Genomic DNA, 122,889 nt, shown 5'->3' with positions numbered 1-122,889 from the left:
CAGGACTTCAGGATCAGCTGCTTTTTACTCACCGGAGAGCGATCTGAAAAAGACGAGCTTCGGCCACCTCACGAATGTGTCACAATAAGGTGCTTTTCTGATTCTGATAAGACAGGAATTACCCCGGGAGTGAATCCGCACCTCGTTCAAGCCAAATAACATGTTACGGAAATACAAGTAAAAATCGTGACATCATTTAGCAACAATGAAGGAGATAGCAGGAGTATTCTGGTGAAAACTTGGGCCACATATTCATTTGTTCCGGCTCAAATACGCCGGTTCCTCGGCCCATGTCCGGCCCACGTACAGCTTGAGAGTCAGATGCTACTTCCGCATCTGGGCCAACTCTGGCGCTGACACAGAAAACCTCCCTGGCTGTCAGCCGACACTGGAGGGCAGCGGCCGGAGTCGGCCCAGATGCGGAACGACCGTGTGGGCCAGACTCGGGCCGAGGACCCCGGCACATGCTGGGCCAGGAGTTTGATTTGCTGCCTGGGAACTACTTTAGCGAATGATCTTCTATGCGACTCCTCTTCTCTCACGTAGAGTGTCTCGTCCTCTGTAGCGGCTCGGTGTGGACGTTACATTCAGCGTAGAAAACGACGTCTATTCTCCGAAGCAGATGAAGACGTGAGGGAACGAAGACACAGGCGGGGCTGGTGCCGGCGATTTGAATGGGACAGGTTGTGTCTTTAAATAACGTCAGAGATCCAACTAGAACTGCTTGTGTAAGAGATACAAATTTTTTATGAGGAAAAGGAAGATGAAACTTTAATTAGAATAATGTTTTGGTATTTTTCAAACCAGCGTTTGACGACATTTGTCTCTGAGTAACATCTTTATTATTCAAGAGCTTGTCTGTGTTTACAGACCAAACAATTATCTTTTCAGTCTTCCTCCTCTTCCTCTTCTTTCTCCTCTTATTTTCTCCTCCTCCTCCTCCCACTCCTCCATCTCCTTGTCGTATTCCGCTTCCTTGTTCCCCTCCTCTTCATCCTCCTCCAGCTCCCTCCATCCGGTCCTCCTCATCTTCTTCCTGCTCCTACTCTTACTACACATCTTCCCCTTCCTTGTCCCACTCCTCTTCCTCCTCCACCTCGTCCTTTTCCTCCTCCCTGTCCTGGCCTCTTCCTCTTCCTCTTCCTCTGACTTCTCCTCCTCCTGCTCCTCTTCCTCCAGTCTGGATCACACAGCTCTTTCTTCGCACTCGGATGTGGAGCCCGATTCCATTTCCACATTGCCGCGTGTCCCCCTGGACGCTGGTTTCAAGATTCCCTGCTGTGCATTTCTTCGTTGTTGGTTTGTTGTTTTGTTGATGTGGCCGTTCCAGCTCCATCTGCCTCCTCACAGTGTTTCCTCTCTCACACTCGTACTGAGGGATAATTAACTGCCGTCGAGTTGCTTTGGGTCTAACAGAGGGAGTCATCACACTCATTTCTGGTAACAGCGAGCAGCACAACAACAATAGCAACACACACACACACACACACGCGCGCGTGCACATACACCACATTAACAGTCAGCAATACTTGAAACGTTCCATCATCGCTTTATTGTAAGCATTCATACAGGTTCATTTCCAGACAGAGAGAAAGGCAGATAGATAGCACTGAACATGTGATACCAACGTTCTTGGGTGGATGGATGGATGGATGGATGGATGGATGGATGGATGGATGGATGGGAAACTGGAGGGTCACAGCGATGTCACATACAGAGCTTCATGGAATAAATCACGAGGTAGAAAAAAAACAATAGAAATGAGAGTAGAAAGTGAATTTATCTCACATTAAGGCCCAAAAACAACAAATAAATTCACAGCATCTTTAACTTGTCTGTACGTCCCAGTGAATTAATGTAATTGTGAGGAAATCTCGTGTTTAGCCTCAAACCAACAGTGTGTGAGTCCGTCTCTCAGCGACTTCCCTCCTCCGTCTGTGGCTCTCAGCTCATAAGTCTCTAAAAACAGCTGCTGACTTTAGACAAACAGGAGGAAGTATGTAGAGCGGATTAATCCACATCTGGGGCTGTGGTGAGTGTTTGTACCAGCAGGGCGGTGTGTGTGTGTGTGTGTGTGTGTGTGTGTGTGTGTGTGTGTGTGTTTGGGACTGAGTCAAGATAAACTACGGTGTGTGTGTGTGTGTGTGTTGGTGGTGATGAAGGAACCTGTCACCCAGCGCTACAGTGTGAATCACTGATGTGGTTTCATAGTTTCTGGAAACATTGGAGCTCCGAGGCTCAGAGGAACCAGACGCATCAGGGTTCGATACACACACACTTCCTGTTAGAAGACATTTAGTGCTGGTTTGGACCTGTACCTGGGATTTGATGACAAGAAGAAAAACCTAGACCAGACTCATCCTTGAAAAATTCCCTCTCTTTCCTATTTTTAATCCTCTGTAACCTGTTCGTTCCCTCCAGCAGTGTTTACAGTCTTTTGGCTCCTTTCTCTCTCCTGTTATTATTGTCTTCACCTCATATACAGCCTCCTCCTCCTCCTCTGCTGTTCCATCTCCCCACTCTCAGCTGCATTATGACACCCCCCCCCCAACCTCCATTTCTGTGCGCTTCTGTCGTTTCTCTCTGCGTCTGGTTGATTTTGCACCGTATGTTTTCGTCCAGTGTTTTTTCTCCCCCTGAGACACCTCCACTTATCTCAATCAAGCCTTGGCTCTTCCCAGACACACATGCTTCTTTTCCTCTTCTTCCACAGCTCACTGTGCATCCTCTCTGCAGCTCCTTCTTTCCTTTCCTCCCTCCTTCCCTTCAGCTCCTAACCCCCCCCAGTGGTGGAGTCTCTTAATAATTCATAAAAATCTAAAATTCAAATGAAGCAAAGAGAGAGAGATCTTTTATCATCAGTGAGGACTCAGACCTCTCTCCTTTCTTTCCCTCTGCCCCGTTCCAGCATCGCCGGCTGCCTCTCACTCCCTTGCCGACGGTTGCCGTGACAACCCGCTCTCTCGTCCTAGAAACGGGGAGTAAAAAGATATGAAGCACATTCCTCACTATGTCTCTCTCTGCTTCTTTCTCCCTCCATCTCTTCGTGGCACATAAAAAAAACATTTGAACCCTGTAAAATAAAAGTGTGAGCACAGACATGGAGCACGTCAGAGACATTTAGAAAATAAAAGCTGGCCGAGAGAATTAGCTTTTAAAGGTGTTTAAGGTGGTTTTGTAGCACGTCTATAGACTCAATACTCGTAAAACACCATCTCACTTTCTCCAGATTGGTGGTTTTCTATTGAGCCACTAACGTGTAAAGAGACACACAGGTGACCCATGGGGGATACATCTTGACCTTCTTATGGATTATTATTATTATTACTATCATCATCATCATCATCATCATCGTTGTTGTTGTTGTTGTTATTATTGATGTTTCAGTTTTTGGCAGTAGTTGGTGTTACTTTCATCAAAGAATCAGGAACATGGTGCAGTGGTGAGTAGAGGAAGTCACTCAGTAGCATTTGCTATGTAAATTGTAAATGGCTGCTTTTATCCAAACTGTGTCTGACTCCGCCGGCAGCAAGCAAAGCACTAATCTGCTCTAACTTCAGTGCGTTGCCCGAGGATACACCTACGCGTGGACAGGTGGAGCTGGGAATCGAACCGCCAACCCTGTGACCAGTGGACGACCTGCTCTACCCGGTGAGACACAGCCGCCGCCACGCAGCCACGTAGCTACGGCTTCGGAGTCGGCCCATTTATCACTCACCATGGCTAACAAACGCTAAGTTAATGAAGAAAATCTGCGTGTTATGGCATCGCATGAACCAATAACGCGGGGTTATATTCAACGTTACTGTAAAGACAAGCTCATTTATAATTTCACTGCATGGATGATACATTCCTGGTGTGGACAGCTAGAAAAGTAATTAGTTTACAGAGACTTCATTTATTCAAATGCGTTTGTTCGAGATGAAGATTCAGCAGCACGGCAGGTTATTTCCGAGGGAGGCGTTCGGCTGGAGCGAAGGACAGAAGTATCTTCGGTGAGTTGAGACCGTCCTCCCGTGAAAAACAACGAGCCCACAGGTCGTCTGTGCAGCGGCTTGTTACGAGCCACGGTTACGTCTCGTTGTCAGGTGACCTCTAGTGGCCGTAGTGATTATGGGCAAAGGAGGAAGTCAGGTGACGCAGCCTACAGAGCGACAAAGTCCGCGTTAGGAGGAGGTCGGGGTGGATGGAAGGGTTGACAAAACACAGGACCGTCACACGGGAGGCCGCTGTTCGTTTCCCATGTGAAACAGATCAATCAATCAATCAATATGGTTTCTTTCATGCATAGCGACCGTTCCACAATCTGTTGTGCTGGGCTGCGGCTCTGGGTCAAACTCCAGGGCTGCTTTTATGTGCCACTCGGCCCCTGGTCACACTTAACAAAACAGCTGTTATCACCACTTTCACCTTGTATTGACGTTCGCCGCTCTGCTCATCCTTCCTTCTGTCGTCACGCTATGGTGGTAAAACAGCGGTTAGCGTTGTGTGGACTCAGTCGTTTAATTGCTGTGGCCCCGTTTGTCTTCGTGGGAGATCAGGATTGGCTGCTTTTAACATCCTTAGACTTTCATTTGTTTTTTAAAAGTAAAAGCTTCATATTGCTGGATTTCTGCCGCGGACATTCTTTGGCATGACACAGAAAAAAGTTTGAATCCAGCCTATATAATGTACTTTTGCCTTGGCCTCAGAGAAAACTTGTTTCTATCCCATGAGACAACAGAAAGTCTCTTGCTGTTGTTTATGCCGGGCTATCTGATCCCTGAGCAGACGGCTTTGTTCCAATATTAGATTTACAGGATTTTTGCATTTCGAGGTAAAGCCGTGACTTTTTCTGGCACTGAATTTTTTCTGGATTAGCCAAAAACAAACGTTCTCACCTGATTGTCTGTAGTTTTCCCAGGGAGAAAACCAACGTTTACATCCAGCGCCTCCTCGGCCTGGACCGGACGCTGACAGGGAGAGCATGCCAAGCCAACTGGTTTCACCCAAGTAAAACATTTGATCAGTCTGGGCATGAAGCGGACGTCTCTCTGATCGTGAAAATACCTCTGGGGAGGCAACAGATTTAAAAAAAAATACAATTTAGAGTCGTCCCGAGGTGACAAACGCAGCTAAATTCGCAATTACTCAAGATACGGCATTGAGTAAGAGAAAGAGTTACTGGCAATAAAAGCATCTGGTACTGACTTTCTAGGGATCCAGGACCCAACGTCTTAACGAGAGTTTAGAGAGTTAAATTTTCTACAGCAAAAACACGGACAATATGAACTCACTGGCCGTGGTGGAAGAAGTTCTCAGATCGCTCATGCAAGTTTAGAAAAACTCTATTACAACTAAAAGTGCTGCAAAAACACAAGAAAAAAAGATAGAACAAAGATATCAGCATGAAATTATACTGAAAGAGGCAAATTTAAAAGAACCGATTACACAGAATGACCTATTTCAGAATTATGCAAATGATATTATTATTATATATAATAAGTAATTACACTTCTTGATGCATTAATGTTGCGGCTAATTTTAATTACTTTATGTATTCTTTATATCAATCAATACAGTCTTAATCTAGATACAGTGTCTTGTTTTATTAATCTGAATCTGCAAAGTAACTAAAGTAATCAAATGAATGTAATGGAGTAGAATTATAAACTGGCAGAAAATGAAAATCACATAAATTATTGACGTGTTATGTAAATAAATTAGTTCCTAAAGACCGCACTTAAATACAGTAATCGCGTAAATGTACTTAGTTACTTTCCATGGCCGCTCACTGGAAGGTAGAAAATCTTCAGAGCAACTTCTAAGGAGAAAATCAAAGGAATGAAGGAAAATCGAAGAGTTTTTTTCTTTTTCTTAACCAACTGAGAGCACAGTGGTTCGTCGTGGACACTGACCAAGTCTCCGACAAGCCCCCTGTAACCGCCGGTGCTGGAATGTAATCTCCGCCGGAGCGCTTTCAGTCTGACCACGCAGTGAATCTGTCACGTGTCAGCTGGATTCACGAGCCCGCAGACTTGGAGGAGGTAGTATTTAACTGGGATTTATTCCCTTCAAACATGGTCAAATACTCAACATCAGTGGTCAAGATCGACAGTGTCTTTGATAAATGCATTGTGTACACCCATACTCATTCTGTACGCTTCATAAAGCAGTCAATTTAAGGCATGCACAGGCACAAAAAGAGTCCAGTGTCTGGTGACAGCAATCGATAATAAGAGAGGGACATATAATGAAGACGGGTGAGGGTCTGCTCGTGCTTACAGCGTCCCCCCGCCTTGCCATTTTAAAAAAAGCAAGCAGGAAGCAGGTCATACCGAGCGTTACAAACAGTAGATTATCATGTAAATACAAAAGGGATCCAGAGAATGAGAATAGAAATATAAAAATACAAAGATCAGGTAATCAGGTGTCAAAAGGACATTTACAAAAGAAACGGAAATGAGAAACGAGAGCAAAAACCGACAGAACGACAACAAAAACACCCAAAGGAAGCTGATTTCTCCTCGCAGGTGCCACTCAACGTGTTGTAAACATCAAATGAAGCGGGGCCACGAGGTGCGGCATCTAAACAGCGCGTACAGCAGACGCTGCGTTCGAAATGAAAAGCCCCCGGAGGATTTTCTGTGTTTCCGCTGTGCAACCAAAGTCAAAGCTTTTCTATGCTTTATATCTCTGCGTTGTATGTTCCAGTGTGCTAAATCACAACGATTCATCTGACTCTCGCGTACTATCGTATTCTTCTTCTTCTTATAACTACTGCCCATTATTACAGCTCTAGCTTGAACCTTTAGCGTCAGTTAGGGCGAATCTCTCTTTCGACTGTGTCTCCTCGTTTCGTTCCTGATTTTATTCCAACAGGTGTTTTAGAGGAAATTTAAAATCCGCTTGAATTTCGTTCCCATTAATTATTAAACGATGCTCTTTTATTTAATTCAGTAAGCTTGTGTGTGAGCTTGAATTGACAGAACACAGACATTTTAACATGTTTGAGGGAAGCTCAACAGGCAAAATCCACATAGTATCCACGTGTCTCCAAACAAAACTGCTTTGAATCCAAGCTGCTCATTTAGACTATTAAGTGAGAGCACAATTTATTTATTTGTGTGCACAGATTTGTCTTTTTCTGCCTCCATGACATCGGCTGGGCTCCTCTTTGGGGGGTTTTACTCGAGCGTGGGCTGGTAGGGAACTGTTTCTGATACGGGACTGTAAATCCCTTTGAGGCCCTTGTATAATAGGAAAATAAAAGGAAAAACCCGACTGTATATCTACAGCATGCGCACAGCCGAGAAGCTGCGAGTATTTTCCCTTCAGGTTGTTTGAAAACTGGAATACTTACTACCCGCTAAATGAACCTGGTATTTTTCACTTTCTCCTTTGGGGTCGGTGGAAGACGGACGTCTGGCGAGCTAGCTAGCAGCTACCCCGTTCGTCCGGTCTTTGTGCTAAGCTAGCCCGAACGTGTCATCGACTTATCTCTGAACTGGAGCCGTCACAAAAAAAAAAAAAAAGGTCTGAGCAAATTCAAACTAACACGTAGATTGTTCACATTCGTTTGAACGCAATTGACATACTTTAAAGTTAAACTTCGTTTGCGCCGTTCATTCGCGGTGCCGCCGCCGCTTCAGTCAGTGACAAGCTAATGTTGCCCACAATTTTTCCAGGTGTGGCGTCGAAACCCAAAATACTTTCACACATTTCTTCCCAGTTGGTTCGGTGCCATGATTTTTCGCTGCGCATGGCTAGCTAGTTTTATCCGCTTCGCGTTAGCCAAGTGAACAACAATAACCGACTTTACCAAGAGCGTCACGGTGCATTTTAAAAAACTCGTCAAATGCAGTTAAAATTTCTGAAAAGGTCACGGACTCGTACTTTGAGATCATTTCGTTTCAAATACTGTGCATTTTGAATTGGAACAGATAATTACAGGCTGAGTATTTAACTCTTCACACGTTATTTCATATAAAAAAGCAACGGCCCCACTTTGCACTAATAGCCATCTTCTCTCTGATGAACCAGGATTTCACCAAATACTTAAATTTTCTTTTCAGGGTAAGCGTCTCTTCCTCAGAACTTATCATTTCGTACCGTAAGACAACTTACTATTATTATGGGGTAGTTTTCTGTTCCGATATATGTACAGTACATATATATTTGTGTGTGTGTGATTGTGTGTGTGTGTGTGTATATATATATATATATATATATATGTATATATAAGTGCTATAGGAGTTTTTCTATTTACAGAACTTAGAGATGAACGACTGTATAGATTATAAAACCCTGCACATTAATATCATAATTACAATGTGAGCGGTGAAACTCTCCAATAGTAACACAACAGAGCAAAACACAAACAATAGCACAAGAGATTTAACAGTCAGTTAAAATCATCAAAGTGAAACAATGTGAGGCGCAGTCGATAACAACACTGTAGGCAACTCTGAGAGGTAGCGCAGGCAAATTCCATACAAAACCGTGTGCGAGTACATCATCATAGCAAAAATCAGGAAAGCTAGCATTCGTACTGACATTTTTTTTTTTTTTTTTGCATAATGTGATTAGTAAACGGGCATGCTACATACAGTACAGCAGTGGGTGGGGTGGAGGCGGGAGCAGGACGGGGGCGACCTTCTGCTGCGTTCATATCATATCAGAGTCAATGTAATCAAGTGTTTCCGACTTTTAAACGTTCGAGTCCTCATTACGACTGGGAGATTTTTCCGAAAGCTCGGACGTATCCAGCTCGGCGCTAAATGATATGGAAATACCTGGACACCAAACAAATGCGGACGCCTCACGTCAGTGAAAGACCACCGTTCGGTGTAATTAAACCCAAGTTAAACGGAGATAGCGTTATACTGAATTTTAACTGTAAATGGTGTTTGAATCCTCAAATTGCCAAACAGCAAGGTCTGTAATCACACAACCGTCTTGATGCTGTGAACGCCTGCAGGTCGTTTTCGTGGGAGCCTTCCCCATCCCTACCGTGCATCTCACACCACGTGGGCGCGGGATTGTAGGACCCGCCCTTCCTCCCCCACCTCTTAGCCTGACCTCACCTGACCTCACCTCTACGCGGAGACGCCGTCCGATTGGTGCGAAACTCAAACGTGTCACCGCCTCGAACCTCCGAGCCAAACTTCATCTTCACAGCAGCGACATTTTCCACGAAACCCCGCAGTTCATGAGCATTTTTTTGGCGCCAAGTTGATTGTGGGTCAGTTACGTCCCCGTTACAACGCAGAGAGAAGGAGATATCTTTACAGGGCGGACATGTTACAACTTCTCATTCTGGTTATTTACAAAGTGCTACTCGGTTAGCTTTCTTGCTAAAGGAGGCTACAGTCTTATGTAAACGCATTCTCTAATAAATACTATAAACATGCATAGGGTATAAGAGATGAAGGGATTTAGTTCCATAACACCAGCTTAGCTCCTCACAAATCTGTCCACAAAGTGTCCGTTAGCGCGCGCACACAGTTAAGCAGAGACGGGCTAACACAGAGGGCTGTTTCTGTGCAGGCTGAGAAGACGCTGACAAGACAAGGATGAGATGAGACGATCCTGTAAATCCTTCTCATACAGCTCAAGAGATGAGCCGTAAACGGCGTCACATCATGGCCGGAGCTGCACCCGATGCCCAATCGGTCAAAATTAGCTTGTTCCTGCGGGTTTTATAGTGATGCCGATGTTTAATATCACAGACGTGTCGAAAACCTGTCGTGGCCCAGGATACAAAAATCCAGATTTCAGGATTGTTAAATGACCCAATGCCATAATGGAGCCTCAGAGCTCCGCCTGGCTTCCTGCTCCCTTTACTGTAGATGAGATTTTTGTCAGAGCTGCTTCCCAACTGTGCACACTACACACTGATTCTAAGCAGGTTCTGAGCGTGCAGCGTGTAGCACAATTAAGTATACTCCTGAAAGTTTGCATGCGTATTAGAAAAAAATGCTGGATTTCGATTGTGCACTTGATGCCCACTATAGTCTCACAACAGGGGAAATAGAGGAGCTGCTCACAGCGGCAATAAATAAATAACTTTAAAAAATGAAATGATTTGTATTATGGTGATGAAACTACTCTGGAAAATCTTGAACAATCAGTTAGTGTCTTTGGAATCTTTGGAAATTGCTTTGTTGATTGATGGTGGCTTTACAAAGAGTCTCAGTCTTATTGACGTCCACTGACACACAGTATTGTATTATTTTCTCGTTAGCCCACGATGGTAAAGTCTGTTAATTCTGTTTTATACGAACTGTTAAAACAGTATACCATGAGAGTTAGTTTATACTGCAGTACATACTGTAAACAGCTCGTAGGCAACTGTAAGACAGCTTGAGGGACAGGGTCACATTTTTTCAGGTTTGTCTTTTAACAATAATCTGGTACCGTATGAACATTGAAACAGGTTTTTCCCGTTAAACTGACCCTTAAGAGGTCACAGTCCTTGTTCTGTGCAAAAATGCATTCAGGAAGTTTGACATTTAACGCTCCAGAATTCAGTGGGTAGTTACCACCCCTCTGTCACAGCTCTGAAGGGCGGCTGTGGCTCAGGAGGTAGAGCAGGTTGTACAAAAACCGGAAGGTCGGTGGTTCGATCCCCGGCTCCTCCAGTCTGCATGCCAAGATACTGAACCCCCAAAAAGCACCGTATGTATAGAAAAGAGTGCTGTATGAGCACGTGTGCGAATGTGGCAGTAGTGTAAAGCGGTTGATAAGTGCAGTACAGTTACCATTACCACCGTCCAGGGATGCTCAAAGAGACTGAATTCAGAGGATCTCCACTTGATCCACTTTCGCATGGAGTTTCTCCTCCATCACTTACACCGGAAGGGAATTAGGAAGGGATCTGTTAATGGTCAGTTTGAACAGGAGGAACGATTACAGTGACAATGTTAAGACAGACTTGGAAAAATGCAAACCTGCCCTTTAAATCTTGCTCCGAGTCCTGTCGCTAACATCAGTGGAGACTCACCGTTTATGTCACACGGTCATGGGAACTACTCAGGGATAATAAAAATCGTTTTTCTATTTCACTTCATGTAAAAAGTAAACGAAAGCAAAACAGTCTATTGCGATGTCAGACTACTGACTACTGACCGGTTGCCCTGATTTTTTAGTATCGGACGAATATTGTAAATACCGGGGACTTAATGAATGACCCAAATATACGACAGGAATTGGAGAAAAACTGATGTGAAGAGGCCAATAACTTCTGTGTCCCTTAGGATAAAGAAAGTGAGATCGGCAAAACAGAGGGAAGTGGAGACGGAAATGAAAAGGACAGAGGGAGAACAGAGGCAATCGCAAATAACACTGCATCACATTGCGGGAACCTGAACACTCAGAGTTGAGATCTGCAGCGTAAACGTAACCCTGATCACCCAAATGAATAGAGGGCCCTGAGATCACACTGCCCATCACTTTATGCCCATTAAGTGGAAAAGGCTGCACCTTCTGTGGTCGGAGAGAATAATTAAATGTGATTGAATCAGAGGGACTCGGCCGGAGTCAGTTACAAGCAAAGGGCAAAAGCACTTAGACGTCCAGACAACCACCACTCGTTTTATCCCTCTGCTCCACACACTCTCTTCCCTCTGACACAAACTTCTCGCATCGTCTCCAAAAAAATCTCAGATCTGGTGCAATTTCCGATCTTCCTCGACAAAATCTCACTCAAAATGTGCGTAACACAAAACCTTGCTCCACAGCATGTGGCGTGGTCCCATCCATTTGTCTAATTAGGGATGGTGACCTTTTCAAATGATATTTTTGCTTTTTAAATTTTTTGGGGCAGTTTTTGTAAGAGACCCGACAGTGGAGAGGTGACGAGGAATGAGGGCCGAGCATGCAACAGACGTCCCCCGCTGTTTGGTCAGCGTCTTAAACTCAACAATGTAAACTCAACAATGTAAACTCAGCAGTTTATTGTTCTGTTTTTGAGCAGCTCTTGAGAAACACCTTTTCCCACGGGCCCAGGACTGTTGCGGGTTTAAGTATGCCAGCACGACAGACTGAGGCCAGCTGAGTTATTGAGACCACAACTTCCAGGCTCTGTTCAAGAAGTAAGAAAACTTAATTAAAAATCCCATTAACATTTGTAACAACCCTGATAACTACAAATCCGGCCATGGAACCGAGCGTTTCTCAGCTCTCTGCCGTGTGGCTCACCACACATGTCTAGATAAAAAGGAAGCTACGATCTAATATTGTTTAGATTATATTTCCGGTTTTTTACTGGCCTTTAATGAACACCATTTCCCATAAGCCCTAGACCTTTGGGGTCCTGGTTAGTTCAGACATGTCCTTGATGACAGCGGGACAGAGCGAAGGCTGTAAAAGCTTTTAGACGACAGAGATAACAGTATGGAACTGGGAGAACGACTTTAGAAGAGAGCTGTGGTGAATTTTATGGATATGGACAAAACCAGGGTTCAGCGACGTGAGCGCCGCCGCTGCCGCACCGCTAGAGTTTCACGGAAGCTTTTTAACGATAAGTGAGTGTGTGATGGGTGGTAGAATGTGCTCGACCTGCTCGGAAAGACGGATGAAAGAAATGTGAGTTACAGGAGCTGGAGGAACAGACGTGACGTCAGGACTCGGGTCTCTATAACATGACCAACCAGGCGGCGACGGCCGCGTCGGCGCGTCTACCTCTGTGTTTGTATGTGTGCATAATAAACACAACAGGAACAGGTGGATACAGGTGGAAACAGTCCTCCACTTTCTCAAATCACAGTTCCCTCCACTGGTCTTTTTCTTTCCTGCCTTCACAGTAAAAAGATCATCATTATCTCAGTTTCAGTTCAGCTAAGACCAAGTTTCTAATTGTCTGGCATCAAAAAGTGAAAACCACGTCCCCCAGTTCGCTCCACTACTGGACCTGTGGCATGGAGACTCATTTGGAGCCCAAAAATCCCAAAAATCCCATTTCCATGGAGACAGATGTCCGTTTCCATGACAACAGACACACCTGTTCATCGATGAGAGGAAGCAGTCTGAGGAGATAAGCTGCTACCACAGAAGGAAATGAGCTTCAGGTGATGCGTCCTTTCTCCTTTTCCATATCCGGGTCGGGGGTCGGTGTCGGGAGCGGGTCGGTTCGTCGGTCGTGTCGGAGGTGGAGCATCAGGCAGACCATGCTCGTCGTGCAGCAAGAAACAACAGCAAAGAACAGGAAGAGATTGTTATTTGTTTTTCATCCGATGCAAGCGCTTGAGAACGATAGGGCGTCGTGAGCGGGAGGGAGCGGGGTCGTGTCGGTGTGGATGATGCCGTGAAAGTCGTTTTCTTCATTGCAGCAGATTTCATCAGGATTTTAGTATCACTGGGGAGAGAGAAAGAAAGAATTCAGAACTTCCAATGAAATGGTAAATGGAAAATGTGCATTATCACAGTGGGCTGGTTTTCTAGGGACATGTTAAGTCTATTAGGTCGATTATTAACTCAAACTGGCCTCCACAGGCTTTGAAGTGAGTCTCAGGACATTAACGAGTGAATTAACTAATTGACACATACGCAGGCAGGTTTACCTTCGTGCTAACGTTGACTGCCGGTGAATTATTTGGGCTTTTTACCACTGAAGACCAGCACGCAGCATGGCCTTCAGTGGCGCCCCCTGCTCTGCTCGATAAGGTTGGTGAGCTCTCCGCTCTGTGTATTTTAAGCAGCTGATGAATGAAGTATAATTAAAGCACGACTGTTGTGTGAGTGAGACTGTGAAAGTGATTCGATGACTCCTCGAGGAAAACCCTGAACTTCTGTTGTAGTTTATCTTTGTTTCGGTCTGTCCTCCCGACACACAATATACTCACACCAGAAAGTACAGTATATACTAAGATACTGCACTCATCTTCACATGCCATGTTTAACTGTTGACCCCTTGTAAAACACATGCACAGGGTTGTGTTTGTTCTTCTTTTACTTTGACTGACTTGAGACACGGCAGATTAAGAAACATCTTCTGACTAGAGGTTGAAATCACCGCCAAGATGAGTCAGTTCCTTCATAACTCAGTTAAAGTAATAAATAGGAGGTGGTTAACTGCAGCTATAGTTAAAAGGGCTTGTAGATATTAAAGTGACTAATATTCTGTTCTAACCTACTGAACTTTATTTCAAATCCTAGCGGAGATCCCAAATTTTCTAAAAATGTCAGGGCGACGTGTACAAACTGAAAGAAAAGACGTATCTGATTGAACGATACGCCCGTAAAAATGCGACGTCACTTACATCCCCAGTTGAGGGCGATAGCTGCGGTGATGATGGCGATCCCTCCCACGATGGACACGACAGACAGAACCATGGCGTTACGACCCAAACGACGAGCTCCGTCCACGTTGCCTTGCTGCAGACTGTTTCGGGACTGAACGGAAACAGAGGATGAAGACATTTTTACGTTGACGCTTGATCAAAAATAAAACTCAAGCACCGTTAAACCCGGTTTTCGGTTTTGCAGGATATCCCAGGAAAACTTTTATTTAGAAAATTAGATAATTAAGTTGTGACAACAGTTTGTTATTCATAAAATTACAAGATAATTAATCCAACTTCAAGATCATTTAAAAAAATGTATATTATGATAAATAACAATCAGTATCAGGGTCAATATTAATAATTCTGTTATATAAAATAGTGTTAAGAGTCATTGCCCATCCCTAAGCTTGGTGAGTTAGCTTGGTGAGTTAGCTTGGTGAGTTAGCTTGGGTCAGTTAGCTTGGGTCAGTTAGCTTGGTGAGTTAGCTTGTACCATTCACTAACGGAGGGTCGTATAAGAGTTGATGGTGCAACTCAGCTAATAACCTTTGACGGCAGCTTCCTCCACCTGAGTTGGGTTTGAACGCAGCACGAAAGATTAATGCAGAGTTACTCTGCTTCCGTGAGCAGATCCACTCATGGGAACTGATTTTGCTGCGAAATTTCACTGGTTTTGGGAAATAATCGTTTGGGAAAATACTCATTCGCCTTCTGGCAGAGATTTATATGAGAAGATCGGTACCGCGCTCACATCTGTCCGTTAAATACATATATCAACATTCAGCCACAACGTTAACGCCGGTGTTTGGTTGTAATGGTGCTGATAGGCCACAGCTAGGCTGTTGGCTGCTGGCTGTTGCCGTTCCTTCATCAGGTGGACTCAGACACCGGATCCAAATGAGCGATCATGTTGCTCTGTAACAGCTGGATGCGGAAATAAGCAGCTGTTTGCTAACACAGTGGCCGATACCTAATAAAAGCTGGTAATTTGTCGGGGTTGACTTGTTCTGGGGTTTTACTGCCCTCTAGTGCCCAAAAATCCATTAAAGCAGCTTTAACCTAAACTGGGATTGAGACTGATTGCACAAAAGTTTGAGTCAGTATTTCTATTATTAGCAGTGCCGGCAATAGAAGAAGCAGTAATCATTGTCACTGTCTTTTCAACCACCAAGTCTCTTAAAAATAATATACCACAGATGTATTCATTAAAAACATTTCCTCTTCAGGCTGATGAAAAAACGTTACGTTTCTGTCAAAACTTGTTTGCAGTTGCAAATCAGCGATGTGCGAAGATAATTTTATGAAACGGGCTTGCTTTTCAAAGGAGAGTCTTACTGTTTCGTGGACTTATTGGTATTTGTTCGGGTTTCCCTTTCGTTTCTGTGCAAAAGACAAAGTCAAAGTCGTACCATCACGGAGAAGGTGAGGGCTACGATGTTGATGGGCCACAGCGGGCAGAAGCAGGACAGGATGGCCAGGATCAGGTAGTCCCTCGGCTTGGATCCGTCCACAGCGGCCTCTGTGATGGCGCTGGGCTGGCGGGTGAGCGAGGGCCTGGGAGAGCCCGCCGCTAACGAGCCGGACCGGCTGCCCAAACGAGGCCGACCATTAGCATGGCTGCCTGGCTTAGAGTACTGCTTGGGCGACACAGAGGACACTGTGGGAGAGGAGTCGACCATCACTGGAACGATACCGTTACCTGGAGGAGGTAAAAATCCCGTTAGGTACAAGTGGAACACACGAGAGCAGCTGTAATTTGATCAAGATAACAGGTAAAGGACCTCATCATATTGGGAGGACTCATTAGTTTGGTTTCATCAGGAGGCCCTGGGTCGAGGTACTCAATTTGACACAGGGCCACCTTTAGGCTCTTACAATATCAGCTTCTATTGTGATTACTAGTGCAAACAAATGACTGAAAAACTGCACTGTGGCCGCGTGCTTCTGGAAACATGTGACTTTCCAGCTGCCTGCGGCTCCTTGTTGGTGACCGGCTGTGTCTGTCCACCAAACACAATCTTCATTTTGCTTTATATGTTCCTCACTTGGTGACAATTTGGAGATCTGCTCTCGAGCAGCTGTGGTAAAAGAGTCACACTGTTCCATCTCTGGGAAATTTCAAAATAAAGACACTGTAGTGAACACGGTTTTTTTTTTAAACCTATCTACATAAAGGTATCAACGATTGGCACTGCACGAAGGGATCTGTGAGCGCGACCCGTTTTGTTTCCGCCCTTTGTGCGACTTTCCAGTCCGTTTGCTGCAGATCCGTCCACAGTGCAAACTACAGTGCTGGAATACATTTGCGGCCTCCGTGAGCACGAGAGCACGGGCAGACACACAATAGACACACAAAAGCCTGTGGACGCTGCGCACACGGCTGCACAGACTGGGGCAAAAACCGTGCTGAGGCCTTCACTCTTGACAACACTGTTTAATATTTATTATATTGATTAATAGGTGATGATCATGAGATGACAGTCGGCTCTTTTGTTTTTTTTTATCTCTTCAAACAGTCTAAAAAACTAAATATGAGCACAACCAACTTTGTTCTCTGCTACTACGACTAAACTTGTCTACAACTAAAAAGCGATTAAAACACGGAAGCAAGACACCGCTGAACTAAACCGCTGGTGTGTTTTGATGAACGGGAACCATTCTGATGAGAAAAGAGAATTATAACCGCTAGCAGGTCCGAGAACTGGCACACGGGACTAGATTAGACTAGATCATATGATATAATGGAAGTTTGTGTTTATGACCAAAGGTGGACCAGCTCCAGTTCACTCAAACACCTGCCCATCTATTGTCATTTTTGGAGGAGAAGAGGGATGATATTTTCTTTACTGGTCTCCACGTCGTCACTGATCACCGTCAGGTGCTCGATGGCCTCCCCCTCCTCGGTTTGTACGGCCTCGGGAGCGTCCGTTGTTGAGGAGGGGGCTTCTTGTTCAGCGCCGCCTGGTTGAGAGGTCACGGCGGCGTGGCCGGCTTCTCCGGCATCCGGCTGCGTGCTGATCGGCTGGTCGGGCTGCTGCGTCTCCTCCATGCTGCAGGGCGGCTGTGCGGCACTGGGACTGGTGGCCATTGGACGGTGAAGACAAAGCTAGGTGTTGAAGAAAAGCTGACGGCAAGGCTCGCTCTGAAAAGGATTAAAGAGACGGAGTCAGATTTTCAAACAGTGGTTTGATTATTGATCGGCTGTTGAGAACTGGCTCTGAACTGCTTCTTGATTCTTGTTGTTTCTGAGGACCGGTTCCTGAAAACAACCTCTCAGTTTGAAACGATGGACAGATAAACACACAGTATGTCCACTGTTTACAATATGGCAGAAACGTACGGCTCGCAAAAGACAGATACAGCAAAATGCAACTACCGAACACAAACAATGCTACGCTACAAAATCCAGCTTTCATGATTGAGCATTTTGTGCAGCAAGGTTTGTTTTTTTCTTTAATCATCTAATTCCACCTTGTCCAGCTGAAGCCAAAACCCAGTATAAAGATGGAAGCTGCCCCAGGAACACCTTTGCCTCGTAGTCGCAGCAGATAAGTGGATTTATTGCCTGCATTAGTAGATCTGAGGCAGTTTGTTAACAGGTGAAGCCAGAAAACAAACAAACATTGTGTAGATTATTTTTTAATTTGCTGAATCGACTGCATTAGATGTAATAATGGATTATGTTTAGCTGCAGCTGCCAGCGGTGGAGGCTTTGCGGCCATTTTGGCACCAGTTTGACACTTCTGTAGTTCTTGTTCCACTATTGAGATATCGTAGCCAAAGTCATCATTTTAAAATTACAACTGGGAGGCTGTAATGGACGTTGTTTTCTCGCTCGGCCGGTTGGATTTGCGATCTTTAAGATATGGCGTGAACACAGCAGGGGCAGCTTCCAGGTGTTAATGTGTGGAGCTGCCTGAGCATCAACAGCTCAGTGAATCTAAAAATGATCCCTTAAACAGTGTTTCAGTAGCTTAAACCTGAGCTCGGTGCGCCAGGCGGCTATGTTCCCTCCGAAACGTATTTAACGCCCCTCATCTGGAAGCGTATCGGTGTTATTTTTAGGAGACAGGGTTGCAAAAATTGTAACCAGCATCTGGTAAAAAGCAGATGAGCAGAATCACATCGCCTAGCTTTGACGTTAACGTCTGAAAAAGCCGCCAGCACTGCCGATCCCACTGAGAATCAACAGCCCGAACCTTTCTGCTCACCCTTAATATTTAGTCTTCATCACCACCAACTGCTCACGAGCTCACGCAAAGCATGAGATGACACGGAGACGAAGTAAATGAGTGGCTGATGATGAAAGTTAAGATCTAACAAACGCACACAGCTTTTAGCGTTGTGTGATGTGGAACAAACTACAGCTGAAACCATCTGATTTGTCATAAACTAATGTTGGAGGGATCATGAAGTAGGTTTCAGACATTTTTACTTTGGTTTGACAACTTCTTTTGATGCAGATTTGTAGGAGCTTGTGTCTGTGTTTGGGTTCTTTCTGTTGAACATTTTTGACAGTGGTAGCTTATATTTCATTTCCAGATTTCTGTGTATTTTTGGGTGATTTAAGGTTTTTAAAGAGGGAGATTTGATAAACTCTTGTGTAAGTTCATTTGATTGAGAGAGCGACAGACTTCCTGCAACAAACTGAGCAAGGTGGGAATATTTGTTGTATTGTATTTTTTTTCCCATTTTTAATAACTGCACCATTATTAAATGCAGCAAATCCTGAGAGTGAATGAGGAGATTTAATAGAGAATATTAAACTGTTGCAACGTAATGAAAAACATTTTCATTTGCTTTGCTGTAAGAAACAGACGTTTCTTTGAGGTCCCCGGCGTCGAAGCAAATTCAAGCTGCAGAAGACAACAAGGGTTGAAATGACCAGAGTGCGTATCCTCAGATATTAAATGGAACTAAGAGCTGGGTTTGACTTTCTTTGACACTAGGGACTGAAGACACAGACCAACAACACGATAAATAATGTTTCGGAGCACAGATTGGACGCAGGACTTTTACTCACAAGGGCAGAAATTTAGCACCCCTTCTGTAGCTTTCGATTGTATTACATGGTCTTCTTCAGCGTTTGACGTTGAAGACGTGTAAATTCAAATCTTTTCTGAATACTCCGAGGACTTCTCCTACTTGTCAAAACCGCAGACGCTTTCAGTGCAACCTTTAACATTGCCTGGTGCAAATGAAAGCTCCAGAACAGCTACTGGAAGGACCTTTTGTGAGATTAGTTTGTCCACCACTGTTTCCCAGCTCAAGAGTGAACTTTCAATCCCAATTTTTAACAGGGAAGAGAAGACTCCATGTGTTCAGAAATAAATGGAAAAATGAACATCTAGTTCCAGGATGATCTGCTGAGGAGGAACGGGTGAAAAGGCCGAAAGCTCTGGTGAGATTGTTTGTGCCAAGCGTCGTCTCCTCAAACTGCTCGTCGGCTCGGACTTAATTAGTCTTAATCACGAAGAGTTACAAGCCAGAACTATGACACAGATGAGTCACAGAAATGTAGAACACGATTGTCTATCTTGGTTCTGCAAAAGGGCAAGAAGGAGAGAGTTTTTGTTCCCCGGAGCACAAAATATTTATAATCCAGATCTGTGTGGGTCGATAAGGTCGTCGATTTGTTCCAGTGACTCAACAGTTTCTTGCTGCCGGTTGCTGAGGTTTCTGGCTCCTGGTCTTTTCTGTAGGCGGACTTGAGCTCAGTCTCTATTTGTTTTGAGTCCCACTGGCCACTGGCAGAGTTTGGTTGGACTCGTATCACCGAAACGCCTCTTTGGACTAAAAAAGACCATAAAAGACTCATGTACTTCATCAGCTACGGACGTTATAGGACTGAAGGTTGCTCTGTGACGGCTGGAGCGAGAAGGGGAGATTATGTTGTCAGCCATCACACTGTTGTATGAAGGCTGCTCGGGAATAACTCGAGAGGAGTAATTATAGGCTCAGCGGTTAAAGGGCTGTTGCGCTTTCATGAAGCTGGTTGCTAAGATTTTTACCAAGCAGAGTTTCTTGAGACCAACAGAGCAGGGCCAAGCGATGCGGCTGAAATAAAATGAAATCTCAACTATATTCAAGCTTCGGGCCGATTCAGGATTTTAATAATCCGTTTCGGCCCAGCAGACAGGTCTCGTCGCCCCGGTCTGCTGTTTGCGTTTCAACGTCGCAAACAGCGGCAGCGCCAGCGGTCGCCAGCGTCAGTTTTCCCAGCGGGCAGATGTCTACGTCTCTCATCAAATTCACCCAGCTGTCCACCTGGGGCCCAGACAGCCCAGTATCCTGCAGGGGGATGCAATCATTCACTCCACGGGACTGTTGTGACTCATGACAGCTAATATGGCAGCTAAGATCTACATTACCTGTAAACGGGGGAAAGAAGTTTCTGACCCCTTCTCCGGTTTTGTCTGCGATGCCACGTTTGTTCTCTGGCCCAGGACAACTTTAAAACACACTGTGACCTGTGTCGTTTTGGTTAAATTTACATGTGAAGACGCGCAGATTCTCATCCAGGTCGTGGTCTTCAGGAACCTCAAGCAAGTCCACTTGCCTTTGTAGAGCACTTAGAAAATGTTCTGGTTTAATACTGAGAGACTAGCTGAGACTAATACATCTTGTGATGTCCATTACAATGGGAGCTGGAATGTATGAAATTCTATGGGTTTTTTCCCACTTTTAAGGAAATTATTGAGAAAGTATGGATCCCGAAAAAAGTCTTAACATAAATTATTTTGTCTTTTTAAAACAATTTTACAGATTCATTTAAAAATCATTTATGTTTCATCAAATAGCATTTATAGGCGCGTTTAAGTGTATTTTCTTTTTTACATTGAATTGTATTACCACATCATTAAATTCAAACTTGATGAGTAGATCACATTTTTCCTAATGCATCAATGACAGACTCTCAGTTTTCCTGCAGCAGCCTCCGTACCGCTGCTCTCCTGCAGCTCCTCTTTTTTTTTTTTTATCTCTTGTTCCATCGTTCTCGCACCTTTTCGACACGAGCAAATGTTCCAGTGATGGGCCGTTTGATAAAACGCCGTCGCTCTCTCGGCAGTGCGGATGTTACGAGTGCCACACAGATCGCTCACGCGGACACTCGTGGCCGTGAGCGACGGCCCGGAGGACGAGCAGATTCTTTAAGAGCAGATCTGGAGGAAAGCTCCGCTGCAGCACCAACACACCGGCTACAATATACCTGCCACGGCTCAATCGATGACTTGTACCCCCCCTCGCAGGACAAAACGCTGCAGCACGACTTTGCTCTGCAAAAGCTGACAAATGCGGGGTTTTCCCGCAGAATTACAATCCACGTTGCTGTATGTGTCCTGATGAATGGTCTTTCTTTGGCAGCCCGAGGGGCTTCGAGCTGCACTGTGATTTAAACCATCTTACAGAGGACGTCTTTAGAGAGCAGAGAAATTACCTCAGACGCCCTGTTTACATTACAACCCATGCATTCATCATTTTGAGACAAGGATACAGAAAAGATGAATACATCTTATCTCATAAACTTGATTTCTCAACATACTGTGCGTCACTCTTGGTCATTCACAGAGAAATGTACGTTTCTGAGCCATCCAGTTCCATCCACCTGATTTTTACAGATGTGTTGAAAATGTTGGAGACATTTGACTGAGCTGCAGAACTGGATCAAAATCCTTCTTGTACCTGCTGGTTGGCTGTGAAAAAAAAAAAAATTCTGGGGTTACAAAGCAGGAGCAGTTGCGGCTTCTGGATTTTTTTCCCTACTTCAAACCTTTCTATATTATTTTTCTCATTTTTCCTCAACAACGAGACTCATACTGTAAGTTTTTGGTCCGATCAGCCGTTTGTATTATTTCAAGTCTGTTTCTGAGAAATCAGGGTTTTTACTTTAGTTTGGTGGACGGCTCTAAAAACTACAGTACCCGTGAGCCTCAGCTGCTGTTGCTATGGAGAAAAAGCCATTCAGGCGGTTTAAATCACACAACGCCTCGTGGTTACAGTTGTGAACAAAACACTTTGCCAAAGCAGCTTTTTCATCCATGTAATATTTTAGCTTGAAATCAGCAGAGCACCTGTGAGCTCTGTGATTGGATGCGTGCCAGTGAAATGCACCTTGGGAGCAGTAGCTGACTTTTCTCCTTCAGCTGTTACGTCCACAGACGTCTTGCACCTTTGACTTTTTAATCAAAGCAGCGGATGTTTTCTGAGACGGCCGCTCATCCGGAGAGTTTTCATTTTATGTCTCTCTCCCGGAGAGAGAGAGAGCTGCCAGTCACCAACACTGAGACTTTTAACTCAGGAAGCAGGAGAACCCAAAATAACTTAGTGTAATGTCCTTGCAGATGCTATTTTTAAAGCCTGAGTGTACTCAAAATGAAACTTTAAGCCGGCGTACTGTCCCCCTCTCTTTCCAAGAGGCTACCGGATTTCTGTCCCCCGATTTTTTGTCCCCGATTTTTTTTTTGATTTTACTTTTTCTCCCAGTCCGTCATCGCATCCTCGCCAGTCGTTCTCATGCCAGGCTGATGTGATGCCCATTGTTGCACGCCATTGTACATGCACGGCGCCATGCGTGACGTTGAAGTTCGACGCGACCTGCCCACCACACGGGGACTGAGAAGCACCACACGGCTCTGTCTCTCTCTAATAATTTTGTCTGCACCCGTAAACATGCGAATACAAAGTGTCTCAGAAGGAAAAAGGACTTTAAGAAGGGTTAGTGCATTACCAATACTGAGGTTTAAAGAGCACAAAGCATTCGTTTATTGCTATATTACCATTATGAAAAGCCAGTTTGACCTAAATAAACGTATTTTTCTTCCACCATGTCCTCCCCACTTCTGAAACCAAACCTACACCCTTGTGGCTGGGATTTTTTGCAGCCTGAAAGGAGGGAAAAGAGGAAGCGATTCAGCCACTTTCTTGGGGGGCTCTGGTGTGGACGCACGTTGTTTTCGCACGTGAACCGCAAGTTGTAAATCTATGGTTTTTAGTGGAGCTTCAGTCTAGAAACGGGACGGAGAGGAAGAAATTCAGCTTTTTTCTTGTGGTCCCGGCCTTGCAGGGTGAACGTGTACTTATAAAATGTTGGTTTGTCACGTTTTCACGTTATGTAGAGAACAAAAAAAACAAAAAAAACCAAACCACGATCTTCACAAAGTTGTGAGCATCTACATCTGCTGTCTCTGTCAGAGGTTGGGGACGTGTGCTAATCGTCCCCTTTCGTTCTTTTTGTCATTCAGTGCTGAAGAAAGGGTGAAAGATCATAAAGGGGGTAGGGGTCTAAACAGCCGACTCCCACAGCAATTAACCTGCTGTTGCTTCTGTTCTTTTTCAGGAAGTGGCAGGATTAGCGTCGGTTGCACCGAGCGGCGTCGGACGCTTCAGAGTCGGGGGGGATTAGCAGGAAGAGACGACCATCAGCGCCATCAGACTGTGTTGTTTTTAGCTCTGCAGCAGAGTGACTCAATGCTCTGATTGGTTGGAGCAACAGTTTGCTGATGTACTGACTTGGTACAGACCTTTTATTAGATACTAGATAGTGGCTGGTCACTGTCAATCACCCCCATGTAAAACCTGCGGTGAAACCTAAAGGCTTAAGTTTCAGACGAAGAGCAACGACATCGATGGCAGCAGGAACTTGACAGTAGCCGAACACAGCGGTGAGTTGAGCCACACGTTCACAGATCATCAGTGGAGAAGCCGCATCCTCGTGCGGCCTGAGCTCCACCGGAGATCTCGACTTCGCTCTTGAAGCTAATCTCCCAGCACGATTTCGGATCCGGCCAGGACACCACCCGGACCACAGCGGCTCTCCAGGGGCCCAGAAAGCTCCGGCTTTGACGTGTGTCGACTCGTTTGCGGGTCCGGCTTTATTTTCTAATCTGAGTTCCTGTCTCGGTTGGCGAGACGGGCGTCTCGGCCTGACACGCTGAGTTTGTGTCCCTCTCTCCGAGCTGCCACCTCAGCTCCGTCACGCACACTTTGGCCACGGAGCGGATTTTGGATGCAGCCATGTCGCTGTTGTTCCACACACTCTGATCCACAATAAAACACAGGGACCGGGTCAGATTCCAACGGGGTCTCTGGCACTGTGGGATTTCATATTTTATTTAAATGTGAAGTCAAACTATTTATTAGAACCAGTTTAGATCCGCTTCATTTTGATAACTGAGTAACTGTTTGGGGGATTTTTCAAGCAAAAACACAAAAACCTGCTGTTTTCAGCCCCTGAAATATAAAGACGTCCTGCTCCTCTCTGTTTTATATCATTTTACATTTAAACCTTTGGGTTCTGGTCCGACGTCACCTCGGACTCTGACAATCTAGAATAGGTATTTTCTCACTATTTTTTTTTGACATTTTATAGAACTAAATGATTAACTAAAGTAATTAATCAATAATTAAATTCATTGTTAGTTGCAGCCATAAACCAGTTAAACAAAAGTCTGCGGTGGCATTTTCACCATTTAAACACCGGATTCTTTCAATCAGCTAGACCTGTGCTGAACAGCCAATCAACAGAAAATTAATAAACAAAAATTCTGATCATTGAGTAATTATTTGAATCATTTATCAAGGAAAAATAGTGTTTATTCGCTGGTGAAAGCTTCCCAGGTGTAAGCATTTGCAGCTTCTGTCTGTTTATATCTTTGTAAATTGAATATTTTGGTGTTTTGGACTGTAGGACGCACAAAACAAGATATTTGATGATGAAAATAATCTTTAGTTACAGTCTCATATCATGTATTTTGACATAATAACGGAAGGACGACGTGACATAAATGTTAACGGGGGGGGGACAGGGATCCTAAGTAATCAGCTGCTCGCAGGGTTTTCTATACACATACATGAACAGGTGAACACGCCACAAATATGACACAACCTGCGTTTCTATAGGAAAGAAATATTTAATCTCGTGAGGCAGCAGAGCCTGAAAACTGGGACACAGCACAACGCGACTCTGGCCATTTTTTATACATAATTAACACACACTGATGCATGAGCATGTCTGTCATCATTTCTCTCTCTCCCACACACACACACACACACAGTTACATTAGTTGTGAGGACACTCATTGACATAATGCATTCCCCAGCCCATAACCGGAGCCTGAACCGGATTCTAACCTGAACCCTAAAACCAGATCTTCACCTTCAAACAGCCCTTTGAAGTTGCGAGGACCGGACAATTTGTCCCCTCAATGATGGTTTCAAACCAAAATTTGTCCACACAACCATAGGCAGAAATGTACACACACACACACACACACGTGCACACACAATGTAAATGCAGCAAATGCCTCAGCATCAAAGCCAAACAAAGGAAAGGGAAATATCCAGATATCAGCCTGAGCTGAGGGAAGCCGACACACCCACAGTGTTACCGGAGCAGCAGCACGTTTTACACACCCAACCTGTGAAATTAAACGATTTTCCCCCCACAGCCGCCGCTCACCGCGCTCTCACCTGGTCCTAGTCCACGGGAAGCTGCGGGGCGATGGTCATCTTGTCACTGCAGGAGGTGCAATCCAGTGATGTGTGGTGGAGCGATAGCGCCGAGGAATGAAACAAATAAATAAATCGGATGCTCGACTCGACGATGAAACAACCTGTCCAACCTTGAAAAATGCTGGAATGGCTCTGTAGCCTTTCCCTTGATTTTATGTCTCAGTTATTTTGTTATCTTGATGCAGAGTGGTGGAGTGTTGGTGCAGCAGCTCTCTGTCTGTTCCACTGCAAGAGGTAACAGGGAAGGGAGGGCTGCTTCAAGAGTGTGTGTGTGAGAGAGAGTGTGTGTGAGTGTGTGTGCACGTGCAGTACAGTCGATGCTTCCCTCCCATCTTCCCCCAGTGTGAAGCTGGCTGAAGCTGAAAGCAGCTTCTGTCCAAATTTTCAAGATAAAAGCCTGGCGGGGCCCCGCAGGGTTTCTCATGAGAGCAGCTCGTCGACGAGATTTTTCCACAGGGAGGTGGGAAACGCCCGCAAACCGACACAGAACTACCGCAGAGATGCAAAACGACCAGGAAGAGGTGCGAGAGGACGACACAGAGACACATCACTTTCGGTCTGGGTGTCCAGCGGCTATGTCGGAGGCTCGGGGGCCTTTTACATGTCTGCTCCCAGGGGCCGGTTGTCTCGTAATCCTGCATTTGCTGTCGTGTAGACGAGCCCTTGTCAAATGGCTGTTTCGTATGTGTCTCTAGTCTTATTTCACACCCCCACGTCCGAGGTGTATTTGCATTTACCTGTCTAATTACTCGTCTTCCCTGTTCGGCTGAAGTCTGCTGCGTGTATTTCCCTCCGTTCTGTCCTGCTGAGGCCTTCGCTCGGCAAACACATTCCCCATCTTTTAAATAGCAATATGCAACAGTTAGGAGTCATATGAGACTTTTTAAGGCCCATTCTATTAAAACAGCAGTTTTTGTGTTGTTCTTTTGTCTTTGTACAGTTTCATTTGTATTTATCCCACAAGTGCGTTGCAGGGACACTCTTATTCTGGAGGAAAATACGCCAATTTCCCGTGTCGTCTTGGTGAACTGCTGGCGCTTTGCTGCACCTCCCTCTGCCCCCGTCCCGTCGTGGTTCTGCTGACGGAGCGCAATCCCAACGATGCACCAGTTGGAACCTGCAGGTCCAGGTTCTTCGCTGGGAATATTTACCTGGATTGTCATCATTGTCCTTCGGAGCTGCAGGGGGGACGTTTAGAGTCCCGTCGGTACTGACGTTAACGGCGTCTGCATCAGTGAAGTGCGCTTTATCACGCCTGCACCGTCTAATGCAATTAATGCTGACATTGCGCGTGATTTGTTCACTTCCCTTTACGCGCGTGGAGGTGGACAATACATGAAAACACGCCGCTGTTGCTTCTAATTGTTTTATTTTGAAAGATTTGACCAGAAGTCTTAGTGGGATATTATGTCCGTGAACCCCAGCGTTCACTGCCCCCCTGTGGTCACAGGTGCGAACTGCAGCACTACACTGACACGTTCCAGTCTAGACTCCGGTCCGCGCCGATAGGAGGTCTTCAGACCAGCATCAAGGCAAAGCTGGATCCCCAGCCGGGGCAAACAGAAGCAAGAGGTTCACGGTTTATGAATCTGAACCTCTAAAGTGCGAGTGTGATCGACCCATCATTACCTATTGTTGTGGCCCCGGTCCTGTAAAAAGGCAGTTTGTTTATTTACCGTGTAGTTTTAAGACCTTTATTATATTAATTTGTATTGTGGTTGTGTGTGTGTGTGTGTGTGTGTGTATTCCTAAACACATGTGTTTTATCAAATTGATTCACAATAACTGACGCAAAGGGGGCAAAGTTATTATTCAGCAGAGTAGTGCAGGGCTGATAGTGACAATTATTTTCATTAGCCATTTATTAGTCTGACAGTTATTTCCTCATTAACTTGTAATCAATTAATCATTTAAAAGGTATTAAATGTTTGAATATAGTAAATTAAATATTAAATGCCCATCACAATTCTCCAAAGCCCAAAGTGACGTCTTCAAATGTCTTGTTTTGTTCGACCAACAGCGTAAAACCCAAAGATGTTCAGGTTATTGTGAAGAAAAAAAGGAAAATTAGGGAAAAATTCACATTTTAGAAGCTGGAAATTATGAATCGTTTCCACTTTAACTCAAAAAAATAAAAAAGATCTGTGACTTAAAAATGATTAATTAAATGATCAAAATCTACCAACCAATCACTTATCATTTCAGCTCTACAGTCGCCACTGGTTGATTTTTGTTTGTCTGGGGAGGTAGCGACACTGTCACGTATAGTGGAGGTCAATGGGGGCCCAGCAAATTTTTAGCCTGGGGGGCCTTCAGGAGGTTAATGCATCACAGCTAACATGATAGCACACCAGCACTTCCGGTGAGCACTCTCAAAATAAGGGACCAAACTGAAGCAATCAGAAACAAATTACAAAAACAAAAAAACAACACCAACTCCACAGGGCACCATTAAACCAACAAATATCATGTTTATGTTCAGTGTTTCTCACCAAAACCTACTGTGTGTATCCTCGAGCTCTAACAAATGTGATGAATGCATTTCCTTCCTCAGACATTTACAAGGCTGATTGCTTTTTTTTTAATAAAGCAGCTATAATGTAAATTTTACCAGGAGTCTCTGGCAGTGACGAACCCACAGAGAATTATCAGCTGAATTTGCAGCTCCCCTCATCCTTATCGAGCTTTACAGTGAGTCTCCGCTCATCGTTTATCTGTTTATCTGCTCTGGTTCACACTCGCCGTTCGCGTAGCGAGTAGCAACAGGCAGATGTTTTCAGAGAAACACAGCTATAAAAAGCCACTGTCCACTTCCTGCTCAGCAGCACACAGCAGACAGACACAGTCAGAGACCAGCTGGTGAACGTAGCGGAGCGTTTAGCAGCTAAAGAGCCAGATGTTTCCCTCAGGAGCTGGTGGAGAACAAAACCAGAGCTAAAAGCACCACTTCCTGTAAAAACTTTCAAAAATAAAATAATCCACAGCAAGAGTAATATTCTTTCCATGTTCACACATCTAAATAGAAGTTAATAAAACATACACAGTGGTAGTATTTAATTGCTGAGCTATTTATTCATTGCATGGTACAACTGCGAATATTATTTGACAACACAGTACCAGTATTAAAACAGTTTTACAGGTGTTGTACAGATGTCATTCCCGCTGAAAAACTGAGTTGTAATCTGTACACACGCCTGCTGGTTTCAATGGTTTTCCCCACAACCCAGTGACTGACGATTAATGCGCAAATTACGAGACCAGAGGCGAGTAAAGGTGCAGTTTTGTTTGGATTTTTTTTAAAGCGGCTTTTATTCTGAAGGTTCAGAGAGTACCGACGCTAAATACGATAACCGTTTCCTGTTTCGTTTGTTGTTGTCAGGTTCTATTTCCGGTGTGGCCGCAGCTGTTTTCGGTTCCAAAATGACCAAACTCCAGCTGCTGAACGCCTACCTGACGGAACGGCTGACCGTGGTGGTGAAGGAGATCCTGGACGTGGTGGAGGACACGGTGACCGAGTACCGGGAGGAGGCCGCCAGAACCAAGCGGGAGAACGAGAGTCTGCGGAGGCAGCTGCGGGACATCCTGCTGCTGGAGGCCGAGACCGAGTGGCTGAGTAAGGGCCGAGCTGTCCGGCTAGTTCCATGAGAGCGGCGTTCCTGACTGCCCTGAAAAATATGTCCAGTTAAACCTTACAAAGGGATTTAACGCTGAATACCGGCTAAAACACAGATTTCAGAGCTTTTAAGTTTCGTTTAGGACTCGTCAGTATTTTCGGCACCGGTTAGATGAACAAACGTGGTCAACATTTTAAGACAGACCTGACTTCTGATTTCATTTTGCCTGTTACTTCCGGTTTTCCAACGAGCCCCTACCGGGAGTCAGCCGGTGTAGTGAGAATGGATTTGGCTTTTGAAAAACACAGGTGGTGTTCTGCGGATCAGCTATAGCTGTACGCCGTATTTAACTTTAAAGTTTGCTGATACAGAAATGTAGTAATGTGCCTAATAATTATGAGTTATATGCTTTACATAAACAACTCAGCATTAAATTGACAAATTATTGCATTAAGTTTGGCGTGACGTTTATTCTGCGCAGGAAAATGTACCGTTTAGGGCAGTGGTCACTAGCTGGCGGACTCCGGTCTGGGCCCGGAACCAAAGAGGCCTCTATCCGGACCGCAAAGTGTCTCACATTGAAATAATACCAAGCTTTATTTTGACGAGATTTTTTTAGCGGCAGGGAGGGAGCGCTCTGGTAAGCGGTCAGGTGATGCAGCACGTGAGAGAAACAAACAGGTGGCTTGTTCTCAGCTCAGAAAAAGTTGACACTGAAAAGTGCGTGTGTCGCCTTTTGTTCTCCCCACAAGAGACGCAGCGAGGCCGGTCTGCTGATGATCTGCCCCCAGTCTGTAAACAAAGAGATGAACTGCTGGACAAAAAAAAAAGAATCAACTGAATGTAAGTGATCGTGCCCGGCGTTTGGGAGAGGACGTATACCTGGTCATTAAGGGGATGTTTCCACAGAGAGGGATCGGTCTGAAATCTGTGCTCTCCATCTCCGCCGGTGGAGCGGCCTCCTCGACAGGAGGAGAGACGGGAGCTGTGACCCAGGTGGAAGAGGACAAACCGGACCTGCCCCGCCATCCAGCAGCCTGAGGAGTATGCCGAGGTCATGAATACGGCGATGACACCTGTCAGCTTCTCTGAGAGTGTTGGAGCGCGTTCGGGGCATTAGAAAGGAAATAAAAAGCTTCCTTGTACAACAGGAAGAGTCACAAAGCCACCTAGTTGTCTGTGTGTTTGCAAGATGAGAGGAAAGAGGGATATACTGGCCTTCTAGGCTTGAAGCTGCAGGGAGAGAACAGCCCCCCGTGGGATTCAATGGCAGCCGTCCAGGCTTTCCAGAGGAAATTGGACATTTTCAAGGTTGAGCTCCAAGCAGAAAGGACACACTTCCCAACACTGAAACAACAAATTCAGAGAGAGAGAGAGAGGTTTCTTCTCATGCTGAGTTTATTCAGAAACTCATAGGAAACCTCTCTGACCGTATTCTCAGCTTCAGCCTGGGAGGACAGCTCTTCCTCCTCGTGCGGAGGAGGCCAAAAAGGCCTTCCAGTGGGCACGGGCCGGAGCTCTGCAGATGGAACCGATTTAGCTTGCAGATCGGAGAGCAGAGTGGACGCTGCTGCCCTCAGTGAGAGCCTGCATTCCTGTTCGAGAATGGCACCGACTGCGTTCATCCCAAGGTTCAACGCCAAAAGCTGCAAAGTTAAGAGACGAGAGAAACTGTGAAGGGGAGAACGAGGCTAGAGCCGCTGAGCTGGTCAAGTTAGGCGCTTTGTTTTCATCCAGAAGTAATTGTTAACATCAGTTTAACGGATTGAAATTCAGTAGCTTTTGACTGAGAATCCGCTCCACACTGGCCAAAGAAGCACTTCATTTACGACATGAAGGCTCTGTTGTTTTAATTTTATTTGTTGATATTTCTGCCGAAAAAGCGCTTTGATCCGTCACACTTTCTGTTATTCCTCCGTTTCTTCAAAGATACGCACTGATGATTTTTTCCAAGATTTCTCATATTACAACTTTAAAATGTGGCCGCGTGTTGAGAGCGTTGAAATGAAAGTTCGAGTGACTGGACCTCTGGAATCTTAGCTGAACATTCGTGTTTCCGCTAAACTCATCTCGATTGTTATTCCTGTCTGGTCACTAATAATTACTCAGTGGACACACACGAGCTTTTCTGAGATGTGAAGAAAAAGAGAACGCAGAACTCCATCCATGTTGATATCAGACCACCGAGGGGGTTAACTTTTAGTTTGCCGGCTCAGACCATGTTGGTCTAACGTGGGAGCCTCACTGGGTCCAAATGTAAAGCTGGAATCTAAAGCTGGGCTCGTCGATTGGTCGTTTAGTTGATCAACACAAAATCCCCTGTAACACTTTTGATAATTATCCGAGTCTTTTTTTGTGCCAAAGTGGCTCAAATTCTCTCCTTCCAGCTTTTCATATTTCTTATTTCTGGGTTTTGGACGAAATAAAACATCGGAATATGTCAATTTAGGATTGAGTTAATTACCTTTTCCCCATTTTCTGACATTTCATAGATTAAACGGAAAAATAACTGTCAGACTAATAAGTCATGAAAATCCTTGTTAGTAGCATCATTACCACATCAGATGTGGTCCCGGATGATCTTTAAGAATAGTTTTCAACACTGGTTGTGGTGATTTGAGAAGCGCCAAATTTCTTTTGTTGTCTTACCTTTAATTCATATGTTGAAAAATGACCGATTGAACCTTTAGACATTTACACTCGAAAGCCTTTTCGCCAGACTTGTGATGTGGCCTCACAAAATGATTTACAGAGCCAGGACTGCATTCCGTCATTTGTGACTGTCAGTTTGATTCCCTGTTCCAGGGTCCGCCAGGTCCAGTCTTGGTTGTGCAGTTCCTGAGCAGCAGTCCAGTGATCCGGAGCTGAGGTCCTGCTCAGAGGAGCCAGACTCCACCCTGAACCTGCCCCGACAGCCGCCAGCTAACACAGCCAAGCAGACGGATGAGCGGGGGGTGTCTGTGCAGTTACTGTTGGCACAAAATGAGACTCCTCCTGGACCGGGCCTCCTCCCAGGGGATAAGAAGCCTGCCGAGGCCCGGGAGCCGGTACTGAAGCCCGACCCTCAGCAGGAGGCGATGAGCAAGGCTTCACCTCTTCCCTCTCACTCCTCCCTTAATCCTCCATCTGCCCCGGGGCCCAAAATCCACGTTGAGGTTCCAGCGCTCAAAGAGGAGCCCCAGGTTCCCGCTCTGTTCAAAACCGAACCTGAGGAATACAAAGTGACTGAACCCGAAGGTCACACGGACTCTCCGACAGCGGCCGCACACGCTCGCATCACGCAGGAAGAGTCCGGTTTCAGGACCACGGATGCGGACGGGACGGCGGCGGCGCACGGGGACCGACATGACGCTCATCGAAACAAGACGTCCTCTCAGGAGAAGCCAGCAGTTACGGCTGATGACGGTACGGTAGCAGGCTACGCCCCCGAGCTCGTCCATCGCTGCCCCCGCTGCGGGGAGGCCTTCGGCCAGGCCAGCAGCCTCCGCCTCCACCTGGAGCAGAAAAGAAAGACCTACGCCTGCGACTGGTGCTGCAAGTCCTTCGCGCAGTCGGCGGACCTGCGGCGCCACCTGCGCACACACACAGGCGAGAGGCCGCACCGCTGCACCTTCTGCTCCAAGAGCTTCAGCCAGAGAGGGAACCTGAGGCGACACCTGAGGATCCACACGGGGGAGCGGCCGTACAGCTGCCCGTACTGCTGCCGCACCTTCAGCGACGGAGACACCATGAAGAAGCACAAGCGCACGCATTCAGGGGAGAAACCCTACCGCTGCGTCCAGTGCTCCAAGACCTTCACCAGCGCCAGCGGCCTGCAGATACACTTAAAGAAGGACATGTGCTTTGTGGGTAACGCCTGACGGGTCAGGTCGGGAGAGAGCGGGGCCGCGGGGAGGCCTGGGTGCTGCTGAGGTCCGGTCTACGAAGAGACGCGTCGCTCGGCAGAAACAGCTATCGGCGGGTTCCCGTTTGAAAACATCGAGCGGCAGGGGGTAGAAAACGCGGCGCTGCGAGGACGTGATAGGACGCTGTTTTGATTAGTTGTGGTTAGTGCTTTAAGTCAAAACGCCAGCTATCTCTGAGTCTCAGCTTCTCACCCGGGGGAATTTGCTGCTTTTCTTTGTTGTGTACGATGGCAAACGAAGAATTTTAGGGCTTTAGGAAACTGTGATGGGCATTTTTACGATTTACAGACTAATTGATTCATCAAACAATTGAAAATACTTGACAATTTAAAGTATAATAAGCAGTTGTTAGTTGCAGCGCTAATTTCCATTATTTAGAAATAGAGTAACTTGTTGGACACCAGTAATTTTACTGTTTAGAGGAGACGTTTTATCTGCACTCATCCTTTTATGTCCAAAATGTATCTACTACACGCCACAACTTTTGTCGGTTCCGTCTAGCGAACGGGAAACGTGGAATTCCAGTGAGAGGTGGCAGCTCGTAGCAGTAGTAATGCCTAGACTGAACCCACAGGTCCACAGGTGGAGAGAAGCGACCTGCGAGCGTCCCGGAACATCAACCAGCGGCGCGGGTTAAAGCACAGACGCCGCCACCTCACGAACGTAACTCCAACACGGACAAGGTGACGGTAGTTTATATTAAAGTATCGAACGCAAGATATGTCGAGACGGCAGAAATGTGAGATTCCTGCAGAAAGTCAGACTGCAGCGTGAGCAGCTAGGAACTGCAGCCGCATCGGTCTGCGTCAGTCCGGCATTTAATGAGCACTTGTTACCAGTCACACGGGATCAGAAGAAGAGATTAAACCTTAGAAGCACAACGTGATGCATCAGCCTGCTGCTCTTTCAGCTGTTACCTACAGTGACTGTGTGTGTGTGTGTGTGGGGGGGGTTCCTTCATTACATTTTCCACCCTTTACTTGTGATTCCTGCAGTCAAAGGCCAGGAATCAACTTCACACGTCTCCGGTTTGTTTTCTACCCCCTGCGTGCACACGCCTCTCACTTGGAAACGCGTCTAAATGATCGTGAGGATGCGGCTGAGAACAGCGGGGCTGCGCCGGGGCGGCAGCCTTGGAGGAAACGGCACACGTGGGTCTGTGGAGCCTCAGCGGGCAGCCAGTGAGAGGAGAGATGAGGAGTCCGGAAAAAAACGATTTCACGCTGCAGCTGACTTGGTGCTTTATTGGCAGCTACACGGTTGCACTGACTGACATCATCCATGCCTTCATGGTAATTTATCTACAGTATTTATTTCTATTTGATTTTTACTGCCGTGCCGATATGTGGACCCTGGACACGTGTGATCCTCGGGGGCCTGAACCTGTCCCTCCCACCAGATTAAGAACGGTCCCCCGAGTCAGGACACAGCTCTTACCTTCAGTTTGGATTAAGGACAAGTGTCCACATTTCTCCTCTGCAGCTGGAGAAGTCTTTCAAATGACAAAGCCTCGTCCACATTAGGACAAATCTGGTCCAGATATGTGGATGTCGGAGGAGCCGGCACCACCTTTAAACCAGAACCCAGACCAGGAATAAGCGAAATAACATCGAAGTCAAGCCTCAATTTGCAGTTATCATATAATAAGGAAAAAGGTTGCTGTAACTGCACCTGATAATACAGGAGTAATTAATCTTCTCCCTTTCATTACTAATACAGATGAAGACTCTAAACCCACTGGTGTGTGTGTGGGAAACTCTGTCTTCTTCTTCTGTTTCTCTTCAGCTCAGCAGAGTTCAGAAACTAGTCTATGTTCAGTGAGACAGTGGTGACGGTTACATCCTCTGAAAGCAGCAGTGGTCGTCAGTAAGACAAATGATTTATCATTCAGTTACCACACTTCTCTGAGTTCACTGTGCATTAGTTACGCCCCCACCTTCGCACAGATCGTACCTTTCGATTCAGATGTGACTGAGGCAGATCAGTGTTTCTGGGTGTATGGATGCCTTCATAATCCCAGTGGGAAATGATAAAAATAAGCGCCTGTGGTGACATCCAGAGATGCCGAGGCAACAGCTGGAAGTGCAGCTGGAAACCCCAAAAATCAGCTGCAAAACGACGTGTAACGAAACCATCTGAAGTTCCTCTCTGTGCTACGGGAATTTGACCCTGTCAAATCATGTCAGTAAATGATTCTCTCTCAAGAAAAGTCCGAAACCATCATATTGTGTCAATTCAGCAGTTAAAATAAGGGGACGTGTTGTGGTTCTGTAGAGGTTCAGGAGCAGCAGAGCACTTCCTGTCCCGGTGACAGGTGTGTGTGGTCTGCCACAGAGGAACAGCTGGTAGCTCTGCTCTGTTTTTCTGTGAGCTGGCTTCCAGATGTGAGCTCCAACGGCAGGAGAGTGGCAACGTGCAGCCGACCGCTGGGAGCTGAGCTGCGGATTTACTGGAGATTTTAGTTTTAAGTGACTGCGATGAGCTCCAGAGAAGAGACTCTCCTGCTCGAGACCAGTACAAATAATAGAGTAATATATTATTTATTTTCCTTTTGGAGATTTCATCAGTGTTAGACGGCTTGAGCTTTGTCTGATCTCACTCTGGGACACGTTTCGGAGGCAGCGGCTGTAAAGTGTGACGGGAAACGGCTTCACGCCGCAGGAAGTTCAGACAGCAGATCTGTGGTGTTTCAGATTCGGTCACGGTTCACTGGAAGGAAGAAGAAACCTGTTCTCTGCTGTGAACCTGTAAACAGACAGACATGAGGAGGAGTCACAGTGTGAATGTGTAGACCAGCTCTGCAGAGAGCTTCTGTGTCATTACCAGTATTTTGTATTAAATGTTCAGTGAAACCGTTGTGCTTCTAAAATGCTGATTAATTGAACGGTTTGATTTCTGTTTGATTTTCAAATCGCATTCGGTGCAAAATCTTTTGAATCGTTTCGATTTAAAAAGAAATAAACCCCACGCACACTTCACTTGTGATTTTTTATTTTAACCCTAGCTTCCTCCTATTGTTGACACTCTGACTTCCACTTTAATTTTATGTGCAGTGCTGATCGTGTTTTTTCAGTTAATCCATCAGTCATTTGTTCTTTCTAATCCACCTCTCCGACACTTTGTTCCACAGCAGAACGTTCGTTGACGGACTGATTTTTATCTTCAGGAAACAAGAACCAAACTTCGGCGCTGACCAGACGCCGATGCTCAACGGACAGGAGGTGGAATAGAGAGAGAGAGAAAACGACCGAAAGGTCGGTAGTAGAGTGGAGTATTTGGGCCTTTGTACGGGAAAAAGGAAGGATTGAGATTTCAGTTGAAATGTTTTAAGGAAAAACAAACCACTCTTCTTAATTCCTTCTTTATTGTAACAGTTCTCCGACTTTTTTCCTCAGAATATTTTGTCTTTACTCTGAAAACTGCTCCTGCCGTGACTCAGTTATTCAGTCCAGTAAAATATGGGAACTCGTAGAACTTCCACGTATCTCCTGACACTAGGAGTGTTTTCGTTTAGCTGGTAGGAAAATACGTTACTTACAAACATTTTTAAACTGTGTGGCTGTTTCTTTGCAGAGCAGTGCTGAGCCCCCCCCCCCAGTTCACAGTTCAACCTCAAAACGTGTTTTCCCTTGTCTACCTGAAGAGAGCCCTCATGCTGCGTTCACGTCCTGTCAGGTGGATGGGAAAGATTCACTCGACGACAGGCTTTACCCGACATGAGCGTCCATGTTTGTTCGCAAGTCGGAAATGTCAGGGAAGTCCGAGTTTTACAGTCGTAGTTAGGACTTGGAAGTTCGTGTGAAATCTATTTACAAGGTGGTGACCCACCGGAGGGGCCCGACCCCCGGGTTGGCAACCAGTGGACTGAACTCTCTACCTGTCTCTGACGTAGCTAAAAGCAGCTCCACCTGGAGCCTCCACGACTCAGGATCAATGATCTGATCACAGGAGACAGACAGTAAATGGTCATCTTTTGGACTTTCTTAAATCTTTGATTTCTTGTGAATTCTTGTATAAATTAGCACGAAAGGGAAATGCTCATGTAAAGTACAAGTATCTCAAAACCGTACTTAAGTACAGTGCTTGGGTAAATGTACTTAGTTACCCTCCACCAACTCCTGGGCTGAGAGTGAGACCCCCCCCCCCCATAGAAACTACAGATACACTCCAACGGTTCAAGCCGTCTGATAGTGATCGCAAATTCCACTACATCCGTTTTACATTTTTTATCTCTGTGTGTAAATGTAATATATATAGAATTTAAGTGCTGCCAGCTGTTTCTTGCTGTGAAGCTGCTGTTGTACTCGTTTCCTGTCTGTAGGGGGCAGTAGTAGCCCACCCCACTGAGGTGAATCACAGTATGAGAACAAACCCAGACTCACTCCTCTGTTTGCGTTGAATTCCAAATTTACTGTTGCATCGTACATAAAACACCTGATAGAAATGTAAGAACGACTGTAAAGCACGAGATCAGTGTAAACAACAGTTCAACAATATCGTATAGAAAGCCACATTCATACATTCAGTCGTGCATAAAAGATGAACAATAACACTGTAAACGGAAGAATCTTAAACATGAGCCGCACCTCAACGTTTCATCGGGTCTCACTTCAACACTTTGACTTAGAAAACAGGCAGTGGGAGTATAGAGATATAAAGAAGTATACCAACATAGTGCATCATGCAACAACAAGGAAGAGCCACTTGTATTGATCTATAATCGTCATCATCATCATCATCGGTCCTGGCAACAGTAGGGTGCAGTATGTGTTTTTTCACTGTCTCACTGAGGAATGCAATAGAAATGTGAGCTGTGCATTTCGAAGCGCGGCACTTACCACAGGAATCGTGTGAAGGAACCAGGGTTGGACTGACGTGGGCGTTTGAAACATGAGACCTGTACACTTTTCAAATGGAAGCTGCTGAAAGTTCATATTTCCTGTGGATATTTAATATCTTTTCTTGCCCCCAACCCACTGTTGTCACTCAGCGGCTGTCCGATCGTAGCTTGGCAATCTGTGGGATTTCTCCCCGCTGACACGCTGTCCATTTGGATGCTGTACGACACATTCTAAAGAGTGTGAAAGGGGGTGTCTTTCTTTAGCCTTTCCAAAATCCAAAAAAACGCAAGAATCGTTTAAAGGATGCGTTGAACAGTGGGTTTATCCATTAGCAGATTACCCACAGTGGTAACTGACACCAGCCACAACATCAAAACCAGTTGCCGGTTTTAATGTTGCAGCTGAATGGTGGTGATATACATATATATATATATATATATGTATATCACCACCATTAGCTCAACTAGCTCGCTAACTACAGCTAGCTAGTTAAATCTGCTAGCGAGCGTCGTCACTTCGGCTGGAAAACTGGAAAAATCACTGCGAACTTCTGTGGATTCTAGAATGTAACGATTGAACGTGGAACATTCTAGAATGCGAAGACTGACCCTCATAGCGACAGTCACTAAGGGGGTGGGGCTTAGCGGACATTCCATTACAAGGATTTCTGGCTAAATAAGAGTTGATCGTTTTCAATGCGGAGCAGCTCGTGAAACTATTTAAATCATGGACATTAAACCTCTTCACTGAAACACACGCCGGTGAGATTCCCTCACTTTTAGCACCTTTTAAGACCTGCTGACCCTCCTCCTGTGCAAACAGGTCGAACCCTGGAACATGTTGAGATCTTTAAAATACTCATTCTACAAAACAAACCCACAATAAAACACTTGGAGGAATAAATCAAATTATACGCAGCTTTTCCAGACCCCTTTTTGTGTGTGTGTGTGGCTGTAATCATGGAGGAACCTCCACCCTAGCAGAGGTGGACGACGGTGACGAAGTCTGATGTGTAGGAAAAGCCGAGCATATGCAGTATGAAGGGTGGAACTCTGTCGGTGGCGACCTAAAAACAGAGCTGAGACAGACCGAATGGTGGACGCACATTCAGACAGAGGGACACGTTGCTCTGTGTCTGCTGCCGTTGACAGTTTATAGGATGATGATGATATGTCACCGCAGCCATTCTTCCCCAGAATCAGTGTATCCGCCGGCTGGAGGGAAGTAGCCTACATCTACACCAATCTTTGTTTCCCCATTCTTCTTCAACCTTCCTCTTTTTGTTTCTAGCAAGCTGTCTTTTAACTGCAGACCTTCAAGGGAAGCTACCGTGGCTTATAATCTGTATTTGACCGCACAGTTTTATGTTACCCTCACGTTTACGAGAGTAAGCCCTGGCGAATGCTCCCTAGATTCCCCAGGTCCGTGCGGTCCCTCCTGGCAAGATTTGCTGATTTTTCATTTTCCATTGTGACCTGAGCTTTAGCTTCACAGCTTCTAAACGAGCAGACTGGTCTAAGTGCTTGACTTCAGCGGTCGAACTTTTCCCGCGGTGGATGCCCGTTTGCGTTCGCTCAACAAGCCAAGGTGCAACACAAGACGCATCCATGCTTAAAGTATAAGTCCGAAAAAGAAAATGGAGTTTGTCTCACATTCTGAATGATCGCAGTCACATGTAAACTTTGTACAACATGCTTTGGCAATACTACACTTCACTATGGTCATGCCGGTAAAACAGTTCGGGACTTGGTACTGACAGTAGGAAGTCGGCTGACGCGGGTGGAGATTCAGCGTCCTCCCGGGCCGTTGTCCGCCTGACTGCGTCACCGTCAGCACAGGGACACTCGACGTGTTTGCTTCATGCAAAGACATTTAAAATGAAATTATCTGACTGACTATATATATAGCCCCAGTTTGTGCTTCTCATGTATTCGGATTGCTGATGTTTTTTTCGGGAGAGACAGATATCCGGCAGTCTTTGAAAAACCCAGAAGGTTCAACAACACTTACCGCCGCGGTGTGACCACATTTCCAGTCCAGGAAGACAGAAATAACATGTCTCCTCGCTCCTGCTGTACAACAGAAAAATACCAACCTGCTAATTTGTATGAAAATATGAAGTAGAGACAGATGTAACAGATAATAAAATGTTTCAATCGTGGCTCAGGTTGTACAAAAACAGCAAGGAGACAAGTCCTTGCCAGCTACCATCTTCATCGTCATCATCATTCCTCCAGATGTTCAGGAGGCAGTGCGCATTATTCAAACCTCCTGGGTCTTTCAAAGATTGGCCGCTATTTATTTTTTCTGAAACCAGAGGCTCAGCTTCGTGACTCCGGTGCAATGGGTCATACGCGAGGGGCACAAACCGGGAGTCGGCTACATGCAAAGAAGTTCTCTGTCCACGCAGACGGAGACGAAACCGCAACTCCGACCGCAGTATGCACAGACAGGGGGCGCTGTCAGGACACCAGAAATAGGAAATATGAGAGAGAGAGCAGAGGACACATGAGGAACAAAACCAATCTGTCGGCTGTAGTAGAAAACAAACATGCAGTTTTAATTTTAGCCAGTGATTTCCGTTTCATTTCTGTGAGTTCCACCCCTCATAAGTCAGTCGTATCGGCCTAAGCCTCTCGTGTGTGTGTGTGTGTGTGTGTGATGTTGACAGTGTTGATGGAGCCAACAAGTTCCTTCTTCTGGATGACTCGCTGTTGAACAACGAAGGCACACCACCACGCTCCAACCTCCATGGTGGCTCTTGTTATACTACACCTCCCCTTCTCCATTTCTGCTGATTCCTGTGGTGAAGTTGCTCGAGTCTGTCCCCCAGAGAATCCGGGGGAACCGTGTGATCCCTGACAGCGACGGCCTGCATGCGCGGAGGATGCTGCAGCGGGGTTAGTCGTGGCTGAGGGTTCGTGGCAGCTCATTGGTCAGGATGTGCCACCTCTCCACCCTGCGGCCCTTGTTCTTCAGGCAGTCCATCCAGTGACGGAGGGCGTCGCCCTGGGAGTGACAGCTCAGACAAAGGCCCCCTAAACACCAGCGACAAACAACGTGAGTCAGGAGTGACTGCAGTTTTTTTGAGTTTTTGATCATGATAAGTGTCATTCTCCCCTTTGTTCTGGTAGTTTTTACAGTAAAACTAAACAAACTCCAGCTGAGTTCGCTCGGGGCATCTACCTACCTACCTACCAGTTTTCTAGCCGTACACTCGACTTCAGCTGAAGTCCGGCTCGAGAAAACATGAGCCTTCAGCTGTCTGAGTAGGATAAAACAAACTCAAACTAATGAAGCCTCATTAGCTTCAGATAAACCTCAGACTATGTTGGACTGCGGACTTTGTCCACCGCTTACCCCAGAAGCACATTAGGACAGGATCCTCAATGTCCAGTATGAGCAGGAAGGAGGATTACAGCAAGAAAGAACTACTGACCGTTGCTTTAAGACAGACTCGAAAAAGCGTGAACCTTTCCTTTATTCCTGATATCGTGGGTATTTTCCACGGCTGTGCTAAAACTCCAGTTTTAGTACACGGGGTAAATCCTGCGGCTTCGGGACAGTTACACAATAATAAACCAAACACGGTCTAATGAAGCTGTGGTCTTCAGATTCAGGCCCTAAAAACCACCAGCTACCACCTGCACTCTTTATTTCCATATTGAACGAGAACATTAATTTAATAATAGACGAACGGAGAACTGGTCAAAAATAGAGGCGAGAAGGAATCAGATCAGTAATACAGATGGTGAGAAAGATAATTATGCAGTAATACTACAGCTTTGCCAGCACTGACGAGCAGCATGCGTTGGATTCATTAATATTTACAGCTGCTGCAGCTACATTTTCTCAGAGCCGAATCCTGACTCTCTAATCAACCATGAATCCAAAAAATTCAATCAGTATTTTACAAGAAAGGCCACATGGTGGAGGAAAGTGTTCCTGCAGCGCTGGGTTTTCTCCACAACAGAAGATTTGGACCAGATTTTGTCTCGTGGTGTCGTGTTCCAAGTGAAACTCACTGTGAGGGTCAATGATCACCGTGAGCCGCCGGCCCCTCTCACCTATGAAGTCGTTGGAGCGTCCCAGGTCGTAGTCCCACACCGTCACCTCCAGCGTTTTGTTGGCCAGCTCCGACAGAGAGATCTCATAGAAAAACTCCTGCAGCGATCACACACATGCCGGGATACAGATTTAAAACGGAATACAGGTCTGTGAGGTCCAGCGTTGAAAACATAACTGTCGCTTTGTTATTTGGGAGCGAGCAGCAACAACTCAAAACAAAACCAGTTCTGTTTGTTTTACAGTTGGTGTCATGTCGTTTTGGCTCACTTTTATTCGGGGAATATTCAAGAATTAATCTGCTGATACTCTATATCTTTCTATATCTTTGCGACCCCCCTGAGTTTGTGGAGAGCTTCACTCATTTAGACAGCGTCGTCAGCAAGGGCAGAGGGGTAAAGGAGGGACCTCAAGGCGCGACTGGGGAGAGCCCAACCCTGCAACATCTGGAAGTCCAAGCAATACAGATGTTTAAAAAAAAAAAAAAAGGTAACAGCAACATCAAGTCCATCCCAAGAAGGGGTTCTGAGTGCTGGTGGAAGGCAAAGGTGATGGGAAAAACCTTGGAATTACACAAAAAAAACCAAACGCAAGAAGATCGTCAGTGGAAGAAGCAGAGGCGACCGTGCAGTGGCGGGTTCATGGGCTTCAAATGGAGCCAGGCTCCGTCCCAGATGCTGAGCTGAGACGGACTCTTCCAGGTAAAAGAAAACCTGGAAGAGAACAGGGCGAAGCTCAATTTTGCCGAGGACAGGGATTGATGGAGGGAGCTCGTTGTGGCCGTATGTCCCACAGCGCATACAGAGAATTAAGCAAGCGAGTAAGTACAGTGGCCAGCTTTTTTTTTTTCTCTTTTTTCTTTTAGGAAATTCCTGAGCCTTTGTAAAATTGAATCTATTTGCGAGGCGTTTTTCAAGATTTATGTCTTGGATGGGAACCAATGGGCTCGATGAGAGACACCGAGAGAGGAGGGAAGTCAGAGAGTGTTGGGGGACATTTGGGTCCAAACGTGGGATTTGTTTCGTATATGAAAAATGTAGAATAACACCAGACTGATCCTCTAAGGCTCAGTCGGACGAACGTTTGGAGCTTGTTTGAGACCCATAAACCTGCCGACTAAAACTAACAGCAATTCCGTCTTTTCATTTTCCAGATGAGTGACATCTTGTGGTCACACGAAGCATGATTGTCTTCCTGTTAACAAAGGTAAAAGCAGCACGACGTTGTTATATACCAGCACAAAAAGTCACAGAGGCAGCAGGTACTGTTTTGGGGGACTGATGGTTGTGGGTACAAAGTACAGGACTTTGACACCAGAGACCCCAGTTTGCAGCGATTCTTCAACAACAGTCAACATTTATTTTGTTTTGTTGTTCTTTTCTACCATGAAGTGCTTCGTTCCCTAACCTTTACAGAGTAGTTTCAATTGCCCCACCTGAACCGAACCTTAACCACTGAGGTGGCAGATCAGAAAACACATATGTGGGTTGTTTTTTAAGGCGCTGACAAACAAATCGCTTTGAGGATTTGTTGGCCTGACGGCACGAACACGGCACACTGCCTTGTTCTGGTCACGGCGCCATACAGAATAAGCAATCGAGGAGAAAGTTGGAGGCAACAGGAAGATGGACTCGATGGACCTTTAACAGAGCCGCTACGTCAAGAAACTTGACCAAGTCTCAAAGGCTGAAAAAGTTTCAAACGGCCCAGAAATGGGGTGAAGACACCTGATGTGGAGCTCGGGTCGGTGTCGGACCTGCCGCGACAGCCGGAGTGGCGCAGCTGGGGGTCTTACCTCGTTGAATTCGGGGTTGAGGGTTTTTTTCATCACAGCTGTTTTGTGCTTGGATTTCTTCTGTATGTCGGGCTTCAGGTATCTGACAGGACCAGCAGAGAAGGAGGAAAAAGCACATTAGGTTACACCAGAAACAAACTTAGCTGCTGAGCGGAGCGCGTCGGGAGCCGTTGATGCCTCCGGTTCCGGATTCTGGCTCCAGATTCTCAGTCAGAAGAATGAGCCGTTTCTCTCCGTTCGACATCACTGCAAAGTCAAGACGTCACCTTCGTGGTGAGTATTCTGAATGACTTGCTGACATTTTAAAGACCAAACAGTGCAGCGAGCTGATAAACTTGTTCTTCACGTGAATTGACATTTCTCAACTTTAGTACTGTTTATTTCAACCTACAATGTCCATCTCCACATTTTTTACATTTTGCCCTGTATTTTCATGACCCGCGTCGCTTCCTATTTCATCTCTCACTTTCTATTTCCTGCACTGAACATACTTTTGCTTCTGCTCTGTTTTTGTTAATTTGTTTTACCTAATTTTGCTTTTTGAAATCTGAATTTTACTTTATATATTTTTCTCTAGCTCTATTTTCTCCATTTTATTAGAATTTATATAATTCATATATTTCTTCCGTATTTTGAAATATTTGTCTCTATTGTGTTTTATTTTTTATAAATTGTTTTCCCTTCATATTTTCTCTTCAGTTTACGTATTTTTTTATGTTTTTCATTTTGTTCCCAATTTTTATACCTTTTTTCACTATTTTATTATACTTTTTTTCTTATTTTGTTATAAATTTTTTCCCTCTTTTTTAATATTTCTCTATTTTCATATATTTCCTTTCTATTTTATTGCCCTTGCTCTGTGGACACTGTGGATGTTGTAGCTAAATGTTTCACTGCACACTGTGCTGTTACAAATGAATCTTTAAATCTTTGAATCCATGATCAGAGATAAACATCCATCATATTAAAGATAATAGTGGCGTGCAGATCCCCAGTTTTGTGTCACGTATCACTGTGAGCCTAGTCAAAGAGCTGCTAGAAAGAGAAAACACAACAATCTGAAATGGCAGGACCAGAAATGACGCAGTGCGCTTAGTTAAGGGTATTCGAAACAGACATTTGCCCTCCGTGGGATTATATTCATACTGCGGCCTGATCAGAATCGTGTAAATCATCACTAATGAAAGGGCAATGAATAATGAATCACCGAGAGCGTTTTACAGTGCAGCTCGCACACGCGGCCGGCTCAGTGATTCACGCTTAGCAGGGAGGGGGACGGGGAAGCCTGAGCTCCACGCATCATCTTCGGCTGTCGCGGAGCCACTTCACCAAACAGAGCCGCGCTGCGATTGGTTCTGACCGTTTTTTTTTAAACAGATGACACGTGGAAATAACGAAGGCGAGGCGGAGCCAGGCCCCGCTCCCCCTGCATCGCAGTCACTCCTCTGTGCACTGCTACACGCTAACAGCGGCAGGAAAGACGGCCGGGGCCCCGTTGCATTTTGGGCCCCTAGTAGCCAGTCATCCGTCTGTGGATATCTGCGCAGAAAAATTAAGAAGCCCCGAGCTGCCTGCCGGAATCTGCCACCTGTTCATTTTCTCATTTCCCTCAACGGAGTCCACTCGGAGTCTGACTGCCGTGAGCTGCCGCCCAAACTTCCACCCACCAGAACGGATCGGTTGACACAGAGGCCGCCTCTGCAGCCACATTTCAACGCCACGTGAAGCAGCGAATAAAACACATTTTAGGATGTTATGCACATTCTCTGCTTACTATCAAAATTGTTGTAAGAAAATTCTCTGTCAATCATCTGACTGATGAATTAAATTCATAATACATATTATTTTCAGGTGTAACTGAAGTAAAGACATTGGGATCATATGAAGAAAGTAGGAAGTTATACACAACTTAGGCATGTCTTAGTTTTTGCAGCATCAGTCCATCACCTTGGTCCAAACTGAAATATCTCAACTATCAGATGGATTGTCATGAAATTTTCTACAGACTTTCATGGTCCCCAGAGGATGACTCCTACTGACTTTGGTGCTCGTCTGACTTTTCTTCTAGCGCCTCCACCAGGGTGACGATTCTGTTTCTTATTTGAAAGATCTTGACAACTGCTGCACAGATTGCGATGAAATTCGCGGTCGTACGTTCACACCTTCATGGTCCCCAGTGGACGACTTGTAATCGCGTCCGTCCCCTGACCACGATCTTCACGTCAAACTGTAAATGTGACCAGTGCTCTGCTTTATGACCAAATACCGGCAACATTAATGACATTAGCAGCAGACTCAGTGGGGCTTTGTGTTTAGTGCAGGGCAGGGCGGGGCTTTGTGTTTAGGGCTAATAAGCAAATGTTGCATGCTAACACACTAAACTAAGATGGTGACCATGGTACAACACCCATCAGCCAAAAAATGTCAGGTGATCAGAGTCCCGTAGTCATTGAACTATCAAGGGACAATGAGAGTGCGTAATAAAAGTCAGACTAATGTCATCCTTTCAGCTTTCTCTGCAGGTTTCAAACTGATTGGGGGAAAAACTTCGACATCTGTATGGACAGATTTCCCTCCTGGGCTAAAAGACAATAATAAAGCCAGACACAGACAGATTTGAGAGGAACTGGTGGAAAACACTGACTGGACCTCGTCTGGTTTTTAAAAAGAGTATTGACCTGTTTTAAACCGATGTATTGGCAGAGTGCGAGCCGTGACACAGCATGCTGATATTCTGGATGCTGCAGCAATTCCTAAAACTGGTAAATCTCTGTGAGCTCAGTCAACCCCTCAGCTGTCAGTCGCCTTCTTGTTCTGGCTCAGACTCGGTCTGTACTCCGACTGCGTGCGACAGAAAAGCGAGTGAACGTCCCCTGAGTACGGCAGGAAACAAAAGCACAGAGAAGCCTTAAATCCCCGACTTTGGCCCCCAGTGTTTCCCTCTGACAGAGCCGAGCCGAGACGAGACGCTGCTCGCACCGTTTCCTTTTCCTCACTGGGAAACAGATGGGGCTTCTTTAACAACAACTGCATCATTGATTAGGGATGTTGACACCATGCCAAAACTCCAGCTTTTAATTGTCTCGTCACCGCAGCAGTCTAGCATTCACTGTCTGAACACTGTCACACTCCCTACGCTGGAGAAACATAACACAGCCTGAGATGTACTGTGTAATCTTGTTAGTAATAAGGTACCAAGAAAATACTGACTGGTTCCTACTGGTGTTTAAATGTAGGTACAGTGGAAGAAAACGGGACTATGGTGAACAAGGGAGCAACAACTGGGTATTTCAGAGGAAATGAGAAACAAATACTGGGAACCTACAGGCACAGCACTGGGAAACGAAACGGAAGTTTTTGGAAAGTGCTGTTAACAACCTTTTTTTCCATTTTGCCATTAAAGCCTACACATTAAAAGAATTTAAATAATAAGGATACGGTGAAATGGTACATTTCTACAGCTGGACACGCGGCTGTCCTCTGCCATCACCGCTGTTGTTGTGCCGGCTGCATGCTGGCTGCCCCGAGTCCACCCACGCCGGGGATGCTCTCTCCACAGGTTTCAAACTTATTAGTGAAAAAGCTCCTACATCAAAATGAACAGATTTCTCTCCTTGGCTTTAAAGACAACAATAAAGCCAGACACAGACAGATTTGAGAGGAACTGGTGGAAAACACTGACTGGACCTCGTCTGGTTTTTAAAAAGAGTATTGACCTGTTTTAAACCGATGTATTGGCAGAGTGCGAGCCGTGACACAGCATGCTGATATTCTGGATGCTGCAGCAATTCCTAAAACTGGTAAATCTCTGTGAGCTCAGTCAACCCCTCAGCTGTCAGTCGCCTTCTTGTTCTGGCTCAGACTCGGTCTGTACTCCGACTGCGTGCGACAGAAAAGCGAGTGAGCGTCCCCTGAGTACGGCAGGAAACAAAAGCACAGAGAAGCCTTAAATCCCCGACTTTGGCCCCCAGTGTTTCCCTCTGACAGAGCCGAGCCGAGACGAGACGCTGCTCGCACCGTTTCCTTTTCCTCACTGGGAAACAGATGGGGCTTCTTTAACAACAACTGCATCATTGATTAGGGATGTTGACACCATGCCAAAACTCCAGCTTTTAATTGTCTCGTCACCGCAGCAGTCTAGCATTCACTGTCTGAACACTGTCACACTCCCTACGCTGGAGAAACATAACACAGCCTGAGATGTACTGTGTAATCTTGTTAGTAATAAGGTACCAAGAAAATACTGACTGGTTCCTACTGGTGTTTAAATGTAGGTACAGTGGAAGAAAACGGGACTATGGGGAACAAGGGAGCGACAACTGGGTATTTCAGAGGAAATGAGAAACAAATACTGGGAACCTACAGGCACAGCACTGGGAAACGAAAGGGAAGTTTTTGGAAAGTGCTGTTAACAACCTTTTTTTCCATTTTTCCATTAAAGCCTACGCATTATACACATATATTACAGCCCACATACTTTATCATTACTGTCTAATTAAAAGAATTTAAATAATAAGGATACGGTGAAATGGTACATTTCTACAGCTGGACACACGGCTGTCCTCTGCCATCACCGCTGTTGTTGTGCCGGCTGCATGCTGGCTGCCCCGAGTCCACCCACGCCGGGGATGCTCTCTCCGCAGGTTTCAAACTTATTAGTGAAAAAGCTCCTACATCAAAATGAACAGATTTCTCTCCTTGGCTTTAAAGACAACAATAAAGCCAGACACAGACAGATCAGACTCAAAATATGATGCTTTGTTATACACTCAACCCCCGAACAGTACCTACGAATAGAGATGAAACAACAGAATAGTGATTGGAAGCTACCGTTCAAGGTTCCAGCCTCTCAAATTGGAGGATTTGCTGCTTTTAATTCATTTTTAAACAGTTTTTAATACTTTGGACAGTTACTGCTGAAGTCATTTTGGACCCTGGGTAACTGTGATGGCATCTCTCAGTATTTTCACAATTCAGAATAAATTAATGTGTGAAGAAAATGCTGTGTACACATTCATCAATAATAATAATCTAATGATACAAATATATAATAGTTCAACAGTCACGGGCTTCATTTTTCTGCATTGACTCCTTTACTTTTAATTCGTAAAGTACATTTTCCTGATTGTGCTCACATACTTTCACTTAAGTACCACTTTCAGTGCAGGACTTTTACTCTTGAATGAGTACTTCTACACTGTGGTATTAATAGTTTTAGCTAAGCAAAGGACCTGAATACCTCCTCCTCCTCCTCCTCCTCCTCCTCCTCCTCCTCCTCCTCCTCCTCCTCCTCCTCCTCCTCCTCCTCCTCCTCCTCCTCCTCCTCCTCCTCCTCCTCCTCCTCCTCCTCCTCCTCCTCCTCCTCCTCCTCCTCCTCCTCCTCCTCCTCCTCCTCCTCCTCCTCCTCCTCCTCCTCCTCCTCCTCCTCCTCCTCCTCCTCCTCCTCCTCCTCCTCCTCCTCCTCCTCCTCCTCCTCCTCCTCCTCCTCCTCCTCCTCCTCCTCCTCCTCCTCCTCCTCCTCCTCCTCCTCCTCCTCCTCCTCCTCCTCCTCCTCCTCCTCCTCCTCCTCCTCCTCCTCCTCCTCCTCCTCCTCCTCCTCCTCCTCCTCCTCCTCCTCCTCCTCCTCCTCCTCCTCCTCCTCCTCCTCCTCCTCCTCCGCCTCCGCCGCCTCCTCCCCCCCATCATCCTCCTCCTCCTCCTCCTCCTCCTCCTCCTCCTCCTCCCTCTACATCTTTATCCTCAGAACTGAGCGGAGGCAAAAACTGCAGGGAGAGAAGCAGTCGACCTCTCTCCTCCAGGCTGTGCAGCTGCTCGTTCTCCCACTGTGGACGAAATTGGATTAGTTGGATTAGTTTAGTCACATCGGTTTAGGCTGATCAATTAAATCAGATTAGTTCGGTCGGATCGGGTCAGTAATTTAAATTGCATTAGTGAAATCAGATGAGTCTAAGTAGTTTGGTCAGATTAGATTGATCAGATTTCTTCGGCTGAATGAATTTAGTCAGAATAGTTTGGCCAAGTAGTCTGTTTACTTAAATCAGATTAGTTTGGTCAGATTAATTTGATCGGATTCACTCAAATCTGATTAATATAGTCAGATTACTTTAGTGTGAGTTCTTTAGTCAAGTTAGTTAAAATAGATTAGTTTAGACGGATTAGAGAAGTGCTGTGGTGGGAGAGGACCAAAAAGAGAAAAACAAGAGGCGGAAACTTCCTCCACAGTGGTTACTAGTAACTCTGGTTGGTGACGTCAGTCCGTCCACCACTTTGTCCAGGCTGAAATGTCTCAACAAGTAGTGGACGAACTGTTGCTGTTCATGTCCCCAGAGAATGAAAGGTACAGATCTCCTAACGCTCCCTCGACTTCATCTAATGCCATCAACAGGTCAAAACTTCCACTTGTCCGCATCGATTTTATGACACCCCTTGAAAACACAAACGATCAGAGTTTACGATCAGTGTGAACATATCATGCAGCACGTGTTCATGGCTGACCGCATTCGTGCTCCCCCGTGGATGGACCGTGTGCACACCGGACAAGAAGCCAACTCTGCACACACCTGACAATCTAATCGGGAAATTTCTAACCGTGAAATTTACCCCAGTCGTTCTACTAATTTGTTTTAGAATAAGGACAGAAAACCTCAGTATCAGGTACGAGTGTCGGAGGAAACCCTCTATGGTCAGACTGTTGACAAGAAAGGGAATCGACTCAAAAGTGACACTGCTTTGTTAAAATACAAAGATAAAAATCATTTATTATTGTGTCTAAACTAAAACACAGCATTGACCACATAGCTTGAAATTTCAAAACACAAATTAATGAAACGTCTCAGGGTTTTATAGCTGATTCTTCCATTTAGCTTCTATTTGGATGCAACTTCTGATCTTTGATTGATTCTGATCGAACCTGACCGCCTCTGGTGTTTTCAGCTGCTTTTGTTCTTTTGCTTCAGGCAAATCCAGCTGAAAATATTCAAACATTTGAGAACGGCTCATTAGCGCCAGTCCCCCAGGAGTGGACACCGATGGACATCAAACCCACGTTCAGCAGTTTTTTCCAGTGAGGAATCACACTGCCAGCAGGCTTCTCTTTCTGTGCTATGAGCTATTGCCAAAACTCCAGCAACACTTCAGAGTAAAGACCAACATTATTGTGAGAGCAATGCTTTTCTGCTTGAGGCCTTCATCAGGTTCGATGGAACAGGAGCTCACAGGATCGGTCGTTCTTTACACCACAAGTGTTGCTGGAGTTTGACTTCTCAAAGTAAATTAAGTCCAGCAATTTGTCTGAGCCCGGGAGACTGAAGTTGAGTAAACTGATTCTGTCTTTTCCTTCTGCCCTACAACTGCGTTCCTGTCCGGCTTGTTTTGTTCGCCCGTTCGGTCCTATTCATCTCAATTAATTTGCTGCTTCAAGGTACCAAAGTTAACTCAGAAGGCAGGGGAATGAGTTTCAGTAATACAGCCTGACAGGACATTTATTTCGAGGTGTTGGGCATAGTGTAAAATGCAAAGGGCGTTAAAGTATTTTCTTTTGTTGTGAACAATAAGAAAAGAAAATTTTTTTCTCATTGCTGAGGATCAATCTCTCTTCGGCCGAGTTGGGTTGTCAACTCTCTGCCGTCGTTTCGTCTTGGCCCACATTTCATTCTCCATCAGCGAAAGCGACGTTGTGTGACTCCTGTTCTTCAGGCGGTGCGCTCATAGCAGTGGCCCAGGCCCACGCCGGAACTCATGAGGCAGACAGCCGCTGTGGTGCTGCTTTTGTTTCACAGTGGAATATTCATCTCACAATCTGTTTCCTACAAGGCAATAACGTAAATCGAACTTAGAATATCTGTTGACAGCCGAAAAAGTTGTGCGCGTGGACTTTTTCTCAGTTATTACGAGCCTGAATCAAGTTTTTAACAACAACCAATGATTTTACAGTGTTTCTCTCAGAACCGTCCACTTTCCCTGGGGACGGCCCAAACTCACACAGTGTAGAGGGACCTTAAGAAGACGAAGAACAGTTCAGCACTAGAACTGCGAACTGGAAACAGTGGAGGAGACGAACGGGTTAGGAGCAGAGAGCTGGTAATCCATCATCCAATTTCTGTAATTTCTGTATTACTGTGAGAGTTTGAGTGCACTGGTGGAGCTGAGAGGCTCGACTGAAAGTGTCCGCCATGGCTAGATAATGTAGGTATTATGTCTGCTTTTAGCTTCCTCTGAAAATAGACCGGACATCGGCGGGCGTTGAGCCTTTTGAGTCCCGCTATAATCGTGTTTTCTACCGATGACCGGGAAATTTAATTTCATCCGAAAAAGTTCCCACAACGAGGAGATCATGAGAGCAAAAAGATGAGAGGAGGAGGTCAAACACAACCCCACCTCCACCAGGGACGGCTGTGAAGGAATTTTTACGTTAGGTCTTTAAGTCTTTAGGTCTCTACGTAGTATCCGGCCATGTTTCTCCACAGGTCACGCACAGGTCCCTTACTGTCAGCAATGGTTCACTGTTTAAATAACTAATGATCCAGCATATCCGATAGTGTCCAACTGCCCCATCCCCATTGGCACTTGCCGTAGCAACCAAGGTGGCGGTAACAGTAGAGACAGATTAGCCAGAGCCTCCGGTGGAGGAGGTCATAGCCATAGCAAACAGCCAGTGTCTCAGTGTCTCAATGTCAAGCAGTTACACAAGTCTTCTCTAAGTGGGACAGAAATAATTGGGATGTAGAACATGATGTAGTCGGTGCCATGAGAGGATACGTGGGTTTAAATCTGCCCTTTTCAGAGAACAGGTTCAGGTTTTGGATGGCAACACACTGGTTTAACATTTATTATTGCTCATCAGTCTTCAGTAAAATGCATCTGCTTAAGACATCTGGGTGTCCTGAACCTTCTTCCAGCAGCTCGCGGGATTTCCGTCACAATGGAGATCATTAAAACTCATCTTACTGTGGGTCTTTGACTTGATCCCTCTGGTCATGACGCAGCAGAGGGGGAGAAGATCGATACTTTAGTCCTTCATCTTTGTCTCGCCCACACTCTCCCTTTCTCCCCCCTCCTCTAGCGAGCTTTCCTCTCTATAATAGATTCCATTAGCTCGCTCCATCACCCCACCAATCCTCATTACCGACACACTGTTTGATCTCCCAGTTTACCACCTACACCTCTCACTTTGATCAGCTCATCCTCCCCCACAAGTTTACCCCTCACTTTACCTCAAAGACGACCCAAAAGTTTTAGTTTTGATCTGACTGAACTTAAGAAAAGGGATCTACTTTTTATTCCTGTCGTTTCTACTAAGTGCTTCCTAAATTCAGCTGGTATTCAGCTCCGGAGAGCCTGCTTCCCACCATCCCTCCCGAAAAAACTGCAGCTAAAAAAAGAAGAAAGGTCAGAAAATAAGCAGATCGATGGCTTTTAGCGGGAGTCAGCCCAGCTTGGCCCGGATTCCTCTCCCGCCTACCTCCAATTGGTGGGAGAAGCACTTTGTAGATGAACCCTGCGCTGAGTAAGATTTCAGCTCAGCAACATTTGCAAAGCCAACCTCTCTGCCTGAGATGAAATACGCCATCAGTCCAGCCCTGAATATCTGCTCCAATCAACACTTCAATAAACATGTTCCCCTGCAGGAGGAGACGTCATCAGGCTGGAGCTTCGTGTTCTAGGTGGGTGGCTGACGGACAGCCGGTGCACAGTTGCTCCATCAGAGTGAGAGCTCTGTATACATGTTTTACGGGGACGTTTAAAGTGAAAGAGTGAAGGGGTGAGCTGCAGAGATCCTCCAGAGCTCTGGTTTAACTGACAAACCCACTCACTGTTCCATGTTTTCCAGGAGACTGAAAAGTGACAGTGTCAGGCCTTGTTCAAACACCTCAAACCGGCTCGGCTCAAGTTCACCTGACAATGGCCAAAGCGGACTAAACAGCACACCCTGACAAACTGAACCTGGGTAATGTTTGGCTTTTTCGGTCGAAAAAAATAACTTAAATCAATTATCAGAATTATTTGCAGAATTTTTCTGATCGTCAACAAGTTGATTAGTTGATTAATCGTTTCAGCTCTAATATGCTGCCTAAGCCACCGTAACTGATGAGCTATGTTAGTTGAGCCACCATGTCCTGTCCGTGGTTTTGGCTCGCCCTGATCTGATCTCTGATTAAAACAAGCAGCGCATCGTCAGCAACAAACAGCACATTAACTGCTGTCTTACAAAGATCGGACGAATCAACACGGACACGACCACCGCTTACAGTTTGAACCAGGTACCCCGTTGGTGAGTAACCTTACAGATACTGGAAATTTGTTCTGGGATTGGAAACGTTTTGGCTGACGACCAGTATTTGTAATAGGAAAACATCTTTACTGATGAAACACAGCATAAGTGATTACTACGACATCAACCACTAACAAGAAAGCTGCTCAATCAATCGAACAATCTCTTTAAAGTATTTTGTTGTAGAAATTACCATCAAAAACATAGTCATCATCTGCTATATATGCTCTGCTATACGATGATCAGGTCTCTATCAAGGAAACTAAATGTGATCTTACCTGCAAGTAGGGTTAATACAGCAATTTAAATATAATATAGGAAATATCAAAGAAACAGTATTCACATTTTGACACATTCAGCAGCACAAATCAAAACAAGGCCTAATAAATATGAATATAAATATGAGTATTAAATGTGGATTAGAATAAATTGTAATGCACAATAAATAAAGATGTTTTTGGACTGAGGCTTCTAATGAGACACAGTTTGTGCCGCCAACAGTTTGTTTAATTAGCTGTTTTTGTGGAAAACCCTTTGTGGAACACATCCGTTTATATCTGCTCAGGCAGAAAGCTTCCTCTTGAAAACCAGCAGAACATTTCTAAACAAGCAAGCTTCTTCACATCCATCATATCAGCAGAGAAAGACTGACAATGGACCAAAGGCAGAGTCTTCCTCTGATCCCACAGTTACAAACAGAAAAACACTCCGTGAGCCTGAGCTGCGGTTTGTTTTCAGGTTTGTGTTGCGCAGCCGGCTGCTCTCAGATCAGCCCGAAACGCACACAAACAAAAGAAGGTGAGTCATTAAGTTAAGCTCCTGTTTGTTACCGCGCCGAGTTCGACTGGCTGAAAATACCAGAGGGACTTCGCAGACAATAAAACACCTCCGCTGCCTCCGCCTTTGATAAAACATCTGTAGGACCGCTGAGGTGAAGACAGGCGACTAATGAGCTCGTGTTGGGTCAAAAACAGCTCAGCGCTGCCTTTGTCATACACACAGCATGAGTCTAATCAACACTTCAAAAACTGTCCGCGCAATTGGATGCAGGTCTCAGTTTCTCCAGACAAGTAGCAGAATCAGCTGAGGGGACATGTGGCCACTAAAAGACCAAGACAAAACACCGGTGATGGACACAGCTTTGACACACCTGGTGGACAAAAAGTCAGAAACCGACAACACCCAGAAATATTTCCTTTATGCTGCAGGTGTTTCCTGGAAAGAGAAATGAAAGCAGCGATCTGTTAATTCTGTGTTGAGTTTATCGAAATCTCAAGATGCAAGTCAAGTCCCAAGTCCAGACCAACACGTCCAAGTCAAGAGCAACATGTCCAAGTGAAGACCAACACGTCAAAGTGAAGACCAACACGTCCAAGTCAAGACCAACACGTCAAGTGAAGACCAACACGTCCAAGACCAACACGTCCAAGTCAAGACCAACATGTCCAAGTGAAGACCAACACGTCCGAGTGAAGACCAACAAGTCCAAGTCAAGACCAACACGTCAAGTGAAGACCAACACGTCCAAGACCAACACGTCCAAGTCAAGACCAACATGTCCAAGTCAAGACCAACACGTCAAGTGAAGACCAACACGTCCAAGTGAAGACCAACACGTCAAGTGAAGACCAACACGTCCAAGTCAAGACCTAAATCAGGACTGGCAAGTCCAAAGTAGAGACTTAAATAAAGACCAATAAAGACCTAAATTCAGACCATTGAGTCCCAAATCAAGACCAGAATTGAGACCAACAAGTCTCAAATCAAGACCAACAAGTTTCAAGTCAAGACTGCCAGTCTAGTTTGACAAACGTGATTGGCTGCTCTTGGAGCCTTGTATTGTCAAGTAATAACAACAATGTACTCACCAATTTAATATCTGAGATCTGGAAACACAGTGACAAGGACAAGAATAAGTCAGACGGGTCAGAAACACGAGCAGTCAGACAATCTGCCGAAAAATAAGACCCAGGTTGTAATTAACCGAAACGATGCAGGAGGTTCAGTCTGGCTGAGGTTTGAGACTGACATTCTTTTCGAAAAAGGTGCCTGAAAAAGTGAAACTGTATTGGGAACAAGCAGAATTATGTCACTTCATTTCTTGTTCTAGGAAAATATGTGAGTATATGAGACTAACGACTCACTGAGACAGATGTTTGATCTCCTGAGCATCAAGCGGGACGAGACTTTGAGTGATTTGTTTCTCACCAATTATAAAAACACCTCTCTGAAATATTTTAGAGTGAAAAATGATGCTGTACGCCACACTGAATATATTTATAGACTACAAATCATCTACTAGCAGGGAATAAACACACAAACAGGCCCATTAGTCGTCCCCGGGGACGTGCTGAGGTGTGAGGTGTAGTTTGGCAAATGGAAGTGACAGGATAGTAGCGGAATATAAAATTGGCAAACGGGGAGATTCTCTGGACTGCAGTTCTCTGGACTCAGAGACTCAGTTAAGAGGTCCAGGGGCCGTTCGGGAAAATGAGAAGTGGTTTCGTCTCATGATGGTTCAAGTCAGTGGAAATGATCCCAGTCAGGGAGCGTATATTGAGGACTAATTCAGATAATAGGTTTCACTCCACTCTGCCCCTATTACAGTGCACTCAGAAGGTATTCAGACGCCTTCACTTTTTTTCACATGTTGTCATGTTGCAGCCTGATGCTAAAATCGTTTAAATTAATTTTCTCTCTCATCAATCTAAACTCAATACCCATTAATTACAAAGCAAAAACTGACCTTTGGAATTTTTAGCAAATTTATTAAAAAGGAAAAACCGAAACATCACATTGACGTAAGTTTTCAGACTCTTTGCTATGGTTTCTCCCATTTCTCAGGATCATCTTTGAGGTGTTTCTACGCCTTAACTGATTGGACATGATCTGTAAAGCAATATATGGGGCCTCACAGCTGACAATGCATATCAGAGCAAAAACCAAGACATGAGGTCGAAGGAGTTGCCTGCAGAGCTCAGGGACTGGATTGTGTCAAGACACAGATCTGAGGAAGGCTACAAAAAAAAAAAGAGTTCTGCTGCATCGAAGGTTCCCAAGAGCAAATTGGCCTCCATTGCTCTTCAATGGAAGAGGTCTGGAACAACCAGGACTCTTCCTAGACCTGGCCACCCGGCCAACCTGAGCAGTCGCGGGAGAAGGGGCTCGGTAAGAGACGTGACCAAGAACCCGACGGTCACTCTGATGGGAGATGGGAGAAACTTCCATTTGATTGGACATGATTTGGAAAGGCACACACCTGTTGGACTTTCCAAATAATTTTCTTGGCAAACAACAGCCGTGAGAAATGATTTCCAGGACTCTTGTCTTCACAGTGATGAGGGGAGACGCTGTAAGGATGAAGCCTGATATTAATCACAAAATGGTCGCCCCACCAGCTTGTCTTAGGATGAGGCCAAGCTTCCGTCGGAAAGGCCTTTATTTGATGTTTTGAGCGGGTCATGATTTATCAATGACCTGGCTGATCAGATGAATCTCTGGCAGGTCTGCAGTCTGAGCAGCTCTCTGCGATCTGATTTCTCACCTGGCTGCTGTCATCATAAACTCTAGCGCACTTGTTTTAATATAATTGCAGTAATGACTGTATATAGTCTGGACTGTGCTGTGATAGATGTAAGAAAAAAACCCCAAAGAAAACAGATGGACCGGACTGTCCACATCTATCAGCCATCTGCTGCTCCTTAAAGCTCCTGCTTTTTCTTCGTTGTCTGTTCAAAGGAAAATTGAGGGGGAAAAAAATGCCTCCTTTCTCGAAGAAAAGACGTCGAGGCCGTGCAGAGAGGCAGATGAAAGCGTGTAGCGTTAACACAACATACAAGGAAGTGTATTTCCCAGAACTCTTCCTTCAGCTGAAGTGGAAGACGCGAGTTCTTTCCCCTCGTCTGACTCGCAGAGTCGCGGCTGGACAGAAATACAAGTCCGATTCAAATTCAAATGATCGCCTTTGATTCACCACGGTCCAAAAGCACATTCTACAAAATGCCTTCCAGCCTTCAATTATACACGAGGCACACACACGTGTGTCTCTCTACACTTGTGAGGACCCTGACTGACAAAATGCTTTCCCTAGCCCCTGAGCCAAACCTCAGCAGAAACACACTGTTGGTTGAGACACAAAATTCTCTCCCGGTTATTACCTTATGAGTGAACGGTCGTATTAAAACATTTTACTGGAACATATTCCAGGTGAAATTCTTTTTTTTTTCTTGTTGCTATGATAACGAAAATGTTCAAAGGGCTCATTAAAGGCCTTTAAATGGCCTTGGATTTACAGATGATGCGCTCGCATGTGATAAAAATAGAAGGGAGGGTTGCACGATACTTTAATTAACAGTAGCACTTAGAAACTTCTAATTTCACCCATTTGTAGCTTATAAATTGCTAAAAATTTTGAGACCTGCATTTATACAATTCTGCCCTTAGTTTTGGTTAATGAGCAACTTGTTGGACATGTAAACAAACCGTAGACGCCGGCGTCCACACACCAAGGAGCACTGCAGAAAGGGGTCCACCATCACAGCACATCAAGTACCAGAGAGCACGAACCTAAACCTGATTCCAACCTGAACCTTGAAACCAAGTCCTGACCCTCGGACAGCCCTGTGAAGTTGTGAGGGGCGGCCAAAATGTCCTCACAGTGCAGGAATGTCCTCACTATGATGCTTTAAAACTGAACTAGGTCCTCAGAAACACAACAACACAAGCTAACACACACACACACACAGGTTCACACTAACCTTGATGAATTTTTTAGATTCAATTTACCTGTGATTCCGAGACCATTCCACTGCTCATGCATTGGAAGTGTTTAGCTCCATTCATGTCCTCACTTCTTTCTCTGAACTAAGCGCCTCTGATTATTTTCCCGAATAATACGTCATGATCTGTCACTGATAAAAGCGCCCGGTGTGCTGATTCTTCCCTCCTATCATTCGAGCCCCGTGGTCAGCGAGTCTCCACCTAATCTCCCCCTAAACCATCATCAGCTCAGTGTGACCTCTAGAAATGGTCAAAAAAACGCCGGCTGTGTGACACTTCTAGGATCTTAAATCCTCCGGGCAGGTTCACGAGGGCGCTGGCCTGAGCTGTGATGTGGTTTGACACCTTGAAGTCTGCCGGGGCAGCTTCACCTGCTGCATCTTCACGGTTTTTCACACAACAATAGGTGGACTGCATGGAGAACCTGTGACGTAGCTAGAAGAGCAGTGGGAAACTTCTTAAACAAGTTGTAACCATGTTAAAATGATACTCCATCTTAAATCAATGTTTTTATCAAACACAATCCGCCTTTTGCTTGGAGGGAAAATGTTTCTTTCTTTCACAGAAAACAGTGACTGTGCTCAGCTTGGATTCGAGTTGGTTTGAACTGATTTAAAAAGTGGCAAGTTTTACAAACGCCCGTGGATTTTGATCCATGAATCAATATTTCTGCATTCTGTTTATTCTGCATGTTGGAAAAATGGAAATCTTAGACAGAATAAACTCAAAAATTCATAATGTCATTAGGGTGAAGTTGTAGTTTCAAGTATACACACAACATTACAAGAATAAGGTTGTAATTGAAATAGAAAGAAATCAGTAGTTTTCTGAGAAAAATGTATGTACAACAAAAAGTTGTAGCTTAGCAAGGCCAAACTGTCCGTATACTGTATACCGTTGTTATATACGACGATGAACGATATAACTTCTACTCCGCCACCGGTGGTTGTCGGACCCAGCGAAGTTAGGATCAGTGTTGACTGACCGCACAGAAAACTACACAACGGGTGATTCCGGCTGCCGATCGTTTCAAGTCAAGTCGGACCCTCAAATCAGGTAAGAAAAAAACTACCGGGGGAACCTCAGCAGGAGCGACAGGCTTCCACTGGGCTTTGATTCTCTTCCCGGGAAACAAGGTCCCAGGCATCATGTACTTGATTTCAATTCCTATCCGAGTCCTAAAATCTTTGATAATAAGATGCTAATTGGTGAAACCTGTCGCTCCGTTCTCCTCGTCCCTCAGTCTTCACTTCACCTGCCACCCAACTCCATTCTTTTTGTATTTACTGTATTTTACTTACATCCCCACTTAGTTGTGATGTTTATGTTTTCATACATTTTGTAGTGAGTTTTTCATTTACTACCTTTTATTTTACTGAATATAGTAGAAGCTCATAATCGTCTAGTTCTTGCCATGTTCTACTCATATTTTCTAGTATACTTCCTTATGCAGCTTCCACTTTTTACAAGTAACGAATTATACATTTTTCCACACAAAATTGTCTTTGTCTCAGGAGAAATGTAAATTTTGTTTGAATAACACGACTTTTTCTTGGGTCAATACTGATATTTTCTTCTGACTTTTTGCCTATAAAATGTTCCAAATTGTTTCTCATAAACTCTGATTTTATAATGTCGTCTTGTTTCACCCGTTCACTGAAGCTTTATCAGCTTGACTGAAATATTCAACTCCTGAGGTTTGTTAAGCTTCTCTTTGCCTCGTGCAGCTCTTTGCTCTCAGCCCAACACAAAGCATCTTGCATCTTTCGAAGCTTTGAAATCTCCGCCAGTCTTTGGAATGAAGTTGTCAGCTACGTGACGTGACTCTATATGTCATGACACGGGCTGAGCCGTGAGCTCAGCAGCTGCGAAGAGTTTCCTTTCAAATTGTTTACTTATCTTCAAACTATTGGGGACAGACAAAAAGTCCTCCTCCGTGTCGTTTTCTGTTCCCTGCAGACCGTCTGGACTCCTCTGTGGGTTTAATCGGCTCACGGCGAGTCGTCATCTGTCGTTCCATCTCCATTCGCACGCTCTCCAACTGGCTTTCTCCTCCAGCTGTCACTCACTGCTCTTTTGATGAGTTATCTCTCGTTTATCCGGACGTCTCTCTTGTCCAGATCCGAGCTCTCTGACCCTGCGGCTGCCTCTGATAGTGGGAAGTTGTTTTATCTGAAAGAGCTGCAGATCTTGTCTCAGTCCTGGTCTACTGTCTCGCTCTCAGAGACAAGAAAAGAAACACAAGTTCAGCTGTAGCTGAGCTGGAAGCACGGTGTTGTTACACCGTTTCCAGTTCAGATTTTGTTCATCGACTCCAGTTTTTACTGAACCCTGGTTCTGATATTGTGACGCACAACATTTATATTTACCCGGGAGACGATGAATGTTGTACATTTTGTTGTTTGTATTTTTATTTCAAAGGATCATTGTGGTGATTTTCTATATTTTTCTTTCCATCAACAAATCTCATGTACAGACTCAGACCAACAGCGTGTGAGTCCGTCCCTCAGCACCTTCCCTCCTCCGTCTGTGTCTCTCAGCTCTGAGCTCATTGGTTCCCACTGGAGACGTAAATCTCTAAAAACTCCTCACTGATATAAATAGTTTCATTTTTAAGAAAGTTTTCTATCAAACAGACAGGAGGAAGTATAGAGAGATCATTTGTCTGGGACTATTTTCAGCGGTGGATTAATTCACATCTGATGCTGTACAAGGTGTGTGTGTGTGGGACTGGGTCAGAATAAACTACAGTGTGTGTGTGTGTTTTGATGGTGACCAAGGAGTGTGTCAGCCGGTGCAACAGTGAGACTCACTGATGTGTTTTTAATAGTTTTTCTTTTAATGGGATTAAATGACAAGCAGAGAAACACAGAATATCACCGGACTTGTCTTTAAATCAAATATGGACCACATCTGGATTACAGAGGCCACATTAAGTCTCGGCTGCGGTGACATTGCGTGGCCTGTCCCCGGATTAGCACGGTCCCGCACTGAATTATTTCACCGTCATGGGGTGTGCACGGGTAAAAATCACATTACCCTCCACTGTGCCTGGGAAAAGTCTAGTTAATGGCCTTTCCCTGGTTGAACTACAGCTTCTGGGAGCAATGAGAAAAGCTCAGCGCTGCAGCCTGACCGCGGGAAGTCCTGGGTTCAAAGCTGACTCCGGTCTTGCTGTGTGAATCTTCACACTGTGCAACTAGTTAACGTGTTAAGGAAAGTTATCGTCCCATCCCTCCACCACGTTTGGTGCAAACGGGCTCAGTGCTTTTCACGTAATCCTGCTGACAGAAGAATTGACAAACCAGCAAACGGACACAGGTGGAAGCAGAACCTCCTCGGTGGAGGAGCAGTGATCCCGCAGGTACATGTCACAAGGTGTGAGATGGGTCTGATGAAATCTGGGGTTCCGGTTTGTGTCCGACAGTACGGGAGAGTATAAGGCTACACGTTAATAAGTCCCCAACGTAATCATAATAAAAAGAATAAGACGAAGACTGAGAAAAGGCTTTGTGGTTTTTTTCCCTTTTTTTTGTGCAGATTCTGATGGAAAAATCAGAAAACACGAACAGCTTCGATTCATCCGTCGTCGAAGTTTAGTCGTGTTAATCAACTTTTGTGCAAGTTCCAGTTCTGAGGTTTAAATTGAAGTTGCGGTTTAATTTTTCGCTTGTTTCTTTTGATTGTATCTTCCATTAAATAAAATACTCTAAATGGCTGAAGTCCTTCTCCTCACCAGGAAGAAAGTCTTAAATCTGAGCCGGTCCCTGCCGGTCTCTGGTCCGCAGATTTGTCATTGACTGAAAGCAGATCACAAGTTCCGACGCGAAGAAAACAAAGTCGGCAAGTAAAGTGCTTCTCCCTCTAAATAATGATTTTCCAGGCACCACTCAAGTGAAAACCTCAACTGGGTCCACTTGTCACCGGATCTCACTTAAAACTGTTGGGGTTTCATTCCTCTGTCTTTAGCTCCTCGACACGCAGATTCTGTTTCCTCTTGCTCAACGGTTTCTAACTGATGTGGACAAAGTGCTCTGACTGGAACTCAAATGAAGAGCGGCTCACCGAATAAACATCGTCACGCGTTTCCCGCCTTACGTGGGTGGAAGGATAAACGTATTCAAAACAGGCGCAAATTAAAGTACTACTCCAGTCTCCTGGTCCCACCGCTTAGCTGTGGGGATAATCCTTTGTGCGCGAGTCCCATTCAGGTCCTGCTCAGTACGCCGAGGAAGCGGATCGTCCCCGTTCACGAATTCACGAGGGCTCGTGCGGTGGAGATGTGTTCGCCATAGCGACCGTTAGTACCGACAGAGAAACTGCTCGGTTTCTGTTCTTTCGCCAAAGATTTGACGCAAATAAAATTTGACAAATCTTCATCACGTTGAATATTTGGACCCATTAAACACAGGTAAAGAATTCAATTGTATTAATGACATTACCAAGGAGGTGTAATGTATACTGTTAGTAACGCGGAATAATTAATAACATCACTAACGAAACGTATCTCGTTATAACAAGTAACATTACTAATGTGTTGTTGCTGGTAATATTACTAATATTAGTAACTAATGACACTAAGAAGCAACAATAAAGACGTGTTACTAATAAAGTTCACAATGATATGTTACTAGTAATATTAATAATGAGGTGTAATTAATATCTTTAAATATTCAGAACGAAATGTAATTTGTAATAATAACGGTAACTAAAAAAAAATTTAAAATGAGTTGTAACTGGTAACATTAGCGCTGATGGGTAATTAATGACATTAAACATGAGGTGAAACTAATAATTAATGAGATCTTTCTGGCGGCGTTGAAGATAAGTTGTGTAAATTAGTAACATTATGAATCTGGAGTAGATGGTGACAGATGTAAACGATAACACTTGTAATGAGCAGTGATTAGTAACACGAACAACGAGCCGTTGCTAGTAGCATCAGTAACCAGGCTGGGTCGCTAATGAGGCACAACTAAGAGTAACGATGATTAAGTAACAATATCACAGCCGAGATGTAACTGATGACGTTAAAATTAAGGCGTAACTGTGAACATGCGTCAGCCGCTGCAGCTGCAGGTGCCCTGGGTCATTAGACCCACCTGAGCCCCTCCTGCCGCGGAAAGTCAAAGAGCTCTATTCGGTTCGATTAGATTAAATCCGACTCGTCAGCGGAACTGTAATGTACCTAAACAGACTGAGTGAACGATGATGAGTTCTTTTTCAACATGAGCTGAAAAATTACAATCATCTCCAAGGCCCAAGTCTTTGCCTCAGGCGACGGCGTGGTCGTCTGACTCGGCCTAGTGGGATTCATTCATCCCCCCGTGTAGTTCTCAGACAGCAGGGACCTCACAAATATCCACTAGCCTCAGTCGGAGGGACGTTTGTCTTCTCACTACCTGCCAGCTGGGGGACGAATAGTCGGGAGGCAGAGCTTCAGGACAAAAAGACGCACCCTGTCTTGGTACTGCATCCAGTCTATAGCCACGCGCCCACGAAGAAGCGATGATACAGCCGAGGAGCAGAGGGTCACGCGGACCGTCGCCCTCGTGAGGAACAACCCTGCTGATTTTGGTGACACCCCCCCCACACACACACACACACACACACACACACCCACGGCCTTTTGTCCGGCGTCACCACAACAGACCGATCGGTGTTTTTATTCTGCCAGCGACAGCAGCCTGCCCTCGCAGGCAGACAGGCAGCCGGACGGACTCTCACCTCTCTTAGGTAGCAGGATATTCCTCGGAGGGCTTCACCCATGGCGGTGGGAGAGGGGATCTGGAGGAGGGAGAGAGACAAAAGTAAAAAGAAAAGAGAGCGAGAGCAGACGCAGCCACTGCTTATTGCTTTGTAAAAAAACAAACGAAGGCTGTTGAACGGATAAAATCGGGATCTTTTGCCTCGTGACTGTTAAGTAAGTCAGTGGCCTCAGTGAGATGTGATCATGGGCTGTAACAAGCAACACGAATGATGCCGTGCAACTGCTACAATTAACAGTCAGGTGCAAGTAAAGAACAACAATAGTGATGTGTGACGTTAACAATGAGGTAGAAACATTTACCTAAACAATGTCAGTGGTAACATTAATACTGACGTGTGATTATCATAAACAATAAGGGCTTTGTATAACATTTTGTCGGCCACCCGAACTTCCTGTTTGGTGGACCAATCACATTGTTTCTGGAAAGAAACCTGGTGGGACCAAGATTCCTCCAGACTGGGTCCGTTGTTGTGCAACTTAAAGTTTCTTACTGCTGTGAGTTTAACCGTTCCACAGGTTTGGGAGAAGTGTGTAAACGGAAAGAAATGAAGTGAATCCAGTTTTTTCTTTTTTCCCTTTCCTGCAGACTCTGCATAAGAGTGAAAATGTAAGCGGAGCCTGTTTGTTACCGGAGGCGGATGCTCCAGGCAGGTGTGGAAATGTTTAGTCTGGTCAGGTTTCACGCGTTTCAGAGGCACCCGGGACTCTCCGATTAACTCATTGTGAGTCAACTTGTCCTCGTCACACACAGACAACCTGCGGGGACAGGAGAGGAAACGGGAGAGGAAACAGGAGAGAGGAGAGAGGAAACGGGAGAGGAAACGGGAGAGAGGAGAGAGGAAACGGGAGAGGAAACAGGAGAGAGGAGAGAGGAAACGGGAGAGGAAAGAGGAGTGAAGAGGGTAAAAACAGGAGAGAGGAGAGGAAACAGGAGAGGAAACGGGAGAGGAAACAGGAGAGGAAACAGGAGAGGAGAGAGGAGAGAGAGGAAACGGGAGAGGAAATGGGAGAGGAAAGAGGAGAGAAGAGGGTAAAAACAGGAGAGAGGAGAGGAAACAGGAGAGAGGAGAGGAAACAGGAGAGAAGAGAGAGGAATCAGGAGAGGAAACAGGAGAGATGAGAGAGGAAACAGGAGAGGAAACAGGAGAGAGGAGAGAGGAAACGGGAGAGGAAACAGGAGAGAGGAGAGAGGAAACGGGAGAGGAAACAGGAAACGGGAGGAAACCTCAGTTTAGGTTTTTAGGTTGTGGCTAAAAAGCTACAGAACAAATTCTGGCTGCAACTAACAACTGATTTCATTCATTAACCTGCCAGTTATTTTCTCAGTTCACTGGAAAGTCAGGACACATTTTTGGAAGATTGGAAAGATAAAGGACATTTCTGGACATTTTTGGAAAGTGACACTTTTCGAAAGTGAGGACATTTTGTCAAAGGCTGTTCACACTTGGTCGAGGATGAAGGTTAGAGTAAGTTCAGCGTCCTCACAAGTATAGAAGTAAAGTGTATGTGCCTGGTCAGTTTCAGCCTCTGTCGGGTTGAAGCAGACTCTTCCGTCCCAGGCGTCGACCCGAACTGACGGAACAACAGAAAAACAGCGACAGACACCCCCCTCGCGCCGCGCAGCTGAATCCAAATGAAGAAAAATCCTTTGCTGCTTTTCAATAAACCCAATCTGATCAAGGCGGGAAGCGGCTCTGCTCTGTTCGGAGAGGAGGCGTAGAGCCGATAACAGCAGGTCACCAGAGACGGACGTATTAAAACAGTGACAGCGCGGTCGGGAGCTTCGGATTAAAGCAAAGACAAACAGCATATTAAAGGCGGAGGTGAACAACGGGGAAACACTGATGGGCAAAGGCTGAGAGAGACGCTTCAGGTGAGAGTGTCGCCGAGCAGCTGAGTAAAAATCTGCCATATTTATGTATGTGTGGAATAAATAAAACCACAGACACGATATTCATAAGTTATGAAGCCAGGCAAACACTGCCTGCGTGTGTGTGTTGAAGTCGAAGGTGACCTCTGGAATCCATCCAGATTGAATCAAAATGAGATTTGCAGCTGTTTGAAGCAAATGTGTTCAAAGGTCAGCAGCCTGCCGAGCTGCGATCCACTGTTTTCTGTCCAGATGCGATATATTCCCCCATTCTGCCAGCTGACCCAAGCTAAACAACTAATCCAGCCTCAACCCTGAAACCAAGTCGAAAGGCTTTGTCTCTGGAACGGCGACCGGAGAAAATTTCCTGTCTTCTCCAACGAGACCGGGGCAAAGCCACCCTTCGTTTGCTCCTCCCCGGCTCTCTGTGCTCACGTCTACACTGATTTAACCCAGCTGAGTTCCCAACAAGGCTGCTCTCATCTACGTGTTGCTCTGCGTCGGCTGCCACTCCACGTAACGAGCGTGAAACCGTGACCGAAACGCGGCCCATTGAGACCACGTGTCGACCAGCAGTCGCTCCAAAGCTGCTGCTCTGCTCTGTCCGGCCAAAAATAGAAAAAGAAAATCCCTCTCAGGGTCTAAAGCTGGTCCTCACAAACATGGAAACGCACGAACCCCCACACACACACACTCAGGGTCCTTTTCTCGCTCTTGTTTTTCGAGCTGAGCAGGAGTGAAAAAAAAAAATCCAGGTCCCGGAGGACGATGAAACCTGGCTGACGGCACCAGGGTCTGGGGGAGCAGCGGAGCGCATCACGGACCGACCCCGTCTCATCCACTTACAGAATATACTGCTAATTAACTTTGCCGAACACGCCATGGAGGAAACCTAATTGCTGACACCGCACTTGAGGCCCACCAGCGTTCAAAAGCCCCGCGGGACTCGCAAATGTGTCCACAGCTGCGAGGGACAAACATTCGGGAATTTGTGTGCGATTTTGCATGGAAGCGCCAACAGGCAGATCCTGCACGTGCCCCGTCTGCGGTTGGACCGCGGGCTAGGTTGAAACTACCGAAACGCCCTCAGGTTTTCCTGAAAGACCGCGAAGTCGGAGCCGCGTGAGGCGGGACACTGATTTTTTTATTCGCTGAACTGTACCTTTCATGTGTTGCGGGTCCGGAGGTTCCGCAGGGACAGTGCTGGGAGGCACGCTGGTCGGATTCGTGGGTCATGTGACGCCGTGGTTGTAAAACGATTTCTGAGCGTTACAACCACCAGGAAATGACTCCGTGCAATATCGGGATTTCATCCATCAGGTGAAATAAAGATGTGAAAAGTCTGTAAGATGCGTCTGAGTAAATTATGTCACGTCATTCAAGGAGCCGACGGGAAGTCAACCAGCGTGGCTAGAGGACGTCTCTGTCCGCCATCTTGAAACGCAGCGTCCACTTTCTTCCTGAATCACGGTCTTGAGCGGTGCGGTGCTTTTTTTCTAGGAAGTAAATGCGGCCCGGAAGCCACAGACGGTCAACTACAACAGAAATCCATCGAACAAGCCGGAGACAGGTTGGGCAGGCTGAGACAGAGCGGTTCCGACCAATGGGAGAGCAGCAGGAACAAACGAACACAGGCGCCCGTTCGTGGGCTTCGCGGGCTCAGATGTCAGGACTCGGACAGAAAGCACCGTTTATCCAGTATTTATCCATATTTCTGAGGAACTCCGGAGAGATCAGGACTCACGGGACGTGCCGATGGACAGCGGAGAAGTGGACTTAGTCTTTTTTTTTTTGACCAGATAAACCCACGCAGAGATGTAGGTTTCTGCGTTTGTTTCTGCAGAAAGAAGCGGGTCATTTAAATCAAGAGTAAAAGAGCGAGATATGGAGCGACACCTGGCTGCTCGTTATCAGGTCATCTGCTGATTATCTTCTTTGATTAATCAAATCATCTGTAAGTAGTGGAAAGTACCGGTCAAAATTTCCCCACAGACCAAGGTGACGTCTTCAGACCAGCAGTCTCAAACCCAAAGAGTTTCAGTTTTTGAGAAGCTGGAAACAGCAAGTATTTGATATTTCTGTTTCACAAAGTGACCTAAATGACGTGTTCAATCATCAAAGCGTTTGCTGATCAATTTCTTCTCGATGGACTTACCCATCACATCGACTACATGTGGCAGCTCTAGAGAGGCCAAATCAACAGACTGACTCTCAGGTGAGGTTTTAAAATAACTTTGGGCAAACGGCTGGTTAAAGTCAAAGTGCAGCACGAAGCGGATGAGAAGCAGGTGAGAAGTTTCTATGAACACGTTTTACTGCCATTTTTCAAGCTCACACAAGGTGAGTGTTAGATCCTGGGAAGATTTTTAAGCAGCCAGAAAACAACGGTTCAGCCCTACAGACCAAACTCTTCCTCCACAATCAGCACTCTTGGGCCTCTGTGACTGAATCCGAACTCCTTCGATTCTGGTCTAAAACTCGACGAACAAATCAGCTCGTTTGTCGACACTGGCTCCTTCCATCTGAGATCGGCGAGAAAACTTAAATCATGCTTTCATTTCCCGTCGGCCCCGTCTCTCCTGCAGAGACCCCGCACCGGCACCGAGAGGAGAGACCACAGCGGCCCCGTACTGGTGCGCTGGCCTCTCCTCACTGGTTACCAGCACACAGTTGTTTTCAAGGCCCCGGGTCACCAGGGGCGACCACCTCCCCCTCCCCTGACCTCTCTCGTGTTTTTATTTGATTAGAATCATCAGTGGAGTAATCCCACCCTCTCATCTGGGCGAAAAGCTCTTTGGTCAACCTTTGCTGACTTTAAATAAACTGGCTTGACCTTGCTCGACCCCGAGAGGCCCGATTCTGGATTCTGGAGGTCGTCACTTCCAGAGCAACTGTCCTTCACAGAGATCGTGTGTTTTCCAGACAAACGAGGCTTGTCGGCCGACACGCACAGACACACGCACACACTTCCTGTTGTAGATTTCCCTTCGAGGTTCGCTCACAATTACACGCTGGCTTTGCCGCGTGTTTAGTTGAAATTAAACGTTTGCTCCTGAGCTGGGTAATTAAAGGCTTCCCACTCTGTTATTTCACACTTCTTTTGATTATGGCTACGCTCCTCCGGTCGCCTCCCTGTGTGCCTCCAACGGTAGAAGCAGAGGTTCATCATTAAAGGCTGGAAGACGCATCGACATCTCCTTAGCTCCCGTCAGAGCCGTCCTGGCTGCAGCCGGTGGAAAACCAAACCAGACCTCCTTGAAGAAAAAGAGTAGATTTCTCCACGACACGTTCGATGATCTCGCACTTCTCTCTGAGCTGATTGCGGTTTGCTGTGGGTGTTTACGGACAGAGCAGGGAGGGAAACAGTAAAAAAGATCTCTTCCCCTCATGAGTCCTGGTCTTAAGTTCAGCGTTGGCTCAATGATTTTCGCACAGCAGGTCCCGGCCCCGACAGTTAAATTAATCAAAAATGACAACTGAGCTTCATATCTGAAGGTCAAGATGTCCCTGCTCTTGATTAATGGCTGTAATTGTAATCAGGCTGAAATGAGATCTGATGAAACCGGGCATGAATTATACCCACACACACACACACACACACAAACACACCTGAGTGTCTTCCTGTGCATGTCTTCCTCTGTGATCCCGACGTAAGTGAGAGTTTCATTCCACACTGGATTCAAAGAGTTACGGATCGTCTTCGTTTTCAGCTTATTGGCCTGAAGGACACACACACACACACACACACACACACACACACACACATTGATAAATATTGATTTCAGTTTTTTTGTTCACACTCAGCAGCTCCACACTGTGAAAATGCAGCAAAAAGTGTTTCAATCTTCTTTTAATCTTCTCGTATTTCTCTGCTCTCAGCTGGAACGTTTAATCTCAGAATAAATATAAAGCAAATTCAATTTAAGATTGTAATTTAACATAATGAAGGTTTATAACTCCTGTGATATTGAGTTTAAGTACAGTCAGGATGCCCCAAAGCCTCAGACTCATATTTGAACCTTAATCAAAGATTCATTCTAAACTGTCACTTGGGTTGGTTTAATTTGTGAAGGCAGGAAATCGGTTCTACAAAAACACGATTGGCTTTGAGACAGATTGAGTTATCATCAGAACCAGGGCGGCAGATGAACCCCGCTTCTCAGCCGGCGCTGCCGTCATTTCACTTCCTGCACGACAGCTGTGAGGGAGAAGGATTTCATTTCATGGTCTTCCAGTGGCCCCTGAAATCAGCTGCATCCATACTGTCCTGTCAGCACGGCGCTGCACTTCCACTGCAACGGGCTTTAGAGATACATGCATGTTTATCATTGTGTGGCAAAATAACAGTGCAACCCCAACACACTGTATACAGATTTAACTTCCATTTCAATACGGATACACATAAGGATTTTAATCAAGAAAAGTCAGGATTACAAAGAGCCCGAGGTCACCGATTCTTAAGTTAAAGCCCGTTTCAGTATAAATTACATTCACAGTGTCTGGTTGCGTCTCACCTTACAGGCTCCAGGCAGCAGGTGCAGTTTGACGTAGGGGTCGGCCAAACCGTTAAAGTCCATGGGCTTCAGACCCTGCAGAGAAAAACAATGCATCACTCACTCTGTCCAGGAACTGGGTGAATTTTGGGCTTTTCAGTGGTTCTGATAACGTATTTACTGTTCAACTGACCAGTACTTTCTCTGGTTATTGCTCCTAAAGGAGTATTCCACTGATTTACCCTTCTACTCCCCGAACACTGTCAGGCTCATGTTGGACAGTTTGTTTGGTTTTTTTCGTCTTTTTTTTTTTTTATTGACCACGTTCTTCTTCCTTGTCAAACCCGGGCGCCTACGTTACCCACAATGCACCTTGCGTGCTGACAGTTGGGTTGGACATTGGGGTGTACAGAGGTCCGGAGAAGTTCGCTTCTTTCTAACTCCACGCCCCCAGATTTGTCTTTTCTTTTCGACCTCGTAGTCCTCGGACCACCTGAGGACATTTATCGGACTTCACGCAGCTGGAGACACTGAAGGATTCATACTACTGTTTCCACAGGTGCAGTCGTGCTCTCCCCCAACACCTGGAAAAACGCGCTGAGGTGGGAAGATCAGCGGCGTTTTCAGTCAAAACAAAGTTTCTCATAATGGTCTTAATCAGGAGTCTCACAGAGGCGACTGACATGCTCCTTCTCTCCCCGAACGTTGCTCAGAAAACGGGAAATTTCAGCCTTTTACTCGCTAAAACCTGAGCTAACGTGTATAAATCTTTGCAGGCTAACGTGTCCTCCCCTCTCCTCCGTCATATTGCTCTGCACGTTCAGTACAGTAGGTTTTAAACCTGAAGACATTAGATCTTATTGTCATCTCTTAAGATGAGGCAAGATGCAGTCACATTAAACTCCACAAGAAAAAATCCGTCATCCAACCTCACAATGGGGGAAAAAAAAAAAAAATCACAATGGGAATTCATGCGCCAGATGTAACAGCTAACAGATAAAGTCCTGGGGGAAACCGAAAATACAGCCTGCTTTTACAGCATATTGCTTCCGACAGTCAGACGTCTTCCCCTGGTCCAATCCCTGGTTGAAATCTCACCTATTTAAGGTGACACACTCCTGCTCAGTGGCTGCAGCGCTGCAGATTTGCGATAAATCTACATCAGCAGTCACTTGAAGTTCAGAGTTGGGGATGAGTAATTAAGTCAGTATACATCCCCCTCCATGGGATCTAAGATTCCTGACCCGCTGCCGGCATCACAGAGAGTCGGTCCTGCTGTTAAATGATTCTGGAGTACGCAGGCTAACAGAGACAGCAGGGGGGATGATATTTCCGCGTGGACAAAGGATCCAGTGAAACGCCTGATTTGAATCTCTTGACCTCATCAGTGGGACACAGATCATCATGAGAAATTGCTCCTAAATGTTTTTCAACAGCTTTGACATTTGAAGAGACGGCAGCCGTATCATTTCCCCCCCCCCTGTAGCTGGTTTTTCCCTCCTTCGCAGCATCTTCATCGAGGCTGATGAAACAGAGACTGGGACCTTTCAGACGTGCCCGGTGTACAATCCCAGATACTCAGATACACATAGATACACGACTATAAACGTGTGTTTAAATTACACTCAGCCTGCTCTCATAAGTTCTTTAACACACTCACCTGCTGTTAGTTTTCTCTGCTATGCTAAATTATTGATTTGGTGGGAGCAGTTACCTGGTGCAGCTGCACCTCTGAAGCAACAGAGCAGGTGAGGGTGCCTCAGTCAGTTTGTAGGTTTAAAATCATCGGAATATTAAGCAACTGCACCACATAATTTCAGCTTTAAGCGTGAACATCAATAAATATTCAATCTGGTATTAAAACTATGTTGCGTTCAAACGCATCGTGTTTGTTTTTCCGCCACAACATCTGCTCCTGGAGCACAACATCCGCCTGTAGTGAGTCCAGCGTCGCTAAACTGGTTTATGGTTCTGTTCAGACTCTCGCAGCACCCGGTTCAGGTTCAGGAAAGATCCTGGTCTGGTTTAATCCAGGAAAAGTTCACGGCGACTTCAGGCACAACCTGCTTTTATACACTGAACTACAGAGATACCACGTGGAGACAGCAAGAGCCGTGATTGGTCAGTTTGGGCCGTTAGTGATTCCTCCTACAGGTGTGTGATCGCACTAGTGTTTGTTGAGAGTGAAGACGACACGAAGCAAGTTCAAGTCAAGCCCACTCTTCCCCTGCAAACCCTCTGCTCACCGCGACCCCCGCTCTCGTATCCATTGACGAAACCGGGCGGACCTTCCTACTGTCGCTGACTGTGAACATGTACAAAGGCCCGACGAGCCAAAGTGCCATCGTTCGGGGGATAATCCCTTCTGATTCAGCTCGACGAATGCAGTGTATTCACCCCGGCGCCAGCCTCGGGCCAAACTTTACAGTTTTCCTGCAACAGAGCTAAAAATCTAATTGAAAATCTTGTTCTTGTAGTTTCTAATGGACAGACTCACCGAGGTGTTAGTGCGGCTACGAACTTTCACCCGTCTTTCCATCAGTGTAAAAGAAACTTTCACTGTGTTTTGTTCCAGTGGTCGGAGATACACTCCACAAATCTGCCGTCCAATTCACACGCTCAGTAACAGCAGCAGTTAATGTTCTTTCCCTTTTTTTGTAGTAATGCTGTGAACAAATCTGAGCTTTCCTTCATCCTCACAGAAAAAAATCTTCAAAACCTCCAGCAATGAGTTAATCCACCAAACTGCTGCTTCCTCTGCTGCGGGAACAAGTCGATGCCGGGAGGGAGATCGTGGACATTCACGTAGGCAGTCAAATAAAGAAAACAGCAGAGGAAACGGGGGATACAAAGCTCCGTGACAGCGGGGGCTCAGATCATCTCCCTTTCCCGGGATAATGAAGCCATCGAAACCTGGCTTCAGTTTCTATCAGTGTGCTTTTCTCCAGTGCTGCTCCTCTTTGGGATGCCAATGTTCTCTACAGCGCCGTAGGTGCATTAACCCTTCAAACTGTACACGTTAAAGCATGTAGCTGCAGTATCGCGATGGTCTTAGAGGGAGTCACATCGCAGTGTGGACCAGTGCTGCGGCTCTACACTGGTCTGGTTTCACGTGTACTTGAGGTGGCAACATGTTGTTCCCGTCATGATCACAAACCGAAGACCTCAGACCCCCAACAAGACTGAATATGTCTGAATATCCTGTGAATATGTCACTTTAATGAGAAAAAATGCTCCAAAATGTGTACTCAGCATGACTTTCATTTCCTTGCAAAGGACCAATAAAGTTTACTTTATCTTGATCCACTATCGCGGGATACATATGCCAGTTTTATGGGGGTTTTATTTCCAATATACGCAAGGATTTGTGAGAAAATAGAAAAACTCGTCGTAATGAATCTTGTATCCTCTGTTGTATTTGAATGATATGGAAACATCATATGTTGAGTTTTGCCGACTGAACCGTGACGGTGATAATGATGGTGTCCACTTCTAACCAAATCACCAAGCCGGTGGTCACTTAAAGATCTGTTAAGGTGAATCATATCACTGTGACTGCAGTGTTGGCAATAGCCACGTCGCTGCTCTTTATACTGGCAGCTTTGTTGCAGTTTCCTCGGCGAACGCCAGGCAGTATGGATAACGACTAAATGGACAAATTGGAAAAACATTTGTGGTTGAAAACAGGAATCCAGCGGTGCAGAACATCCCAACGCAATATCCCAAGGAACCGCGTCGAAGTGAACGTTTCTGCACCTCACGCTTCACATCCAATGACAACATTTAGTGTCGTTGGAGGAGGTAATGTGACTTTGAGACACAGGTTGGAAAGTGAGGGTGTGGAGGCTGGTGTGGTGCATGGGTGGTGGGTCACGTGTGTCTTTTTTTTTTACCCTAACCACCTAACCTCTCTCATCCACTGCATGGAAGATAGATGTTTCACCCTGACAAGCTCAGGGAAGCAGCTGAGCTCTACGCTTTAACAGAAGTGGGAAAGTTAACCAAACCACTTCCTCATGTCTGAAGCGTTTTCTCTAGTAAAAAACAAACAAACAAAAAAACCTCTTCCAATAAAGCGTAAATCTCACCTGCGTGTGGCTTGTGCAACGTCTTCTTCGTCTCATTCTGGTGAGCTGTAACGGACTCACCACTGCCCCCTGACTGCAGCTCTGAAGCTGGCAGCTGAAAACACCCACTGCTCTTTCCCACCCAATGAGCCCATTCCACACTCGCAAGCGCACCGGGACAAATGACACAAAGGCGGGATTTGTGTTTTCAAACACTGTCTCCATGTCAGTGGATGAGACAGTCCCAAACAGGGCTAGATCCTTCTCCAGCCTTAACCACACGGTACCATTGTTGCCGCGTGCAGGTGCTCATTTAAGCATGGTTACTGAACGTAATCCAGGGTTCAGCAAAATCATCCAATATCACCGTGGTTCTCTGGCGATAGGGTCGGAACGTCCACTCCTGGACGTTTCCGTTGGTATATCAAATGAAAATCTCTAAGAAAAGCAAGACAAAGTTAAGGTTTGACATTCTGTCCTCTAAATCAGTGTAAATACCCGTGGTGGACAGAGTGAAGCCACAAAACACACTTCCCTCCCAACAAACGAACAAACCAACAAAGTCACAGTTTAGGATCCCTGGGATATTTAACAGCTCGAGCTGCTCTTGATCCTGCTCCGCTCTGTAACGAAGGACCTTTTGTCCACATAAAGTTGTTGTGTCCACTTATTAGAGGATTTCACTGCAAAACACAGGCAAAGTGGCCTCAGCCAACAAAAGGAAATACATAGTGTTTCTGAAGCCAAACCAGAATCCCATTCACAAATGTACTTATTCAATCCTCTTCATCTGTTTATAAGAGCTGACATTGCAAGCTGCCAAGAAAAACTGGTATTTATCACATGCACATAAACACAGTGTGTGTGCTATCAACAATGACAAAACACACTCTATATAGCTGCCCTCCTGCACGACCGGGCTCATTACGTAGAGAAACAACCAAAATCAGCCGTATATGGTAATAAAGTTTCCTTTAAACCACTCATTGAGGAGGAGAAACTTTATAAACGAGGTGGAGGCAAAAATGAATGAAGCGGCACAAGCTCAAGCAGTGGGGTTTTCCACGGTTACAGGCAGACGGTGAAAAAGAACAGGGCTTGGGTTCACGCAACCAACGAAGTAAATGCTGTTTCGCTGGGAGTTACACCCGTAGCAGAAATTACTGTCAAAAAAAAAAGGGTTCCTTTTAAAGCAGCTAGAAAAAGTCACTGTTTTTACACAGTTTACGCCTGGTTGATAAATGAGGCTCATCTCAGTGACTTCCTTGAAATGAAACCTCAATTCAGAACGTGTGACCCAGCCGTCACAGTCGCCTCTTGGCTGTGAAAGCTCGAGCACCCACTACATAAGATGACCTCCGAAATCAGTCTCCCACCAGAAACCAGGATTCACATCCCATTTCACGGGAGGCGGACGTGATGACGGCAACAATTTCATTGCAGGGTTAAAAGAGAAGGTTTATTTTTGTGCATGTCCGAACTCCTACATTTATGTAAGTTTACTCAGGGCTGGATTCAAAAATCTCAAGCATTACAAGAAATATAAAAATAAAGAAAAACACATTTTATATTTTTTTTATATATTTTTTTAAATATATATATATATATATATATATATATATATATATATATATATATATATATATATATATATATAAAAAAAAGAAAAATAAATATAGACGCACAGATGGATTACCAGACGGGCTCACCAAGCAGACGCCCGGGGGCCAACTGACCCCTCTGCCCCTGTATGAAGTGACTGTTAAGTCACAGAGCTCAGTTAAAAGACACAAAAAACCCCCAGAGCTATGCAAAACGACCGCAGAGAGAGAAAAAAATGACGACGTGAGAAAAAATGACGTTGTTTTGCGTCTCTTTCAGCCGGGGAGTGGTTGTGGGGGGGTGGGGGTGGGGTGCTGGTCTGTGCCAAGGGGCCAATCTTCTCATGATCCATCCATTCTGAGAGCTATCCTACTTACTGGCTTTATACTGGAGGATTTTGTGCTCCTCGTCAATCCGGTCCCTCGCGCAAAACCTCTCAGACTCGTGGGAAAGGTTTGATCTGAGATCGGCATCAGGTTCGATGTCCCGTCACACGGGAGCCCAATTTGAGAGTCAGCAGGCTGCACCGCCATAAATCTACAGTAGAGTCTGAGCCGAGGTTCAATTCACCAGACACCTAATCTCACTGTTCCTGAGACGAGTGTGTGTGTGTGTGCGCAGGTATCTGCCATCATCCAGGAGGCTCAGCAGTGATTTCTGTCGTCCCAAACTCGACAGCTGCTCTTCACACCACACACGGCGGCCCGGGGCTCCGCCGCCTCTTATCTCACCTGCCGACATTTAACGCCTGCTCTGAGACCCAGCGTCAACAGGTCGATGAGACGGACGACCCGGCGGAGTCAGCAGAAGCCAAACCAAACACACAAACACATGAACGCACCGTTTGCTGACAGGAGGGCCTGGCTGCTACCTCCGCCTGCCCCCCCCCCCCCGCTGTTGTGTTATGCTTCATCCTCGGACACGTTCACATGGGATAAAGTCAGATTTACTGACCACCATTTCACAGGAATGACGAGTACAGGAGTCTAGAGTGTCTCAGGTCTGAGTAGCTCCATAAATCTGAATTTCCACTGAAATACAATTAGGGATTTTATTAATATTCTCCACTGCAGCCTCCATAACTCTCCACTTGGTGCAGGGGAGACAAAGTAAAACCAGTTCCTTCTGATTCACATAGAACGGAAGCAGATTTCATTTTGACCCGAGGTGGTGGTCTCCAGGTGACACTAGTCCTGAGTGTGAGCCGGATGACGGAGCACACTGTCAGAGGGCATCGAGGAAAAGGCCGAGACATAGAATAAATGAAAAGGGAGCTAGAGTTCGAACCCCGGCAACATTCGCACCTCCACGCACACCTGGCCGGCCACTGTGTAGGTTAGTTATTTTGACCACATTACTCGTGTTTGACAAGCCGACTGCAACACGTTCGCACCTCATTCCGATGGTAACAGACGCTCCCTGGCTGTACAGGAACACCACAACCTGTGATCACTCATTTTAAATGCTGATACAGCCGGTCTCACAGCACGGGCGGCTTTCGTCATTAAGCTCTAGGCTGAATGGAAGCTTTTCCTCCATCTTTCACTTTTCTTCCACTCTCTCTACAAACACGTGTGTGTTACAACAAAGTCAGTAAGGAAACTTATTTGCCAAGCTATCTATATCTATCTCTAGATATTTATATCTATATATACACACACAAATATAAACATTTATGTACATTCAGAAGGGAATTTCAGAGAGTAGAGCTGCTCTGGGAAAAACAGACCCGACACGTGAAGACAGCGGGCTGGAGGAAAGAGTCACGACTTGGGCACACTGGCTCTTTCCAGCAGCCGCAACTGAGGCGGATCCAGCGAACGTTGGCCCGGTGTTCAGGCGTCCGCATACTTTTGGCCATGCAATGTACCCGACAGAGGCACCTCGCGGGAGCCGACTGGCCTCCCCGTCTTTCCGCGCGACAGCAGGCCAAACAAACAGATCGTCTCGGTGACAGCGGAGCGCGCTCACCTTGGCCCGCAGCACGGTGCAGTGCAGCTCGCTGGAGCTCTGCTCGTACCTCAGCTCAAACTCCAGCGTTCCCAGGGCGGCTGGGGAAAACAGCAGATGAAGACAGAGAGGAGAGACAATTATCATAACTCATAAAAAAAACATGATTTATAACTGTCGCATCAGTGGACAGACAAAATGACACTGTTCAAAATCTGTCAGAATAAATTGAAAGCATGCGAGAGAACAGAGGAATATCTCAGGCAAATCCTGCACTCAGAGGATGGAAATCCAATTTAGTGGAGCAGCACCTGTCATATGAATCTGAACACAACACATCACATGTCAACAGGACAAAAATCCTCTTAAAAAGGAGACGGCTGGTTACAACCATGCATACAAACTCACGTTGGTACGAGTGACACAAGCAAAACAAAGCCAACCTGGCGCTCTTCCAGCGTGGTTATATAAGATGATACATACGGTAGCTATGATTCACAGGGATTAGAGCATTATTTTAGGCATCAGCTTCATAGATACCAACCAACCACTGCTCACGCAACACGATGCATTTTCAGGCCAAACTACTGTCTGAGCTACTGTAAACTGCAGTAAGATTCATCAAGCTCCACCGGCCTCGGAGAGCTCCACCATCCTGGTGGGCAAGGCACATTTAAACTGACTGCTGCAGTTTCGTGTTGGAGAGTCAATCGAGCGACGACACAGGCATGCAAAACCACCACGAAGAGACGCAACATGACTGCAAAGAGACGCCAAGCGACTGCTGCCATCAAACAAGTAGCAGCCGTCTTTTTGTGGGGTTTTTTTGTTTTCTTGTCTGTTTCAGTCTGTGGCGTTTGCTTGTACGTAGGAGGGTTGGGGGGGGGGGGTTACATGTCTACGGCCAGAGGCCCATTGTCTCACAATCCGACCATGCTTGCACTAGCTTTCTGTTCTCAGCACTCTGCCATAAAGGATGTCTGGAAAGCTAAAACAGGCAGCTGTTATTTCTCCTCGATGGCTGAATTAAATCAAGTGGATATCAGTGCCACAGCTGCTGTCTGAGACACTTCAGATCATTTGCATTTTAGTTCTAAAACACTGGTTGCGCATCAACAGCAGCTCCAGTCCCGCATCGGTGTCTACGTTGAATCTGTGGAAGGAAATCTATTGTGCTGGTTAAACTGGAAGCATAATCAGTTCCATCAGCGGCACGTGCATGAAAACCCAGCTGTTGAGGACCGGCCCGACGCTCAGTCACATGCAGATTCCAACACTGGAGACGTGACAGGATGCCGGTCGTTCTGAATAAAACCCTGAAATAACCTGCTGCACCACTCTACAACTCGAAAAAAGGCGAGACGGGCAAACACGTCTGCTGCTTCGGGAGCAGTTGAGCCAACCCTGGTTAAAAAAATGAACACAGACTTAACGTGGAGAGGTTCCCCAGGGGCTGACTGCTAGCTTGTCGGAGAGAGGGGGGGGTGATACCAGGTCAGGAACAGGATTTCAGGATCTCAGGCATCTTTCTGAGAGGACTGACAAACAGGAAAGCAGCAGGAGTCTCTGGACCAGGCGGTAAAACTGGACCCTGCAGAGCAAACGCAGCTGCCAAACTGACCTGAGAACAGGTGTCTGCTCAGTCACATTATCAACTGATTCAAACTGTGTGGACAATATGATTTAGTGCGTCATATGTCAAATGATAAAATTATGTAATTTTCTGGTTTTGCCTCTCTTCCAGGTTGCTGCTCCAGGTACGAGCTCCAGATGAGATTAACATCCCTGACCTGTGCAGGTGACGTTGAAATCTCCACCCCCCCTAGAGAAACAAATCCAGTTCCACTGGGGCACGAGTGTGATAATCTGGATTCTTGTTCTAGCACGACTGAGCCAACCCGGTCTCCTGGTGGAAAACTGTCTCTGGGCAGCCTGATCTCTGGCTGGGTTACGTTCAGAGGCAACGGTTGTTTTGCTAACAGCAGCAGATTCACAGAAGGTGGATGGCAGCGTACAAAGCTCGTGACCCGGGATTCACATCCCAGGTTCTGGTCCCCTCCGTGGTTCAGGCAACAACAGCTCTCTGGTTAGGGTTCGGAGAAGGTGGTGGTTTTGGTTCAGTGTAAATGAACAGGTTGTGTCTGAAGTCACTGTGAACTTTTTCTGGATTAAACCAGACCAGGGTCTTTCCTGAACCTGAACCAGGTGCTGTGAGGGTCTAAACATCTGAATACATAAATGAACAACGTTTCCTCGTTATGTTACTAGAAATGTAATCCAGTTTCCTAAAAAGCGTGTTTGCTGTTGCAGTTTAAGTGTATTTTAATCCGTATCTAGGACCCAGGGTTGACTGAGTAAAACTGCTGAATTACAGATGTTGTAAGTAACTTTGTTCTGATCTAACAAGCAAAGTGAAGACATCAACAGAGCGTCTGTATCTCAGAGCTACTGTGCGTCGATAAGCAGCAAGTTTCTTCCAACATACGGTAGAAGTGAACCCCCCCCACACACGTTTGATGCAGGGGTTTGTTTGTTTGTTTTTTGAAAAGCTTATGGTTTTAATTCCACGCACTTCCACCGATTTACAGCGGCCCGGGGCAGAGACGCCTAGCTGCCGCGGGATCACACTGAAAAGCGCAGCCACGGTGCTCCGCAGTGATGAAATCTGAGCCCGCAGGCGAAACCTCCATAAGATTCATTATGCACAAAGGACACGGCCTGATAAAAAATGTTCAAAGCCTGGAGTTTGAGTTACAGGAGACAGACTGTCAAACTCTGATGCTCTGCTCCTCCCTCAGGCTCTCCCTGCTCTAATGAATCTGAAGCCTCATAATTAGAAAAACAAAAATAAAACAAAAGTGACTGCAAACCAAATCTAATATTACATGTTAATGAGGAAATAAAAATGGTAAAAACCCCTAATTAGTCTTTAAGAGCGGATGTGAATCACGGACGAGCCTGAAAACATGTCAGAGACAAAGGCGGCTCTGAGACCGGCTTTCAGCAAGAGTCATCTATCACAATTTATTCTCATTTTGTGACCAACGGGATGACAGAGAGCACGGAGGACTAATGTCTTCCCTGCAAGAAGACAACGATTTTCCCGCTGTCCTTCAGCCCCCAGAAAGCTGATCGTTCTTCTTCTGGAGAACGTTGCTGAGCCGACTCAAAACCCATCGCAGGCGTCTGTAAAGCAGAGACCGTGTTTTAGCAGCAGTCCGCTGCCTCGTCAAACACTTTCACCGCCTGTAATACACTCGAGCCTCCGCAGACGAGAAGGGGGAAGGATTCTCCCCGCGACAACATTGTTAACGTTAGCTTAACAAAGAGACATGCATTATTTATCAGCTGCTTCTCCGAACTGAACACTGGACTAAACGCTGGACTCGTCTTTCCGTTTGCTGATCGCAGAGGAGTCACCGCAGCATCGTTAAACGCTCGGACTTTAGGTGGAGCTTTAGGTGGATGGTCAATCGGTCCGTCCGTCCGTCCGTCCGTCCACCAGTTTGCTCCAGAGTGAGATATCACTACAGGTCGACTGAGAAAAACTCCCAACGTTTTTTTGCCAGTTCCATGAACTTTCATCTAGAGCCATCACCGTGACCAGAGTTTCTCCTGTGCATAAGAGAGGTCTGAAGGGCAGTTGGCCAGAAAACGACCACTGGATCCTGCTGTGTTGGCTACGACTTGAACATTTTGTTTTTCCTGAGTAAAGGAGTTAAATTCCCAGGGCAAGTGTTCATTCTTTCGTGGAAGGGGAGCAAAAGGATTCATCCATTAAATCATTCTGTAACTCAGTTGGCCCCGGGCAAGAGCAAATCATGTGAACAGACTTGTTCTGAAGTGGCACGCACGAGCGATTTATGAGAACCTGTTGCATTGGTGAATGCGACAGGTTGGTTCGGAGACTGTGAATGAGCCGTTTCGAGACACTGCTTAGCGACCGAGGTGGGAGGACAGGGGATTACGGGTGAGTTCCAGAGAGACGGATTGACTGGCTAGGACGTGAATCAGATAGTAATCCAGCTTGAACGCCTCCTGGATGCATTTACACACAGCTTTTCTGAGATTTGCTCAACAGACACAGAGTGACAGAGTAAAATCGGGGTCTAAGATTTGGTTTCTGGTAAGCTTCTCTCTTTCCCTCTTCGCTCTCCCGTGTCTGTCACTTGCTAACTTGTGTCAAGGCTTATTTGTATAGCGAAGGGATAAATTAAAAGAGATCGCACCTGAACCGGAACTTACAGCCCCGTTGCGAGAAAGCTAAGTGCTACAGCCCATATCTGTCACATTGGTGTTAAAGGTCATGCCGTGCCATGCAAAAAGACGAAGAAGCTTCTTCTGCTGCAGCTACAGTCCATGTCTCTGCAGATGTGTACAGATGCACAGTAACACACACACACAGACGGACAGACACATGCCAACAGCGAGGCTCACTGCAGTCGTCACTGTCCGAGCTGTTGATCTCCACCGACGTGTCCACGCTGCTGGTCAGAGACAACGACCCGCCGCCGCCCGGCCTGCCTTGGGCCAGCAGAGGAGACAGGAGGTGAGCCCCGCCCATCCCGGAGGCCACAGAGCCGGGGCTGAGGGCCAGAGGGGAGGAGGCGGGGATCGGGGACGCGGCGGGGTTTGGGGAGATGGGGACGGGGGAGGTGGGGGACAGGCGGGGGAAGTAGGCGGAGATCTGTCGGATGGGTCTGATGGGGCCGGGACAAACGTCAATGGCCATGTGTTCCTGGATGGAGATGCTGAGCTTCTTTCCTCTCCGCACCGTCATAGAGTCTGCAAAGACAAAAAAACAAAACAAAAACCAATCTCGTAACAAGGTCTATTTAGTGGCTGGAGCTTTCGGTCATCTCACATGACCTTCATGAGCAAATGAAGACAAAAGAAAGAGGTTTAGCTTAGACTAAACTTAAAGTAAACTAAGTTTTAGTCTGAGTTGTGTTAAGTTTTGTTTCACCTCATTTTAGTTGAGTTTGCTTAGTTTCTCTTTAGTTCAGTTTAGTTAAGCTTCACTTTAGTGTCCTTACCTTTCAGTTCAGTTTAGTTTTACTTTGGTTTATGTCACAGATGTGAACGAGGCGACAGGAAGGAGGACTCGAACGCAGACAGGTGGGCAGGTAGATGCAGTGGCTTTAATAACCCAAAATGACCAAAACTTACAGAGGACCAGGTCAGGGGGCAAAAAGACACAGGTGAGGCAACAGGAACAGGAACAGAACCAAGGGGGAAAAAAAAAACCAAAACGAGCCTGAGCCTGAGCCTGAGCCTGAGCCTGAGCCTGAGCCTGAGCCTGAGCCTGAGCCTGAGCCTGAGCCTGAGCCTGAGCCTGAGCCTGAGCCTGAGCCTGAGCCTGAGCCTGAGCCCACATTGAACATGAAGAACCGGACAACCTGGACAGGAGCTGATGAAACGGGAAACGGTTTAAATAGTGGGAGAGCTGATGGGAAAACTGGGAACAGGTGTGTGACTGGGCGGCGACGGTCAGGTGACCAGGAAGGGTAGGAAAGTCCGGGGACATCTGGTGGCTGGATGGCGAATGGCAGTTCATGGAACATTCCAGAGAAAACCAGGGACCTGCAGATATTGTGGCAGTTTAGTTTAGTTTCACTTTACTGGAGTTTCAGTTCTGGCAGTTTAGTTGGATCCCCATTAGTTTCCACTGTAGCGGTTGCTAATCTTCTCTAAACCGTTATCAGCTTTTAAGAAAATTATTATCGATTAAATGTTTAAAAAAAATCAAATAAATGGAAACGAAATCAGATCAGAGAGTAAAAACGCTTCGGTCGGGTAAACCAAACCACAGCTAATGAAAACTGCACCACAGCCACATTAACGGGTCGTCATCAGCTCAGTTGCACTACTTCCAACTGAAGTGTTAAGTTATTATTTTTCATGATAGCAGTAAAAAATGACTGAACATCTGTCGATTGGATTTGATTTCGAAAGCGTAGGAGGTTGTATGTTTGTTAAAGACGTTCAGTGGACGCACAGCCTGACTGGCTGCTGTTGGACTGATCCAAAATACGTCCGTCCAGGAAAATCAGGAGTTGAATCTCTGCCTCTCTTTGTTATAAAATCCTTTTTCAAGCCACGCGATTCAAGTCCTCACCTTTGTTGCTACCATGCTACACATTAGTGTGTTAACATGCTACTGTTACCGGTCCAAATTTTTATGACCTGGGAGAGACCTCCCTGAACTGAATGTCATAAAAACAAAAAAGGTAATAATAATAATGATTCTTGTAAAAAAAAGCGGCAGCATTAGAGTCTGAGTCAGACCCAGTCCACATGACCAGAAGATAATTAGACCCCATCCGAAACGCAGCGGACCTGAACAGCTCTAAACTGAGAGAGAACAGCAAACACCGCAGCATGAGGCTCCACCAATTAATGAGCAGCCGCGGGGGAAAAGAGAATTCATGTCATTTTTCCTGCACTTACCAGCTGCTCACTGCAGTTTTTTATCCAACAAACTGGAGGAAATCTATAAAGCGTTTTTTTTGGGGGACTATTTTCAGCGGGGGGTTAATCCACATCTGGTGCGGCAGTATTTGTGGCAGCAGGACGGTGTGTGTGTGTGTGTGTGTGTGTGTGTGTGTGTGTGTGTGTGTGTGTGGGACTGAGGCACAGAGGAATCGGGCGTATCAGGCTTTGATATGCACAACGGTACCTGCCATTGTTGGTTGGACCCAAGACATGGGATTTGTTGACAAGAAGCAAAATATAGACCATCTCACTATCACCCTTCACGATCAAAGCTGAGCCTGGCAGACACCTGACAGTTTACCATTTCCAGTCCTTCCCACCAAACCCGTCTCTGCAACGGCCGGGAGTCGGCGCTGCACCGAATCCGCCTTTCAGTTTCGGATATTAATGCAAACATATGGCAATGCTTGGGAATTTTTCTTTGCAGCATCAGGTCTGAGACAGTTTAGCCCCAGCCGGCAGCCTCCCGGGCTGGCTGCAGGTAGCGCAACGAGGAGCTCTAGTGTGTGAGAGTCCGACACACGAAGAGAGGAAAGAAACCGAACCTGTGTGGAAAAAGAAAAGGACGGAGACCGGGAATAGAAGGAGCGCGTTAGAGTCGGAGGACACAGCGTGAGGCTGAGGGAACCAGTTGATTCAAAAACAAACAAACAAAAAAAAAACAAGACACACACAGTTAAACCACCGCTGTAAAGGTGTGTAGATATAACAGAAGATATATAGGAGCTGTATACAGGACCAGAACCGGCCCAGGGTGCCGAGACGGCTCCCTAACGAGGTTTCCATATTCCTGCACACGCCGCCCGTTTCATGAACGCCAGGGTGAAGTCAAACAGCCAGAACATTTAAACTTCACCGAACCTCTGGGAGGTAAAACAGGTTTCCGCCCTGAAGCGCCTCCTCGTACTAATACTCCAGCGCTGGTAAACAGAACCAACAGGCCGCGACGTGTCACAAAGCAGCCTAATGTGAGTTTGCATGTATCTGATTGGTCACGCAGGTCAGCTTCCGCTTTCAGTTTTTTAGTAGCAGTTTAAGTTTTTAGTTTCAGTTTTTTAACTTCACAGTTTGGTTTTGTTTAGTTCAGCCTGATGTTTACTTTTATGTTTAGCTTGGTTTAGTTTAGTCGTCGTGAAGTTTAGTTTCAGTTTAGTTTAGTCACAGTTTAGTTTAGTTTAGTTTAGTTTAGTTTGGTTTGGTTTGGTTTGGTTTGGTTTGGTTTGGTTTGGTTTGGTTTGGTTTGGTTTGGTTTAGGTTTGGTTTAGTTTGGTTTGGTTTAGTTTGGTTTGGTTTGGTTTGGTTTGGTTTGGTTTAGTTTGGTTTGGTTTGGTTTAGTTTGGTTTGGTTTCAGGTTTGGTTTGGTTTCGGTTTGGTTTAGTTTAGTTTAGTTTAGTTTAGTTTAGTTTAGTTTAGTTTAGTTTAGTCAGTTTAGTTTAGTTTAGTTTAGTTTAGTTTAGTTTAGTTTCAGTTTAGTTTAGTTTCAGTGTTCCTTTATTTAATTGATTTAATCATCGGCATCAGCAATATCTTTCATTTTTCGCCGATTCACTGTAGCGGTTCAAAATGTAGCATTAATGTAAGACGGGAAGTGCTGCTAATTATTTTCTTCCACCTCAGGCGCTGAGCAGCATGCGACGGTTCAATTCCTGGTGGTTAAACAAAAGACTCTGAAGTGCTGAACACAGGCTGTGACAGACGGACCTGTTCACCCCACCACAGTCACATCCCTACAGTGGACGAATGAGTCACGGCTCCAGCTACGGGCTCTGCTGGTGACCTTTCCAAAGTAAATTTACTGGGCAAATATGATGTCGCGGACCCCCCCATCTCCAGACATGATGTGTCAGACGAGTGCAGCGACCAGGAGAGTTTACAAGAGGAGCTGCTGCAGGGTCGAACGGGCAGAAGTGACACCGAGTCATCTCACAGGCAGAGGTGACGAGCACCATCGGAGCGGGACTCCTGGCATCCATGACTTACCGCACCATGTAGCTAGGATAACCTCGTTACAGACGTGATTCTTAGAGACGGACATTCATTTATTCATCACCACGTCTGAGTGCTGAAACAGATGCAGATGTGCCTGAACATCCTGCTTCTCCGGGTTTGGTTTCGACTCTGGCAACAGCAAAACAACAGACTAGTAACAACAAGATATGCAACCGTACCAATCAACGGCGGCTTAATAAGCCACATAAATCAGGTGGCTTTTACAAAACGCACCATGTAGCGCACACATGCGTCGCTAGGCTTCTTCATAACGCGCAGCTTGTTCACGTCCTGTAGGGGAGCTTGAGCCACGAGCCATCGGTCCGTTAATAATCACTTCTCTGAATCCCCTCACAAGTCCACCACAGTCGACGCCAGGTTCAACCACCTCTCAGTCCATAATGCCACCTGTGCAGCCTCCTTCTCTTGTCCATTTTTAAAATGGGTTCACCGGGTAACGATTAAATTAGGATTAATCAAGGTAGACGCAGGCTCTGTTGGTCTGTCCCTCCACCACGTTAGTCCAGAGTGAAATATCTTCACCACAATTGGATGACGTGTCACAAGACATTCGTGGTTCCCGGAGGATGAACCCTACCGACTTTGGTCATCCTCTGACTTTTCCTCTAGCGCCACCATCGGCTCAACATTTAAATTTGTCCATTACTTGGGTTTAAGATCAGTCACCTGCAGAATCAATGGACAGCCGGAAGTTTTAGTTGGTTGACTGACAGTTAACTGGCAACGACTTTAATAATCATTTAAGTCGTTGTGTATGTAAAACCATTTCATGGTTGCAGCTTCTAAAGATGGAGGATTTTCTGCTTTTAATTTTATCTCTAAATTTTTTAATAGTTTGAATGGTCACGGTGTCACTTTGACGATCTGGGTAACTGCGACGGCATTTCTCACTATTTTCAGATTTATTTTTTTTTTTTACAAACCAAACAATCAGCAGATTAAAAAAACAATCGTTAGTGGCAGTTAATTTGCTGCTGAAACATTAGTGCAAAAGGTAATAAAATAACCCAGTGATATGAAATATAATAGTATAACTGTCACGGGGCCCATTTTTCTGCAGGGGGAGCTTTTACTTTCTGTTCTTTAATTACATTTTCCTGATGATACTCGCACACTTGCAGGTCTTTAACTTGTAACAGAGTATTTCTATAGCGTGGTATGAATACTTGTACTTGAGTAAAGGACGTGGATACTTCCTCCACCGCCGGCCAGTGCTGACACGCCACGGAGGGATGGGCAGTGTCGGCCAGCGACGCACCACTTGATAACGTGTCAAGACGCACTTCGTTCAGAAGCGAGTGGTGTGAGGAGTTACGCATTTAAAGTCGGTGACACTCCGTCACTTGGACGTTTGCGGGTCGGCTTGTTCACTGTCTTAAGCGAGTTCGGTCCCTGGGTTCAGTGGGCAGCCTGGTCCGGGGGTAAGCGGTAGCCCCGACCTGCGCCTCCGGATAATTCCAGAGTCGTGTCATTAAACCGTGGTGTGTTCTCGGCCAAGGCTCGCCACGGCTAGCGCGCACGTCCAGGAGCCTCCTCCTGCAGCTGAGCGTCCGAGGTCGGGATTACACGGGTGATGTGTAATGAGTAGGCTCAGAGGTTCGCGGTTGAAGAAGCGAGCGGCATCGCTCTTCGGACCAGCTCACTTCAGTCTTCTCCACAGGGGCGTCACCGGGCAGGCTCATGAGAGAGGAGGTGAAGTGTTTCACCTGGGACATTCAGGATCAGGCCGAGGGTCCACGCCTCTGACAGTAATCCATTCACCGTGCGTGCTCACAAAGCTAAGACATAAAGGCCGGAAGCAGAGACGGTCCCCAGAGTCCTAGTCCCTGTAGCCCCGGTGAAGGAGCCAGAAAAAAAAAATAATCCAGGGTCTTATTCTCCGTCTGCAACGGGTCTGCTGCCTTAAACCACGGTGGTACAAGCGTCCGGGAGGTGATCTGGGTTCCTTAGCCCGGGACGTGGAGCAGCTGGTGCCTGCTGCCTGATTCTCCCTCCGAAGACCCACAGCCCCCTTCACGTGAACCGGCAGGAGACAGCGAGGATGAAGGCAGAGCACAAAACTGTTTAAGGAACCGGAGGCACTAAGAAAGTGGGAGAAAGTGGTGTCTCAGTGCGCGAGTCTTTCGTCTTAACGAGGCTGAAGCAGAGACGTGTCTCTAAAATAAAAAGCCCGGACAGAGCGAGGGGGGTCGATCGGACTGGACTCAGTTTCCAGGGCCCTTTTTTACCGTGTGGTTTGCAGGACACTTCTGGCTTCACACGTTCAAACTGCGCGAACTTAACGAGGTTTCTGTTTCTAAACTGCTGATGCACCTCGTTAAGGAGAAATGTGCTGGGGGTTTTTTTGTTGCTTTGTTTGTTTGTTTGTTTTGTTTTTTTGCTGCATTCTCTCCTCTGAGGTTCTGGATGTGCTGTTGTGAGCAGAAGGAGAAGAGCTGATTAACGCGCGCCAAGGCTTCCGGGCGGCCTTAATGACCGCAGTGGTGTGTGTGTGTGTGTGTGTGTGTGTGTGTCTAAGCAGGTAGTTAGACACAGTGACCGAACTGGTGTGTGCGTCTGCTCCTGCTGGACGGGCCCAACGATGGTGGTTTCAACTTTTTTCTGCCGGAGCCCTCCGCAGTGCTGACGTTGGCCCTGGACGTGGCCTGAGTCAGAATAATGAGCTATGAAGTCGTCGCGCTGCTCTTAGAAAAAGAAAAACAAAAAAGAAACTGTCGTGTGTGCGTAAATCCCACAGAAAGCACATTTCACAGGAACATCGAAGTGGAAACGGTTTTGGTTTCCGGTCGTTTCATGTTCCTTTTTGCTCAGGGTGCTTCGCGGGTGACGACCTGAACTTCCCGCGGGCTTTTCGCGAGGGGGCAGAACCGATCGCAGCGGGCCGCTGACCCCCACCCCCTGCGTCCGACCGTGGCTACGCCCGTCAGCCCCCCCCCGCCCACGGGCAGCACGGGAACGGTTCGCAGCGGGGGTGGCGGCGGATTCCTCGGACGACAGCAAGTCATCACGATTACGAGGATTACGTCATACTGACTCTGACTTACTGGCAATTACGAGACGCTACGTCATAATTTACTCACTGGGCCACAATTACGATTTGATATAGTAAAGTATAAAGTGTTAAACGATCATTTCATCTGACTGAGCTACAGTCAGACTGCCAAGTATAATTATGATATCTCAGTTATGACTTAAAAGTGATGTTAATGAGAATCTGTCCCCAAGTTTGACTTTAGTTGTTTATCACTACGTAGACATTTCTTTTGTTCCCGTATTCCCAGCCGCGGTTCGGGCCTTTACGCGGCGGATCCACCGCGGGGCCGCTGGCGCCGTGCGTAACTCCGGGGGAGGCGGCGTTTATCGGCGGAAACATTCTCCCACATGGAAGCGAGACGCGGTGCGCGTCCGGTGGCTGATGCTCAGTCACAGTGGGATTACTGGAGATCTCAGCGGCGGAGAGTTAAGCTGAGGGACAAAGCGCGCTGGAGTATGCTAATGAGGACACATTAAATGCTCCTCTCTCTCTGTATCCTCGCCCCCGCTCCCTCGTCCTCCCTCCTCTTTACTGTCTCACCTGCCACTCACACCTGCAGTCTCTTTATTCCCGCCCGGGCGCGTGTGCAGAGGCTGTCTCTCTCACAGAGCTCTCTGTCCGTCTCCCCCCTCTCTCGTCGCCCGCTGTGATGCTGGTTTTTGTCCCACACGTCCTCACGTTGCTCTCTGCATTGACAGCCTAGCCCGCCCCCCCCAGCCCCCCTCCCGCCCCCGCCCGGACTCTCAACCGTGGAGAGGTGACCTGGTGGCTGATGACTTGACAGGTGTGTGGGGGGGGGCGGTGCACCAGCGCCACCTGGTTGTGAAATACCATCAATTACGCAGGATCGTTCAGTGTATATGTGAATGTGTCAACTAAACGTGGTTTAGGGCTGCAACTAACAATCAGTTCTACTATTGATTAACCTGTCAGTTATTTTCCTGCTTAACCAATGAGTTATTTGGTCGACTAGTCGTTGCATTGACACCAGAAACCGATGAAAAACGTCCCTCGCAGTTTCCTGAGGACAGAAGTAATGTCATCGAATGCCTAGTTTTGTCCGACTGACAGACATGCAGATTGATGGGCTGTTACGACGAGAAAAAGCGACACACTTTCACCAGCTCGAGAGCATGACACAGGATAATGTTTGTCACTCTCGCTTGAAAAATTACTGAAACAATTCATCGATTATCAAAATAGCGACTGACGGATCGACTTACCGATTAATCATCGCAGTTCTAATTTGCTTGCGGTGTCTTCTGAGAATTACAGAGAGCCACGGGGGAACCCGACACCAGAAGGAAGAAAACCCTCGTTCAAAATCCCACTGACATTTGTGACTAAAAATCCAGCCTCGGAGACGCTCTCACCACTTTGCCACGTAGCTCATACGCGATGTGAAGGACGTGGGTCTTCTAAACACGCTAATAATGTTGTTCATTTGATATTTAACAGCGGGACCGAGAGGACTGAACTCTGCGGAAGTTTTTAGACAGCAGACGTTACAACCAGAAGGTTGAAAGCTTGACTTTAGCGAGAGAGTTGCTGAGTCTTATGGACACGGACAAAACCCAGTTACGATGACGTCACGCAGTTTTGTTTTGTTTTCTGTCCTCACAAACTAATTGTTTACGTTTTTTTAAAATCAATCAAAGGCTGCCTGCGTGTTACAAATTTGGTGAGACGAGCTCCAGCAGCACGAAAAAGTTAGGGAATAATCATAATCTCCCTGTTAGAAGTAAACGTGGCGATCGGGGCTCTTGGACTTCGGCTCGTCCTGCTTGAGAAGTGTGAGCAGCTAAAATCCAGCTCTACTGATCCGGGTTCAAAAGGTTTGATTCCTAGCGGTGGTACCTCCGGCATGGTTGTGCGCTCCAGCGAACACAAATGCCGGCGTTTGTGGGTGGGAAGCCAGTGAGGGATAACATCTTCTTCACCGCACTGGTGACTCCTACTGGCCAGGTAGGGCACCTGCACGTAGAGTGTTGGGATCTCAGGGGATAACATGGAGCTCCCTAAAGTTAAAAGCTCGGTGTGCTTCAGATAGAAAGCATCCAAAACACCTTTGAGATGTCGTAATCGTACCTTTCATGTGAACACCACAAATTCCTTTGAAGCATGAATGATCAACCTTTGACCCCTTGAAGGAAGTGAAACAAGCCTCCCCAGAGCTGAATTATCAGGAAATTCACTATATATTTTTTTTCCTTTTTTGGCCTCTTTTGTGGTACAACAGTTTTTATTTCCACACGTAGCAGTTAAAGAGCAACATGATCCTTCATCTGGATCTGGTGTCTGAGTCCATCTGATGAATCTAAGTTCAGTACATCCTCTCTTTTAGCTCTGGTTTTGGTCTCCACCAGCTCCTGAGGGGAAACATCTGGCTCTTTAGCGGCTAAATGCTCCACTGTGTTCAGCAGCCGCTCTCTAACTGTGTCTGCTGTTTGCTGCTGAGCAGGTAGAGGACGGTGGCTTTGTACGACTGTTTCCCTCAAGAGAGCTGAGACTGAACCAGACAGGAAACTGCAAGAGCTGCAGAGATGTTGAATAGTCTCTCTAAGTTATGAGTTTCACCTTTCACATTACACAAAGGTATTTTCCCATACCTAATAAAATATTGATTAGAGCAGCTTTAAGTATTGTCTTTGAGTAAATGCAGTTAGTTACGTTTTACCACTGGATAATAAAACATTTACATACGACCATGAAGGAGAAAATTAAAAAGAAGGGAAGTGATTTATCAGGTCTCTCTCCACGATTCATTTAGACTTTATTATAAATGTCTCCGTAGATGGAGTCTGAGGTTGTTGTTTGTTGTTTTAAACACGTCATTACTGTGCAGAGGAATTTCTTTCAGCAAATGTCACAATTCCAAAAAATGCCTTTGCCTCTTCCTCTCCTCTGTTCTCTGCTAAAGCAACTCGCCCTCGCAACAGCCAGTAACACCAGGTCTGTGTCGGCGCTGAGGCAGTATTGATTTACATGCAGCTGCTGGTTAGTGTGAATTATAATGTGGTGTTTTCTGTGACTGGAGGTTTTCAAATCCCAGAGAGTAGCAGAGAAAACGTTGGCAGGAGAATCGATTTTTTATTTTTTTTTTACTCTTTTCTGCAACACATGTGGTTGATTATCAATTAAACGTGAAGTGTGTGTGAGAGTGAAGCAGAGCAGTGTGGTGGTCGGTCTTCATTCTGCGGATAATCGAAGGTTTAAGAAATAAGAGGGAACAAGGTTTTCTAAATGAGCTTCTGCCACCTATGGTAACAATGATCGCCACCACCAACCCGCCCTGGCTGCTTCCCTCTACCCAGTGCATGCTGGGAGAAGCTCCAGGGGGTGCTGGGAAACAAACACGTTGTCTGTAAAATTTTAATGATACGTTCGGGATCAATGGATTTGCTCCTAGTCAGAAACATGAATTAACAACACTTCCTCATTACGTTTCCAACAAAACACATCCGTTCCAAATTTGTTGCACGTAAACAGAATTTCTAGGAGTGGAGGCTGGTGGAGCTATATGTCTAAATATATATATATAATAATAATACACATGTCTCTGAAATAAGCCAAACACATTTTCTGATGTTGTGCTTCCACCCTCCTTGGTTTTCACTAACTAATAATAATCATCATTATAATAATTACAATAATAATCAGCGCCAAAGCGCTGATTTCAGTCAGTCTGCCCCTAAAGTAACTTGAGGAGCGCGAACAGCTTCAGAGATTCTCTGTCCTCTGCAGTTGAAGTTTCACCCCTGCTTCACCTCTGATGGGTGCGGCCGGATGTGCGTCCTGCGGCTGCGCTCCAAAAGCCCGAGCGGTACAGTCCCCGTTTGTGCCAGCTGGCCGCGGTTTCCACTCCATTTCAACTGGGCGCACGCAGCGGCAGGCTGCCAACCTAAACCGCCGGCCCCGTGCAGCTCGCAAACAAAAGGCCCAACAAATGTCCCGACGGCGTTGGGAAAATTCTTTTGGCCGAATCCAGGTAGAAGAGGTGCGGCACCGTACCTGCCAACGCTCGAAGGCCGTTCAGTGACGAACGCGAAAGGTGACCACAGCATCTGCACTGATCACCGGCTGATAGAGATTCAACGTCGTGCCTGACACCCGGCCTTGATGTCACCTTGTGCTGGACTTCACGGCACGGGGGCAACGCAAACCGGCGGCCCTTAGTTTTAACTGAGAAAAATTTAGATTTTTACTTGTAAAGAGTGTTTTGCAGAGCTTGGAGCCGCTACTCTTACTGAGGGAAAGGATTTGAGCATTTCCTCCGCCGCTGCCGATCAGTCAAGTGGAAACTGAAATGACACAGCGAACAAAAGGAACCTGCGAGGAACCAACTCTGATCTTTCCGGTTGTGGATTAACTCAGGAAGCAACGCGGGTCAAATGTGCTACGCAGCTGTGGTGGAAGAAGTAGTCAGATCCTTTAATGTAAAAAAGTAAAAGCATGTATCTGAGTATTTATGGTGCTTCTGAGGGTTTTCAGATAACATGTGTCCAACCAACCCTCAAATAAATTCCCTGTCGTGAAGCTTAGAACAAGACTGTCTTTGAAGAGCTGACATTTTGGAGACACATGATTTGAGTTGAGCAGAAACGGAAACTAAAAGCGCTTAACGAGTGTTAAGCTGACCCGGACGCCTCGAAGCTTTGGGGCTTCTGCTGTTGCCATGGTAATCAGCATCCACGTCGGTATTCGAACGCCGACGTGGATAAAAAATTATCATTATATGTGCATCACCACAAGAATACCCAAAAGCCCATGAAATAAGAAATAGTCATCCAACATTATTCATTATGCACCAACATGAATTATTATTAGTTATTCTGAGACAAAGGACGTTCAATCCTAGTGGTGGTTCGCCTAACGTTGCCAGCACTGACACCGGGACAGTGACGCGTGACCACGTGACAGGCTTACAAGCTCCAACTATGCTCGCAAGACGTGGAAAAAGTCGAGCGTCTGGACCGACTTCTGGATTTGCGAAAAAACATCGAGCGCCGGAGGAAACAGGCAGATCGCGAATCCGCAACAAAGCGCAACGCAAAGCATTTTGTCCTCAGTCCTCTCTGACACGGACGAGCACAGCATGGACGTGGGTTGGTTTCCGATGAGGCGCAGCGGATTTCCTTCGTCAAAACTGCCGCCAATAGGTTACAAACGGCGTCGTGGGGAATAATTATTTCCTTCGGGTGAAACTACCACAAACCTGCACTTAAATTTAAAATAAAAAACGACTTTTTTTGGCCACTTGAGGGCAGCGCGACCAGCTGTGAACACGACACTGACATTTAAAACCTTTTAAAGTCGTGGACTGTTCGGCCAACGAAAACAGTCTGCTCTCACTCGACGCTTAAACTCAATGAGAACAAGAGACAGTTGTCATTTTAATTGGAAGCGCGAACCTCCCAAAGAAACCACCAACATCTCGTCAAAAGAGCTGCCACGGAACACGCTTTCTGCTCGCCTGCGTTCTTTTTTATCGCGTTATTGGCTGACGAACATTGAAATCTGAAATGTGACTGTTAAACACGGCGTGCAGGCTCTAGCGTATGCACACCGCGTAGTGGAGTAAAACCATTCGCCTCGGAAATGTAGTGAAGTAGAAGCACAAAGTAAAATAGCAAACAACACTATGTAAAGCACAAGTTAAGAAATGAGGAGTATTAACCCGGTAAACGTACTAAGTTACTTTCCACCGCTGGTTTGCACACGTGGCAGCAATTTTAAAAAGAGGAACGGACAGAAAAGGGAGGACGGAGAGATAAAGGATGCAGAGATAAAAATGGAAAAGCCTCTGAGAAGTGAAACCAGACCAGTAGAAGCAACCCCCCCCCCAGTATGACCAGGAGAGCTACTGGTGAAGATAAAGAACAATAATAACATTTCTTACCTTTGATTGTGTGAGAGGAGGAGATTCCTACACAAACGAGTGGATGTCAGCGCACGAGGGGTCCGCACTAACAGGTGGTGAGAGAGGCAGTGAGCAGCCCAGTGGTGGAGAGAGGTAGGGAGGAGGAGGAGAGGGAGGAGAGAGAGAGATCTGCCTGGGATGGATTTGGACTTTTAACCCTTCCTCTTCCTCCCTCCTCTGCCTCTGTTTTCGGTGCGATTTCAGGTTGTTTAATATCCTTTCACGGAGCCGCACATTCATCTGAAGTGTCAACAGCGATGAAGCTCGTGCTTTAATCACACTACACGTGTATTAGATTAACTCGCTCTCCCCCCCTCCCCCACCCCCTCTCTTTCTTTCCCAGGGCTGCAGATTGCAGGGGGAGACTGGAGCAAAATAATGTGCCAACAGCAGCATCTGTCCTTCGCTTTCTCTCTGTATAATTTGTGGTTAATGATGCCTAATGATACGTGTGTGCATCCAACACGCATGTACGATCACACATGGATGTCCATGCAGAGCTGCAGTCTTTATTACTCCTCCCTTCCAGGAAAGGGTGTAGATGATCTGGCCCTCCATCCCTCCTTCCCCCCCCGTGTTCTGGCCTCTTTTACTTCTCCATCCCTCACCCTCCTCTTCCTTCCTCAACCACCTCCTCCACCTTTTGTTCCTCCTCTGTTTCCTATCTCCTGCGGTCAGACTGATAGGTATCCCCAGGGTGAAAGAGCCCCTCGTTAAAAAGCGTAGCCCCACCACGCTCCATCCTTCATCCTCCTCACCCTCCTCTTCTTCTCCTCTCCCTGCTCTCTCTCCTCCACCACACACCACTCTCTTCTCTCCTCATCCCATCCAAATGCCAATCGGAACAACCACCATTTTTTTTTTTTTTTTTTTTTTTTTTTTTCCTCTCTCCTCTCTTCTCTTCTTTCTTGATATTTTTTTTTTTTTTTTTTTTTTTGAAAAATAAAAAAAATTTTAGGAACCACCACGGCTGCTTCTGCCGTGTTGGTTTTGTCTTAAAAGCCCAGGGGGAACAATTTCCTTCATCTTTCCTCAGTTTAGCACCAGCTGACAGTAGAGTACAGCTGAGAACCAAAGCAAACCAAGCCCAAGCCGCTCACCATCTCTGCTGCTGTCTGAGGAAAGCAGGCCGACCAGAGAGATTTTCATTAGATAAACAAATCACTGGGTCGCGGTCCCAAGAAGTGTACGCTTTGTTTGACAGCTACAGGTTTGAAGAGAGTTTTTATTCTATGTAATGTTAATGTTTAACGTTCTGGTTGGAAGACGTCTCCCAGCTCGACCGTCATCATTGATCTCAACTACACCTGTAAAGTTTCTGGACTGTTTCTTGCAGTTGTGAGGCTACAGTGGAGACAAGATCTGTCCACAGACAGACAGACAGACAGAGAGACAGGACAGACAGGCAGACTCCATTGACTCCATGTGCAGATGGACTGCCATTCAATGTTGAACAGACATTCAAGTTCCCCAGAGGATGGATCCCAACAACTTTGGAGATGCTCTGACTTCTCCTCCGGCGCCACCAGCAGGTTGACGTGTGTCGTTTTGGATGAAATAATATCTCGGCTTCTTTTCATCAGGTCAATTTGAATTTTTGTTTGTTTTTTTGGTTTGATTTCAAACCTGCAGAGAGAGCAAGCCAGTTCAGCCAGCCCCGGCTGCCTGGCGCTGCTTAGCGGGGGTGAGGAACATTCTGCTGCCGGTGTAGTTTTTTTTCTTTTTTCCAGAGCTAATAAAGTCAATTAGTTGACTGACAGGAATCCATAAATCTTTCAAATGATTTTTTAAAGCAGAAATGCCATAAAGCCACATATCCTTTAAACTGAATATCTTTGGGTTTTGCACTGTTGGACTGACAAATATTCTGACATTTTGTAGACCAAGTGATCAATATTAATTATAAAAATGGATCGTGTTTTTTTCGGTATGTCTGCATTATACAGGACACGGTCCACCGCAGCTCGTACTATGTCTCCTGGTCTGTAAGGGCAACGTGAAGCCGTGAACCAGCGTCCGCTGACAGCCGCCTCCGGGACACAGACACCGAAAGGACTCCCCACTCTGAATCCCCTCCACTCATTCGTCATTTTAACAGCTGACTCTGAGTGGACTCCCAGTGGCCATTTCAGTGTGATGCGCTCGCCTCCAGCTCGTCTCCTCCGCATGCGACACCGATTTTATTGCTCGTTTGGATTCTGTGCAGGACACACAGAGAAATGTAGAGGACGCAGTGTGAATACGTCATGCAACTGCTGCTGTGAAAGTGATCAAACACGGTCATTTTTTCCGTCCTGGTTTTTCCCCTTTCCCCCTGTCTCCTTGGTTGTCTCACCCTCTCCCTGTGTCTCTCTGCTTGTTTGTCTGTCCCTGGGGACGGCGATCCTCTCTGCACCTCACCTGCTCCTCATCATCTCATCAGCTCTTGAACCCCGGTTCTCCGGTCCCTCGTCGCCAGATTTTGCCAGTCTGCCTGTGTGGTACTACGTTAATGTCTCCTGGTGTCTTTGCTGCAGCGTCTTTGCTTTGACTAACCCGTATCTGGTCCAGGATCCCACCCCTCCCGCCTGGCTGCCTGCTGCTCATCTCACCCCCCGGCCTTCCCTCCTCAACGGATTCTCTGCTCCGGCCTCAGCCCTTTACCCGCTCTGCCGCAATTCCCTCTGCAATAAATCCGGTTCAACTTGTTGACACCTGAGTCTGTTCTACCTCCGGGTCCACTGAACAGCGTGTGGTTATAACAGAAGCAACACTTCAGATACAACACTGGGCTTTCGATTGATGTTGAGTGGAGTCGTGAGGAATGTCGGGTCTCTGTAAATACAACTATAAAGATCCGGCTCTAGACCTGCTCTAAGTGAAAAGTGCCCTGAGCCTCTGTTATGATTTGGTGGCTGTATAAATAAAACTGAATTGACGACTTACACGCGTGGACATTTTGTAAAACATTATAGTAACACATGTCGAGCACCAGATTTGACCGATGTTGCGTCAAACTTTTTTTTGATTTATAGTATTAGTGACACAAAATGCGACCAAACAGGAGATTATCTCAGATTCTGTACCACGGGTCTCTAAAGAACCAACAAACCTCAGAGAAAAAGCTTCGGAAAACAATCGTTTTTCACAATTTAAGAGACAGAAGTGGCTTGAAGGCTTAACTGAATAAAATTATGATATTAGGTGAGGTATAATATGGTCCCAGGTCTCTAAAGACCTGACGTTTATAAAACATCAGGTCTTTAGAGACCTGGGACCATCCGATGGGTTTCTGGCGGGTCAGAGTTTCTGTTGGTTGTCTGCAGCTTGAACGCTTCCATGGTCCAGTGAAATGTGACGCATATGTGGCTGGAAAAAAAAAAAAATCCAAAGATGTCAGTTAAAATTCCTTCTTAACACTAATTATGGCACCGTAGCATTTTTCCAGCGAGTCGGAGTAAGTAGCGAAACTTTATTTCTAAAGAACCTTTCAAAACCTGCCTTAAAAGGTGCTTCACATGTACACGGACAAATACATTTCAATAAAATAGAGAAGGGATTTCAGGGAGTTGACAAACATAATTGAACATCATTTAAAAGCATGTGTAGAAAACACAACACCACGGAATAAAAGGGGAATGCGGAGGAGCGTTGCGTACTACGCAGCAGAGTGACAAAGCTGACATGCTGACGTTTACACGGATGATTGACATCGCGCAGCTGTTGTGGCAAGAATGATGAAATGCCGTCTTATCTTGGACAAGTTCTGCGGCGGACACAAGTTGACGGGCACAAGTTTAATTAAAATCCCGGTGATAAAATGAGACTTTAAATTATCTCCCACTGGTACTGTGATTTCAGCATCTTCACTCACTGGAGCTATTTCTCATGCCCAAGCAAACACTCGCGATCCTGTTAATTATTGATGATAATGAGCCAGATAATTGAAAATGTTAACTGCCCTCCCTGCCTCCTCCATTCGTTGCCTCAGATATGTGCTGCCTGTGAAACAGTCATGTATTATGTAGATTGAGTGTTATTAACCCTAATAGACCTTAAGAAATGAGACAATAACCACTCAGGTCTAGTTTCATTTGCATTACAGATGCTGCTCCTCCTCTCACCCTTCGTCCACCACTCTTACTTTGTTAACCCAACCTTCATTTCTTAATCCTCTGCTAATGGAGTTGCTGTTAACATCATACGCCGTCTGTTGTCACATACTAATTTACATAATTAGATAGGGACAATAAATGCAGATTATTCAACACGGTATTTGTAGGAATGATGGTTAGGGTTTCTTCTTTCAGCTCATGGGGGATGGCGAGGTACTGTAAAAACCCTGGCAATCCATTCCCGCAGTTGGCGCCGAACTGCGCGCTCCCTCTCCGAGTCGTAACTCAGTTAAATCTGTGCACACAGACACGATACACATATCACTTACACCTTCCGAGCACATCATTCTCTCTGATCATGAATAAATCCACTTAGAAATATAGAAAAAAGACGCTCCGTAAAACTGCAGAACTTGCCGGAGAATAATCAGGTTTTTAGGTTTTTCCTCAGTATCACTGTGAACCAGTGAGAGTTGTCCGAACATCCACGGATACACTGCAAGCAGGAACTGTGAACAGCTAATCTGGAGTCATTTTCATGGTGTAAATTTCTTTTTTTTTTTTTTTCTTTGCTAAAGTGATTGACCTCAGAGGGGAAAAAGGTTAATGTGCCTTTGCATCACAGCAACAGGAGACTGAAGCACGTTTTATTGATATGGGAAAAGGCCTCTCAGATGAATGTCAGCCACGTTTTTGCTGATTCAGCTCACGTCTCCAGTCACCATACGGCGGCGCCGACTCTCTCATCTCAGTTTCTTCGAATGCTTCGCTCTCGTGGGTCCACACTTCAAAACCTCATCCCTCTGCACCTCCTGTCTCCTCAGCAAGAAAATCTGACTGTAACCTCGCTCCCCAAGCTGATACCCACCACCATCAACAGCCTCCCAGAAACATCCCAAAAGTTCAGCTCTGTCTGTGACATCATTGGTTATTCATGATGTTCTCCATTCACTCTTGATTAATTCTCCTCACCCATGCCTTTGTTTTTATTACATTTACACCCTGAAGGCATTTTGAGTTTTAGACATGGTAAAACTGAATGAACAAGACGGAAACTCTCTAAGGTTTGTTGGCACCCATGGAAAACCCTCAGGTTAGATAAGCTCGCAGCATCCTTCTCCTTAGATTACTGCAGATACCTGCAGAGATGACTGAAGGCCGTCAGTATATTACAGTTTGGACAGTCTATTTATCGGACTCAGCATCAGAGAGTACTAGTCCTGAATTTAATATGAGGTGTCATGACGCAGTGATGCTGTCGTAGCTCGGGACCTTTGTTGCATGTTATATCCCCCTATATCTCCCTATGTTTCCTCTTTGTAACGCTGTAAGGGGGAGGGGGTTTCAGACCCTTTTTTACAGTCTGACAAGCCCCTTCATCTGTAGCACGCTGAGTGCGCTCCTTCTTTTGGGTGGTAAGCTCACAGAGCGGAAATCCCAAAGGTTGCGGTTGCTCTGTCAATTACTGGCGGATCCACAGGGGTTCTTGAATTCATTACTCCCTGTGGAGATATGTCAGGCACGTCCAACTGGGGGGAGACTCCAGGAAAGTCCCAGAACACATCCCATCTGGCCTGGTAACGCTTTGGGATCCCCCCAGGGAGGAGCTCAAGGGAGTAACTAGGGAGAGGGGCGTGTAGGCTACCATGCTTCTACTCCAAGAACCCAGTAAAATGAAAAGTGGATGGATGGATGGATGGATGGATGGATGGATGGATGGATGGATGGATGGACATCTTGATGGACGGACAGATGGATGGTTGGATGGATAGTTGATGGATGGGTGGATGGATGGATGGATGGATGGATGGATAGACGGATGGACGGATGGATGGATGGATGGTTGGATGGATAGACGGATGGATGGATGGATGGCTGGATAGAGGGATAGATGAATGGATGGATGGATGTATGGACGGACGGATGGATGGATGGATAGATGGATGGATGGATGTATGGACAGATGGATGGATGGTTGGATGGATGGCTGGATGGATGGCTGGATAGAAGGATGGATGGATGGATGGATGTATGGACGGATGGATGGATAGACGGATGGATGGATGTATGGACAGCTGGATAGATGGATGGATGGATGGCTGGATAGACGGATGGATGAATGGATGGATGGATGTATAGACGAACGGATGGATGGATGGATAGACGGATAGATGGATGGATGGATAGACGGATAGATGGATGGATGGCTGGATAGACGGATGGATGGATGGATGATGTATGGACGGACGGATAGATAGATGGATAGATGGATGGATGGATGTATGGACAGCTGGATGGATGGACAGATGGATGGTTGGATGGATGGACGGATGGATGGATGTATAGACGAACGGATGGATGGATGGATAGACGGATAGATGGATGGATGGATAGACGGATAGATGGATGGATGGATGGATGATGTATGGACGGACGGATGGATAGATGGACAGCTGGATGGATGGACAGATGGATGGTTGGATGGATGGACGGATGGATGGAAGGATGGATGGCTGGATAGAAGGATGGATGGATGGATGGATGAATGGATGTATGGACGGACGGATGGATGGATGGATAGACGGATGGATGGATGTATGGACAGCTGGATGGATGGACAGATGGATGGTTGGCTGGATAGACGGATGGCTGGACAGATAGATGGAGATGAAGGCCAAGACTTCACTGATTTCTTTTAGAAAGATTTCTGCCAAAGTCTTTGATGCACACATTAGAATGATAAAACAACAAAAATACATCTGAGCTATTTCTGTGTTAAGCTCATGTTTGTGAAGCATTTCATCCTCTCAGATGTCACTCATTCTCTTAGCTTAAGCTGCGTTTCCTCCACCAGACTCCACCAGTCTGCTTCCTTTGGAATTGAGAAAAAGTAATTACGAAGGCATTAGCAAACATGTTTCATGTTCCCATCCTCTCGTAGATGGGAGATTAAAAGTGTCCAGAAGTATCCTGTTATTGTTTAATAAATCTCATAAACCCTTTGCTGGCATCCAAATGGAAATGTTCTGATGAGTTTTTGTCTGAGAGGATTTTATGTGTCTGTGTGAAAAAAACCTGAGATGGTTAACAGGCTTAGCTGATTACTGTCGAACCAAATGTTGGTTATCGATGTAAAGTTAAATCTTCTGCTGTATCCTGACTTCATTTGGAGCGCGGTGTGTCAAAACGGTAAAGGGTCAATCAGTACCAAGTCCATTACAGAAACTTCGCCTGAGACACAACATGGGATTGTTTTTACACCGTCTGCCCCTCGGCCACCTCGCAGTGACATTGGTGACATTTACCAATAAACAGGACCCGTTGTAACTACAGTTTGTGCTGAGTAAGAGCAGGTACATGAGGTATCACGGGGGTTATTGTACAGTTGGTGCTATTTTGTCCTCGTTACGTTTGTCCTCAAATTGCCTTAATTTGGTGCACTTTCGGTCAGGGTCTGTTTTTCCCGGTTCGGCCCCCTTAGTTCCAATGAAGGGGGATCATGATGCTGCAGCGTACAGTGATATTTCACACAAGGTGTTCTTTCAGCTATATGTCAGACGTTTGTGTTTGCCCCTATTAAGAGGCTAGGGGAGGGTGAGCCTCCCCAGAATGGTCATGGAGCTATTATGGTTTATTATGGAGGCTTCCTGTGAATTACTTCGCCCTCTGATTGCTATTTGGATGCGATAGCTAACGTTTTTAGCGAGGGAGACGGCTGAGAAACGACTTTTTTGATTATAAAGACCAGCGCGAGCTTTCCCACGACCGTTCCCTGACCTGGAAATTCGCTTTTCCCGTGTGGTATCGGTTCACGGTCCACAGGTGGGAGGTTGAAGGGTGAAGCCGTACGGAGCAAGTGGTTGGTGTTGCTGTGCTGAGAATGGACATCTGAGAACCACGTCTGTTTCTGAAGCAGCCTCACCCCACTGGCACTTTTTTATGGATTTTATCAACGAGAGCAAACTCAATTCTTTCAGCAAATGCATAGAAATAGTGGAGTGATGCTTAAAATGTAAATGAAACTATTTGAGTCAAACACTCCCCAACCACCCGATGCGTTTAATGTGGTTAAAGCAGGAGCGCCAGTAAATCAGCCCGAGTTGATCTATAAAGGAATCGGAGTGACTCTGACAGTATCTGCCGTCGACAGCTGCTTTCTACTGTTTGAAAAGTTTCTCCTTCGCACCATTAAATCCCTGCAGCACCTGAAGGCGGCAGGACACACGCGGTGATAAATCTGCAGCCTCTGATTGGAGGAGTGCCGCGCCGGAGCACAGTGTCTTCACCATGATTACCTTTATTAAACAGCAGGTTGCTACAGAGCGACCGCACACACCTCCACACACATCAGACGGGCCGGTCGGAGCTCGGTATCCAGCCTGTAACGCTGGGGACATCAGATTACCGGAGCGCAGGGATCCTGTGCGTCACGAGCCTCGTCTCCAACTTTAAAAGCCTTACATCCTGCTGCCACATGTTGCAGTATCATGCGACACTTTGCAGTAGGGTGAAGACTGAAAAAGCATCATATGAACGGCTTCACCAAACTATTTTTTAACTGTGTGTTTCTTTTGCCATTAATTAACATCCAGACAGTTTTTTTTTGCCCTGCTGCACCTCGGCTGCGTAAACCAAACACAGTGCGTGCGGCCATCACCTAACGCCCCAACCCCCAGTGCTTGCCTGGTCCGCTCAGAGCCCTGACCTCAACCCCACCCAACACGTTTGGGATGAACTGGAACACCGACTGAGAGCCAGACCTTATCACCCACCGTCAGTGTGGGACCCCCACTGATGTTGGGATCAAGTCCCTGCAGCCGGGTTCGACATCTGGTTTTGAAAGACTGAAACCGGCAGAGTGGAGAGTGGAAGAGCGAAGTGCATCGTCTGTGTAGCCACGGCCCGACGGAGATTAATTAGGGCTCCATTTGTAAAAAAACTGCATAAGTGCATTGCAGCATTTCCTGGGAATTCTTGGCTAAATCCACTCACTTTTCCTGGGAAAAATATGACGTGGAAACCCAGGATATTTCACGTGTTTTCTGGTCGGAGACTGTCCTCACCAGCATAACAAGAGCATTGGTTTTTTTTAAATCTTCCATCTTTGTTATCTTTTTCTTCTCTTTTAATATCCTTGGGTTTTGGACGGATTGTCCAGACAAGATATTAGAAGGCGTCGCCTCGACTGTAGTGTCAGCCTTCCTTTTTGTCCTCCTCTCTCTTCCTGCTTCTGTTTCTCACCAGGTGAGTAAATCTTTAGACGCTCTCTGCAGACAAACACAAAGGCTGTAGTTCCACTTTATCTTCCCCCTTGGTCCGTCGGCGGGTGGATGCTCTGCCCTCCGCCGCTTAAGTAGCTGATAATGATCTGATGAACCTGTAATTTAACCACCAACATCAGTTAACAATCTGTGTGTGTGTGTGTGTGTGTGTGTGTGTGTGTGAAGTGCAAGCGTGCTTGTGTAATCGTGTATTTGTGAGTGAGCGGTGTTTACAGCAGCCTAAAGAGCCATGTGGTGCTGCTACGGCGGCGAGGCTGACTCTGAAGACCCCTGAGGGTCTGCGGCCGGGTCATCCTGAGACGACGAGCCTCGTCCACTTTGATGTTCGCTGGCTCCCTCTGAGCCTCGTTATTTTTTTTACTCAGACTCTTCCTCTCGTGCCGTGTTTCCTCTCCATTTTCAGACGCCGTTGCTTCTCGGCTCTTTGTAGACTCACAGTTGCACCTCAGAGATTTTATAAAGCTGCACTGGTTAAGGATTTTTTTTTTTTTTTTACAGAAAATTGCGATTCATTACAGCTTCCTGTCAAAACACAAGAAATGAGAGCACTGGAGAAAACAACTGATTTCCAAGGAGCTTTTTTCTTGTGTTTGGTTTCCGTGCACAGACTTGTTTTTACGTCTCTTTAAATAATACGACCATATTATTCCTGTTGACTATAACAACAAAATCATAGTCTGCAAACTCCTCCAGGATTTTGGAACTGAGATATTATTTTGTCTGTTGCACTTTGTTATTTGTGTTAATCCTGTTTGTGTTATTTGTGTTAAGGATTGAAATAATTTCATATTTCCCTCGCGTTGCGCCTGTTTTTGCGTAAAAACAGGTCACGTTTCTCTTCCATCCCATGAAATCAACAATTCTAAAAGTAAAATCTTCTCTTAAGGTCCTCTCAAACACCAACGGACGGATTGGAAGACAACGGGTCCCTGGGCACACGCAGGTAAAATATAGGACCCCCAGACTGAAAGAGATTTGTAGTCATTTCGCATCACTTTTCGATTGTTTTATGTCTCTTTGAGGTCTCTGGTCTTTTTTCGTTTTGCAGTCATTCTGCGTCTCTCCGTGGTCATTCTGCACCTCACTGCAGTCGCTTTGTGTCTAGTTCAGTAATCCAGCCGTGGGTCCTGATGTAAGCAGGGTGACAGCTGGACCCAAAGGAACTTTGGTTCACAGCCAGGCATTAAATATATCAATCACTGGCATGTAGAAATATGCTCTTACACTGAAAATGTCCCGTTTCCCAGCGTCAACATGCGTCAGTTCTCCAGGAGAAGCAGCGATTCTTCCTTTTGTCAACGCATCCCAGCTCCTGTACCCTCAGCTCGCTCTGTTCGCGTGGCTTGCACCGCGTGTGCTACAGGTGTGTGTTGCATTTAGGAGTTCAGTTCATTTACTTCGAGACAAAGACAAAGAAGCGTCTAGTGCAGCTTGTACCAGAGGAGTTTGGATGAGGAATAAACGTTCCTTCGTCTAGATTTTAATCAAATATTAACCGGTGTCGTCGGTTAACACTCTGACTAAGCTTCACAGATGCAAAGGGGCTGTATAATGAGGCTTGCGTACATAAAGAGTTGTTTCATAAACTGCATGAGGAAAACTCTCACACTGGTAAAACACATTTACCCTTTGCAGAGAAAGCATCATATTTCCACTGACTTTTATCTCAGAGCTGTGAGACAGACACAGTCATTTCCTCTTCCACGCTGCGCATTGGCCTCATTGATTTCCAGATGCAGATTGATGCGTTTAATAGTCTGTCCAGATAGGGCAACAAATCCCAGTTAAACAACAGTGTGCAACGCAACTTGCAGTGTTATTAGATTTTTTCCCACTTGTAAATCTTTTTCCAATCCTTCATGCGTGTCTCAGTGATGCATTCAGGAACAAATTTACGATTTCTTTACTGCCATATGTAAATGGGAACAACAAATGACTCTCATCCACGTGTGGGATTCAGTTAGTAATGTAAGATAAACTCTACAGGCGCCCACATGTGCCGTTAGCTACTGTTTATCTGTATCACTTTGTCTTTTTTTAATATTTTCCACTTGTTCTCGTCCCCCGCTCTGCTTTAATCGTGTTTTCCTGAAGTCCCCGGGTTCTGTGCCTCGGAACGGACGTGATGTGTGGGGTTCACAGGTGGGGTTTTACAACTTAGCCCAAGAAAATGACGTCTCCCAGCCGGTTGAGCAGAACAAGTACGGTGTGAAGAGTCGGTGCAGGAGCTCAGAGCAGGGCTGTTTGTGCCGCTTGTCTTTCAATAGAAAATCCTGAATTGTCTCGCATATTATGACTGAATCGTTCTCTGGTGTTGCAATCACCATCACCATTACACACACATCACCGTGTTTCGGTGTGTGCGGGTTATTTCTCCGTTACAGTCCTCCGACGATTGAGCTGCAGAAGCCCCCGTCCTCAGTTTGAAGCTAAATTCACCTAACAGCTGGAGATGAGGCTCTCGCACGAAGTCATTCTTCAGCCTCTGCAGATAACCTACCTGAATGGCAATTTCTGAAATAATTAAGTTTCCGGTCGCTTCTGCGTTTTGCAGCTCATCGTGACCTGCTCCGACTTGCCTGGAACAAACCGAATGTCTGCAGGCTGCAGGCTGCAGACTCTGACGACCGTCAGAGGCGTTAGATCAGGGCGCCCCGGGTGTCCCAGCTGCTGATGAGGGGCTTTAAAGAGACACGCTGACGGCGGCCCTGAGGGCTCGACGCGCCGCAGTTCAGGAAAATACAAGCAAAAAGAGAAAACACAAACAAGTCCGAACCCAAAAACATCTCCGCCAATTCCGAAACACAAAGCGCAGCGTTGAGAAAAAATGCCTGGTACACGAGATACAACGCAACCTAACACACAGATGTGCTACAAACACGGAAAGCAGCATTTCAGTGTTTGGTTGTGTTTTGCGTTGCAGCATCTTTGTAAATGTTTGTGCGCGTGTTGTGAAATGTTCTTAGTTTTTGCCTGTGCTTTTCTTAAACTGCATTTCTGTGTTTGGGGGAAATGTGGTTTGAAAAGCTGAGGCAAACAGTACCTACATCTCCGGCTCGGCTGACAGCATGTGTGTGTGTGTGTGTGTGTGTGTGTGTGTGTGTGTGTGTGTGTGTGTGTGAAAGGTCAGTTGCGGGCCTCTTTATCAACAGACCTCCCAGGCTGTGTGAGCCGGTCCTGACCTTTGGGGACCACACCACACCGACTCACTCACACACATTCGTACTGACACACCGGCGAGGACTCGAACTGACCCGGGTCCCTCTCTAACCCTCCGCACGTGGACCAAGATTTGAACTCTACATCACACACATTCCCATCAAATCTACCGTGATGGGAAGCGGCATCCTGGGTTTCCATTCTAAGTTACTTTGCCATTGTACTCCACTGCATTTATTTAACCACCATATGTACCGGTTACTTTGAGGATTAATATTTACCGTAAGTTCTTTTCTTTTTAGCTCGCGACTCTTTAAAATGAAGCATAGTTGAACTTGAGGCCCCTGTTGACTGAATGCATACATCTACTGGTTCACACAAAAAGTCAGTTTCCTCGCTTTATTTTTTTTTTTAAACGGGTAAAATTGTCCAGTCACTGAACAGGAAACAGGAGGAAACTGTTTAGAGGAGAGTAGGAGAAAATAAGCAAAACCTTCTGTGGCAGAACTATGTGGGTTTTTCCAGTTCCTTTTTTCTGTCGATCATCTTTTGAACACCAAGATTTATCCCAGCTGGAAACCGACGGTAACTAAAGCAGTTAGAACCAGCTCCACCTGCGAGTGTTGAAATGCTCCGCTAACTAACATCTGCATCACGCCAAACCTGACGACGTCGGAAATCGCACAAAGCACAAACTTTTGCAATACAGAGAAACTGCTCAACATTTTGGAAGCTGTGCTCAACTGCTGTCTTTCTGAAAGTGATGCATTCAGATGGAGGGTCGGCCCAGCTTAGCATAAAGACAGGAAGCAGGGGCAAACACGTGGCCCGGCTTTGTCTAAAGTTGAAAGTGGATCCAACGAAGGGCCACAGCGTGTGGTTTTAGAGGGGACTTACCTGCTGGAGAACAGACCGAAACCAAGACCTGCGCTGAAAGTCACGAGCAATGCTGCTGCTGCTTCTCAGCCTTTAACAGTCCTTCATGACGTGTCTCTTTTTCACCCATCGACCAGTTCGTATAAAATGATTTCACGGTGGAGAAATGAGTCGATATGTTGTCGGCATTTGCTTTACGAGATTATCGACCCTTAACTTAGACTCAAGACCAGGGGAGGAAGGCAGCATTCACTCATTTACTACCATTATATACGACTTTATACTTCCACCACACTTCAGAGCCCCTCGACATTTATTTCACAGCTGTAGTTACCAGCTGCTCTGTACATGATCTACATGCACTGACCAACTTAGTGTCCACTTAAGCACAAAATGTGATAGATCGATGTAGAATAACCTGCCAAGCTGTTCCTAAAACAGTTGGGTTTATTTCCAACTCGACCAAATACGACGGTAAAATGCTGAAGCACCGGTGATCGCTCCCCTGCGGCAGGTTACATACAGTCATGATATGAGACTCAACGGGATCATTTTTCTTCTGTCACTGCTGATACTTTAACTGCATTTTGCTGATGATGCTTCTGTACTTTCGGTACTTCTGGCATTTCTACTTGTAATTGAGTATTTTTACATTTCGGTATTAACACTTTTACTTGAGTAGAGAATCTAAATACTTTTTTAATTCTCAAACCAACTCCATAAAAAAGGAGGAAGCTGGTAAATGTCCCCACCATGTGTGATTTTCCTTTATCTTTATATACCTGTGATACTTGGCCTTTAAGTATAGGAAGACGAGATCTCTCTGCCTCTGTCTCTCTCTCTCTCTCTCACACACACACACACACACACACACACACACACACACACACACACACACACACACACACACACACTCCTGCCTTACCAACAGTGGACTGTCAGGCTCTGCTAACCAAGTGGGGACCACGATTTCTAGTCATTTTGAAAAAACAAAAAAAAGAAGGACAAGTTTTTAATTTAAGGTCTTGTTTCATATTATAAGAGCGAAACTTCGTCTTTAATTGTCTTTTAAAAATTGTCAACCCTGGCTGATGTCTACCTATCAAAGTGGGGACCTCCAAAACCCAACCCTTTACCCGGACCCTGGCCTAAACCTGATTCAAACGTGAACCCTAAAAACCGGGTCTTAATCCATCAAACAGCCCCTTTGAAGGTGCGAGGACCGGACAAAACGTCCTCACTTTCCTAAAAGGTCCTCAATCCGTGCGGTCTATAACTCAAACTGGTCCTCACAAAACTAGAAGTGCAAGTACACTCACACACACGCACACACACACACGCACACACACACACACCAACGTTCACTTTATTAAAAGCAACAGGTGTCACATATGGGACGCGGTCGCCTGTGGCAGCAGCAGGGAATTTGTTCTGAGGTCAGTAGTTTTCATTCAGCGGTTTTGAACAATACAACACTTTCTCGTGTGAAACTCAAGTATATCACGTGGGGGGGGGCTCCTCGGCGTCGTGTTACGTCGCTTTGACACGAGCCTTTGGGCCTGCTGTACGGCGGCGGTTTGAAATTCTTGATTGTTCTTCCTGCTGCCAATTTCTCCCTTGGGGTCAAAGTTCACCTCAGCTATGTGCCGAGGGTCCTGCGAGATCCGGGTCATTCCGCAGTTACGCGAACGCGTCACACAACCCGTCTCCTGGCACGTTTCTTATGGTCCCGTGCGGACACTCGCACCGCGGTTTACGGCTCCTGTGGGTCGTACCCGGGGGGGGGGGACCCGCCGCCTACAGGCTCCTTCGGGCCGGACGCTGCTCCCTGCTTCGGCACCGTACATCGGCGCTGGACATAGACTGTGGGATGCAGAGAAGTCCAACGGGAGAGAAATCAGTTCAGTTTATATAAAAAGGAAAGGAACAGTGGTAAAGGACACACGATATCCCCACAAACGAAATACAGGTAGTCTGAACTCTACGACCGAATTTAGGGTTTGTGAGAGAGGGAACTTTGGGGCCTATTCCACGGCCGAGACGCCCCGATGCTGCCTTCACCTAAGCGCGTCCGGTGCGAGACGCCGTACGAAAGAGACATACCGCCACGGAACCGCGAAGCACGCGCTCGCACACGCCTACGCACAGAAAAGCATATCATATTACACACTCATAACAGACAAATCTGTGGTCTCTTCTGGCGATCCTGAGGACTAGTTGCTAGGCAACCAGGGGAGTTTCTAAAAGCACCGGTATCTCCTCTGCAGAGGGGGGAGGGGGAGGCGACGGTGTGTGTGAGACGCTGGTACAGACACGTTGAATTGGAGGTCGTTTGGTGAAGCCGCTTACGTAACACCGTTTTGAAGTTGCCGTGCCGGATCCTCCTGATCCCCGTTTCCGCGTCGGAGCCAAATCCCGCTGGCGGCCGCGTCCGGGCTGCAGGTGCACGGCGGATTCGAACCGTTCTGCTTCCTGTTTGTCGAGGCGACGGCAGATTTACTCGACAGCGTCAGTACAACGCGCCGCCAAACCCCGGGAGCCAAACGGTAAGTCGGGATTAAACAGAAATAGACCGAGGGGGCCCGGCTCAGATCACAGCCAGCCGTCGTCACGAACCGGGAGCTCCTTCACAAAAACCTGTGACTGTGTCCAACCTGCTCCTCCACCCGTCCTCACGGGGACAAAACCGACGGTGCGTTCAGGTGTCGGACATAAATCTCCAGTGTCATGTCAAGTGTCTCAGGGTTTCATGGTGGGGTTTTATTCTTTAGTAAACACCTGCACACAAGGAAGAAAACCAAAACAACAGTGACAGGTTGAAGTCAACGTGAGACCGGGACACGCAGGGACACTGAGGTATTTACTCCAGCCCGTTTCATCACTTTACCCGGTACGTAAGCCCAGTGGCAGACTAAAAACTGCAGCGTCACGCTCAAACACTGTTTTCATTTAGATGAATCAAATACTGATCTGAGATCCCTCAGATGAATGTGGGGGGGGCAGAGATACCATGTGGGGTGAATTAGAGTCAGAAATCTTCCTCCTTCTCAGAGTCCTAACTCGGTCAGATCTGAACACACAGACACGAGACAGGTGTTGATATGATTCAGTGAGACGTCCACTTCCTGAGGACGTCATGATCCCTGCTCCAGAGGCTGCAGAACTTCACTCAGAATCCTCAGGTTTTTAGGTTTCCTTCAGTGTCACAGTGACCCAGTGACGGTTGTCTGTACGTCCACGGCTACACTGTGAACGGGAGCTGGTCACAGCTGATTCGGCAGCTTTTAATGGGACAGTTTGACTGAAGGGAAACTAATGTAGTCCAGAAACAAGAGAAATACCTGTAGTCAACCTCACGTGACAAGGTTTTTTGTCTGTCCTGAGAAACGGATACGCGACAGCATGTAGACGAACAAAGAGTGGTGTCCCTCGGCTGTGGTCTGACTGGGCTGAAGAACTGATACGAGAAACGACAGCGTGGGGAACCTTCCCGGCGCCACCGGGTCTCTGCGACACAAACCGAGCGGAACACGGCGTCTGTGCTCGCGCAGAGCGAGATGGTCGATGGACCAAACGCCTCGGGTTTACGCTGCAGGTCACTGAAATTCAGCCACTGCCCGCTGAGGAGAGGCTGCCGCGGATGACAACGTACAAGGGCGCGGTTTCAGGCGCCTCCCTCACCCGATGTCAGGACCTGGCCGCGGGGAATCACGGGGAGCACGCGGTCAGCGAGCTTGGTCTAACGTTTCCGAGGTCCGACTCTAACTTACAGTCTGAGCTCCACGTGAAGTCGCTGGTTCAGTCCAGGTACATTGGAAGAATCAGACAGAGCCTCCAACCCGCTTTCTTGTTCACCTGCCTCAGCGAGTCTCCGTCTCCGCTCTGGCCAGTCCAGAACTCTGCAGCAAGGCGTTTAACGAAAACCAAACCTAGATCCCGTCTGGACACAGTTTGGGCTCCGTTTCCGGAGTGATTTCGAAGCCTGACTCAAGGCGTCAACAAGGCGCCACATGTTCATCTCCAGCCCTGTCTCCTAGAAATGACCTTTCTATCTGACTTGACTGCAAATACGTTTTGTAGGAAACGCACGACTGTGACACCAGAGACCAGGTTCAGATCCAGAGTCCCAGCTGTGGTTTAGACAGCAACGGCTCTCTGGTTCAGGCTCAGGAAAGATGGAGGTTTTGGTTCGGTGTAAATGAACGGGTTGTGTCTAAAGCCACCGTGACCTTTTCCTGGATTAAACCAGACCGGGGTCTTTCCCGAACCTGAACCAGGTGCTGTGAGAGTCTGAACAGAACCGTAAACCAGTTTAATGACGCTGGACTCACTAGAGGCGGATCAGATATAACAAATATGTCGTCTTTGAACTGAAAGATTCAGTTTCAACGTACATGCGACTCTTCGGATACGTAAGTTAAAATTTCCTCCTCGTGATCCAGTCACAATTACGTCTCCTAAAAAACTTACTTGCTGTTGCGGTTTATTTGTATATAAACATCATTTCTCGGAGTCAAGGTTGGCATCTCTGTATTTTAAGACGCTTGTTGACCTTTGACCTCTTGACGGAGCCTCAGGTATTCAGGACTTCTGACTGGTGCTTTTTGTTGCTGTTGCTCCGCGACTCAGAGAGAAACAAATCAGCTGCATCTTTAAAAAAAAAAAAAAAAAAAGACCCTAAAATCCTTTTTTGTCCTTTGGGCTTTTTCTTGATTTAATAACTTTTACTTTACGAGTTCTGCTGGTTTTCTGTCGTCTTCTCTGGAGAAAGCAGTTTTGTTCTTCTGGGGACCGTCAGCTCCGTACTTTACATTTCGATCCTTGTTTTCCGCGTTCGCTCGATGGATTTTCTGTTCCAACATTTCCACACTATTCGCTGCATTAACGAGTATGTTGAAACAGCCACGGGGAGTTTTTACAGTGTATCCTGATGCAGGGGGAGGAGATATGGCTCGAATAGAACAAAATCACTACCAAAATGTTCACCCTCCTCAGGAAGGACGTGGAGGCAGAAGCGCTGCTTTAATTCGGAGAAACACTTGAAACTGCAATCGCTACTTAACCTCAGTTTATTTCACACGGGGCTTGGATTACCGGGGGGGGGGGGCATAGCGCGGGCAACTGACCCCCCAGATGCCCCAGGTTCATCGACATCGTCGACATAATTTAATTAATGGCAGATTAGTGGCCCCGGTTTCGTAAATGACGACTGATTAAACGTGTGTTTCAAAGGTCGTATTATTCCATCACGGGAGAACTGCGGGGCTGCGACCGACATTTATCTTCGTCAGCTGATCCGCCGCTTTAATAATCGATCGACTGTTTATTCTATGAAATGTCAGAAAACGGTGAGAAATAACCATCATTATTCCCTGAGGCCCGAGTTAACGTAGCGTTTAATGGGGGTCAGCGGGGGCCGAACAAGACACGTTCGCCCCAGGACCCCGCAGGAGGTTAACGCGGCCATGATTTCACAGCGGGTTGTAAAAATGCCGCTTGTTCGGACAAACTTAGACCCAAAGACTGATGAATGACATGAACCTGATCTCCGGCCTGCAACTGCTCTCATGACGGATTATGGGAAAGCGTCAGGTTTGAGTGGTAACAGCCAAACGAGGTGCGTTCACCTCAAAGACCCACCGTTAAAATGTTACTCTCTGATTGAAAATGTAGTTGCATCCCCCCTTTGGCCCCTTCAGGTGCATCCCGACGTCCGGTCTGAGCTCTGCGGTCGGAGTTTGTCTGAGTTATGTAACTCCAGACTGTTGCGGAGGCTCCTTTTCTAGAACTGCAGCCCTGACACAGCAGAACTGACGACTGAGACGGTCTGACGGTGGCCAAAGCGCGACGAGCTCCGTCATCCAATCAGCGGCGGCGCCGGGGAAGTGCAAACTCACTCAACACCGGTCCTTCAAGGCTCGTGTGATCTTGTGAAAGTCCTTCACGCGCTCTGCGGTGAGCTCGGGCTCACGTTTGAAGTCTCGGGATTGTTAAGGCAGTCGCTGCCACCTGCTGGTGGAGCCCAGCTTCACACCCTGCAGGTCTGAGTTCTACAGGCCTGCGGGTCCTGCAGAACCTCTGCAGAGTATTACAGGACCTGCGTATTTCTGATTTCCGTTCTGTGACAAACCATCGGCAGCGAAATCTCCCAGAAACCTGTAAACCACCCTGAGCTCAAACGCTGAGGGCTTAAGGGCTGCACCCCCATGAACAGAGGTGGGAACTTATTATTCAACCAGAACTCCACAGGCATTCTTTCCTTACTTGGCAACGTCTGTTTAAAATAAACTTTTACTCCACTATTTTTGTAAACAGCTGTAGTTTCTAAATTTACACTCAAAACATACGGTCTTCATTGTGACGTGTTGCGGTCTACAGTGTGCGTCTAGCTACGCTACATTAAGAATTTAACCCAGGTTTTCATACACGAGTGTTCAACAGTGTGACGCGGCGATTCCCAGTGTGGGGGGGGGTCACAGGAAGGGAACGACGCAGCGCTCATTACGGCTACAGCAGCGACGATGGTCCGTCGAGCCGCCGCTTTGGTCCCAGCTGGCGAGTCCGGGAGACTCCGCTTGGTGGACCTTGGACTTTTCGTCGCGGTTTCGAGCGAAATGTCCCGACAGCCGTTGGATGGATTGTGGTGGGTTCTGCGCCGCACCTCCGTGCTCCCCCGAGGATGAGCTGTAATACCTGTGGTGGTCCTGGCCAGTTAAACGGGGCCACCACACAGACACACAGTACACGTGGCAGACTCCATGCTGCTAGTGGCAGCGTTTGTGTTGTCAATGTATTGTGGCAGATATCATTTGTTTTATGTACATTTTTACTTATTAGATGTTCTTAATGAAACAAAGCACATCTTCACACGTATGACAGCACTATTCTTTTATTGCATTTTATTCAGCTCGGGGTGGGGGGGGGCAGCAAGTCCAAAATATCGAGGACCACCGCTCTGACAGGAGACATTTAGTAAGACAATTCTTTTTATATTTCACTGCTAAAACAAGCAGCCGTTCAAGAATTTTACCTACATGATCCAAAAGTGAAAAAAAAAAAGTTTAATAGTAAAAACACTTTAAAAATCCATTGAAAACCTGTCAACATATAGAAATCATCCAACTACAACCACCACAATCACAGTGCACCATCACGGTCCAACCAGGGACCAGGTGCACTCCGCCACAGGTGAGTGCTTTACAACACCTACGGGCCGAGGAGCCACGGTCTGCTGCCTGTCGGAGGGAGGAGGAAGACGATGAAGACCCTCCTCGCTGCAGCTGCAACATCTGGATCTGCGGGCTCCTCTTCGCGCCCAGGTAGAACCTCGCCCATCGGAGCTCAAAGACGCTCCTGCCGTCTTGCACGTCTCGTTCTGTCGCCAAGGAGGCCGTGGTCGGTGTCCGGGATAAGCCGTCCGAGTTGCTCTGCGTTGGAAAAACAGGAGGTCATGTCTGCTGTATTTTCTTTTTATTATCATGTGCAAATAAAGTTCTAATAAAACAAAACAAAAAAAACAGTTCATTTAACTGAGTAAATCAAACATCTAAACACAAATCCTACATTGTGAAGTTCCCGGTGCCAGATGTCATTCAGGAATTGACTTATTCAACGTGTCTACTGATTGGTGGACAGTAGAGTGCGGATAAAACGATCCCGCAACCGCCAATCACTAAGTAAACGACCTCTCTCCAATTCGGCCCGTGGTGAACAAACAGTTAAGGCTCCTGTCGGTAATAAAAACCAGCCTCTGAGTCACGCTTGGGCCGCGACCGCCCACAGCCAACGCACACAGGACAGTTAAGAAGGAAAAGAAAAAAGGTTCTGAGAGGAAACTTGATTGGCTGAATGAAAAGATCCTCGACACTCGATCTGCCACCTCTGCCTACATTCAAGGTTCTATATGCCAGACCCTATTTAGAATTTGGCCTTTTTTTATCTACTCATCCCAGAGCACATAGAGCGATTCAGCAACTTCATGGAGCGAGAGTTCAACTTGCTGAGCTGGTCATTTAGAGCCAGTCCTCAACACGCAGGTCCCTCCCCGCACCCGTCGACCCGCTGCTCCTACCCTCTAAAGTTCCACATGCCAGATGTGGCTCAGAAACTCGCCAATTTAACCGTTTTTTACTGATTCCGTCCAGGTAGGGAGCACATGAAGAGATGCGGCCCCTTCAGCGGTAAGGTACAACGTTCCCTCTGAAATCCGGCTCAAGGTCGCGCAGCGCTGGACCACCAGGATCCCCTACCTCAGTGGTCACTCTTTGGCTCGCTTCTCGCTGTTCTGCAGTTTGTCCACGATCTTGCGCTCATGCCCAGCGGGGTTGTGTCTGTTGGTGTTGTCGCTGGCCTCCTTCTTTGTCCTGCCTTTGCGAGCGGAGCCTTCTGTAACATTAAAAAAACACACGAACGAATCAAAACAAACAAACAAACAAACAAAAAAACCCAACTGCTTGTGACCCGGACTCAGTCGAGGTTCAAGTTGCGAAAAAGTGACCTCACCTGCATATTTGTCGGTCAAGTTATAATACTCGTATTCATCGTAGTACTCGTCCTCAAAGCTGGTGGGTTTGAGATTTTTCACGTCGACGTGACTCATGTTTGTTTTCGCCGAAGTCGCTCCGGGTGAGAAAAACAAGCTGTTCGTGTCCGGGCTTCTCGGGGCGGTTTTATAGCCGGGACGCGCGGCTCCTCCCCCGCCGGCTCTCCTCCTCCTGCTGCAGAAACGTTGCATCACTTTCTGCCCCAGAGAGGGTCCGAGAGCGCAGGAGGCGTCGGGCCGTTTGCGCCAAAGTCCGTGTCCGTCCCGCGGGCAGAAAAGCCCCCGATGCTCTCGGTCGGAATCGAGATCATTCGTGTCTCCCGATGCGAGCGCGGTAATATCACACGCATCGTCCTTCCTCGCTAACAGACGTGAATCTCTAGAGAATTTTTCCTCAAACAGGAGGATTTCTATCGCAAACAGGTGGAAATGTTCCCGCCGCGCCGCCTGTTTCTTCACTTGTTTGAAGAAAACAAGGTTTTTAGCTCGGAATCAGACATAAATGTCAGGATTTTAGGAATACTGAAGTCAGGAACCTCCCCCCAACACACCTCCCTTTGGAAAGCAAAGCGAAAATATAGTCTCTACTTTTTATGTTTTCTGGATTTGTCCCATTTTATATGTCAACTGCTCAGTTATACTTCCTGCAAACTTTATTTCCCAGCACGGAGGCGGAGAAGCGGTTTTTAAATTTGTTTATTTGTTAGTCTGTCGTCCAAAGAGTCGGTAAACATTCAAACACACTGAGTCAAAAAAATACTGGGATCGGCCACGTGGGAGGTTTTAATGGTGGAATGTAGACTCCCCTCCGAACCCCCCCAAATTCACCCAAAAGATATATAAGATAAACTCGAGTGAACGCGAGGCCCCGGCGTCCTCAGTGGCAGCCACGGTACGACCCCGATGAAAGACATCAATCGGAGGAGTTTGGCAGGTTGCACTTTCTGGAAACACTGAGTAATTCTGCTTTATGATCCGGTTCTGTGCTGCTTTCAAGGCGGTTTATTAGCACGTGGACTCTGGACTGGATTTGGCTCTCCGCATTTCCACCGCGGAGTCTGACCTTCACTTCTGAAACAGTCGCTGCCAACTCTGTTTTCTTTGTTTATCAGCAGCTGCGGCCTTCACACAGCCCCGACCTGATTCGAAGTCCTGCCCTTAAAACCGGCCCAGACCTTGGGTGTTGACATCTCATCTCAGTCATCTAGTTGCCGTTTAGCACCCTGTGATATTTTCCTGTAAAACAAACTTTGGACTGAACTTATCTGAGGGTAAAAGTGCAAAGGGACTGTCTGGTTTGTTGAACCTAATTTATCACCCTTGTGTCCAACTGAAGAAAATGAATTTGAATTTAACTAGAGGACATTCTTTATTTAATCACATACAGGAGTTCTTTGTTTAAATCAAAGTCTTGTCTTTTTAACTAAAGAAAAATAGTAAATGAAACATTTTTCAAGCTGTAAAACACTCTCTGAACACCTTTATAACATCCACCCGTTTCCTGCCGCATATCCGAAGTGGGGTCGCGGTGGCAGCAGGTTAAGGCAGCCCAGACCTCCCTCTCCCAAGCACGGTTTTCCAGCTCCTCCTGGGGGATCCCAAGGTGTTCCCGGGCCAGATGAGATATATAATCTCTTGACATGAAGGAGCAGCGGCTCTAATCCGAGCTCCCCGCGGATGTCAGAGCTCCTCACCCTGTCTCTAAGGCTGAGCCCAGCCACCCCACGGAGGAAACTCGTTTCAGCCACTTGTATCCACCACAAACACCCCCAATCCTGCAGACGCTACTCCAATCCACCTGTCAATGTCACGCTTCATCCTACCCTCACTTGTGAACAAGACCCCGAGATACTTAAAACTCCTTCGCTTGGGGCAGGAGCTCCGTCCCAACCCGAAGGGAGCGACCCACCGTTTTCCGGCAGACAACCAAGGCCTCAGACTTGGAGTTGCCGACCCTCATCCCAGCCGCTGAAAACCGCCCCGGTGCATGCTGAAGGTCACGGTCCAATGAACCCAACAGAACCACATTATCTGCAAAAAAACAGACACAAAACCCACTGGAAACCTGTTTGACTTCCTGCCGTGAATACTGACGAAACTCTCACTCCAGTTATATCGGGACCATATGGTTCATAGCAACAGCTCCAGAATCCCGTATTCCCACATAACCTCCAAACAAGATTCCCCGAGGGACCCGATCGTGTGCCCTCTGCAACTCCAAAAAGCACATGTAGATGGGATGGTCCAGTGTCCGTCGGCCAGGACAGAATCCACATTGCTCCTCCTGAATCTGGGTTTCGATGATTGGTCGGAGCCTCCTCTCCGGCACCCTGGCATAAGCTTTGCCTGTGAGGATGAGCAGCGTGATGCCCGGATAATGTGAGCAAACCCTCCGGAGGAGCTGATGAGGAGCAAATATTTGAGTGGGTTGCAACCCTGACAAAGTGTGGAAATGCCCAGACTATGCTGCAAAAGGAGGGATGAGGATAGATTAAAGAATAATGAAAGGGTATGATGACATAGTTTGTCCTCGGAATAACTTAATTTCCTAATTATACTAATAGGTTTGGTTACTGACAGAATCAATGTGTTTTCTCCAACTCAAGTTCTCATCGATTAGGCGCTTAGATGCCTCGCCTTGAGGCATAACATTGTTCTCAAGTGAGGTCTCGTTGAGTTTTTTCAATACCTCTTTTTGTTACTGAAAAAAAAATCTTAATCTGCAAACATTATGGGAGAAACTACACGTCTGGTCAGCCAGTTATGTAAATGGGGAATAATAGTGGCCCGAGAATGGAGCCCTGGGGCGCACCACGCTGCAACTGTGCTCTTATGAGAATGGCAACCCTCCATCCTAACAAACTGTTCTCTGTTGCAGATTTTAGCCGTAGAATTGCTGTGTCAAAATTTCGTAATCCAAAGACATAAACAAAATGTGCCGGAAGTGAAGCAAAGCCGTGCAGATGGTTTATCAGACGTCTGCAGGCAAACAGAGTCGACATTTTGTGGACATTGTTACATCACATGTTTAGCCTGATGACACAAGTGAATTTTTTCACAAGAAAATGTTTCCTGGTGCAGCTCTAAACACAAACGCAGTTTATAACAGCAGAGGGGAAACGTCATTTCACTCTCCGAATTCGAGCCCCACTCATCCTCCCATCATCATGCTCTAATTACAGGCGCCCGACTTCCTCCATCATCCAAGGTTAAAATATGCTTCGGCTGCTACAGTGAGCCATGAGTTTTAGTCACTGCCTCTGCTATTGCGACTGCGTTGCCAAGCAGAGCTGGAAGACAAACGGTGTTTACTACTTTGGAAAAATGCTCTGGAAAGGGCCCGCGTTCGTAGGTTTACTTCAGAAGAAGTGAACCGTTGTCCGCAATAACTCTCCCTCAGGTTTCGAAGGTTAAGATGAAAGTTGTGGTGGTGGAAAAAAAAAGGGAAGTTGAGTTTGACGGTAATTCTTGACCTTGGAAAACGGAGAAACAATCTCCGCTCCGTGTCCTGTCCCGGCGCTTTGGACCACATCACATGGTTCTCATCAGCAGAAAAAGATGGAAATGTTGCTCGGAATCATGGAAAGTTTGAACATCTACATTTCCACGGCAACTGAGAAAACTTAAATCTTCTGATGAGGTCCATGTGATGGGGTTGAAAGCTCCGGCACATGCAGAGCCTTACGTGAAACTAGTTCATCCAAACAAGGGAAAGTTTAGCTTCACTGCGAGGCAGAAAATCTCTTACTTTCCCGTTTTGGGGATTTACTGCCCTCAGATCAGTTTAAGAAAGAAGAAATGAAGGACAGAGGAAAAGAAGAGTGAAAAAAATGAAAGAAGTAAGGACAGAACCCAGAAAGGAAAGTAAAAGGAGGGAAAGACAAGAACGAATGACAGGGAGATCTGCTGATATCTCATGTGGAAATGTAAAATCTATACATGTAAACTGATAAATATGAAACCTCCCAGATGAAAGATTCTGCTGCTGAAAGACCTGGTCTCAGTTTGAGCAGCCGTGGATTCAGTGCTAGGGGGAGGAACTGGGGCATCAGACCAGGGTCATTATCAGGGGCATCATTACGGACTCTGAGGCCGCTGTACATTCAGCTTTGTAATTCAAATCCTGCTATTAAAACTTATCGGGGCCCAGCAAACAGCTTGGTGCCGATTCCAGAGGTTTCCAGGGTCTACTCTGAGGCCAGGGCCCGGACAGGGCCAGGGGGGCACGAAGCCTTCACCGAGGAGCCAAGTTCACAGACGGGTTTTCGGTGGGGCACGTGTGACGGGCGCCTTGAACGCAGCATCTCGAAAACCCCGTCATTCAATCACGAGTTAAAGGGGAAAGCGACGCCCTGGTGTTTATCAGTGACCCACCACGTGTCCCAGCTCGGCCGCACCACGCGGAGACCATCGAGCGTCTGGGTTTTATTTGTTTGTTTTGGTTTTATTTATTTTTTTTACCGTAAAAAACAAAAAGACCCAGCAGCTGTGACCCTGCTCCTCCCGCGGAGACTCCTCCTCGCGTCTGGAAGGTTCCCGCCTTCCCGCCCGTGAACGGTCACGTCGCTGACCGTTCACGGGCGGGAAGGCGCGTGACGAGGACGTCGCTGCTGAGAGGGAGGGGAAACGGAAACCGGGCTGCGGGCACATCCCGGCGAGTCGGCGCCCTCGGTCCCGGAGG

General features: G+C 46.4%; 4 protein-coding genes and 1 long non-coding RNA gene across 5 annotated transcripts; 2 read left to right on the top strand and 3 right to left on the bottom strand.

Annotated features, from left to right (window-relative positions):
- Positions 1 to 14,232: 14,232 nt before the first annotated feature.
- LOC120784222 (trafficking regulator of GLUT4 1) lies at positions 14,233 to 17,382 on the bottom strand. Its single transcript, XM_040117828.1, has 3 exons — positions 17,112 to 17,382; positions 15,674 to 15,963; positions 14,233 to 14,373 (listed from the first exon to the last, which is right to left on the bottom strand). The coding sequence occupies exons 1-3, from the start codon at positions 17,350 to 17,352 to the stop codon at positions 14,233 to 14,235; spliced, it is 672 nt and encodes a 223-aa protein (XP_039973762.1). The 5' UTR covers positions 17,353 to 17,382.
- Positions 17,383 to 29,100: 11,718 nt separating this feature from the next.
- On the top strand, positions 29,101 to 35,396 carry LOC120788329 (zinc finger protein 358-like). The gene is made up of 2 exons (XM_040124063.1): positions 29,101 to 29,388; positions 32,195 to 35,396. Exons 1-2 carry the CDS (start codon positions 29,196 to 29,198, stop codon positions 33,247 to 33,249), a joined length of 1,248 nt encoding a protein of 415 aa, XP_039979997.1. The 5' UTR covers positions 29,101 to 29,195; the 3' UTR covers positions 33,250 to 35,396.
- A 5,608-nt stretch (positions 35,397 to 41,004) lies between these two features.
- On the bottom strand, positions 41,005 to 83,576 carry doc2a (double C2-like domains, alpha). Its single transcript, XM_040123580.1, is given in 11 exon segments — positions 41,005 to 41,173; positions 42,203 to 42,299; positions 43,996 to 44,138; positions 44,411 to 44,441; positions 49,725 to 49,817; positions 64,772 to 64,831; positions 65,444 to 65,570; positions 70,294 to 70,403; positions 71,199 to 71,273; positions 78,818 to 78,897; positions 83,234 to 83,576. Coding segments are annotated over 11 exon segments (1,296 nt in total). The 3' UTR covers positions 41,005 to 41,036.
- LOC120788077 lies at positions 41,137 to 46,598 on the top strand. Its single transcript, XR_005707186.1, has 3 exons — positions 41,137 to 41,195; positions 43,354 to 44,268; positions 46,506 to 46,598. It is a non-coding gene; the product is annotated as an uncharacterized LOC120788077 (long non-coding RNA).
- Positions 83,577 to 116,539: 32,963 nt separating the features above from the next.
- nupr1b (nuclear protein 1b) lies at positions 116,540 to 119,267 on the bottom strand. The gene is made up of 4 exons (XM_040155510.1): positions 119,221 to 119,267; positions 118,169 to 118,380; positions 117,916 to 118,051; positions 116,540 to 117,093 (listed from the first exon to the last, which is right to left on the bottom strand). The coding sequence occupies exons 1-3, from the start codon at positions 119,250 to 119,252 to the stop codon at positions 117,924 to 117,926; spliced, it is 372 nt and encodes a 123-aa protein (XP_040011444.1). The 5' UTR covers positions 119,253 to 119,267; the 3' UTR covers positions 116,540 to 117,093; positions 117,916 to 117,923.
- Between the last annotated feature and the right edge of the window lie 3,622 nt (positions 119,268 to 122,889).

This window comes from Xiphias gladius, chromosome 3 (genome assembly GCF_016859285.1).
Source record: "Xiphias gladius isolate SHS-SW01 ecotype Sanya breed wild chromosome 3, ASM1685928v1, whole genome shotgun sequence".
NCBI lineage: Eukaryota > Metazoa > Chordata > Actinopteri > Istiophoriformes > Xiphiidae > Xiphias > Xiphias gladius.
The sequence above is the reverse complement of the archived record's forward strand: the minus strand, read 5'-3'. Positions and strand labels throughout refer to the sequence as shown.

Excerpts from the sequence above, each read along its gene's own strand:
- LOC120784222 (XM_040117828.1), bottom strand. The coding sequence starts at position 17,352 with ATGGCCACCAGTCCCAGTGCCGCACAGCCGCCCTGCAGCATGGAGGAG. Across the intron at positions 15,964-17,111 it reads CAGTGACGACGTGGAGACCA|GTAACGGTATCGTTCCAGTG; the intron begins GTAAAGAAAATA and ends TACCTCCTCCAG. Across the intron at positions 14,374-15,673 it reads CCCTCACCTTCTCCGTGATG|TCCCGAAACAGTCTGCAGCA; the intron begins GTACGACTTTGA and ends GTTTCCGTTCAG.
- LOC120788329 (XM_040124063.1), top strand. The coding sequence starts at position 29,196 with ATGACCAAACTCCAGCTGCTGAACGCCTACCTGACGGAACGGCTGACC. Across the intron at positions 29,389-32,194 it reads GGCCGAGACCGAGTGGCTGA|GGTCCGCCAGGTCCAGTCTT; the intron begins GTAAGGGCCGAG and ends TCCCTGTTCCAG.
- nupr1b (XM_040155510.1), bottom strand. The coding sequence starts at position 119,252 with ATGCGGAGAGCCAAATCCAGTCCAGAGTCCAC. Across the intron at positions 118,381-119,220 it reads AAATCCAGTCCAGAGTCCAC|GAGGAGGAGAGCCGGCGGGG; the intron begins GTGCTAATAAAC and ends TTTCTGCAGCAG. Across the intron at positions 118,052-118,168 it reads CTTGACCGACAAATATGCAG|AAGGCTCCGCTCGCAAAGGC; the intron begins GTGAGGTCACTT and ends TTAATGTTACAG.